At 41.2% G+C, this 121,896-nt stretch overlaps 1 protein-coding gene across 2 annotated transcripts; it reads right to left on the bottom strand.

Annotated features, from left to right (window-relative positions):
- Positions 1-325: 325 nt before the first annotated feature.
- Positions 326-111,271, bottom strand: LOC145999383 (glycine receptor subunit alpha-4-like). Of its 2 annotated transcripts, XM_083136327.1 has the most exons (9): positions 111,162-111,271; positions 83,489-83,595; positions 80,515-80,582; positions 76,950-77,176; positions 44,776-44,858; positions 41,253-41,366; positions 29,838-30,042; positions 25,945-26,161; positions 326-1,405 (listed from the first exon to the last, which is right to left on the bottom strand). In XM_083136327.1, the coding sequence occupies exons 1-9, from the start codon at positions 111,176-111,178 to the stop codon at positions 1,157-1,159; spliced, it is 1,287 nt and encodes a 428-aa protein (XP_082992453.1). In that variant the 5' UTR covers positions 111,179-111,271; the 3' UTR covers positions 326-1,156. The 2 variants fall into 2 exon arrangements, with proteins under 2 accessions (XP_082992453.1, XP_082992454.1); XM_083136328.1 differs by lacking the exons at positions 80,515-80,582; positions 111,162-111,271 and having other exon boundaries at positions 83,489-83,583.
- Positions 111,272-121,896: the final 10,625 nt, after the last annotated feature.

Below are 121,896 nucleotides of genomic sequence, written 5' to 3'. Positions count from 1 at the left end.
ATGTAATCTTTTCACTATGTCGTTCGTATTAAGAGTGGAGATTCCTCACTGAGAAGAATCAATCTTCTTCACTATCCAGAGTCGATATTCACTGCGAGGGATATTCTTCACTACACGGAAAACCTGTTTTCCTTCAATGAGAAGAGTTCGTCTCTCTCACTGTGGATAATATTAATTCTTTATTGATGAAGAACGAATAAAGTACACTCATTGTTGGGTGTAAACATATTTCTTCTGCTGAGGACAGCTTTTCTTCTGTTGGGTGTAGATTCTTCTTCCGTTGAACCGTTGAAAGAAATTATGTGGAGAGCAGGCTTTTCTTCTGTTCAGAACTGACCATTCTTCTGTGTAGAATCAGATTTTCTTGTGTTGAGGTATTGAGATATCTCTTCTTCTGTGTAGGTTCAGCTTTTCTTTTATTAGGCGTTAGCTCTTCCTGTGTGGAAGATAATACTTTCTTCTGTAGAGAGTTAGGTCTTCTTCTGTGTAGGGTCAGGCTTTCTTCTGTTGGGAATTTGCTCTTCTTCTGTTTAGAGCTAGGTCTTCTTCTGTGTAGGGTCAGGCTTTCTTCTGTTGGGAGTTTGCTCTTCCTCTGTGGAGGATAATACTTTCTTCTGTTGAGAGTTAGGTCTTCTTCTGTGTAGGGTCAGGCTTTCTTCTGTTGGGAATTTGCTCTTCTTCTGTTTAGAGTTAGGTCTTCTTCTGTGCAGGGTCAGGCTTTCTTCTGTTGGGAGTTTGCTCTTCCTCTGTAGAGGATAATACTTTCTTCTGTTGGGAGTTAGGCCTTCTTCTGTGTAGGGTCAGGCTTTCTTCTGTTGGGAGTTTGCTCTTCCTCTGTAGAGGATAATACTTTCTTCTGTTGGGAGTTAGGCCTTCTTCTGTGTAGGGTCAGGCTTTCTTCTGTTGGGAGTTTGCTCTTCCTCTGTGGGGGATAATACTTTCTTCTGTGTAGGATCAAGCTTTCTTCTGTTGGGAGTTGGTTCTTGTTCTGGGGAGGATAGGACTTTCTTCTTTTGGTAAATGGTTCTTATTCTATGGAGATTCGGATTTTCTTCTGCTTTGAGTTAGCCCTTCTGTTCACAGTTTGCTTTTCTTCTGTTGAGGATTAGGTCTTCTGTAGATAGTCACATTTTGTTCCGTGGAGAGTCAAGTTTCCTCACTGGAAGGAATCAAGGCTCGAATGTTCCTCTTGCAATATACTGTTCATTTGCGCCTTCCTCGCAGCGTAGAAGTGCAACCAGTAGACTATGTTGAAGACCACGAAACCGAAGGGGAACAATATTAGAGCCACTAAGTCCAAGCACTCGGACTTAAACCTGCTCCTTTTAAGGCACCTGATGCAGCGGAACTTTCTGGTTAAAGCAGTGGTGATCTTCCTCTTCATGGTGTTGGCGGACTGTGCCCTCTGAAAAACACAAACACTTTTTTTTACATGTGGCACCATTCAAAATATGCGCAAGAGCAGGTATTACATTTCTTTAGTCTTTTATTAACTGGTGGATGCATATGCCCGTCAACAAAGGTTAAAGGTTCGAGTCGCGTCTTGGGCATGGATGTTCCTTTGTGAGTTTTCAAATTTTATCTTTCTATCCGCGCTTTTCAGAACTCACCGGTTATTCTAAGTGAAATATAAAGTAGTACAGAATTTCGGGAGGGGGGGGGGGCATAGAGTAGTTGGTTAAGGCACCGGATTTGTAGTAAAGTCACAGGTTCGATCCCAATCACTGGTAAAAAGAAATTTGTTCATCTGAAGACGAGAGAAGATGTGTTCTCTCGAAACGTGATGGTGGAAAAAGTATAATTGAAAGTACTAGAGAATATATAATATTCAGTTAACATTGGAATCCCCGATGGCGTTGTAGTAACGTCGTCGCCTTGTAATCAAGGAGTCCCGGGATGGAGGCATATAGTGGTTCGGATTCCACTTTAAACTGTAGGTCCAGTTCCGATTAGCCTTACTGTGCATAAAGTGGGCTTGCAACACTAACCAACCCACTTTAAACTGTAGGTTCAGTTCTGATTATAGCCGACTTAACAATACAATGAACGTAGCTCAAATAAGATGTTCTGCACTGATGAGAGGACGGCGTAGGGACGCTTGTGTGATAAACGGCGAGAGCGGGTTATCGCTATGCTAAATAGTGCGCTCGTAGCTCAAATAAGATGTTCTGCACTGATGAGAGGACGGCGTAGGGACGCTTGTGTGATAAACGGCGAGAGCGGGTTATCGCTATGCTAAATAGTGCGCTCGTAGCTCAAATAAGATGTTCTGCACTGATGAGAGGACGGCGTAGGGACTTTTGTGTGATAAACGGCGAGAGCGGATTATCGCTATGCTAAATAGTGTGCTCGTAGGTCAAATAAGATGTTCTGCACTGATGAGAGGACGGCGTAGGTACGCTTGTGTGATAAACGGCGAGAGCGGGTTATCGCTATGCTAAATAGTGCGCTCGTAGCTCAAATAAGATGTTCTGCACTGATGAGAGGACGCCGTAGGGACTTTTGTGTGATAAACGGCGAGAGCGGATTATCGCTATGCTAAATAGTGTGTTCGTAGGTCAAATAAGATGTTCTGCACTGATGAGAGGACGGCGTAGGGACGCTTGTGTGATAAACGGCGAGAGCGGGTTATCGCTATGCTAAATAGTGCGCTCGTAGCTCAAATAAGATGTTCTGCACTGATGAGAGGACGCCGTAGGGACTTTTGTGTGATAAACGGCGAGAGCGGATTATCGCTATGCTAAATAGTGTGTTCGTAGGTCAAATAAGATGTTCTGCACTGATGTGAGGACGGCGTAGGGACGCTTGTGTGATAAACGGCGAGAGCGGGTTATCGCTATGCTATATAGTGCCTCGTAGCTCAAATAAGATGTTCTGCACTGATGAGAGGACGGCGTAGGGACTTTTATGTGATAAACGGCGAGAGCGGGTTATCGCTATTCTAAATAGTGCGCTCGTAGCTCAAATAAGATGTTCTGCACTGATGATAAGACGGCGTAGGGACTTTTGTGTGATAAACGGCGAGAGCGGATTATCGCTATGCTAAATAGTGTGCTCGTAGGTCAAATAAGATGTTCTGCACTGATGAGAGGACGGCGTAGGGACGCTTGTGTGACAAACGGCGAGAGCGGATTATCGCTATGCTATATAGTGTGCTCGTAGCTCAAATAAGATGTTCTGCACTGATGAGAGGACGGCGTAGGGACGCTTGTGTGATAAACGGCGAGAGCGGGTTATCGCTATGCTAAATAGTGCGCTCGTAGCTCAAATAAGATGTTCTGCACTGATGAGAGGACGGCGTAGGGACGCTTGTGTGATAAACGGCGAGAGCGGGTTATCGCTATGCTAAATAGTGCGCTCGTAGCTCAAATAAGATGCTCTGCACTGATGAGAGGACGGCGTAGGGACTTTTGTGTGATAAACGGCGAGAGCGGATTATCGCTATGCTAAATAGTGTGCTCGTAGGTCAAATAAGATGTTCTGCACTGATGTGAGGACGGCGTAGGGACGCTTGTGTGATAAACGGCGAGAGCGGGTTATCGCTATGGTATATAGTGCCTCGTAGCTCAAATAAGATGTTCTGCACTGATGAGAGGACGGCGTAGGGACTTTTATGTGATAAACGGCGGGAGCGGGTTATCGCTATGCTAAATAGTGCGCTCGTAGCTCAAATAAGATATTCTGCACTGATGAGAGGACGGCGTAGGGACTTTTGTGTGATAAACGGCGAGAGCGGATTATCGCTATGCTAAATAGTGTGCTCGTAGGTCAAATAAGATGTTCTGCACTGATGTGAGGACGGCGTAGGGACGCTTGTGTGACAAACGGCGAGAGCGGATTATCGCTATGCTATATAGTGTGCTCGTAGCTCAAATAAGATGTTATGCACTGATGAGAGGACGGCGTATGGACTTTTGTGTGATAAACGGCGAGAGCGGGTTATCGCTATGCTAAATAGTGCGCTCGTAGCTCAAATAAGATGTTCTCCACTGCTGAGAGGACAGAGTAGGGACGCGTGTGTGATAAACGGAGAGAGCTGGCTAGCGCTATGCTAAATAGTGCGCTCGTAGCTCAAATAAGATGTTCTGCACTGATGAGAGGACGGCGTAGGGACGCTTGTGTGATAAACGGAGAGAGCTGGCTAGCGCTAAGCTAAATAGTGCGCTCGTAGCTCAAATAAGATGTTCTGCACTGATGAGAGGACGGCGTAGGGACTTTTGTGTGATAAACGGCGAGAGCGAATTATCGCTATGCTAAATAGTGTGCTCGTAGGTCAAATAAGATGTTCTGCACTGATGAGAGGACGGCGTAGGGACTTTTATGTGATAAACGGCGAGAGCGGGTTATCGCTATTCTAAATAGTGCGCTCGTAGCTCAAATAAGATGTTCTGCACTGATGAGAAGACGGCGTAGGGACTTTTGTGTGATAAACGGCGAGAGCGGATTATCGCTATGCTAAATAGTGTGCTCGTAGGTCAAATAAGATGTTCTGCACTGATGTGAGGACGGCGTAGGGACGCTTGTGTGATAAACGGCGAGAGCGGGTTATCGCTATGCTATATAGTGCCTCGTAGCTCAAATAAGATGTTCTGCACTGATGAGAGGACGGCGTAGGGACTTTTATGTGATAAACGGCGAGAGCGGGTTATCGCTATTCTAAATAGTGCGCTCGTAGCTCAAATAAGATGTTCTGCACTGATGAGAAGACGGCGTAGGGACTTTTGTGTGATAAACGGCGAGAGCGGATTATCGCTATGCTAAATAGTGTGCTCCTAGGTCAAATAAGATGTTCTGCACTGATGAGAGGACGGCGTAGGGACGCTTGTGTGACAAACGGCGAGAGCGGATTATCGCTATGCTATATAGTGTGCTCGTAGCTCAAATAAGATGTTCTGCACTGATGAGAAGTAGTGCAGGTGGCCCGGTTCACCAACCGAAAGTGGGGCTCGGTGGGGCTCGCCTTAATGGTTTGCTCTTGTAAGGCATAAGCCCCATTTTCTCGCAGTGTTGCCAACACCTTACTCGAAAAAATCACCAAGGTTTTTTTTTGGTCTAACCTAACCTAAAGCAAGGAGTTGGCAACCTTGCTTGAGGCTTGCCTTACAGTGCATAAAGCAATTTTTGCCAGCCTACTGGTACTTTTGCCATAGCCTTTTACAAAAAAGGGAGAGGAGAGAGAGAGAGAGAGGGGGAAGAGTTAAACAACCGACAGCGCTGCCAACACCTACCTACAGCCTTTTTTTTCTTGGTCTAACCTAACCTAAAACAAGGAGCTGGTAACCTTGCTTGAGGCTTGCCTTACAGTACATAAAACAATTTTTGCCAACCTACTGGTACTTTTGCCATAGCCCTTTTACAAAAAAGAGAGAGGAGAGAGAGAGGGGGAATTAAACGACCAACAGCGCTGCCAACACCTACCTACAGCTTTTTTTTCTTCCTACTTAGCAAAAGCTACTATTTTTTTTTGAGGCTTAGCCAATTTATATACTGGCGTAACATACACACACTGGGCAAGGAGAGCCGGCAACAAACACGCACTGCCGTAAAAGAGAGAGAGATGGGTGGATGGCAACACAGTATGTGTGTGCGTGTGTGTGTATAATATGTAGCATTATTAACTAGAGTGTGTTGACAACCCACTTACAACTAAAAAAAAAAATAGAGATGCCAACGTTGCTGTAAGATGAAGAGAGAGAGAGATTTATAGCTGGCAACAGTGGTGTACGATGTCCTCCCTCTTCTGTGCAATATGATATTATGATGTTACTGTAGTTTTTGACGAGGATTACGAGTTAACTAAAAAAAACCTGCAACTAGAGAGAGTTGCCAGCACACACACGCTGTTGTAAGAGAGATGGATGACTGGGGGGCAGCATTTCCGGCTATTCACAGTGGCGGATGTACTTCCTGTTTTTTCAAAAGCTAACAATAATGATGGAATTTCATGCTGACGCATTTATTTCGTTCAAAAATTCGCGTTCAACACAGATGATGCTATGTAATTTTCACATCAGCTCAGCCAACTGTTGAGAAATAATGACGTCAGGTAACAGCATTGGTGGGGGTGACGTGATGAATTTACGAAAGTAGGAAAATTATATTGCTAAAAATTGAAGTATAGAACTATTTTCTAGAGCGGATTTCTACTAGTCTACGTTGTTAACCTACATATTACTCCTCGACTAATAAAACTAGAAGCTCGAGGGCATCAGGTCTTATTTTTATTGTGAGCTGCAAGGAGAACATTGTGATTGTGATTGAAATTAACTAGCGTGAGTAAATTTGTTTGTTAGCTTGCATGAGTTGGCTTTGTGTTATATAAATAGGTAGTGTTGCTTCTGTGAGTTGATTCTGTAATAGCCAAACAGATGTAAAGGAATTGTAGATAAAAGGTAAAACTCTCTACAAAAGCCAAACAATCCTTAAGCATATTGTGGAAGGAATATATACTCGCAAAGCACGCAAAAAGAGAGAGAGAAAGTATACAAGTTTTGAGTGTGTTGCATGTATCTCTCTTTTTTTTTTCTTGCTTTTTTTATATATATATATTTATTACATATTACTATATACATCAAGCATATGCAAAATAGCAATATGCGGGGTGTAAGAGGGCGATTTTCTGGTAAGGCGCCCAACAGTTAACCTCACTTCCACGTAGTACACCCTGGACTGTAGAGTAACGAGGCTCTGGCGTCTGGCAGACGAGTATAATTTTGCGTGTGTTAGCCTGTTTTTTTGTGCGTTTGATATTTAGTGGAGGTACATAGTGTTTCGAATTTTATTATTATTTAGTTTTATACACAGAAAAGATATTAAACATAAAATTAAATAAAATATATCTAATTATGTTTTTTTTATCACAACAAGCATTCATAAAAAAATAGCAATAATGTGGTTTAAAGTTTTTTAACGTAATTGCTACGTAAACAAAATGGCCGACTTGCAATGAGTGTGTCAAAGTTTTTTTAAGCCTAATTGCTACGTAAACAAAATAGCCGACTTGCAATGACTGTGTCAAATATGAATAGATTGAGAGATGGAAAGAGAAGTTAAATATGCTTAAATAAAGTGCTCCTCTGTGCATAGCACCATACCATAAAAGCATATAGGAAGACTGCCATGTTTATGCATGAAACTTAAATATACATATAAAATTAAAATATTTGGTGCTGACCACATCACACATTGCTGACTTTGCATTGTATTTTCCTATATTCACATATGCACAGTAAGGCTAATCGGGACTAGGCCTACAGTTTTTTTAAAGTAGGATCCGAACCACTATGTATTTTTATCGGGTTCGAACCTAGGACCTCTTGATTACAAGGCAACAACACAACCACCGCACTTTCGAGCCCTAGTGAATATGTAGGAAAAAACAACGGTATATACATAATCCAAAGTTGCGTGGTTCTAGGCCCCATAGGAACCAAGAAAATCAATGTCTTGGAAAAACATCTTAAGATATTTGTCTTAATCTTTAAGAAAGTCGACTTCCGGTCTGTCAAGATGTTACTTCCGGTCTGTCAAGAAAATTTTCTTAAGATATTTGTCTTAAGATGTTTTCCAAGATATTGATTTTCTTGTCTCCTAATTGACCTAGGATGATGATTTTAGGTTTGTTGGATAGGATTTGACGAAAACTATACGATTAGCAAATAAAATTGATTCCACCCCCTCAAGTTTCGAAAATATAGACAATTTTTTTATTTTTTGAGAAACTTGATTTGCTGGCTTAGTTTTTACCCTATTTCGAAAATTTTAATGACATTTGATAAAAAATTGAATGTACTCTACAACCTATTGGAAACATAATGATTAGTGCTTACTGTTTTCGAGTTATTTTAAATTTAAATTTCAAGATGTAATTTCTAAGTTGTTTTGTAACTCGTAAACTATGGGTCGTAGAAAACCCATTCTTGTTTTATCTGCTATTGCCCGACAAATACTATAAACACAAATAATGTTTATTGTTTGATTTAAAAAAAAAAAGATCGAAAATAATTTTGTTTTCTGATAATAAAAAATGTGTGTATGGAAAAAAAATACGATTGTGTAATTTTTTATGATGTATGTTTGCATGTAAAAATAAGTATACCTGAAAGTTTTAGAATTTCAAAATAGCTATATATATATATTTGCTATATCAGCCAAAAAACAATAGAATATATATAAACAAGTACATTTTCATAGTTTCATACCTCTACTAGATTGGTAGAAAAATATACTAATGGGCAATAAAATCTGAAGATTCGTGTCTAGCAAAAATAAGCTAAATAGAATTACACATGCATACAATATTTATTGTGCTTTTTTCTATCTACAATCATATTTTTCTTATATATTTTTTTAAATTTTTTTACAGGGTTGATTAAAGCACATATTTGAGGAAAACAACGCCACCCATATATAAATAAACCCCTCAAACTAACACTAATTAGAATTAGCCTACAAAATTTTTCTCATAAGGCATTTTTTTTGTAAACACTCTACCACCAACAGATCACATATAAATAAACATACCCCCCCAAAAAAATGCGCTCCATGAAAAGTTGCCCTGTGTACCTGCGTGCCAGGCAAGCATTTGGCTGCCACTGAACTATGTTCCGGATGCAATAAACACATCACAATTGCGTATGCCAAGAAGCATAAGCTTACTTGTCTAAGCGAAAGTACATCTGGGGCCCAGCCTTCGACCTCCACCAAGAGGAAGGCAGAAGCAACCTCCATCAATGCACCACCCACGAAACGCGTCAAGACCGTGGCGAAAGCGAACCAATCTGCTTTCGAGCGTTTGTTAGAGGACTTTGTCCTCACTTCGGAGGGCTCATGCGACGTGCGTAGCTTTTTGGAGAACGTGCAAACCAAAATTATTTCTATCCTCGGTGATGCGCTTGCAACGCACTCAACCAAATTCTACGCATCGCTACGTTGCCAGTACAAGAAGCCGTCTGATGAAATTTACAGCTTCTGCCACAACACCAAGGCGAAGACGTTGCATCTGGCGGATGTCGATAACCTCGAGGTCATCTACAACCAGTTTGCCGAGGAGCTGGTGGCAAAACAAGAAGAACACCAAGCTAAGGGCTCGGGGGGTTCGCTGTGTGGGGAGCGTCAAGAACTGTGCGTCAAACTTTGCAAGTTTGTGCCTCTCTCCGCCTCCAGCTACGTCCCCTTACCACCTACCACCTACCATTGCGGCAAAAAAGTCCGTCCTGAACATTCAGTGCTTTCTCTGGTCGGTGCTTGCAGCGTTGCACCCTGTCCACTGGAAAAACCAACCACACCGGGTTAACCACTACATGCAGTACGAGCCAGAGCTGGAAGATGCGATGGCTGGGATCGACTACCCGGTGGAGGTCCCGGATATTCGAAAGTTTGAGGCCCGTACACACAACCCTCGGTTGGCCATCAACGTTTATGGCCTCACTGACAAAAATGTGGTGTACCCTATCCGGGTGAGCGATGTAGACGACGATGGTGCGCAGGAAATTCACCTTCTGCTCATCAAGGACGAGACCCATCACCATTACACCCTCATTCGCTCGCTCTCTCGGCTTGTTTTGAGCCAACGGAGCAGTGATAGTCACCACGTCGAGGTGTGTCGCAGGTGCTTGTCTATATTTCATAATCGAGAACAGCAGGATTATCAGCGCATCAGAGGTCCCAACATCGCTGCAGAGAAGCTCGCTCGCCACAAACTTTATTGTAATGCCAACGAGCCGGGTGTGGCAGTCTTGCCCAAACCTGGCACCGTGGAGCGTTTCCACATGCACGGTGCCATGGTGGAGCATCCCGCTATCATCATCGCGGATTTCGAGGCCTTCCTCAAACCCCTGTCCACTTGCGATCCCGATCCCGAAGTTTCCTCCACCACCCCTTACCAACTCCACGAGGCATCCAGTTTCGCATACGTTGTGGTGCGACGAGACCAGCACATCGCCCCCGAGCCCTACGTGTACCGTGGCCCCGACGCAGCCAAACACTTCCTCGAGAGGATGGTTGTCGAGGCCAACGAGATAGGGAAGGTACTGTTGGCCCCCAAGTCTATGCTCCCACTGTCCCCCGACGATCAACGTAGACACGACGAGGCCATCGCTTGCCCTGTCTGCGTCAAGGAGTACACCGCCAACAACCGTAAAGTCCAACACCACGATCACTTTAACGGTAGGTATGTTGGTCCTTGGTGCAACGGATGCAACCTCATGGCCCGGGACCCGCGATTTATCCCTGTGTTTTTTCACAATGGCTCGGGATACGACTACCACCATCTGGTGCCTCACTTTGGGTACGACGACATGCGAATCAACGTCCTGGCGCAGAACGAGGAGCGTTACATTAGCTTGAGCAAGTGGGTGCGAATCCCAGGATCACACTCTACCGTCGAGCTTCGCTTCCTCGACTCCCTGAGGTTCCTCCCAGCAAGCCTCGATGCTCTCGCAGGGAAGCTTAGCGACGAGCAAATGCTCATTACCTCCGGAAACTTTCCGAACTTGGACGCCGGCCTCTTCAAGCGTAAGGGGGTCTATCCCTACGAATACATCACAGACCCTTCCAAGTTCGCGGAGACGTCGCTACCTCCCCAGGCGAAGTTCTACAGTCAGCTACGAGGCTCGAACATCACCGACGAAGAATATCACCATGCCCAGTCCATGTGGCGCGAGCTGGGCTGTCGAACTCTCGGGGACTACCACGACGCCTACCTCAGACTTGATGTGACGCTCCTCGCCGACGTGTTCCAGACGTTCCGTGCGACCGCAATGAAGATCTACCAGCTGGACCCCGCCTACTTCTATAGTCTCCCCGGACTGGCGTGGTCAGCCATGTTTCTGGTGACGAAGATCGAGCTGGAGCTTCTTTCCGATTATGACATGGTGCTGTTTGTGGAACGCGCTATCCGGGGTGGCATGGTCCAGGTGTCGCAGCGACACTCGCGCGCCAACAATCACCACATGGCCACCGGCTACGACCCCTCACAACCGTCCAGCTACATCATGTACACGGACGTCAATAACCTCTACGGGCACTCCATGATGCAGCCACTCCCCTTTAGAGGCTTCGAGTGGGCTGACCCCTCCAACTTTGACGTTGAAGGTTTCGATGATTCAGAACATGGGTTCTTCGCCGAGGTTGATCTGCAATTCTCCGAGAAGCTGCAGGATTTGTTCTGCGATCTTCCCCCTGCACCCGAGTTCAAGTGTCCACCCGATTCCAACCAGACGAAGCTCGTCATGGATTTCGAACCCAAGAAGAATTACGTCCTGCACTACCAGAATCTCCGGTGGTTGATGCAGCGAGGGGTCACGGTCCACGCAGTTCACCGCATCCTCAAGTTCGAGCATTCTCCGTGGCTGCGTCCATATATTGAAGTCAACACCAAACACCGCACCGCAGCCACGTCCGAGCTTGATAAGGATTTCTTCAAGCTCATGAACAATGCGGTGTTCGGGAAAACCATGGAGAATGTACGGAATCGTGTAGATGTGAGGCTAATATCAAACAAAGCACAATGTCGCAGGCTCGTAGCAAACCCGTTATTCAAATCGAGGACCATTTATAATGAACAGCTTGCTCTGGTGCATATGAGGAAGAGCGAGGTGATGCTCAACAAGCCAATTTATGTTGGCGCCTCAGTATTAGACCTGAGCAAGCTGCACATGTTTCAAATATATTATGGGAAACTACGCCAGCACTATAACGACAATATCAGCCTACTCTACACGGACACGGACAGCTTGGTGTACCACGTTCGCACGGACGACGCGTACGGGGATATAGCCACAGTTCCATCTTTGGTTAACCTCTTCGACACCTCGGGCTATCCCCAGCAAAACAAGTACGGTATCCTGGCCCGCAACAAGAAGGTGCCTGGCAAACTCAAAGACGAGAAGGACGGTGATGTAATTCTCGAGTTTGCAGGTCTTCGCGCCAAGGCCTATGCCATCAAAGCCGAGGGCAGCGTTACCAAGAAGGCCAAGGGTGTCGGCAGACAGGTGGTTCGGGAGCATCTTACATTCGAGGACTTTGTCGATTGCCTCAAGACCAGGTCGTCGGTTCTAAGAGCAGAACAGCGCATTCAGAGCGTCGACCATATCATCACCACAAACAAAGTTAGAAAAATTGCGCTGGATCCCGATGACGATAAGAGGTGCGTCCTCGAGTGTGGTATTCACACATTGCCTTGGGGGCATCGTCGTTTAGAAATAAATAAGAATTGCGCACAGTGCAAATAATTAGCACTCACCACCACACACAACAATTTTCACTAACTCAAAAAAAAAAATCTTGTTACTCAGTAAAAAAAACACTTTGACTGTCATTACAAAAAAAAAACAACTTTGACCGTATTCTTAAATAACCAGCATGCCTATGAATTTGTTCGGTTTCAAAAAACAGATCATTATGGAAACCATACCAGATCATGAAGTCTTACCTTCCGTGTTACCTAAACTCAACGGTCTGTTGATCATTCACCTCAACAGCATTTGGACGAAATTGGATGAAGACGTCGGCAAAATTTTTTACATCTTCAACAACAATTTACATTTTTACGAAATTCCGATCGACGGGAAACTTCGGATCACTGTGAATCCGGAAAACGTAGGCGAAATCAAAATTTCTACCGGCAAGAACATTTTTCGAATCAAGCACGACAAGATGCTTTCTAACATTGCGTACGATGTTTCAGCAGGAGATTATTTTTACATGGAACTCCTCGGAGATTACGACAAACTCATTCCTCTCTTCGTAGAATTACGAATCGTCTATCCTATTATAAATAACCGTTAACCAAAAATGCCTAACGACATTTTCGGCAACACCAAGCGTGTAGACCATGCAGAAGAGATTCTCATGTTGGACGTTCGTGTTAAGAAGTTGAGGACCGATTTGATCGCTTTGCAGGAGACCTTAAACAAAAGTTTAGAGTCGGAAATCGCTACGCTCCAAACGCAATGTCTCGACCCCATTCTGAAAATCGATTCCGAACTGAAAACGCTCATAAAAAATTATGTCGACGTACCTTCTTACGACAACGTTCAAAATATACAGTTGAGCGTGGATTCGCTTCAAAATGATTTGGCCAAATTACAGCAATTTCAATCGAAAAATGAAGATTTGGAAAAATTGAAACTCGAAATCGAAGAACGAACTTCCGCAATCGAAAAGAATTTCTCCGAACTTCCAACCGTGGTGAACGATATTGATGTAGAACGCTTGCACGTCGTCGTTTCCAAATTACAAGAAGAATTCACCGGCACGTTGGAAGAAATTAAATCCAAGTTACAGACTTTGGAAGATACCATGACGAACCTACCATCGTCGGACGAACTGCAGGTCATCGGTAAAAGCGTCGCGAACATAAAAATTCAATTGGAGGCCTATCAAGATTTCGAACACATTCAAACCACCATCGCTACGCTTCAGGCGTCCTTGGAATTGATCAACGAAGAAATTAAAAATATTCACGCTGAAGCGAGAGCGTTGACGAGCATTCAAGACACGTTGAGCACGGTTCAGCAGAAGATCGAATATTTAGAAAATTTGAACGTCGAATCCAATCTCGCTCATTTTCATCACGTACTGGACAACATACAGGGTGACTTGGAATCGTTACGGACGAGCGTACCTTCGAGCGAAGATTTGGAAAAATTGAAAACGGCGGTGACGGCACTATCCGAATCGAGCGACATCAAAATTTCTTTGAGCGATCTCGAGAGTAGGGTGGCCAATCTCCCCACCTCCAAAGAATTGCACGCTTTGAAAAGAAACATATCACGTATGCTGAAACGACTGGAAACGGAAACGGCGAACGTGGAACAGATTCGAGACGAAATTAGTTCGCTGGTGTCGACGCTGCCCACTTCGCAGAGCGTCGCCGACCTTCACACGCAGTTTACAGAGATGCGAAGCATCGTGAACGATCTTACCGAGAAGAGCTCGAAATTGAATCAAGTCGAGAACCTTCAGAACATCGTCGTCAACATCAGAGATCAAGTCGGAGTGCTGGAATCCACGCAGGAATCGACGCTGGCTTCTTTCGGTGCCAAGTTACAAGAACTCAACGAAAACTACAAGCAGTTGAACGTGGAAGTGAAAATCAAACCGTCGTTGTCGGCCGTAACGGATACCATAGTCGAGCATTTGCTGCCCATCGAAAATAAACTCGGACACGTTCACAGTAATCTGCTCGGCGTCGACACTAAATTCGCTAAACTGCATTCTCTGCAAGCCATCGAAATCAACAGCGTACCCAATCAACAGAGAATCTCCACGTTCGTCGAAGGTAACAAACTGTACATGTTACATCCTTATCATCCGTACTACAAGTTTCTCCTCGATGGCACGATTCAGATAAACGAATTTTCGTACTGGTCTCACGGTAGAAAAGCTAGCGTTCCCACCATGACTTTGATATCGAATCGTGGTGTCCAGAAAGCAGGAAACATTCCTCTGGCACGTTGGAACGAAACGCGCAACATATATGAAATACACGAAGACGAAGATCTTACCGTTTTCGACGTGAGTGCCGGCGATAAGCTGATCATTCAAAACACGAGCGAGGTACCACCCTCTTTGAATCCCATCACGCTTGTGCTTCTCTTGAAACGTAATCTCTAAAAAAATGTCTAGGCAAGCCATCGTCGAAGAATTGCATAAACCTGCACGCCGTAACTACGAACGTTTGGCTGTGGTAACCAAGGGCATCGACGACCTCTGGCAAAGTGACCTCGTGGAGATGAGTAGCGGCAATTTGAAAAACGTACATAAATTGAACAAGGGCAACAAGTACCTCCTCACCGTCATAGACACATTTTCGAAATTCGCATGGGCTCTACCTTTGAAGGCGAAAACGGGAACATGCGTCACGGAAGCATTCAAATTAGTTTTTCGCGAAAGCGGCGGCAGACAACCACGGTTTCTGCAAACGGACAAGGGGAAGGAATTTTACAACGCCGTATTCCAAAAGTTTATTCAAAAACACAAGATTCAACATTATTCGACCTTCAGTCACATCAAAGCCGGCATCGTGGAAAGATTCAATCGAACCTTGAAAACACACATGTGGAAACGATTCACGCTTCGGGGAAATTACAAATGGGGGTCGACATCCTGCCGGAACTCGTCGACACCTATAATGATACGGTACACAGAACGATAGGCATGAAGCCAGCTGACGTTACGAAATCTGACGAGCAGCGTTTAATTTCTACAGTTTACTGTCCAAAGTACACACCCACGACAAAAAAAGCTAAATGCAAAATTGGAGACCGGGTGAGGATCAGCAAATTCAAACGCACCTTCGAGAAGGGATTCACAAAAAATTGGAGCACAGAACTTTTTACGGTGGTTCTAGTTTTACCCGGAAACCGACACACGTATATAATAAAAGATAGTAGCGGTGAGATTTTGAAAGGAAGATTTTACGAAGAGGAACTCTCTAAAACAAAACACCCCGACACGTACCTCATCGAGAAAGTATTGCGTAGGAAAGGTGACAAACTGTTTGTCAAATGGCTGGGACTTCCGGAAAAGAGTTGGATCGACGCGAACGAAGTGATCTTGTGAGTACGTGGAACGTGGTGAAGCGTCTACCGGATCCGGAAAGTCAAACGAGAAAAAAAAAAGAACGGCGAGTTGGTTCCCGACAGCATCCGCTGTCTGATCGTAGGTCCTTCGGGGTGTGGGAAAACGACACTGCTCGTGGACAATTTTCTCCTCGCACCGAATTGGTTAGATTGGAAGAACAGGCACCTGTACGTGTTCTCGAAAAGTTTGGAGCAATCCAAATACCAGCAACTGATGAAAGTGTACGATGGTCTGGACATTGCAACGTTCGCTTCGGAAATAAAACCACTCGACGATTGTCGTGAAAATTCAGTCGTTGTGTTCGACGACGTCATCCTGGAAAATCAAAATGAAATTTGCAACTTTTTCACGCAAGGTCGTCACAAAGAAATGGATTGCTTTTACCTAGCTCAAACGTTTTCCAAAATTCCAAAACAGTTACTACGCGACAACGCTAATTTCATATGTTTGTTTCGTCAAGATCACACCAACCTCAAGCACGCGTACGATGACTACGTAGGCGGAGACATGAACTACAATCAATTTTCGGAACGCTGCTCTTCTTGCTGGAACATTGACGATTTCGGATTCGCTACGATCGACATGACGAGGAAACCCATCGACGGAAAATACAGAAACAAAATCAACGACTTTCTAAACGTTGCAACGTTGTGAGAAACGACGTGTATAAATAACGTCATGACGAAACGAAAAATCGAAGACGAAAATCTCAAGCTTCGCGATTACCTCGCGAAACGCTTCAAAGGTTGGAAATCCGAGAATCGCGGATTCTACGAAGAGAAGAAACGTCAGGATCAACCCGTGATCGATGCCATCAGCGGTCTAGGTAAAGAAATTAAAAGTGTCACGGAACAAAATAAAAATTTGATCAACGAACTCGTACCACTCGCAGCTAAAAGTTACGCTGTACCCACACCCATTTCGAGCATTCCTTCGACGCCGTTCGAACTGAAGGACGTACCGACACGACGTCGAGCCATAGGCAGCACGTCTTCGGATAAGATCGAGTTGGGACCTTTGGCACGAGACTACCTGAGCACGGGGAAGTTCGACAAGGATGAAGTGTTCGGATTGTATCCGAGCATGGAAAGCAACGAAGGCGGCGGGTGGTGTGGAAGATTGGGAAATCGAAGGTGACCTTCGAAGGCAACGACATTAAAGTCAATTTAGGCGACAAGGATAGTTGGAACAGGTATCCGGGTACGGTGGGACTGTGGGAACTCGTCGCCAAAAAGCAGCCGAAAGATTACACCGACGAAGATTACCAAAGTTACAAGGAAATTCTGATCATGACGGATGCCTTGTACCAGAACAACGACGCCTCGCAGAATAGGGTGAAATCGAGCAGCGGCGAGAAGTACAGGAATCTCATCAAACCGATTTGGAACCAGGTCAAAACAGACAGCGGCGTCAAACGCTACAACATGTTACCCAAAGAATTCGTTTGGGTGGACGACGTTAGGAAACTCGTGGACCGATTGTTGGTGATAGCCGGCGAAGAGAATGCAGGCAATCGTAATTTCTACAACGAGAAGGTTGGCATCGTGGACATGATCAGCACGAAACTTTCCAACTTCATCGTGAACGACGACAAGGGCATAGGTCACCTGATCAAAATCATCAACACGCTGCCTCCGAAATTTTGGAACGTGGCCGAAGGAAAGGGACTCGTGAACGACATCATCAACAAGTTACCTTTCGAGATGCATCTACCTGGCTACCAGTACTGCGGACCGGGTACCAAACTCGAGAAAAGATTGGAGAGAGGAGACAAGGGTGTGAATCCGTTGGACGCGGCATGCAAAGATCACGACATCGCCTACAACACCACGCAGACGGATCTGGACGCACGTCACGAAGCAGACAAAAAATTGTAACATGCAGCTTTCGAAAGGTTCGTGAGCAGAGACGCATCGTTGGGTGAACGGGTCGCCGCACTGGGTACCACCATCGCCATGAACACAAAACAAAAATTGGGGTGGGGTATATAAATAACATCCAGTAAAAAAAACAACATGGCTTGCATAACTGATTTGCCGCACGAACTACTATCTAAAATATTCAAAAAGGTAGTTAACGGAGATGTTAATAAACTTGTGATCATAGCTAAAACGACGCCGGCATTTCACATGGGATGCGAAATAGTTCTCAAGGACCGTCTTCGGGAGATCAGTGGAATGAGGTGCGGTGATCTCGACACTCTTCTGTCGGCCGCGGGGAAGAAATTGAACGAGAGGTTGGACGAACTGCACGAGGCGAGGCAGGGGAGAAGACGGGACACCGATGATTGGAGAAAATCTAAGCAGGAGACGGAAGAAATCATCACGCACATCATCGCGTTTTCGGAAGCACGAACTTTCTTCCTCTGTTAAAAAAATATTCGATACAAAAAAAAAATCTCGTGAAAAAATATATATATAAATAACACACATCGTGAATAAAAATTAAATTTCTCTCTAACACCCTGAAAATTTTTCTTTGATATGACGAGTGAAAAAATGAGTGACCTCCAAGCATTAAAACAAATGCTAAATTTATCAGTCGAGTATGTAAAAATTCTGGAATTGGAAGTCGACAAACCTTACACGATAACTTCCGGTTCAATCGTTTCTACCCAGTATGGTCCCAAGGTGCGTCTGTTGCTCAACGGACAATACAGTCTATTTTTACCAGATCGATACGCTATCATGTTATCCGACGAGAAGCTAGCTATCTTAATCGAGAACAAAACTCGAATCGTGTACAAGGGGACAAAGGAACTTCTTGGTAAGAAAACAAAGCATGTAATAGAATTTGTGTAACGGGGCTACGTGGAGTATATATAAAATAACATCCATTGAAAAAAATCTCAGAACATTTATATATAAATAACATACCGTGAAAAAATAACACATAGAGCATCAACATGAAGCCCAAGGGTGTCGTGTACCAGATACCATATTCGAATCTAAAAAATCTAGGTGCCCTCGATGGGTTACTCACCAAGAAACAACGCGAGAAGAAACGTTCTTGCTTGTCGAAAGGACACGGAATGAAATTGCTGCTCAGCACACCTCAATTGAGACGCTTGCAGCGTTCGCGGAAACAGCAAAAGATCGGAGGTTTCATATTCAGCATCCCGGCCATCCTGGCAGCATTGGGGGCCGTTGGAAGTTTGGCCGGCGGAAGTGCCGCCATCGCGAAAACCGTCATCGACTCGAAGAAGAACAAGGCCGAGTTGGAAGAACAGAAACGTCACAACCTGGCCATGGAGAAGAAAAGGGGGAAGGGCGTGATGAGAAAGTTTAAAAAAAAGAAACAGCAGCACTCACCAACCGAGACATTGAATCTCTGATCGAACCGTTACGAATCAAACACTTCAGAGGAGTTTTCATGTCCGACTCGTTACCTTCAACCGTCAAAAGAAGAGAATGTGGAGTAGTCAACTTGGACAATCAAAAAAATCCAGGCACGCATTGGATATGTTACCACAAAAACGATGACAATAACAAAGCATTCGTTTTCGATTCTTTCGGAGGTGTTCCACCTACAAATTTAGTCCATTACCTGAAAACGAACAAAACCTCTATATACTACAACGACGAACGCATTCAAGATTTCGGTGACGTGAACTGCGGTCATCTCTGCCTCTCCGTGCTCGCGTTTCTCTCTAAAATAAATAAGCCACCGCAGGTGGAAGATTTCCAGAAAGCACTGTGGAACCTGAAACAGCATCACGACAATGGGCGTGTTCCATCTCACGAGCGAATCTTCGATCTTGAAACTCACGCTGCACGACGACATCGTCTATCCTAAATCCGTGGCTCTGCGTGCATTCTACAGCATGTACCTCATACCTAACGTCACGCATCACAACAACAAAATTAGCGTCGGAAGCGAACACAACGTCGTCACGCCAGGCCAATACAATCTTTCCACTTTGCAAGCTCAGTTACCCAAAGGCACGTACCTTTCTCAAAATTCGGTCACTCACAGAGTGGAAATCGTGTCGGCGACGGAGACCGTGGACCTGGGCACCATGGGAGAACTTTTAGGTTTCGAGAACGACACCAAACTCGAAGCTGGCATCAAGCACGTAGCAACCAACATTCCTAAATTCTTGGCCATCGAGACTCTGAACGTGCACTGCAACGTGGCCGAAGGCATGATCACGAAATCTTCGGACGGATTAGGAAGTCACAAGCAGACGGGAATCATAGCCACTTTCAAACCAAGTTCCGAGTTCATGGAACCGATCATCTACACGCCCTCTTCGCCGATCTATTTTCCAGTATGTCGCAACCGCATAGACGACATAGAGTTGGTGGTGACGAACGAGAAAGAAGAGGTGGTGGATTTCGCAGGTGCAACGACGACGGCCATCGTGGAGATCAACGTATAATAAATAACACGCATAGTGAAAATGGAGCAAATCGAAAGTTACGAATTGCAATCTTTCCCTCCCAACCGTCGCACGTTCGCCAATCTCAACGAAGCGAACAGGGAGATCGAATACGACGTGGACGTAGGCGATGGGTTCGTTCATCCTCACAGAGCGGACCTCTACCTTCAATTCGACGTGGTGAAGAAGGAAAGCGGAGACGCGTTTCCGCCCAATGCAAATTTGATACTCGTGGACAACTTCGTGCCTCACCTGTTCTCGCAGGTGGAGGTGAGGAAACACAACACCGTCATAGACAGAATAGACTATCCAGGCATCACGTCGACGGCAGTGGGAACATTGAAATTATCCAAAACGGACGCAGCATACTATCAAGCGGGGGGATTCGAAGCGGGGACCAAAATATCGACGAGAAGTCACACGGCGCTCTTTCCCATGCGTCTGCTGCCCGGTTTCTTCTCCGACTACAAGGAGATCATGTGGAAGGGAGGACTGAGGGTCACGTTTCGAAGAGCGGCCAACGACAACGACGCACTAATGCGATACACCAACTTGAACGCCGACGGCACGCCGATAGCCAACACTTTACCCGAAGCGGCGAAATGCGTCATCCGGAGCATGGAATTGAGAATGCCTGTGGTGGAATACGAAACAAACTACGCCCTCAAGTACAAAGCGGAGATCTTGAAAAGTCCGCAGGTGGCGATTCACTTTCACGGTTACCAGTGCGTACAGAAGATGGCGTCGGGAAGTCACATGGAATTCGACGTGACGACGCAGTTCAACAACATACAGTTCGACATGCCAGATTTCGTCGTAGTGCTCTTTCAGACCGGGCGCGATAAGAATCAGGAAAAAGATTCCAGCAAATTCGACGACTGCAAAATCAAGAACGTTTATCTCAAGAATGGACGCAACGAGGTGTTCCCGCGCGAGAATTACAACCTCGACATGACAAAAGACGATTACCTCAAACTTTACGAAGCTTACACCTCTTTCAAACGCGTGACCGAGGGAAGCGTGGACATGTACTACACGCCCAGCGAATTCAAAATCCACAGGCCGATGTTCGTCATCAACGCCACAAAAAGGAAGAAGGTTGTGGTCAACGATCGCAGCAACATCAAGGTCGTCTGCGAGTTCCACGACGCGCTGCCTGCCGATACTCTATGCAGCGTCATCCTGATTGCAGAGAAGTCCTTCGTCCACGACGTGAAGAACGAGAGGGTGACGGAACAGTTTTAACATGTTTAACATGTTTTCTTGCACAAATAAGAAATTTTTTGTACTAGCACAATCAGTTACAATGGCACAATACGAATTTCACTAGTTCAGATCAGTTACAAATGTCAATTTCATTAGTTATCAGTTACAATATCTTTTTTTTTTGCACTATAGCACGAGAGACAAATCAGAAAATTTGCACAAAAAAATTTGTTGTTGTTTTTACACAAGAAAATTAACAATAAAATTATTTCTTTTTTTATCGTTTCAGATGCTGTCGAAACATCAAAAACACATACACACACACTAGAAAAAAAAGCATGCAACCTTATTTGTAACACACACACATATATTTTTTATCTTCATCAAGAAAATATTATAATAAACATAATTATTTTTATCTATATCTCACAATAAAACTCTATATCCAAAAATATAACAACATCAAAATAACACTAGAGTCGTTAGTACACGTTGCATGCATTACGGAGGTCCTCTGTAGAGTTTCATGGAAGTTTGAGAAAAAAAAAAAACACGTGAAACTCTACAGAGGTGTGGTTATCTAGAACCGCAGCCGTTAGAAAACCTTTTACTTTTTTTTGGTTGGGCACCACGCACCCTGGCGAGGTTATAGGGGCCAGGAATCCTAAAAAACAACAATTATTATTTGTTTGTTTGCGTCACAATACGGAAATAATAAAAGGCACGCACGTGCGCGTGTGTGGCACATCGTACCCCCGAGAGAGGTTTACAAAGGTCACGATATATATAAACATTGGCCTCTCTTTTTTTTTCTTCTTTTTTTTTGGGACTTGGAAAAAATTTACAATAAGGTGCATTCGCTCACCACTGTTGCCAGCCATAGGTCTCTCTCTCTCTTCATCTTACAGCAACGTTGGCATCTCTATTTTTTTTTTAGTTGTAAGTGGGTTGCCAACACACTCTAGTTAATAATGCTACATATTATACACACACACGCACACACATACTGTGTTGCTATCCACCCATCTCTCTCTCTTTTACGGCAGTGCGTGTTTGTTGCCGGCTCTCCTTGCCCAGTGTGTGTATGTTACGCCAGTATATAAATTGGCTAAGCCTCAAAAAAAAATAGTAGCTTTTGCTAAGTAGGAAGAAAAAAAAAGCTGTAGGTAGGTGTTGGCAGCGCTGTCGGTTGTTTAATTCCCCCTCTCTCTCTCCTCTCTCTTTTTTGTAAAAGGGCTATGGCAAAAGTACCAGTAGGTTGGCAAAAATTGTTTTATGTACTGTAAGGCAAGCCTCAAGCAAGGTTGCCAGCTCCTTGTTTTAGGTTAGGTTAGACCAAGAGAAAAAAAAGGCTGTAGGTAGGTGTTGGCAGCGCTGTCGGTTGTTTAACTCTTCCCCCTCTCTCTCTCTCTCCTCTCTCTTTTTTGTAAAAGGCTATGGCAAAAGTACCAGTAGGTTGGCAAAAATTGCTTTATGCACTGTAAGGCAAGCCTCAAGCAAGGTTGCCAGCTCCTTGCTTTAGGTTAGGTTAGACAAAAAAAAAACCTTGGTGATTTTTTCGAGTAAGGTGTTGGCAACACTGCGAGAAAATGGGGCTTATGCCTTACAAGAGCAAACCATTAAGGCGAGCCCCAACGAGCCCCACTTTCGGTTGTTGAACCGGGCCACCTGCACTACTATGAGAGGACGGCGTATGGACTTTTGTGTGATAAACGGCGAGAGCGGGTTATCACTATGCTAAATAGTGCGCTCGTAGCTCAAATAAGATGTTCTCCACTGCTGAGAGGACGGCGTAGGGACGCTTGTGTGATAAACGGCGAGAGCGGGTTATCGCTATGCTAAATAGTGCGCTCGTAGCTCAAATAAGATGTTCTGCACTGATGAGAGGACGGCGTAGAGACGCTTGTGTGATAAACGGCGAGAGCGGGTTATCGCAATGCTAAATAGTGCGCTCGTAGCTCAAATAAGATGTTCTGCACTGATGAGAGGACGGCGTAGGGACGCTTGTGTGATAAACGGCGAGAGCGGGTTATCGCTATGCTAAATAGTGCGCTCGTATCTCAAATAAGATGTTCTGCACTGATGAGAGGACGGCGCAGGGACTTTTGTGTGATAAACGGCGAGAGCGGATTATCGCTATGCTAAATAGTGTGCTCGTAGGTCAAATAAGATGTTCTGCACTGATGTGAGGACGGCGTAGGGACGCTTGTGTGACAAACGGCGAGAGCGGATTATCGCTATGCTATATAGTGTGCTCGTAGCTCAAATAAGATGTTCTGCACTGATGAGAGGACGGCGTATGGACTTTTGTGTGATAAACGGCGAGAGCGGGTTATCGCTATGCTAAATAGTGCGCTCGTAGCTCAAATAAGATGTTCTCCACTGCTGAGAGGACGGCGTAGGGACGCTTGTGTGATAAACGGCGAGAGCGGGTTATCGCTATACTAAATAGTGCGCTCGTAGCTCAAATAAGATGTTCTGCACTGATGAGAGGACGTCGTAGGGACGCTTGTGTGATAAACGGCGAGAGCGGGTTATCGCTATTCTAAATAGTGCGCTCGTAGCTCAAATAATATGTTCTGCACTGATGAGAGGACGGCGTAGGGACGATAAACGGCAAGAGCAGGTTATCGCTATGGTAAATAGTGCGCTCGTAGCTCAAATAAGATGTTCTGCACTGATGAGAGGACGGCGTAGGGACGATAAACGGCAAGAGCAGGTTATCGCTATGGTAAATATTGCGCTCGTAGCTCAAATAAGATGTTCTGCACTGATGATAGGACGGCGTAAGGACGATAAACGGCAAGAGCAGGTTATCGCTATGGTAAATAGTGCGCTCGTAGCTCAACTAAGATGTTCTGCACTGATGAGAGGATGGCGTAGGGACTTTTGTGTGATAAACGGCGAGAGCGGATTATCGCTATGCTAAATAGTGTGCTCGTAGGTCAAATAAGATGTTCTGCACTGATGAGAGGACGGCGTAGGTACGCTTGTGTGATAAACGGCGAGAGCGGGTTATCGCTATGCTAAATAGTGCGCTCGTAGCTCAAATAAGATGTTCTGCACTGATGAGAGGACGTCGTAGGGACTCTTGCGTGATAAACGGCGAGAGCGTGTTATCGCTATGCTAAATATTGCGCTCGTAGCTCAAATAAGATGTTCTGCACTGATGAGAGGACGGCGTAGGGACTCATGCGTGATAATCGGCGAGAGCGTGTTATCGCTATGCTAAATATTGCGCTCGTAGCTCAAATAAGGTGTTCTGCACTGATGAGAGGACGTCGTAGTGACTCTTGCGTGATAAACGGCGAGAGCGGGTTATCGCTATGCTAAATATTGCGCTCGTAGCTCAAATAGGATGTTCTGCACTGATGAGAGGACGGCGTATGGACTTGTGTGTGATAAACGGCGAGAGCGGGTTATCGCTATGCTATATAGTGCGCTCGTAGCTCAAATAAGATGTTCTTCACTGATGAGAGGACGTCGTAGGGACTCTTGCGTGATAAACGGCGAGAGCTTGTTATCGCTATGCTAAATATTGCGCTCGTAGCTCAAATAAGATGTTCTGCACTGATGATAGGACGGCGTAAGGACGATAAACGGCAAGACCAGGTTATCGCTATGGTAAATAGTGCGCTCGTAGCTCAAATAAGATGTTCTGCACTGATGAGAGGACGGCGTAGGGACGCTTGTGTGATAAACGGCGAGAGCGGTTTATCGCTATGCTAAATAGTGCGCTCGTAGCTCAAATAAGATGTTCTGCACTGATGAGAGGACGTCGTAGGGACTCTTGCGTGATAAACGGCGAGAGCGTGTTATCGCTATGCTAAATATTGCGCTCGTAGCTCAACTAAGATGTTCTGCACTGATGATAGGACGGCGTAGGGACGATAAACGGCAAGAGCAGGTTATCGCTATGGTAAATAGTGCGCTCGTAGCTCAAATAAGATGTTCTGCACGGATTATAGGACGGCGTAGGGACGCTTGTGTGATAAACGGCAAGAGCGGGTTATCGCTATGGTAAATAGTGCGCTCGTAGCTCAAATAAGATGTTCTGCACGGATTATAGGACGGCGTAGGGACGCTTGTGTGATAAACGGCGAGAGCGGGTTATCGCTATGCTAAATATTGCGCTCGTAGCTCAAATAAGATGTTCTGCACTGATGATAGGACGGCGTAAGGACGATAAACGGCAAGAGCAGGTTATCGCTATGGTAAATAGTGCGCTCGTAGCTCAAATAAGATGTTCTGTACTGACGAGAGGATGGCGTAGGGACGCTTGTGTGATAAACGGCGAGAACGGGTTATCGGTATGCTAAATACGACGAAGGATAGAAGTGTAAATGAACTGTACATAAAGAAATAACTACGTGAGACGTCATTTTTTGACAACAGTCGCTTGTCTCTTTGTTGTGAAAGCTTCCTGATTCTGATCGCTCACTGAGACGCCGGAAACGGGCCATCCCGAAGGTCCGAATGTAGAAAATTCCATGTGCCTTTCCGAGAGTAGTCCGCCCATGTGCCGAGCCGCGGAACGTTTTCCACGCTCGGCCACAGCGGGGCCGAGCATGACGCTTGCCGGAGTTAAACGAAGAGACGCGGAATTACACCCTAGAAACGTGGCACGGAAATTCCGCGGGTTTTCTGCAGTGGACGTTACACCATTTGATATAAATAGAAGCAGTCAATAGAAGTTCCGTTGCCGCGTCTCAGTGGGCGATAAGCTTTAAACTGACCAAGTTAAACGAATCTACGCTCATGATGCTTACCCTGTAGAGCTTTCCGCCGGTGTACTCGTTCTCCCTGACGAGGAACACCCGGGTACACTTGAGGTCCAGCTCCGGCTTCTTCTGCCGCCAGCTGGCGTGGCAGCGCATGTGGAAGAGCACCAGCGCGTACTCCATGAAGGAGCTCGCCAGGAACACGATGCACGCCACCAGCCACACCTCGATGGGCTTGATTCCCGTGGACGACGGAGAGTTGTTCCTGCAATGGATGCGGTAAGTTCGTCAGCAAGGATTTTCAGGGGGGCCGCGGAGGTTAGGACCCCCCGAGAGAATTACCAAGTCAATACTTAAATAAGCAAAATAGTTATTTACTCTTGTATACTCACCGGGAATTATACGTGAATTTTTCTCCGCAGACGTGAAAAATTGCAACCTTTAATCCAAATTAATTCATACATTTACAAGTGCCCAGAGGCAGGTTTTTCAGTTTAGCTTTAATTTTTGTTGAGGATGGAAAAGAAAGCTGCTTGGAAAATAAAGCAGGATTCTCTCAATACGTTTTCTTTGTTAGTGTCCTTTGCAGAGAAATCTATCGGGTCTCCCAGATGGCAATTTTTTTTCCAATCAACTTGTGAATGCGGGTTCATTTCTTGCTCTCTGATTGGCTGTTGGAAAGTTACGGTGCTCTGATTGTGAGAATATCTTATTTCCTATTTTTCAGCGAAAATTTGTGATTTCCAATCTAATCTAACCTAACGTACAGCGCAAGTAAGATATTATCCCAGTTCGATAGCTATTGGAATGCATATTAGTTCTGATCCCACTTTAAACTGTAGGCCCAGTCCCGATTAGCCTTACTTTGCATATAGGGGACTTAAAACATCAAATCAATCAATCAGTCAGAACAATCTATCTGACAGGCGGAAGATTATTGCAAGAGAAGATATCTTGAAGTTGATTAGGTAAATTTGAGTTTGAAATTCTCATGCAATTGACAATTTTTCGTAGATTAGCATTTTCCGAAACATTTGTGACTTGTGTTTGTAGATGTTTTTTCCAGTCTTGAGTCTGTGAAATGGCAAATGTAAACTCCCCACCTTAAATTGAATATTTTAAATAGTACGTTATATACAGTTTAATTGAATTAAATTACATTGGAATCACACAGACCCTTTATCTTGTTAATATATGTGTGTGTATATATGTGTAGATGGTGAGAGGCGGTAATACGTAAGATTGAAATAGAGAAAACATCTGCTTGTTCCCTTGAATTTTTTGAAAGTTCTCCTTGAAAAACCTGGAAATATACTTGAATTTTATCATGATCCTAGACTGGCCACCCTGATGATATGAAGTTTGATGTTTTCCGCAGAAGCAAAGAAAAGGATTATATTTGTCTTGACAGTACATGGGAGAAGTTATGCATAACACTACTACTACTAATAATACACATACAGTAGTAACAAAATAACGATCAAGGACTTTTCATCACCTTTTTGGTATCTAATAAATAATCCATTGATAAAAAAATGACTAATTTATTTGCTAGCGCGTGCATCATTCTACAGGATGAGGAAAAAGTCCTCCACCACCCTTTTAATTTGAAAAGGACTTGACGGAGGGCGATGAAATTTCGGATATGGGTGATTGGGTTGGGGGCATACCAGATGGGGCTAGTGTGTATCATGACGGCCATCTTGAAAGGCGCCATCTTGGACTTACATCCAGATGTGTTGTGTGTCGGGCAGTGTTTGGATGAACAGCTCCCGGGTCACTGGATTGGTCGAAGAGGGCCCACCGAGTGGCCACCCCGTTCCCCGGACCTTACGCCCCTTGACTTTTACCTTTGAGGTCATCTTAAAGCCATAGTTTATCAAGAGAAAATCACTGATCTCGGACATCTCCAGCACCGGATCCAACATGCATGTTACTCTGTTGATCCTGCAGTGTTATTGCGTGTCCATGAGGACTGGCTGAAATGTCTTACGTTGTGTGTAGCACAGAACGGACATCACATAGAGCACATCTTGTAGGATGCCAAATGTGAACTTCAACTGTGAAAATATCCACACCAAATAAAGTTAGGGGGAAAATAACTGCATATTATTATTTCTGAGAAAACGCACGTGTAAAATGATATGCTACATGACCCCCTTCCTATTTGAAAATCTGAATGTAATTCCAAGATGGCGGATTTCAAGATGGCCGCCATGATACGCACTAGCCCCATCTGGTATGCCTCCACGCCAATTACCCATATCCGAAATTCCATCGCCCTCCGTCAAGTCGTTTTCAAATTAAAAGGGTGGTGCCGGACTTTCGTCTCACCCTGTATATTAACACCACTACATTTGCATCCCTTTAGAATACGAGATGTTACGGACAATTTGCTTTCTAAGGACCGTTGCTGTATGAGAAGTGACGTCATAATGAAGGTATAAAATACATAAACCCAATCATACGTTCGATTCTAATTCTAAGGAAATGAAAACATTGGTCAGTCACGAAATGAATGGCGATGTCACTGATACGCCATTCTCTGGGAAGGCTACTGGCGTGTTTGATACTTGCTTACTTAGGTGTTAATATGAAATAAATTGCGAGTGAAGGTCATGAAAATTACAACCAATCTTGTTTGTTCACAGAAGATAATTACCAGGCGTGGTTTCCGCTGTACTAACAGCTCTTCGATTTGCTGATTCAAGTAGAACAACATTCTCAACATTGTGAATATTGGAAAAGAAGGCGTAATAGCGATAACCATTCTTTTTTTATTGTTTGCCGCCCTCCGGATAACAAGGTCACTTCTTTTCATCTCACATACTAAGATAAAGAGAGAGAATGAGAGACAGAAAATAAGAGAGAGAAACAGAAATTGAGAGAATAAATGAACAGGAAAACAGACGAAGAAAGATAAATGAAAGAGACAGAGAAAGAGAAGGAGAGAGGAAGAAAAATATATAGAGAAATCGAGGAAGGAAGAAAAAGATAGAGAATAGAGGGAGAAATAAAGAAAAATAAACTGGAAGAAAGAGAGGAATAGACGTGATAGAGAAAAGCGGGAAGCAGGGAAACGAGAGAGAGAGAGAGAGAGAGAGAGAGAGAGAGATATTCAAAGAAACAAAGAGAGAGACAGTAACAAAGAGAGACAGTAAGAAAGGGAGAGACAGAAACAAAGAAAGAGAGACAGAAACAAAGAAAGAAAGACAGAAACAAAGGGAAAGAGAGACAGAGAAACAGAAACCAAGGGAGAGACAGTAACAAAGAGAGAGGCAGTAACAAAGAGAGATAAAGTAAGAAAGGGAGAAACAGAAACAAAGAAAGAGAGACAGAAACAAAGGGAGAGAGAGACAGTAAAAAGAGAGAGACAGTAAGAAAGGGAGAGACAGAAACAAAGAAAGAGAGACAGAAACAAAGGGAGAGAGAGAGAGAGAGAGAGAGAGAGAGAGAGAGAGAGAGAGAGAGAGAGATAGAGAGTAACAAAGGGAGTGACAGAAAAAGAAAGAGACAGTAACAAGGAAAAGGAGACGGATACAAAGAAAAAAAACTGAAAGGGAAATATAAGTAAAAGAAAGAGAAAGACACAAAGAAAAGAGAGAATGAGAAACAAAGAAAGCGAGAGATACTGAGAGAGTTAGAAAGAAAACTAGACATAATGCATAATGGGGAGAGAGAGAGTTACAAAACGAGAAACGAAGAAAGAAAATAGAGAGAGTCAGAAACAAAGATAGAGAAAGTAGAATAGAGTGTAGCATAGAACGAATAGAATACGTACTAGCAATGCAGTCCATACGAAGATTGTACTGAACGTTCCAAGAGGAATACTACACAGGTCAAAATTTTAAAAATTTAGATTATCATTTTTTTACTCAATGGCGGGTCAGGCCTATGGACCAGCGAAAACTCTATGAAGACAGAAAGAGAACTGATGGTACCTGATATTGTTGAGCATGGTGATGAGACTGAGAAGGTTGGTCACCAGCAGCACCATCCTGCCTGGCACCACTTCCGGGGACACCAGGAAGCTGCCCCATGACGTCACCACGAAGAGTCCGCTGGGGAAGTAGGTGACGAGGAAGTGCGGCCACACGTCTCTATAGATGAGGATCCTGAGGGACACGGAGCCCCATCTCGCATGCTCTGAAAGGAGAAATTCTCTGTCTGTTTCTCTGCAGAAAATTGTATTTTTTATTCACGCCCTACTTTAACTGACGAAGTTAAAACTCCTTCCCTGTGTTGGGCGTAATATTACGCCCGCGGATATATCTGATTGAAGTAACCTGTGTTGAACGGAATAATGCGTTTTTTGTTGGTGAAACATATGTTTTGCTATTGAAGAAACATCGACCTTTTATTTAGTCACGATTGTCAGTGCCGAAGAAGAAGTTCACAGGAAAGTAAACTGTTTTTATGTTATGCTGACAAAGTGCAAACGTGAGTTCGTTTGTGTGCTTTATGTACATTTTTTTGGTGTTGCGTTATTTGAACTGTTGGTGATTTATTGTTGGTTTTTGAGTTTGTGAGTTTCTAATACATAGGGAGATAAATTATGGTAAATAAAAACTGAGGAGAGCGGTAAATTAAATGTTAGATCAGCGGTATATACCAGCGGTGAAAAAAAATAATTGGCATACACTTTTTCATTATGAGAGGAAACAACATACAAAAGAGCTATAAATTGATAAACTACTTCATTTTTATATACTGTACACATACACAAGTACTTAGCTTCCCAACCAAAAAGAAAACATTAACAACACAAAATCACTTCATTTCTAAATTGCATATCTCTAGTGATTTTTTTATTGTATGTATTTAAAGGATATCCTTGCTGTCCAACAAATAAAATAATCACTACTGCACACACCCAAACACATGTTGAAAATCACATGATGATAAACAAAATTCATTCGTGACTGAACACCAATGACACCATTGTTTCCCTTGATGTGCGGGAACAGACTAATCTTATCGCTGCTACAGCTAGCAAGTTCAATGAAACTGGAAGTTGAGTAGACATTCGGGGGAAGAAAGGAATGTAGCTTGACAGGGAGCGAAGTTTACGAACTGAGATTATGTGCATGGGAAATCCCAATTTCCAGCGTCTTCCTGATGTGATCGAAGATAAAACGTTCTTCAGCTGCAAGTTAGGAAACTTTAGGCAAATGTTTCGTTACAAATCGACAGTTTGCGCGCACAATCTCGATTGCCGGTTTTTGCGTGTTTTCTACTTAATTTGATGATATTTCACGGTTGTTTCGCGAAAAAGTGTTCATTTCGTGGAAAAGCAAACATTTCCCATTACTTCGCGAATAAAACTCATGCATATTTCATCATTGGGGGTGTAGTTACGCGCAGAATGTTCAAAATTGCATCGCGAAAATTCGATGTCCCTACTAATACAGTAGTACTGTCAAACAGGACTGCGAAATATTTCCACCCCTCATTCCTCATACCTATTGAAGATATTGCAATGAATCTTGGCGGACTCATTACGTATAGACCATAGTATTTTTCAAGGTAGATTATAATCGGTTACCTATATCCAGGGCCGGTCCAAAGGGCCCCAAAGTTACCAAAGGTAATTTTTCGGAGGGAAATTTTCCGAATTATCTCCAATTTCCCTTTCCTCATACTTGATGTACACATGTGCGTGGTCCAGTGGAATCCATGAGTATTACCGTGCAAATTGTCCATGAACATTTTCATTAATTTTTCTCTTACATCCTATGTGTTTTTAAGCGATGGATTTTTGTATGTCTTGGTGCAGAACTTGTCAACAGCTTGTTTTGAGTTTTCTTTTAATTCTTGAAGCTCTTATTGGGTCAAATAAAGTGCACGAACATGGTGATGGACAATTTGCAAGGCAATACTCATGGATCCTACTGTACCATTCGAAAGCCTGTTCTACTCTGAAGAGATAGACGTATGAACCGTGATACTCGGATGAATTGCGCTGAAGCAGTAGCTACTTAAAAATATTACTATGCAAATTCAGAAAGGAAATACACAGAACGGGAAAGCATTTTGTCAGAAAATTTCACAGGGAAGGGGTTGGGGGTATTACACGTAATGACTCCACATCAGGGTGGCTACTACTCACCCGGAATTCCTTGAATTTCGGGAATTATACCTGAATTATTGGCTACGGGAATTCTGCTTGAATTTTTCTCAGTAGACGTGAAAAATTGCAACTTTTATTTAATCCAAATCCCATTGAGTTTATTCTAATTTATAAATATCCCGAGTAACGAATTTCACAGTTTAGGTTTTATTTTTATCGAGGAAGAAAAACCAGAGGCACCAACTTAAGATATACTAGGGGGGAAGGTAATTTTTTGGGGGGGAGAGCAGAAAGTGCGTTGCCTCCATCCAAAATCGATGCCTATGGCTGTGTGGATTATAAAACAAAAATTCTCTCAATTCGTTCCACTTTGTTAGTGTGCTTTACAGAACAGTCTATCTGACAGACGGAAGATTATTGCGAGATAAGATATCTTGAAGTTAGGTAAATTTGAGTTTGAAATTTTGGTACAATGAATTTCGAGTCTGAGGATGTGAATTGGTAAATTTAAACTCCGCACCTTAAACTAAGTATTTTAAATATAAATATAATATATACATACATACATACACACTCTCTTTAATTTAATTGAATTAGAATTTTTGGATACGTTGGAATTACTTGTGAGTATATGTGTGGGTGGTGAGAGGTGGTAATACGTAAGGTTGAAATAGAGACTACATCAGCTTGTACCCTTGAATTCTTGGAAAGTTGACCTTGAAAACCAGGAATTATACTTGAATTTTATCATGGTCCTAGAGTTGCCATCCTGCACATGGATTTACCAATGGGAAACCCTGTTGCTTTTACATCATTTTTATGGCTGAGACGATACTACTTTGAACCGATACTCATACTACCGATATCGACACTTGAAAATTATGACAATTAAAAATTGTCCAAAATATTGATTAAAAGCAGCAATTTACCAGTTTTGTTTTAAAATATTAAAAAAATTACAACTGAATATAAAAATACCTTTTATGTAATCACAAAATACAAGTTTTTCACATAATTCTTGTACAAAATCAATGGAAACTCTGAATTTTGCATATCTTCCAGGATAACATGACTCCTCGAAAGTGTGGAAGACATTCTTGCAAACCCGCAACGAACAAAACATTCCTAACCTAATTATATAAGGTAGGTATAAATATTATACCGTAAGCATGTAGGAAGGAAAATATATTTGGCGTAAGCATATATGAAAGGTGGATTAAATAATTGGTCTGTACAAAAAACGCAAGCTATCATAATGCCTGTTTAATATGTGCTTATAGACATGTACTGAGTTAGATTCGTGAAGAAACTAGAAACCAATGTGTATCATGGTGATATAGGAGTTACACAAACGAAACCTGAGACAGTTCGAAAAAAAAATAACTTTTATTATTTTGGGACGATAACTTATCAATTTAAGAAAGAATTCGTTATTACTATTTTGCCCTTTTTCTCATTCGTACGAACTCAGCTTTACTCTTTTATTTGTCAGGTTCTACATTGGGGAGGGTTAAAGTGTGATAACACTGTGCGACAATGAAAATTGCCTCAGAACAAAAACATGTGATTCCTATGGAGTTTAGTGCCCTGATGACGATAGTGAAAACAGTTTTTCACTATCACCTAAACTTTTCTCTGGAAATGCAATTTTATCAGCTCATGACTGTGTTATTGTTGTCGCGGCGCTCATCAGCCCAGCCTGTTACTAGGTCTCGACATTGCATAGGATAAGGGGTGGAGAGGGAAGGGATAGATAGCCACTTGGTTGAGGTATAGTGGAGTTGCAGTTATTTGCATCAGTCAGTTGCTCTTGGGATCATGCAGTGTCTGTTCCTGCAATGTATGTCGTACAAACCACTAACGTGAAGAATACTGTTTGTGTGTGTTAGAGCGTTTCTTGTGTTCAGCGATGTCTAGGAAGTGTGTTCATTCACCAAAACTTTTCTGTTATGTGTGTGGTGAGTTTACGATGAAGTCCCAAAGACATCCCATCTCCCCGCTCGTCAAAAAAGGCGTGCGAGTAGTATTTTGAATCAAAGGTAGATGAGGGTAAGTGTTGGGCACCACAGAACTGTTGCTCCCGCTATTTAAGGGGCTGGTTGCATGGAACCCACCCATTTATGTTAAATAGCTGTACGAAAGCTGTGGAGGGAACCTGGAGACCACATAACAGATTGATACTTTTGTTTAACGAAAGTAACAGGAATATCAAGTAAATCAAAACACACAGTTTCATATCCGAATTTGGAATCTGCAATGCGCCCAGTTCAGAATTCTGATTCTCTCCCAGTTCCAAAACCAACAGAGGAATGGGCACTCGAAGATGAAACGGACAATGGTAGTAACCAACCAATAAATCACGAAGATCTTGATTACACGCCATCTACATCACAGACCCAACAACAGGCATTGTTGCAGGCAGAATTGAACGATTTAGTAAGAGATCTAAATCTTTCAAAAAGGGAAGCAGGATTACTTGGGTCTCGTCTTCAAGAAAAAGCCTGCTACAACTAAACACTAATATATCATTCCGTAAACGACAGTTTGGTCTTTCCACTTTTTTCTCAATGGCAGAGAGTCTGGTATATTGTAATGACATAAATGGGCTGCTTATAGAATTTGGAATGATTTACAATCCAGAAGAATGGCGCCTATTCATAGATTCCTCAAAAACTACATGTAGTTTCAAAGCTATTCTCTTGCATAACGGAAACGAGAAACCTTCGATAACAGTGGCCCATTCCGTTCAGTTAAAAGAAACCTACGAGAACATGAGACTACTTCTGAAGTATGTTGGATATTCGAACCGCAAAAGTAAAATCTGTGGTGATCACAAAGTTCTGGGGCTTGTGCTGGGAATGCAGACTGGTTGCACAAAATATTGCTGTTTCTTGTGTCACTGGGACAGTAGGGCAAGGAAAGACCATTATGTAGTGAAACAGTGGCTATTGAAAATTTCAATCCGGGTGAAAAAAATGTGTTGCATGAACTCCTTGTTGACAAAGACAGTGTGCTGTTACCACCGCTCCATCTGAAATTGGGCTTCATGAAGAATTTTGTGAAAGCAATGGACAAAGATAGCAGGGGTTTTCAATGTTTCCTGCGATTAGTACTCCAAAAATTAAAGAAGGTATTTTCATTTGGCATCAGATTCATGACTTGATGAAAGACATAACCTTTGAAGAGTTGCTGACAGATCCAGAGAAGGCAGCTTGGCTTGACTTGAAAGATGTATGCAACAATTTCCTAGGTAACGTCAGGTCTGACAATTACAGGGAACTGACGGAACACATGCTGGACTGTTACAAGGCTATGGTGCGCAACATGTATTTGAAAATACATTTCCTGCATTCTCATTTGGATTTTTACCCGCCTAATGTCGGAGATGTGAGTGACGAACATGGTGAGCGATTTCACCAAGATATCGCTGCCATGGAAAGACGATATAAGGGAAGATGGTCACCAAACCTTTTATCAGATTACTGCTGGACACTCCTACAAGAAGTTTCACCATCCACCCACAAAAGTTTCCAGAACACGTTTCTAACTTGTAAGTACATTTAAATTTTTTTGCAGCTTTCTCGTACCTTTTCTTGTGTTTTGTAATACAAACAATTAATTTTAGTCCATGATCTGTATTTTATCCATCTACAGGTTCCTCCTGTACTGTAATGGAGTAGTTTCCAGGTGTCGCAAAAGTTGCCACTTTGTTTTTTTAATGAATTACCATATATTACTAACTATATGAAATATAGGCTTAGTGGAACATGTGGTATATCTTTTCCAGAAAAATTGGTACGTGATGGAACATTTCTGATTTCATTTTCGTAATCAGCGTATTTCATTTAGTAAAGAACACCTTCTTTCATCTCGGGGCAAGACAAAAAGTTCAAATTTGTTGCTCTGTGTAATTAGTAATTTGTACCTGAGAATGTTAAGAACGTTTCTCCGATATGCCATAAATTTCACTCCTGCCGAAATAAAATTCTTACTATTCTAGTGTCCTTATACAGAGAAAATGAAATGCATCAGCTGAAACAACAAATGCATAAATACTGCATCAGAGACCAAATGTTTAAGTGAATCACAGGGAAAGATGCAGGAATATTCTAATATTGATTGATTTGTTTGTGTTCGTCTTGTGTAGTAGTTGTGGTGTGTTTGTGTTTATTTTGTTATAGTTGTGATGTGGTTGTGTGTGTCTTGTGTAGTAGTTGTGCTGTCTAATGTGTTTGTGTTCGTCTTGTGTAGTAGTTCCTCCATTCATATTGGGGGTTAGGCGTAGAGCTGACAACTCTGCACTGTAAAAACACATGTCAAGAAACAACAATATAAGGCCATGGATGTTCCCAAGGTAAAATATTCCGGAGGTAAAATAGTCCCCCGTTCGGATCTCCGGGTGGGGACTACTTTGGGAGGTCTCTGGACTAAGGATAAGATCTACATTAGGAATAAGGATATTAAATTAGGCACCTGGAATGTTCTGAGCCTTTACCGGCCTGGGGCATTTCAGTGTACAGTTAATGAGATAGTTAAGTATAAATTAGATGTTGTAGCTGTCCAGGAAGTTAGGTGGCCAGGAGAAGGGAATTGTAAAACTAAAAATTATACTTTTTTCTATGGTGGTACTGAAAATCATAATTTTGGAACAGGCTTTTTTATAAATAATAGAATTATCTCGGCTCTTAAAACAGTAGAATTTATTAATGATAGGATATCATATGCAGTTTTACAGGGTAGGTGGTGTAAAATTATTTTAATAAACATACATGCACCAACGGAAGATAAAGATGATAATACTAAAGATGATTTTTATACAGAGTTAGAACAGGTCTTTGATAAATTTTCTCAGTATGATATGAAAATTCTGTTAGGTGACTGTAATGCACATATTGGCAAAGAAGAGACATTTAAACCCACGATTGGTAAAGCAAGTCTTCATGAATTAAGTAATGATAATGGTATAAGATTGATTACTTTTGCAACCTCAAAGAATTTAATTGTGAAAAGTACCACTTTTAAACATAAAGATATCCATAAATATACCTGGTCTTCTCCAGATGGTAAAACTCATAATCAGATAGATCATATTCTCATTGATAAGAGAAGGCATACTAGTATAATTGAGTTCGTACACATAGAGGTGCTGACTGTGCCAGTGACCATTATTTAGTAATTGCTAAATTAAGAGAAAGACTCTCAGTGATAAAATCATAAGCAACAAAATCTAAAAGTTATAAAATTTGATACAGGAAAGTTTACTGATGAAAGAATTAAGAAAGATTACCAAATTAAACTGTCAAATAGATTTGATGTTTTGCAGGATTTAAATGATGATGAAAATATAAATGAAACAGACGTAAATAAGAATTGGGAGCACATACGTAATGCAATAGAATCAGCAGCTAAAGAAAGTATAGGATACCATAAACCGAGAAAAAGTAAGCCATGGTTTGATAATGAATGTCATAATCTAATAGAAATAAGAAATGAGGGTAGACTTAGGTGGTTAAATAACTCTGATGATACAAATCTAAACAATTATAATAGAATAAAGCGAGAAGTTAACCGGACGTTTAGAAGTAAAGAAAGAGATTACTTGAAAAGCAAAATTAACGAAATTGAAACAAACAGCAAAAATAAAAATATCAGAGATTTATATAAAGGTGTAAATGAGTTTAGAAAGGGGTGGCAACCTAAAGTAAACTTGATAAAAGATAAAGACGGTGATTTTCTAGCTGACCCAAGTGATATTCTAAATAGATGGAAGAACTACTTTAATGACCTTTTAAATGTCCATGTAGGAGATAAATCAGAAGTAAATGAAGTCCACACAGCAGAACCTTTAGTTCCAGAACCTAACTTGACTGAAGTTCAAGATGCTATTAAAAGGCTAAAGAATAACAAAGCACCTGGCATTGATTTAATACCAGCTGAGTTAATTAAATATGGTGGAAATTCATTAATATGTCAAATTCATAAATTAATTTGTTTAATATGGAATAAAGAAGAAATCCCTCAACAATGGAAAGAATCCATAATTGTTCCTGTGTTTAAAAAAGGTGATAAAATGAACTGCAATAATTACCGTGGAATTTCTCTACTCTCAACAACATACAAAATATTGTCTAACAATCTTTTAACAAGACTAACACCATATGCTAATGAAATTATAGGTGATTATCAATGTGGATTTAAACGTAACAGATCAACTATAGATCAAATTTTTCACATCAGACAGACACTTGAAAAAAAGTGGGAATATAATCAAAATGTCCATCAGCTATTCATTGATTTCAAAAAAGCATATGATTCGGTCAAAAGAGATAAATTATATAATATATTAGTCGAGTTTGGAATACCTAAGAAGCTTGTTAGTATGATAAAAGTATGCACCAGTGAAACAGAAAGTAAAATTTGTGTGGGTTTTAATATGTCTGACAAATTTACAATTCATGATGGGTTAAAACAAGGAGATGCATTATCTCCATTGCTCTTTAATTTTGCCTTAGAATATACTGTTAGGAAGGTAAAAGAAACTGAAGGAGGACTAAAATTAAATGGTATGACTCGGTTGTTAGCATATGCAGATGATGTAGACTTACTGGGGGATGATGTGAATACAATTAAGAATAATGCTAAAATATTTTTCAAAACTGCTAAAGAGATAGGTTTGGAAGTTAACAAAGAGAAAACTAAATATATGCTTACAGGCCGAAACCAAGTGTTAGGTAATAATCAAAATCTAATTATTGATAACAACTCGTTTGAACCAGTTTCCTTATTCAAATACTTAGGAGTAATATTAACAAATAAAAATTATATTAAAGAGGAAATAAAAAGTAGGCTTAATTCAGGAAATGCATGTTACTTCTCTCTTCATAAACTTTTGTCTTCTCGGTTAATATCTAAGAAACTAAAAGTTAAAATATACAAAACAGTAATTTTGCCTGTAGTATTATATGGGTGTGAAACTTGGTCCCTTACATTGAAAGAGGAACATAAATTGAGAGTATTTGAAAATAAGATCCTTAGGAAAATATTTGGACCTAAAAGGGATGAGGAGAGGTGAGTGGAGAAGGTTACATAATTTAGAACTACATAATTTGTATTCATGTCCAGATATTATTAGAATAATTAAATCAAGAAGACTTAGGTGGGCAGGCCATGTGGCACGAATGGGAGAGGAAAGAGGAGTTTACAGGATTCTTGTTGGGAAACCTGATGGTAAGAGACCTGTAGGAAGGCCAAGACGAAGATGGAGGGACAACGTTGAGATGGATTTAAGGGAAATCGGTAGGGATGGAAAAGAGTATATAGATCTTGCTCAAGATAGGGAAACATGGAAGGCCTGTGTTGCTGCAGCCATGAACCTTCGGGTTTAAGAAGGCTAGAGAGAATGAAGAAAGAGAATGAGAATGAGATGCAGGAAGGTTCATAAAAAACACATCAACTTATACAGTCCAGCCAGGGAAGACAGAACTAGCTGGTAGAAGCACCAGCCAAACTATGATATTTCATTCATTCTGAACCCTTCCATAATTTGAAACATATCTCTACTCACTTCATTGATGTTTCCACAGCAAAGGATTTTCACAGAAGCCTTCCCTTCCCAAAATGTCATTGCTGGCACAGACCTCCATGTACCAGACCGGAAACGTGGGCCTTTTCGTATGGGTCAACTTTAAGACAAAAATCTCGTAGAGGGGGTGATACTATGATGGCGGCGAGCATTCTTTCATACTTTTACTTGGAACAACTATTTTGAAGATTGTGATCCATTGCAGCATACAAAATTGCAATTTTTAAGTTTACTAAGAAGTACATAACTCTACATATTACACTCCACAAGTGAGTACAAATAATTTCTTCACAAAAATGAAAACTTAACAAGCTCTAATGTGCATCTCCGCCATATTTCTAGCCCCAGGATTATGCACGGCATAAAACAAAAACTCATCGTTTTTAGTCTGTAGTTGGAGGCCTGTGATTTCTAACGTCACCCCTATTTTGACAATGGACAAGTCCAGTTGGCGCATGCGCACTTCGGATAAGGCAGCCGGACTGTACAATATGTGTACACCTCGACATGGAAGAAAATACTCACTCAGGCCTACATCATACGATGCACTTTGACGTTACCTTTGCAAATTATATACACAAATGCATCAACTCTAAACCTTTTTCGGCTCCGGTAACCCTTTCTGCACCCTCTGTTTCAGGCACATTTAAAATATTTTCGTGAAAATATTTAGTTCCTCATAACAAACAGTGTTTGCAAATAGCGCGGAAGTTAATTTTTTAGATCTACGTGCTACGAAACTTACATTTTTTTATAAAATTAAAATTCCTTGCGTAACGTCAAAAAGGTTTTTCAGAACTTCTATGATGGCGAATGATGGATTCATGTCACAGGCGCACGTCTGATTTTTTTCTTTTTCTTCTTATGATTGACTTGTGCAATGGGAACATTTGCGATTGCGATATGTTATTTGTGAGATATATTGGCGAATTGGACATTTCAGACATTGGATTTCATTTATGCGACTTCAGAAATTGGAATTAATTATTTCTTTTTGGCAACTGCAGGCCGTAAAGGGGAGGGTTGTTTTTTCTAAATGACTTGTGGGATGGGATAATTTGAGACTTCTTATTTTGATGATGGGAAGGGAGTGGAGGGTGGTATTCTGTGGAAAAGGACAACAAGGACTTTCAACGTAGGATTTACTTCATTATTGGACTTACAAATTTAACTTCGACCCTCAATTCAGTGCCTGGCCTTGGTAAAAAGAGTTAAGTTACCTTCTTAGGTTTAATTTTAGCCTTCATTTTTGGTATATTCATGTGCCAATGCGGAAAACAGTGAGAAATAGTGTTGGGGGCAGGTGACTCCGGCCAATTTCTAACATGCCTTTAAAAGGGACTCTATATATAAAGGCGGGGCCGCGGTAGCGGTAGGGGGCGGTAAGTCAATTACCCCAGGGGCGGAGCCCGGAATTGGTGGGAAATTTGGACTCAACAATTTCAAGCGACAAAATCTCAACTTTAAACGGCTGTACAGTCCAATTTTTTTATTCACAATTAGGATCACATAATCTTCATAATGAAAAAGATACAATTGAAAATTCGAGGGTGTAGAATAGGGTACCCGACCCTCTTTTCTTGGCAAAGCCCAAAACACAATTTACTGGTGCACCGAACGTGCAGCTCATAGTTCACTACTAGCAATCAGCCACTCAAAGTTCGACGTACAAAATCTAGGAATACAAGAAATGTATATACTTACGTCCTTTGTTACTGATATTGTAGAGCAGGCGATATTTCGGGACCTTTTTGTTCAGGGGATACAAGTTTTCTCTCGGCAACCAATGTAGACGGACGTGTCTGGCGTCTCTTCCGACTGCAAGACCAATGAGAAACTTCTGTTGAAATCTGAATTAGATCTATTGAGATTAATACAATGTAGCTTTGAGGCGTGTGCTAGGAAACCCACTATCTTTTTGCACATTATTGTCATCATTGTTATTACTAGGGAAAGGATTTTAAGGTGCAAAATTATGATCGGGAAAGGAAAAAAGAAGGTTCTGAAAATGTTTTCAAAAAGGTGCAAATAATGTGCTGATAAAACTCCTTTATTCAGGTCTAAAACCAGTTACATTAACATTCTTTATTCAACACTGGAGCAAATAACATAATTACATAAAGTAACCAGTATTTAGGAAGTAAACGTGGTATTTACTGGGTTTCAAACAACTTGTTATACTGGATTACGCTCAACATTTCTATGTTTTCGAATGTAAGTTGCTGACGCTTTGAGCTCAGGAGATCCTTCTGTGTGGAGAGACTACATTATCTTGCGAACTATTGGGGCTGCACTGATTATATTATACCATTTTATAGCTCTCGTTCTGCTCTACAAAATGAGACTATAGGATTTTATGTACTTGTAGATGCTCAAGAAGAGTGAAAATCATTTATTTTTCTGTCCAATTTTCTAACAAAACGTGACAGAAAAGGAATGAAAAATGTGCTGAAGCATCAAATAGGGGTAAATAGGGGATTAATGTGCTAATCTAATGAAAAGATGCAACAAAGTGTGTTCATTCTACTTGATTTCGTGTCCTAAAATACATATCTCTAACGATCGGTGTGAAAACCTATATTTTTGGAAAGGTTCTGCACCTTAAAGGCCGTCTCTTAGTTATTACTACTAATGAAAACTACAGTTATTGTACTTTTATTTATAACCTATTATTTCTTGCATTTGGTAAAAACCTTGTTAGTCCAGAAGTCTCGTTATGAAACAAGTTTAATTTTTTTGTGGAAATTATATTTAAATGCACTGAAAACAGTTCACCAACTCCTCTTGTAAACACTCAATGTGTGGGTAACAGATAAAGAAGTCTCTTTTATTCCTTTTCAGCCACCAAGAACAAAAATAATAAAATGTTATTTTTTTTATATAACTGTCAATTTTAAAACTGTTCAATCTGATGACAGTGATTGCACTTTAAACCTTTGAAAATTCGAAAATTTGCTTACTTCATGAATATTTTCATCAGACTCAAGCCAGACGGATCCTTGGGACACAGTATATACCGGAAACCGACTCACACCAATCTATATCTCAATGCCAACAGTTTTCACCACGCATCTCAACGAGCTACAATTCTCTCTACTTTATTTCACCGGGCCATCTGCATCAACGACGCGGAGCATCTATCAGAAGAAATACAACATCTTCGCACAGCTTTCAAACAGAACGCGTATCGGAACACATCAACATGACATTAAAACGAGTACTGTCCAAGAAGCCCAGCACACCAGGGAATTCGGACACATCGGGGAATCCGGACACACCAGGGGACACGGACAAAGCTGACCAGAAGATAGCCATCCTTCCTTACACCGGAAATCTCTCCTGAGTTATCAGCCGAATTCTAAACAAACATAACGCAAACACCATTCACAAACCACCTCCGAAGATCAGGATCCTACTAAGCAACCCCAAGGATGAGTTAGGATTTAAAACACGGGGAGTCTACTGTATTACCTGCAAATGCGGGAAAGCATACATTGGGCAAACGGGTAGGGCAATAGAACAGCGCTGTAAAGAACACCAAAGCAACATTAAGTGTTTCCACCCTGAAAAGTCGGGACTAGCAGAGCATTCAATCAACGAGAGACATAGACCAGATTTCAGCAACACAGAAATCATAGCCAAAACTTCAAACTACTGGGACCGTATTATCAAGGAAGCAATAGCCATTTATGAAGAAAAGACAATCTTAATCGCGACACGGGGTTCGAACTGGACCCAGCCTGTTTAGCGTTAGTTAACCAGAAACGCGCACGTAGCAGACACGCAACCCCATTGGTCAGCCATCTTCACCGGGATCACCCTCCACGAACGTATATACAAGGGTTGGATAAAAAGTAATGGCAACACTGCTGTCCCGGTGAAAGGGGTGAGTCACAGCGCCACAAGCGTTTCGTGGCTGATAAAGGAATGTCAGACGAGGAAGTATAGTGAGTGGGAGCGATTGTATGTTATTCAGTCAAAAACAGCAGTGCTCTGAAGCAGAGGACGAGAGTGCAAGCGCCCTAACAATATGTTTAGGCAAGAAGAACAACGTCTCTCAGGCAGACGGTCAACGCAGCCTACTTCTGCACCTTCTTGCAACACCACCTTCGTCTCGCATTAAGAAGGAAGCGACGGCACGGTGTCCCATCATCCTGCTTGACAATGCAATGTGTCACACTGCGAACAATGTGACGGCGCTCCTGCATAACTGGTAGTGGGAGGTACTGGAACATCCGCCGTATTCACCGGTATGAGACCGTGTGATTACGACCGTTTTGTCAAAATGAAGGAACCACTGGGCGGGAAGCAGTACGACACGCGCGAAGCCATCATACGTGCTATAGGGCGGTCACTGCGGGACATCGACAGAGATGGACGCGCTGACGGTGTACGACGCCTTCCATACGTGTGGCAGAAGGTCGTAGAGATGGGGGGGGGGGCGATTACATTGATGGAATGTAACACGTGCTCCTCTGCCAATACAGTCAAGTACCAATTATACCAGTGTTGCCATTACTTTTTATCCAATCCTTATACGCCGGGTTGACGCTCAGGACTGCTCTTCTATCTCGGGTCTTGAAATTTACTCAGAGTTCGGTTAGTTCGTATGAACTTTCCAGCCTGATCATTACCAGTGCGTAGTTAGAGATCGGTTAGTTCATTGACCTCTCCAGCCTAATTATTGCTTATTTTTATGGGAGCAGGAAAAGGTTTATTATCAACTGAACTTCTACCCTGAAGATCAGAGTGACGTTAGCTCTCGAAGGCTTGGATCCTTTCCACAACTCACCTGGTCGATAGCCCGAGAGAATCTATTCATCATTCGTGGCCAGGAAAGCTTCAAGTCTTACTTTAAACAAAAATGATTCTTGTCTAAAAGTAAAAAGATATTCAATTATCTTGGTAACTAGATTTGGCAACTAGTTCGTATTTCTTACTGTTGGTTTGTCTGCGAGTGGCCAATCAGAATCAATATTCAGTCAGAGGACGGTTATTTATTGTTGGAACATAACAAGCATTGATCGAGTAAGCTTCATATTTATTGGAGGGGATAGTTCCGTTCTAAGTAAAGATAATTTTTCTTACATTAGCTAAAGGTCTTAACATTACTTTCTGTTCACTTGGAGAAGTTTACCGTTTCACACAGCACTTGCAACTGTAGTGAAGTAAAGGAAAAAATCGATTGCACCCAGAAGATAATTAAAACCTCAAGTGGGCTACTTACTCGGATACAGAAACCATCGGCACTTCTGCACGTCCAGAGGATACAGTCCAAACTCAAACGGGCACGTCAGGTATATAGTTCCCCTGAAAATATTAACATTAGAGAAGGTAGACACGCATTTAGATATCAACAAACAAATTAGAACAAAGGAATACAGAACAAAAAATGAATTAAAAAAGAAAACAAAGTAAAGCAATATGTATAACTAACTAACTAACTCTCTAGCCTTCTTAAACCCGAAGGTTCATGGCTGCAGCAACACAGGCCTTCCATGTTTCCCTATCTTGAGCAAGATCTATATACTCTTTTCCATCCCTACCGATTTCCTTTAAATGCATCTCAACGTTGTCCCTCCATCTTCGTCTTGGCCTTCCGACAGGTCTCTTACCATCAGGTTTCCCAACAAGAATCCTGTAAACTCCTCTTTCCTCTCCCATTCGTGCCACATGGCCTGCCCACCTAAGTCTTCTTGATTTAATTATTCTAATAATATCTGGACATGAATACAAATTATGTAGTTCTAAATTATGTAACCTTCTCCACTCACCTGTCTCCTCATCCCTTTTAGGTCCAAAGATTTTCCTAAGGATCTTATTTTCAAATACTCTCAATTTATGTTCCTCTTTCAATGTAAGGGACCAAGTTTCACATCCATATAATACTACAGGCAAAATTACTGTTTTGTATATTTTAACTTTTAGTTTCTTAGATATTAAACGAGAAGATAAAAGTTTATGAAGAGAGAAGTAACATGCATTTCCTGAATTAAGCCTACTTTTTATTTCCTCTTTAATATAATTTTCATTTGTTAATATTACTCGTAAGTATTTGAATTTGGAAACTGGTTCAAACGAGTTGTTATCAATAATTAGATTTTGATTATTACCTAACACTTGGTTTCGGCCTGTAAGCATATATTTAGTTTTCTCTTTGTTAACTTCCAAACCTATCTCTTTAGCAGTTTCGAAAAATATTTTAGCATTATTCTTAATTGTATTCACATCACCCCCCAGTAAGTCTACATCATCTGCATATGCTAACAACTGAGTCACACCATTTAATTTTAGTCCTTCTTTAGTTTCTTTTACCTTCCTAACAGCATATTCTAAGGCAAAATTAAAGAGCAATGGAGATAATGCATCTCCTTGTTTTAACCCATCATGAATTGTAAATTTGTCAGACATATTAATACCCACACAAATTATACTTTCTGTTTCACTGGTGCATACTTTTATCATACTAACAAGCTTCTTAGGTATTCCAAACTCTACTAATATATTATACTATAGTTTATCTCTTTTGACCGAATCATATGCTTTTTTGAAATCAATGAATAGCTGATGGACATTTTGATTATATTCCCACTAGTAGAGGCATTTGGAGAGTACTGGGCCCTCAATTGGGGCTAGAATCATCATTTGGGGCTCAGTGTTGCCAACTCCTTACTCGAAAAAATCACCAAGGTTTTTGGGGTAACCTAACCTAAAGCATGGAGCTGGCAACCTTTTTCTCGCCCGAAAGTAAAGCTCGGTGGGGGGCTCGCCTTGATGGTTTGCTCTTGTAAGGCATAAACCCCCCCTATTTTGTTACAGTGTTGCCAACATCTTACTCGAAAAAAATCACCAAGGTTTTTTGTCTAACCTAACCTAAAGCAAGGAGCTGGCAACCTTGCTTGAGGCTTGCCTTACAGTACAGGTGGCCCGGTTCTAAGCCATTATTTGAGGCTCGAATCATTATTTGAGGCTCGTTGTAGCTTTTTATGATGTATATTTTAAGGACACAGAGTTGGCAACACTGTAGGGGGCTTACTGTAGCCTGTTATGAGGGGGGTCTATTGTTTTCTGTTTACATCTGGCAATACTGCCGTAGATTTTTTGACAGTGTTGTTAACCTACTGGGTTTTTCACTGTAAATTTTCATCAAAGGACCTGAGGGGTCAACGTATTTTTTATGTCAAGACTCGTCGGTGTTACCTACCCACTCTACAAAAATTCCACTATATGATCTTTCACAGGCTAAGCTAACCTACAAATAGGAGTTGGCAGCACTGACTTATAAACCCACTGGGTTCTCTTGGCATGTTTTTTCATGATGTGTTGCTAGGCTATTGAGCATCTTGGCGTATACAATGTATATCCTATCCGCGACGGAGACCGTGGACCTGGACACCATGGGAGAACTTTTAGGTTTCGAGAACAACCACCCAAAACTCGAAGCTGGCATCAAGCACGTAGCAACCAACATTCCTAAATTCACCTAACCTAACCTAACCTAACCTAACCTAACCTAACCTAACCTAACCTAACCTAACCTAACACATAACCTAACCTAACCTAACCTAACCTAACACATAACCTAACCTAACCTAACCTAACCTAACCTAACACATAACCTAACCTAACCTAACATAACCTAACCTAACCTAACCTAACCTAACACATAACCTAACCTAACCTAACGTAACCTAACCTAACCTAACCTAACCTAACACATAACCTAACCTAACCTAACCTAACCTAACACATAACCTAACCTACCTTAACCTAACACATAACCTAACCTAACCTAACCTAACCTAACCTAACCCACTGGGTTCTCTTGGCATGTTTTTTCATGATGTGTTGCTAGGCTATTGAGCATCTTGGCGTATACAATATATATATTTTGAGAGGGGGGTTATAACTTTTTATGCTGTACGAATACTAAAAGCTTGACAGTGACAACCAACAGAGTAGGTAAACCTACATCCAAAAACTGGCAACACTAGTTTCTGACAGTGAATTTGAAATAAAATATTAAACAAAATACATGAGTAAGCACTGTGATTACAAATAGTACCAGTGTTATGCCCCCAACTCCAACTGGACAACTGGGGAAAATAATTGTACAACAATTTGTACCTAATTGTACAATACTTGTACCTAATTGTACAACATATACACAGACATAAAAAAGAGAGCCTTCCCGTAACTTACTTCATGTACAATTTATATGATTTTACAACTGTGAAAAGAAAGCATATGTGTTCTGTATGCACACATTTATTCTTATTTTTCGAAGTTGAATGAAAGCACATGTTTTTACGCTCTCGTAATACTAACCTTGCTCCACTGATTTTAAATTGCTTCCATGCGCTTTTTTTTTTCTGTGTTATTTCCGCATGCACGCAACATTCGCTTTCAATAGACAGAAGAAGTGTTAGTATAGCAGGCTCCGAGTTTACAATTTATTAAATTAAACAATAATTTATGTAAGAATATACTTGTACTTACCGAACACAAAATAATAAAAAACACATGTGAATATTTGCGTGTGTTCATGTTATATGACGACTGAGTAAAAAAATAACATTGACTCCCCGAAAGATAAAAGTTCCTAGTTCGACATCAGATGCATGCAAATTTTATGTTTTGCTCTCCAAAATCTTGATTTTTATGTTTGTGCTATTTGTCATACAGCAGAGGAGAAGAGGGGAGAGGGAGGGGAGGGGGTACTATTAGCGCCATCTATTAGCAAACAATAGAAATAAAAAGTAAGTCAAACTTTTTCAACACCCAAAAATTTTAAACGTCCTTGCGTAGTAATACGATCTAGCTGAAGATGTTTAAAAGAGTACTCTTAGTCGACGAAGCTAATTGCTAGGGCCCTTATATTACTAAAATATCCTTTAATTTGCATATTTCTCATACCGCCATATGTTGTTCTATTTGACTTCTTCCAAAAAAAAATGCTAATTAGCGAGAGTTGATTAAGCAAGGCAAGTAAAAGAAGCAAAATAGAACAACATATGGCGGCGTGAAAATATGTAAAAAATTCGATTCAGAGGTGGATCGAATTAAAGTTGGGGGATATTTTGCATTTTTTCCCTATAATGTACAAAACATTTACCGTACATAATCTTTTCCATTTACAACAGTATAAAATAAGAGGAATGTGTGACAATATCCATATTAATTAGGAAAGTATGTTGTATGCTAGGTTAGCTAACTGTGTCTTCTACAGCTTCACTGTATAGAGGGAAGATGGAAAAAGAGAGCTCTACGGAAACTGACGCTCTTAACAATATTGTACGTCCGTGAAAATTATATATAAATAAGACATAAGACTTAAGCGTATTATCTGCTTTCATGTCAGATTTTACCAACCTGTGAGCTGTAGTGTTTAGGTGACAAGCGACCTGCTCAAATATGATACTGTTGACAATATTGTACGTCCGTGAAAATTACATATAAATAAGACTTAAGCGTATTATCTGCTTTCATGTCAGATTTTACCAACCTGTGAGCTGTAGTGTTTAGGTGACAAGCGACCTGCTCAAATATGATACTGTTGACAATATTGTACGCCCGTGAAAATTATATATAAATAAGACTTAAGCGTATTATCTGCTTTCATGTCAGATTTTACCAACCTGTGAGCTGTAGTGTTTAGGTGACAAGCGACCTGCTCAAATATGATACTGTTGACAATATTGTACGTCCGTGAAAATTACATATAAATAAGACTTAAGCGTATTATCTGCTTTCATGTCAGATTTTGCCAACCTGTGAGCTGTAGTGTTTAGGTGACAAGCGACCTGCTCAAATATGATACTGTTGACAATATTGTACGCCCGTGAAAATTATATATAAATAAGACTTAAGCGTATTATCTGCTTTCATGTCAGATTTTACCAACCTGTGAGCTGTAGTGTTTAGGTGACAAACGACCTGCTCAAATATGATACTGTTGACAATATTGTACGCCCGTGAAAATTATATATAAATAAGACTTAAGCGTATTATCTGCTTTCATGTCAGATTTTACCAACCTGTGAGCTGTAGTGTTTAGGTGACAAGCGACCTGCTCAAATATGATACTGTTGACAATATTGTACGTCTGTGAAAATTACATATAAATAAGACTTAAGCGTATTATCTGCTTTCATGTCAGATTTTACCAACCTGTGAGCTGTAGTGTTTAGGTGACAAGCGACCTGCTCAAATATGATACTGTTGACAATATTGTACGCCCGTGAAAATTATATATAAATAAGACTTAAGCGTATTATCTGCTTTCATGTCAGATTTTACCAACCTGTGAGCTGTAGTGTTTAGGTGACAAGCGACCTGCTCAAATATGATACTTTTGACAATATTGTACGTATATTGTATTGTATAGGAGACTAGAAGCATATAATTTGACGAAAAAAAACCCAAATAAGGTCATAGAGAATAGTTTAAAAAAAAGTGAACAATTATATTTTGCATTGCACAGCATTCGGTATTAAATAACATACCCCCAAAAAATCTCTGCATTATGCGTTCTGAAAAAAATTGCCCTACGTGCCAAATTGCTGTGTCAAGTAAACATTTTCAAAGGCACTGTCGTACTTGTGTGCCGGGAAAGCGAATATGTGCGACCAAACTGTGCTCTAAGTGTGGAATAAATAAATCTATTGCCAACTTCAAGCGACACCAGCTTACTTGCAAGAGCACTGGAACATCTCTACCGCAACCTTCCAAGCGAAAGGTAGAAGTAACCTCCCTCGATGCATCGCCACCTGCCAAACGCGTCAAGCTGGCGAAGAAAGCAGACCGATTTGCGTTTGAGCATTTATTAGAAGACTTTAACATAACATCAGACAGCTTCTACGATGTGCGTAGTTTTCTGGAGAGCGAGCGAGCTAAGATAATATCCATCCTCAACGATGCATTGGCTACATACTCCACTAAATTCTATGCTGTGCTATGCTGCAAGTATAAGAAACCGTCTGATGAAATATATAAATTCTTCCATGCGACAAAAGCAAAAACACTACATCAGGCAGATATCACTGACCTCGACAGCATCTACGACAAGTTTGTCGAGAAGCTTGTGGCAAAGCACGAGAAACATCAGACTGAAGGCTCGGGCGGTTCGCTGTGTGGCGACCCCCACGAACTTTGTCTGAACCTTAGTAAGTTCCTGCCACTGGCAGGGTCTAGCTATATTGCCCTGCCACGCAAGGTTAAAACAAAAAAAGCTGTTCTCAATATTCAGAACAAAGACACCAAATGCTTCCTCTGGTCGGTGCTGGCAGCATTACACCCTATACCTAGGGAAAACCACTCGTACCGTGTTAACCACTACAAGCAGTATGAGTCGGAACTGGAGGATGCAATGGCCGGGATTGCCTACCCTGTAGAAGTCTCGCATATTCACAAGTTTGAGGTTCGTGCTCGTGACTTGTTGGGCCTGCAATTAGCCATCAATGTTTACGGTCTCACCGAGAACAAAAATGAGGTCCACCCCATCCGGGTGAGCAACGTGAGCAACAACAACGAGGTACGAGAAATCAACCTCCTGCTCATCAAGGACGAAACCCATCACCATTACACCCTTATTCGCTCTCTTTCCAGACTTGTTTGAAATCAGAAAAATAGACATAATGGTCACATCGTGGTGTGTCGCAGGTGCCTGTCCACTTTCGACAACCGAAACCATTATAAATTCAAACACTTTCAAGGACCCAACATTGCTGCTGAGAAGCTAGCTGACCACATGTTCTACTGTGGTACCAACAAGCCTGCACGAACTATCCAGCCCAAACCTGGTGCAGTAGAGTGTTTTCGCATGCACAGTGCTATGGTGAAGCATCCTGCCTATATTGTAGCAGACTTCGAGGCCTTTCTTCAACCTCTGTCTAACTGCCATCCCAACCCCGAAACATCCTCTACCATTCCTTTCCAAATCCACGAGGCCTCGAGTTACTCCTATGTTGTGGTGTGGCGAGACCAACATATTGCCTCCGAGCGCTATGTGTATCGCGGTCCCGACCCGGTCAAACACTTCCTGGAGAGAATGCAACAGGAAGCCATCAAGATAGGGAAGGTGCTGTTGGCCCCCAAGCCCATGCTGCCTCTGTCTCCCAAAAACAAGCATCAGCACGAAATAGCTCTAAATTGTCCTGTTTGCAACTCGGTCTTCACTGACGATAACAAAAAGGTCCACCACCATGACCATTATGGGAGCGGAAGCTACATTGGCCCGTGGTGCAACGGATGTAACTTGAGAGCCAGGGACCCGCGCTTCATACCGGTCTTTTTTCACAATGGCTCGGGATATGATTTCCATCACTTGGTCACACATCTAGGGTACGACAATGCGAGAATCAATGTCCTGGCACAGAACGAGGAGCGTTATATTAGCATCAGCAAGTGGGTGCCGATCCCCGACTCAAGCAGCAGCATCGAGCTTCGGTTCCTCGACTCTCTAAGGTTCCTCCAGGCAAGCCTCGATACTCTTGCTGGGAAGCTCAGAGACGACCAACTAGCCATTACCACATCAAGTTTCCCGAACTTAGATGTCGCACTCATCAGACGTAAAGGGGTCTACCCCTACGAATACGTCACCGACCCTTCCAAGTTCGAAGAAGAGTTGCTGCCTCCCCAGGATAAGTTCTACAGCCAGCTGAGAGGTTCAGGTATTACCGACGAGGAATACAAGCATGCTCAGTCTATGTGGGTCAAGTTGGGTTGCCGAACTTTCGGTGATTACCACGATGCATACCTGAAGCTTGATGTGACGCTTCTTGCCGATGTGTTCCAGGCGTTTCGGGCAACTGCGATAAACATTTACAACCTGGACCCTGTATATTTTTACAGCCTTCCTGGACTGGCATGGTCGGCCATGCTCCTGCTGACTAAAGTTAAACTTTCACTTATCTCCGATAATGATATCATGCTTTTCATCGAGAAAGCTATCCGGGGCGGCATGGTCCAAGTGTCGCAACGCTTCGCACACGCCAACAATCACCACATGGCCACTGGTTACGACCCCTCCCAACCATCAAGCTACATCATGTACACTGACGTGAATAATCTTTACGGGCACTCCATGATGCAGCCACTCCCAACAGGACAGTTTGAGTGGGCTGATCCTTTATACCACGACATCGAAAAAGAGTGCGACGAGTTTGGGTTTTTTGCCGAGGTGGACCTTCGTACCATACCCCGTTCGATTAAGAAATATTGACCCTGGCAGACCTTGTCAGCTCCTGCTCAGAATGTGTAGAATAAGCATTCTACAGGAAATGGTAAGAACACTGGCCTTTGGTAAGAGGTGACGAGAGGCCAAGCGAGTGTTTAAATACGTGCGCATGAGAGCGACACGGGGTCTTTTAATCTGGAATCATCGGAGAAGCAGGAGCTACTGGTCTTATTTCTAAACCGAACAGGGTAAGCTAGTCTACACCCATTCTGCCATTTGCATTGCTCACTTCAGTCTAGAAACGAATCATGAGTCTATTTTAATGAATTGTTAGATATTTGTACCTGCCCGTTCAGGGCTGTCTCTACCATCAACTAGTACTAATAGTACATCCCTATTTAAGATCCCCGCGTTCAGAGGAACGCTACGTGGTGGATTGATGCGGTCATTTTCATTTTCTTTTGGAAATGAAAAGCGTCATGCCTTGTTTTCCTAAACAGACATGAAAATTGAAAGGATAGGCATCGTAGTGAAGTTGCGGAATTTTTATTCATTTATATAATTTGAAATAAACGAAAATTGAAAGGATAGGCATCGCTACGTGGTGAGATGCTTGGGCTTTTCATCCATTTTACGGAAATGTGATGAAAATTAGAGCTACGTAGTGGAGTTGCGGAATTTTTTCATTTATTTCACTCTGAAATAAATGAAAATTGAAATTTGTTAAATAGTGACATGTCAGAATTGTTTTTTTTCTTCGCGAATCTTTATTTTTGGGGAAAGCTGCGTAGCACGCAGTTTTAATGTTAATGATGGTTAATGTCGATAATCAGCTTTAATTCAGTCCTTACCCACCACACCCACCCAATAGGCTAATCACCCGCTGCATTAAAGCACATTACAATGCGGAGGAAACGAAAATAGAATGTTTCCTTTGGTAGCCACGGGCAATGAGGCAACAGCTCTGCGCTCTTGCTTCGTCGCGGTTTTCCGCGTCGGTGCGATGTGGCATAAGGTACGTCCGTCATTCCGCGCGCCGGAAGGTTCGATGTCGGACATTCGAGTGTCATATTCCGCCCAGAATTTGGCCAGCCCGGGCACGTCTACCGACGAGCCTTGTCATTCCGCTCCTAGTAACGCCGTGGTTCGCTCGAACCCGGTACCTTCGGTCAGGCCCTGATGGCTATGACAAAACTACCACCTGGGAAATTTTCATCAATTCCCAGGATTTTATCTAAATTTTGAAAGTGGCACTTGATTTTGATGACCCTTGTTTTTGCAGTAGTCTCTTGAACAATTTGGTATTTTTTTTAACGTAAATTTGGTGCGTAACTTATGATATTTCGGCTATAAACGATACGACTCAATCACACCATGGTGTGTGTACTTAGTGGGTCACAGCAGAGAGTATTGCTGAAGTCAATTGTGTTTTTAATTAATTAAAGTCCTTTAAAGTTTCAATTTCATATATATTTTTAAAACAGACCGTAACTTGTTAATGATCCGAAAAGTAACGCCGTTTGTGTTTATGTGTTTTAAGTTAAACTGTTAAAGATTATCGCAAGGAGGATATTTAATTTTATCACGTATAGTTTTGAAATGCACAAGGATCAGTGGTCGACTCACTCGTAATTTAAAATGACTGAAATCTCCTCGCCCCGAAGATGGGAGCCTTGGTACTAATAATTGTAGTGCAAATTGATAGGGAGATAGTCGAGAGAATACACGAGTCAGTCGCAGAGCATTTTTATTTTTACCTTGTTTAAGGAATATTTTTTTTACTAAAGTAAAGTTAATATATGAAAAAAACGAAACGCTAATTATATTTCTAGGAATAGAGGAGCAATTATATGTCCGCTACTATACGCTGGCGTAAGTAGTAAGAGTGACGCTACCATTCGGTTAGAGTATAACCCGCTCGTTGATTCAATGTTCTAGCTAAGGAATAATAATAGGTGTTTTTAGTTGTACGCGCAGAAATACCGGTAGTGAAATATAAAAGAGTGCGCAAGTGTTTATATATATGTTTTAAGGAATAGAGGAGCAATGATGTCCGCTACTAAAGGTAGTAAGTGTGACGCTCCCTTCCATTAGTTTTAAGGTTATGTCTTCCCCTACGAATTAATTGTGTACACAGAGGTACCCGTAGCAAGAGGAATGACACTGTCATTGTAGCGCAATGACATAAGAATGACTTAGTCTGCATGACTTTTAGTTTGTTAAAACACCATAGTTAGGCGTAAGCCAACTTGTAATGAAAAGTAGAACGAGACGTAAGCGGTATTCAAGGCGTGGAGTATTTCACATATTAACGAGATTTTTTTGTTATTATCCATATATTTATGTCTGCTTCAGCTATTTATTAAAGGGTAGCTTAATATTCCTCCTTTTGCGTTTTCTAGCTTTGAATTTTAAATACCTTAAATTTCATGTGTATTTATATTATGATATTTATATTTCAAGTTACGGCATTCCTTAATGTTTAAATAAACAATCTTCAGCATTATTCAACATCGCAAATCACTAAATCACTAAATAGCGATAAAAGTTAAAAAGGTTGTTTAAATTAAGGCAAAACTGGTTGTAATTTTTTTCATTAAATAACGATGAAGTATTGCGAATAGTATAATCAATCAAGCCCTCCCCTTAGGTATAATCACGTTTCATTCCGTCAGCTTACGATAGGTTTAAACACGCAAGTTTAATATCTGCACCGAAAGCACGATTCATTCGTTGTTTTCCTTTTGTTCCTTCGAACTCAGGATATGTGCAGTCGCAAGACTCAAGTCCAGGATTTTCCTCCCATGTAAGTCGCCAGATTTCCGTGCGGAAATTTTCAGTTTCGCGTTAGCGGAAGAAACATATGCTATTTCAGTCTCGGAGAGAGAGAATTTGATGACACATTTTTTTTTCGTCGAGTGTCAGGATGGATGCGGAATTTGTTGTAGAATGAACTTTACACTCCTCAAGTGGCTTCGACAATGAAATTCCTAGCCTCCAAACGAGGTGTGAATAATAGCCTTTTCAAGGGCGCTTATTTATGCGTTTTTCTCGTTCTTTCAGAATTTTCAAAAGTTTCCCGAATGAAATTTAATTACTTCTTACAGATTAATCTCATGTTAATCTTCGTAAAGTAGGTAATAGTGAGTAATTGTGCTTATATTTTAATCTCCCACACGTCATAGACTTTAGTTGAAGTAATATCATACGAAATCCTATAATTTTCTCCCGGCCCGGCGTCATGATGTTCATTTACGGTTCCGTTTCAATTTTTTTCCTAAGGCGACCATAAAAAGTAGTTTTGTTTACCTTATTAGGCTAAAACCTCAAAAGAGTGGATTTAGACGCTTACAGTTGTCATGGGTCAAGTGTAATCTCTTACGCGGCGAGCATTTATGCTAAGTGACAAAGAAAATACACGGCGGGCTATAGCATGACGTAGAGAAGTTTTTCCTCTTTTCTGTTTAACGCAATGCCTTATATTTTTTTTTCCTTTATTCTCAGAACCGTAAATTTACTTCACAGATAGCCAAGAAATGTTTTCTAAATCAATAACTCAGATTAGTTTCAGTTTTAAATTTACATTTTTTACCTCAGAGAGACAAATGCGCCCCCCCTATTTTTGCCAACGGTTTTAAGACCAGCCCAGACAACCTCCTAGGCTCACACCCGGGATGTTTATGGTTTGCTTTGACCAATTTTAATTTGATTTTTTTTTGTTAGTATTCTATACCGTTTTTTTTCATTTTTCTCCGTTTATTTAGATCAATTTGTTTCATGAAATATTTTTGTCCCATTTTCCCGTTACTATTATCCTATTACTAATTTGGAACTTCATTTTAACTGTCTATTTATGCTATACGTCAGGCGTATGCAAGCGCAAACCAACCTTGACTAGTGAGCGTTAACAATGCGTCACTATGTCGCCTTGATTTATTCATCCATTTTATGTATCTTTCGTAATTAATGATCTTAACGTCATTGGAGCCCTGTCATTTACTCTTTTATTATATCTTCGTGATCCCGAATTTACTTGTGGCTAGGTCCGTTTTAACAGCTGTGACGTTACCAGATTTTGGGCTAATTATTTTTTTTCGTCAGTTCCTCATTTTTTACAATGCTTTGACACTTCTGACATGATATTAATGGATTTCGTCGGGTTAACTTTCTGATACCAGGGGATATATTTTACACCATCTACATATTACTTTTATATATTTATCAATATTTAAACCTAGATATTTTCGTTCATTTTATTGTATATTGATCATGTCCCAACAAAGGGCATTTAGTGCCATGTCATAACTTTAGTTTTATATTGCACATTATTTTATATTTTGGGAGAAGCCAGGGGCTATATATATATATATATATATATATATAATTTAGTCAATATATACATATATTACTTTTGAAGTCATATTTTCATTTTAATGGTGTTCCAGTGTTAAGGCGTCAAATTACATTTTCCGCCTTTTATTTTCTTTAGCCTTCATTCAAACTTTGTTTTATAATTTTTATCACTTATTGGGCAGTTTATTTTATTTTAGTTTACCTATCTTTACTCATGATTTTCACTTGCCTATAGAAGACGATTCCTTTACACATTTTTATATATTTTTCAATATTGAATGACTGTGAGCAATGTAGTTTATTCCTATGTCCAACCTGTTTCCTCCCCTGTTCGGGAATTCCAAGAGTTCAAGGAATTTCGAAAAGTCCAGTGATTTTTTGAGGCCGGAAGAAGAACGCATTCCTGAAGGCTTTGGAGCTCACCAGCCTCCCAAAGTGACATCCCAGGACTGGAACAGCGTCAGAAACATCAGAAGAAATGTCATCTTACAGAGCAAACCCCCCCCCCCCCACGACTCTAACCCCCTTAAGAAGAAGCATGAACATCTTTCATGTACATCGTCCCCTTTTGCTCTGTAAGGCCAGGCAATGTCCTTCACCACATATTGGAACTTTCCGGGTACAATCAACGACCCAAATGTGTTGAGACCCAGCCCTGTGGATCAGCAACCTGCCAGGCCACCTGTGACGTTTCATCCTACCAGTGGCCATAATTACTGTATGCAATGGCGTCTGCTGTGAACTTTCGGGGGCCTATCCTAACATCCCCCCCAGTGTTCGCCATTGGACAAGGCATATTTTTGGGGCTTGGAACCGCTACTTGGAGTGGCTTCCCATGGACTACCCTGTGTTCGCCCGCCCCACGGCCCACGTCTTTTCATCTGACCTTTGCTGACCAGTATTCCGAAAATTTCCACACCGGGATTCGAATCCGGTCCCCCAGTGAAAATGATCGGTCAAGGACCGTGTATGTCACAGAACAGTGCTTCGTACCCCAGGACTCCGGGGTTGGAATGTATTTGGATTGCTCTGCCGTCTCATTTCTCAGGTCATAGTGTGCACACATAGTGTGCTAAGAACGTCAGTGGCAAGTGCAAACATAACCTTCATCTATTTTTTAATCTTCGTGTGGTTGTGCGCAGTCCAGTGGAGTTTGGTGTTTACCACGGTCCTTTGCTCTCGCCTCGAACTGTCATCCTGATGAGGCGGAAGATTGCGAGCATGCGGCATTAAAGTTTCTCACGGATTACGTTCTGTGCTTATTTAGCACTTGTTCAGAAGCAAGTCGCATGTACCGCGTTACGATGCAGTGTGTTGAACTTTCCGCTGACTCCACGGACCTGCGAACAACACTTTATATCGCATGTTGACCAACCGTCAGCATTGTTGATTACGAAAGACTCTTCCAGCGTGTGGCTAATGAAAACAAAAGACTTTCTTTCAGCTTTCAAGCTTGAGCTTAATTCTGTTCCATTTAATTTTCGGTGAAGGGTCTCCGACATTTTTTTTTTATTATTTTATTTTATGTAACCTTTTTTTTTCATGTAATAAACAAAAACCTTTTAAATTTTGGTGAATGGCAGAAGGTTCAATTTTAACTTTTAATGATTACAATTTCAATTTTGGAAATTGTCTCGCAAGAGGGGGTGTCGTACCATACCCCGTTCGATTAAGAAATATTGACCCTGGCAGACCTTGTCAGCTCCTGCTCAGAATGTGTAGAATAAGCATTCTACAGGAAATGGTAAGAACACTGGCCTTTGGTAAGAGGTGACGAGAGGCCAAGCGAGTGTTTAAATACGTGCGCATGAGAGCGACACGGGGTCTTTTAATCTGGAATCATCGGAGAAGCAGGAGCTACTGGTCTTATTTCTAAACCGAACAGGGTAAGCTAGTCTACACCCATTCTGCCATTTGCATTGCTCACTTCAGTCTAGAAACGAATCATGAGTCTATTTTAATGAATTGTTAGATATTTGTACCTGCCCGTTCAGGGCTGTCTCTACCATCAACTAGTACTAATAGTACATCCCTATTTAAGATCCCCGCGTTCAGAGGAACGCTACGCCTTGACTTCCCCGAGAAGCTGCAGGATACATTCTGTGACCTCTCGCCTGCTCCGGAAGTCAAGTGTCCACCTGGCTCGGATCAACCGAAGCTCGTCATGGACTTGGAGCCCAAAAAGCGTTATGTGCTACACTACCGGAACCTCCAGTGGTTAATGCAGCAAGGGGTCTCGGTCAAAGCAGTTTACAACGTGCTCTTGTTCAAGCAGTCTCCATGGTTGAAGCCGTACATCGAACTGAACACCAACCATCGCACTGCTGCCACTTCGGAACTTGATCGCGATTTTTTCAAATTAATGAACAATGCGGTATTTGGGAAGACCATGGAGAATGTGCGAAATCACGTTGATGTGAGGTTGATGACGAAGAAAACACAGTGTCGTCGACTTGTTGCAAGCCCGCTGTTCAGGTCTCGAACAATTTACAACGAACAGATGTCTCTGATTCACATGAACCGGGGCAAGGTGCTACTCAACAAGCCCATCTATGTGGGAGCTGCAGTTTTGGATCTGAGCAAGTTGTGCATGTTCGAGACATATTACGGCATACTACGTGCACACTACAACCACAATATCTCGCTCCTCTACACAGACACAGACAGCTTGGTGTACCATGTTCGCACGGCCGATGCGTATGGTGATATAGCCAAAGTTCCAGCTCTTGTCAAGCTCTTCGACACATCGGGCTATCCCCAGCTAAACCGGTATGGAATTCTGCCCCGGAACAAAAAAATACCCGGCAAACTCAAGGACGAGAAAGACGGAGATGTGATTGTGGAGTTTGCTGGACTTCGTGCCAAAGCCTATGCGATCCGGGCTGAGGGTTCTGTAACAAAAAAGGCAAAGGGTGTAAGCAGGCAAGTGGTTCGGGAGCACCTCAAGTTTGAGGATTACCTCGAGTGCCTCAGAACAAAATCGCCCATTCTACAAAAAGAGCATCGTATCCAAAGCGTCGATCATGTGCTTACAACTAATATTGTCAGGAAAGTTGCTCTGGATGCACACGACGACAAGAGGTGTATTCTTGAATGTGGGGTCCATACACTTCCGTGGGGCCACTATCGCCTCCAAACTAGTAAGGCCTGCCCAGAGTGCAACAAAAAGTAATAGGCAATGCGAAAAAAAACAATTTTAATTTACTTCCACTTCCTCGATTACATGCATGCATGGCACAGCAAAATTAAACTTCTGGAAACTGCTAATTGCAATTTGTACTTATATATATAAAATTCCACATTTCTTATTGTGTGCTATTTTTTTTATTTATTTAAAACTGTTCAGTCACTCTTTCATTCTTGACGTCATACACAAATGTTTTCTCTGCAATAAGAATGACACTGCACAGAGTATCTGCAGGCAAGGCATCGTGGAACTCGCATACAATCTTGATGTTGGTACGATCGTTGACCACCACTTGCTTTCTTTTCGTGGTGTTGATGACGGTCATGGGTCTCCGTGCTTTGAATTCGCTGGGCGCGTAGTACACGTCCACGCTTCCCTCGGTCACGCGTTTGTAAGCCGTGTAAGCTTCGTAAAGTTTGAGGTAATCGTCTTTGGTCATGTCGAGGTTGTAATTCTCGCGCGGGAACACTTCGTTCCTACCGTTCTTCAGATAAACGTTTTTGATCTTGCAGTCGTCGAACTTGCTGGAATCTTTTTCCTGATCGTTATCGCGTCCGGTCTGAAAAAAGCACTACGACGAAATCTGGCATGTCGAACTGTATGTTGTTGAACTGTGTCGTCACGTCGAATTCCATGTGACTTCCCGACGCCATCTTCTGCACGCACTGGTAACCGTGAAAGTGAATCGGCACCTGCGGACTTTTCAAGATCTCCGCTTTGTACTTGAGGGCGTAGTTCGTTTCGTATTCCACCACCGGCATTCTCAATTCCATGCTCCGGATGACGCATTTCGCTGCTTCGGGTAAAGTGTTGGCTATCGGTGTGGTGCCGTCCGGACCCAAAGTAGCGTATCGCATTAGTGCGTCGTTGTCGTTGGCCGCTCTTCGAAACGTGATCCTCAGTCCTCCCTTCCACATGATCTCCTTGTAGTCCGAGAAGAAACCAGGCAGCAGACGCATGGGAAAGAGCACCGTGTGACTTCTCGTCGATATTTTGGTCCCGGCTTCGAATCCCCCGGCCTGGTAGTACGCTGCGTCCGTTTTGGATAATTTCAACGTTCCCACTGCCGTCGACGTGATGCCTGGATAATCTATTCTGTCGATGACGGTGTTGTGTTTCCTCACCTCCACCTGCGAGAACAGGTGAGGCACGAAGTTGTCCGAGTATCAATTTTGCTGCTACGGGAAACGCGTCTCCGCTTTCCTTCTTCACCACGTCGAATTGAAGGTAGAGGTCCGCTCTGTGAGGATGAATAAACCCGTCGCCTACGTCCACGTCGTATTCGATCTCCCTGTTCGCTTCGTTCAGATTGGCGAACGTGCGACGGTTGGGAGGGAAAGACTGCAATTCGTAACTTTCGATTTGCTCCATTTTACACTATGTGTGTTATTTATTATACGTTGATCTCCACGATAGCCGTCGTAGTGGCACCTGCGAAATCCACCACGTCTCCTTTCTCGTTCGTCACCACCAACTCTATGTCGTCTATGCGGTTGCGACATACTGGAAAATAGATCGGCGAAGAGGGCGTGTAGATGATCGGTTCCATGAACTCAGAACTTGGTTTGAAAGTGGCTATGATTCCCGTCTGCTTGTGACTTCCTAATAATCCGTCCGAAGATTTCGTGATCATGCCTTCCGCCACGTTGCAGTGTACGTTCAGAGTCTCTATGGCTAGAAATTTAGGAATGTTTGTTGCCGTGTGCTTGATGCCAGCTTCGAGTTTTGGGTGGTTTTTCTCGAAACCTAAAAGTTCTCCCATGGTGCCCAGGTCCACGGTCTCCGTCGCGGATAGGATTTCCACTCTGTGCGTGACCGAATTTTGAGAAAGGTATGTGCCTTTGGGTAATTGAGCTTGCAAAGTGGAAAGATTGTATTGTCCTGGCGTGACGACGATGTGTTCGCTTCCGACGCTAATTTTGTTGTTGTGCTGCGTGACGTTAGGTATGAGGTACATGCTGTAGAATGCACGCAGAGCCACGGATTTAGGATAGACGATGTCGTCGTGCAGCGTGAGTTTCAAGATTGAAGATTCGCTCGTGAGATGGAACACGCCCATGGTGTTTTAGGTACCACAATGCTTTCTGAAAACGTTCCACCGACGGGTTATTTATTTTAGACATGTATGCGAGAACGGAAAGACATAGGTGGCCGCAGTTAACATCGGTGAAACCCTGGATGCGTTTGTCATTGTAGTAGAGGTTGGCAACACTGAGATACTTCACCAACCTGGCAGGCGGTGTGCCACCGAACGAATCGAAAACAAATGCATTGTTATCGTTAATTTTGAGGTAGCATATCCAATGTGTACCAGGGTTTTTGTAACTGTCCAGGTTGACCACGCCATACTCCTTTTTCTTCACAGCAGAGGGTAGAGAATCGGACATGAAAACACCCCTGAAGTTCCTTATTCCCAACGGTTCGATCAGAGATTCAATATCGAAGTTGGACAGGGCTTTTTCTTTTTTTTATATTTCTTCAAAGCATCGAGGCTGCTTTTTTGCTTTTTGGTCACACCTTTCCCCTTCTTCTCCATGGCCAGGTTGTGACGTTTTTGTTCTTCCAATTCCGCTTTGTTCTTCTTCGAGTCGATGACGGTTTTCGCGATGGCGGCACTTCCACCGGCCAAACTTCCAACGGCCCCCAATGCTGCCAGGATGGCGGGGATGCTGAATATGAAACCTCCGATCTTTTGCTGTTTCCGCGAACGCTGCAATCTTTTCAATTGAGGTGTGCTGAGCAGTAATTTCATTCCGTGTCCTTTCGACAAGCAAGAACGTTTCTTCTCGCGTTGTTTCTTGGTGAGTAACCCATCGAGGGCACCTAGATTTTTTAGATTGGAGTATGGTATCTGGTACACGACACCCTTGGGCTTCATGTTGATGCTCTATGTGTTATTTTCACGGTATGTTATTTATATATATATTCTGAGATTTTTCTTGTGTAGTTTTTTTTACGGTATGTTATTTATATATAAATGTTCTGGGATTTTTTTTCAAAGCCTCGCAGTCGTTACACAAATTCTATTACGTGCTTCGTTTTCTTGCCAAGAAGTTCCTTTGTCCCCTTGTACACGATTCGAGTTTTGTTCTCGATTAAAATAGATAGCTTCTCGTCGGATAACATGTTAGCGTATCGATCTGGTAAAAATAGACTGTATTGTGCGTTGAGCAACAGGCGTACCTTGGGACCATACTGGGTAGAAACGATTAAACCGGAAGTTATCGTGTAAGGTTTGTCGACTTCCAATTCCTGAATTTTTACATACTCGACTGATAAATTTAGCATTTGTTTTAATGCTTGGAGGTCACTCATTTTTTCAGTCGTCATATCAAAGAAAAATTTCAGAGTGTTAGAGAGAAATTTAATTTTTATTCACGATGTGTGTTATTTATATATATATATTTTTTCACGAGATTTTTTTTTGTATCGAATATTTTTTTAACAGAGGAAGAAAGTTCGTGCTTCCGAAAACGCGATGATGTGCGTGATGATTTCTTCAGTTTCCTGTTTGGACTTACGCCAATCATCAGTATACCGTCTTCTCCCCTGCCTCGCCTCGTGCAGTTCGTCCAACCTCTCGTTCAATTTCTTCCCCGCGGCCGACAGAAGAGTGTCGAGATCACCGCACCTCATTCCACTGATCTCCCGAAGACGGTCATTGAGAACTATTTCACAAGGGATGCGAAATGCCGGCGTCGTTTTAGCTATGATCACAAGTTTATTAACATCTCCGTTAACTACCTTTTTGAATATTTTAGATAGTAGTTCGTGCAGCAAATCAGTCATGCAAGCCATGTTGTTTTTTTACTGGATGTTATTTATATACCCCACCCCAATTTTTGTTTTGTGTTCATGGCAATGGTGGTACCCAGTGCGGCGACCCGTTCACCCAGCGATGCGTCTCTGCTCACGAACCTTTCGAAAGCTGCATGTTCCAATTTTTTGTCTGCTTCGTGACGTGCGTCCAGATCCGTCTGCGTGGTGTTGTAGGCGATGTCGTGATCTTTGCATGCGGCGTCCAACGGATTCACACCCTTGTCTCCTCTCTCCAATCTTTTCTCGAGTTTGGTACCCGGTCCGCAGTACTGGTAGCCAGGTAGATGCATCTCGAAAGGTAACTTGTTGATGATGTCGTTCACGAGTCCCTTTCCTTCGGCCACGTTCCAAAATTTCGGAGGCAGCGTGTTGATGATTTTGATCAGGTAACCTATGCCCTTGTCGTCGTTCACGATGAAGTTGGAAAGTTTCGTGCTGATCATGTCCACGATGCCAACCTTCTCGTTGTAGAAATTACGGTTGCCTGCATTCTCTTCGCCGGCTATCACCAACAATCGGTCCACGAGTTTCCTAACGTCGTCCACCCAAACGAATTCTTTGGGTAACGTGTTGTAGCGTTTGACGCCGCTGCCTGTTTTGACCTGGTTCCAAATCGGTTTGATGAGATTCCTGTACTTCTCGCCGCTGCTCGATTTCACCCTATTCTGCGAGGCGTCGTTGTTCTGGTACAAGGCATCCGTCATGATCAGAATTTCCTTGTAACTTTGGTAATCTTCGTCGGTGTAATCTTTCGGCTGCTTTTTGGCAACGAGTTCCCACAGTCCCACCGTACCCGGATACCTGTTCCAACTATCCTTGTCGCCTAAATTGACTTTAATGTCGTTGCCTTCGAAGGTCACCTTCGATTTCCCAATCTTCCACACCACACCACCGCCTTCGTTGGTTTCCATGCTAGGATACAAACCGAACACTTCATCCTTGTCGAATTTCCCCGTACTCAGGTAGTCTCGTTCCAAAGGTCCCAACTCGATCTTATCCGAAGACGACGTGCTACCAATGGCTCGACGCCCTGCCGGTGCATCCTTCAGTTCGAACGGCGTCGAAGGAATGCTCGAAATGGGCGTGGGTACGGCGTAACTTTTAGCTGCGAGCGGTACGAGTTCGTTGATCAAATTTTTATTTTGTTCCGTGACACTTTTAATTTCTTTACCTAGACCGCTGATGGCATCGATCACAGGTTGATCCTGACGTTTCTTCTCTTCGTAGAATCCGCGATTCTCGGATTTCCAACCTTTGAAGCGTTTCGCGAGGTATTCTCGCAACTTGAGATTTTCGTCTTCGATTTTTCGTTTCGTCATGACGTTATTTATACACGTCGTTTCTCACAACGTTGCAACGTTTAGAAAGTCGTTGATTTTGTTTCTGTATTTTCCATCGTTGGGTTTCCTCGTCATGTCGATCGTCGCGAATCCGAAATCGTCACCGTTCCAGCAAGTAGAGCAGCGTTCCGAAAATTGATTGTAGTTCATGTCTCCGCCTACGTAGTCATCGTACGCATGCTTGAGGTTGGTGTGATCTTGACGAAACAAACATATGAAATTAGCGTTGTCGCGTAGTAACTGTTTTGGAATTTTGGAAAACGTTTGAGCTAGGTAAAAGCAATCCATTTCTTTGTGACGACCTTGCGTGAAAAAGTTGCGAATTTCATTTTGATTTTCCAGGATGGCGTCGTCGAACACGACGACTGAATTTTCACGACAATCGTCGAGTGGTTTTATTTCCGAAGCGAACGTTGCAATGTCCAGACCATCGTACAGTTTCATCAGTTGCCGGTATTTGGATTGCTCCAAACTTTTCGAGAACACGTACAGGTGCCTGTTCTTCCAATCTAACCAATTCGGTGCGAGGAGAAAATTGTCCACGAGCAGTGTCGTTTTCCCACACCCCGAAGGACCTGCGATCAGACAGCGGATGCTGTCGGGAAGCAACTTGCCGTTCTTTTTTTTTCTTGTTTGACTTTCCGGATCTGGTAGACGCTTCACCACGTTCCACGTACTCACAAGATCACTTCGTTCGCGTCGATCCAACTCTTTTCCGGAAGTCCCAGCCATTTGACAAACAGTTTGTCACCTTTCCTACGCAATACTTTCTCGATGAGGTACGTGTCGGGGTGTTTTATTTTAGAGAGTTCCTCTTCGTAAAATCTTCCTTTCAAAATCTCGCCGCTACTATCTTTTATTATATACGTGTGTCGGTTTCCGGGTAGAACTCGAACCACCGTAAAGAGTTCCGTGCTCCCATTTTTTGTGAATCCCTTCTCGAAGGTGCGTTTGAATTTGCTGATCCTCACCTGGTCTCCAATTTTGTATTTAGCTTTTTTTGTCGTGGGTGTGTACTTTGGACAGTAAACTGTAGAAATTAAACGCTGCTCGTCAGACTTGGTAACGTCAACTGGCTTCATGCCTATCGTTCTGTGTACCGTATCATTATAGGTGTCGACGAGTTCCGGCAGGATGTCGACCCATTTGTAATTTCCCCGAAGCGTGAATCGTTTCCACATGTGTGTTTTCAAGGTTCGATTGAATCTTTCCACGGTGCCGGCTTTGATGTGACTGAAGGTCGAATAATGTCGAATCTTGTGTTTTTGAATAAACTTTTGGAATACGGCGTTGTAAAATTCTTTACCGTTGTCCGTTTGCAGAAACCGTGGTTGTCTGCCGCCGCTTTCGCGAAAAATTAATTTGAATGCTTCCGTGACGCACGTTCCCGTTTTCGCCTTCAAAGGTAGAGCCCATGCGAATTTCGAAAATGTGTCTATGACGGTGAGGAGGTACTTGTTGCCCTTGTTCAATTTATGTACGTTTTTCAAATTGCCGCTACTCATCTCCACAAGGTCACTTTGCCAGAGGTCGTCGATGCCCTTGGTTACCACAGCCAAACGTTCGTAGTTACGGCGTGCAGGTTTATGCAATTCTTCGACGATGGCTTGCCTAGATATTTTTTTTTAGAGATTACGTTTCAAGAGAAGCACAAGCGTGATGGGATTCAAAGAGGGTGGCACTTCGCTCGTGTTTTGAATGATCAGCTTATCGCCGGCACTCACGTCGAAAACGGTAAGATCTTCGTCTTCGTGTATTTCATATATGTTGCGCGTTTCGTTCCAACGTGCCAGAGGAATGTTTCCTGCTTTCTGGACACCACGATTCGATATCAAGGTCATGGTGGGAACGCTAGCTTTTCTGCCGTGAGACCAGTACGAAAATTCGTTTATCTGAATTGTGCCATCGAGGAGAAACTTGTAATAATGATGATAAGGATGCAACATGTACAGTTTGTTACCTTCGACGAACGTGGAGATTCTTTGTTGATTGGGTATGCTGTTGATTTCGATGGCTTGCAAGGTGAACAATTTGGCGAATTTAGTGTCGAAGGTGACGAGATTACTGTGAACTTGTCCGAGTTTATTTTCGATGGGCAGCAAATGCTCGACTATGGTATCCGTTACGGCAGAAAACGACGGTTTGATTTTCACTTCCACGTTCAACTGCTTGTAGTTTTCGTTGAGTTCTTGCAACTTGGCACCGAAAGAGGCCAGCGTCGATTCCTGCGTGGATTCCAGCACTCCAACTTGATCTCTGATGTTGACGACAATGTTCTGAAGGTTCTCGACTTGATTCAATTTCGAGCTCTTCTCGGTAAGATCGTTCACGATGCTTCGCATCTCTGTAAACTGCGTGTGAAGATCGGCGACGCTCTGCGAAGTGGGCAGCGTCGACACCAGCGAACTAATTTCGTCTCGAATCTGTTCCACGTTCGCCGTTTCCGTTTCCAGTCGTTTCAGCATTCGAGATATGTTTCTTTTCAAAGAGTGCAATTCTTTGGAGGTGGGGAGATTGGCCACCCTACTCTCGAGATCGCTCAATGAGCTTTTGATGTCGCTCGAATCGGATAGTGCCGTCACCGCCGTTTTCAATTTTTCCAAATCTTCGCTCGAAGGCACGCTCGTCCGTAACGATTCCAAGTCACCCTGTATGTTGTCGAGTACGTGATGAAAATGAGCGAGATTCGTTTCGACGTTCAAATTTTCTAAATATTCGATCTTCTGCTGAACCGTGCTTAACGTGTCTTGAATGCTCGTCAACGCTCTCGCTTCAGCGTGAATATTTTTAATTTCTTCGTTGATCAATTCCAAGGACGCCTGAAGCGTGGCGATGGTGGTTTGAATGTGTTCGAAATCTTGATAGGCCTCCAATTGAATTTTTATGTTCGCGACGCTTTTACCGATGACCTGCAGTTCGTCCGACGATGGTAGGTTCGTCATTGTATCTTCCAAAGTCTGCAACTTGGATTTAATTTCTTCCAACGTGCTGGTGAATTCTTCTTGTAATTTGGAAACAACAACATGCAAGCGTTCTGCGTCTATATCGTTCACGACGGTTTGAAGTTCAGAGAAATTCTTTTCTATTGCGGAAGTTCGTTCTTCGATTTCGAGTTTCAGTTTTTCCAAATCTTCATTTTTCGATTGAAATTGCTGTAATTTGGCCAAATCATTTTGAAGCGAATCCACGCTCAACTGTATATTTTGAACGCTGTCGTAAGAAGGTACGTCGACATAATTTTTTATGAGCGTTTTCAGTTCGGAATCGATTTTCAGAATGGGGTCGAGACATTGCGTTTGGAGCGTAGCGATTTCCGACTCTAAACTTTTGTTTAAGGTCTCCTGCAAAGCAATCAAATCGGTCCTCAACTTCTTAACTCGAATGTCCAACATGAGAATCTCTTCTGCGTGGTCTACACGCTTGGTGTTGCCGAAAATGTCGTTAGGCATTTTTGGTTAACGGTTATTTATAATAGGATAAACGATTCGTAATTCTACAAAGAGAGGAATGAGTTTGTCGTAATCTCCGAGAAGTTCCATGTAAAGATAATCTCCTGCAGAAACATCGTACGTAATGTTAGAAAGCATCTTGTCGTGCTTGATTCGAAAAATATTCTTGCCGGTAGAAATTTTGATTTCGCCTGCGTTTTCCGGATTCACGGTGATTTGAAGTTTCCCGTCGATCGGAATTTCGTAGAAATGTAAATTGTTATTAAAAACATAAAACATCTTGCCCACATCGTCATTCAGTTTCGTCCAAATGCTGTTGAGATGAACAATCAGTAAACCATTGAGTTTAGATAACACGGAAGGTAAGAGGTTATTGAAATTTGGCGGTGCAGTCTCCATGTTGATCTGTTTGCGGAAGCCAAAAAGATTCATTGTCCTTGTTAGTTATTTAAGAATACGGTCAAAGTTTTTTTTTGTAATGACACGCAAAGTTTTTTTTTGTTTGCTTGCGTCACAATACAGGCACGCGCGCGTGCGTGTGTGTGTGTGCGACATATTGTTCCCGAAAGAGATTTACAAAAGTTACGATATATAAACATTTGGTCTCACAGTTGGAAAATTACGATAAGTTGTATTCATCCTTCAAGGATGAGAGAGTGCATTCGTCACAATACACGCGCGCGCGTGTAAAAATTATACACCGTGAAAAGCTACAACGAGTTGGAAACACTGCTGGTAGGGTTAACATACACCATAAAAGGCTACGCCTCGCCCCGAGTTGGCAACACTGCTTGTGAGGTTAACATACACCGTGAAAGGCTTCAAAATATCATATAGTGGAATTTTTGTAGAGTGGGTAGGTAACACCGACGAGTCTTGACATAAAAAATACGTGGACCCCTCAGGTCCTTTGATGAAAATTTACAGTGAAAAACCCAGTAGGTTAACAACACTGTCAAAAAATCTACGGCAGTATTGCCTGATGTAAACAGAAAACAATAGACCCCCCTCATAACAGGCTACATTAAGCTCCCTACAGTGTTGCCAACTCTGTGTCCTTAAAATATACATCATAAAAAGCTACAACGAGCCTCAAATAATGATTCGAGCCTCAAATAATGGCTTAGAACCGGGCCACCTGTACTGTAAGGCAAGCCTCAAGCAAGGTTGCCAGCTCCTTGCTTTAGGTTAGGTTAGACAAAAAACCTTGGTGATTTTTTTCGAGTAAGATGTTGGCAACACTGTAACAAAATAGGGGGGGTTTATGCCTTACAAGAGCAAACCATCAAGGCGAGCCCCCCACCGAGCTTTACTTTCGGGCGAGAAAAAGGTTGCCAGCTCCATGCTTTAGGTTAGGTTACCCCAAAAACCTTGGTGATTTTTTCGAGTAAGGAGTTGGCAACACTGAGCCCCAACTGATGATTCGAGCCCCAATTGAGGGCCCAGTACTCTCCAAATGCCTCTACTCCCACTTTTTTCAAGTATCTGTCTGATGTGAAAATTTTGATCTATAGTTGATCTGTTACGTTTAAATCCACATTGATAATCACCTATAATTTCATTAGCATATGGGGTTAGTCTTGTTAAAAGAATATATTTTATATGTTGTTGAGAGTAGAGAAATTCCACGGTAATTATTGCAGTTCATTTTATCACCTTTTTTAAACACAGGAACAATTATGGATTCTTTCCACTGTTGAGGGATTTCTTCTTTATTCCATATTAAACAAATTAATTTATGAATTTGACATATTAACGAATTTCCACCATATTTAATTAACTCAGCTGGTATTAAATCAATGCCAGGTGCTTTGTTATTCTTTAGCCTTTTAATAGCATCTTGAACTTCAGTCAAGTTAGGTTCTGGAACTAAAGGTTCTGCTGTGTGTACTTCATTCACTTCTGATTTATCTCCTACATGGACATTTAAAAGGTCATTGAAGTAGTTCTTCCATCTATTTAGAATATCACTTGGGTCAGCTAGAAAATCACAGTCTTTATCTTTTATCAAGTTTACTTTAGGTTGCCACCCCTTTCTAAACTCATTTACACCTTTATATAAATCTCTGATATTTTTATTTTTGCTGTTTTTTTTCAATTTCGTTAATTTTGCTTTTCAAGTAATCTCTTTTTTTACTTCTAAATGTGCGGTTAACTTCTCGCTTTATTCTATTATAATTGTTTAGATTTGTATCATCAGAGTTATTTAACCACCTAAGTCTAGCCTGATTTCTTATTTCTATTAGATTATGACATTCATTATCAAACCATGGCTTACTTTTTCTCGGTTTATGGTATCCTATAGTTTCTTTAGCTGCTGATTCTATTGCATTACGTATGTGCTCCCAATTCTTATTTACGTCTGTTTCATTTATATTTTCATCATCATTTAAATCCTGCAAAACATCAAATCTATTTGACAGTTTAATTTGGTAATCTTTCTTAATTCTTTCATCAGTAAACTTTCCTGTATCAAATTTTATAACTTTTAGATTTTGTTGCTTATGATTTTATCACTGAGAGTCTTTCTCTTAATTTAGCAATTACTAAATAATGGTCACTGGCACAGTCAGCACCTCTATGTGTACGAACTCAATTATACTAGTATGCCTTCTCTTATCAATGAGAATATGATCTATCTGATTATGAGTTTTACCATCTGGAGAAGACCAGGTATATTTATGGATATCTTTATGTTTAAAAGTGGTACTTTTCACAATTAAATTCTTTGAGGTTGCAAAAGTAATCAATCTTATACCATTATCATTACTTAATTCATGAAGACTTGCTTTACCAATCGTGGGTTTAAATGTCTCTTCTTTGCCAATATGTGCATTACAGTCACCTAACAGAATTTTCATATCATACTGAGAAAATTTATCAAAGACCTGTTCTAACTCTGTATAAAAATCATCTTTAGTATTATCATCTTTATCTTCCGTTGGTGCATGTATGTTTATTAAAATAATTTTACACCACCTACCCTGTAAAACTGCATATGATATCCTATCATTAATAAATTCTACTGTTTTAAGAGCCGAGATAATTCTATTATTTATAAAAAAGCCTGTTCCAAAATTATGATTTTCAGTACCACCATAGAGAAAAGTATAATTTTTAGTTTTACAATTCCCTTCTCCTGGCCACCTAACTTCCTGGACAGCTACAACATCTAATTTATACTTAACTATCTCATTAACTGTACACTGAAATGCTCCAGGCCGGTAAAGGCTCAGAACATTCCAGGTGCCTAATTTAATATCCTTATTCCTAATGTAGATCTTATCCTTAGTCCAGAGACCTCCCAAAGTAGTCCCCACCCGGAGATCCGAACGGGGGACTATTTTATCTCCGGAATATTTTACCTTGGGAACATCCATGGCCTTATATTGTTGTTTCTTGACATGTCTTTTTACAGTGCAGAGTTGTCAGCTAACCCCCAATATGAATGGAGGAACTACTACACAAGACAAACACAAACACATTAGACAGCACAATTACTACACAAGACGAACACAAACACATTAGACAGCACAACTACTACACAAGACACACACAAACACATCACAACTATAACAAAATATAAAATCACTGATATGCTTGAAACCAAATTAAATATAACCGTTTTAAGCCATATGTTCAGACAGATTAATCGAGACTTCAGCTACATTTTAAAGTGGGATCCAAACAACTGTGCAACATCCCTCTCCTGGGAATTAAACACGAGACCCCTTGATCAGAAGGTGAGTTGTTTCACAAAATCGATAAGAACGTTCTTTTTTTACGAATTTTAAAAATCCGAAAATTAAGAATTGTGTTTCAAACCTGCCTGCACCGTATTAAAATTTCATCACGATCGGACCACCCGTTTATTATATATAGAATTTCAAAGAGATCGATAGTGTACAAAACTAAAAAATCGGCATTTTTTTTGTTCTAATGATGTTCAAAAATAGAAGAGATACTCGAAAAAATAAAATTGGTTAGCATAGATTAACGAGGAATTGAATTAGCTAAATTTTGATGCAACTCGACTTTATGTAGGTCTACTGGCACATTTTTAATTCTAGTAATATAATTAACTTTCAGGTAGATAGTTTCTGAATGATTTTATAGGTGTTGAAATAAAACCATTATTTATACAATGCGAGCTCTGACTAGAAGTAACATCATATTTTATTATATTGCAGCTGCAAAAATCAGTTACATTAGGAGATAATTATACTACATTAATCTACATGAAGTTTTCTTCCCAACAAGGTATAATACACGCTACTTGTTTACACTTTGATTTTCACACTCCAGTTTGACAAATTTCTGGAATTGCTCAGGGGGTTATACAGATCAAATGAATTAGAAACTACCCTGGATGAAACTTCTGAAACCATTTCAAGTGACTGTAATTTCTGAATATTTATTTGCTACTCCAGGTCATAACAAGAGAGTACTTTCATTACCAGCACAACGGAGCCAAGGGAGAAATATTTTTTTAAATATATATATATATATATATATATACCTAGTCATATCATAAATTATGTTACAAAGTTTAGACAGGGATGGCAACCTTGGTTGGCAAGGTAACCCCACAATGTTGGATCAAACAACAATCAGTATCATTGTGTGTACCAGTAATCGCACTGCACAAAGTTGGCAAATCACCATCGGACATTTTCAACACCCTGAGAAAGCTGAATATCAGCAGGATGTTCATGCATCGGACTATTAACAGATTCTGTGACATTGGGACAATTGAGGACCGCCCCAGGAAAGGTAGATCTCGTAGCGTGAGGAGTCAGAAGCTCGTGAAAGCAGTGGCAGCGTGGATTCGACGAAATCCTGTCAGGAAACAAGCAGTGATGGCTCGAGAGCTGAACATTTCGTAAATGTCGATGTCGCGTGTGCTCCGAAGTGACCTAGGACTCCGCGTGTATCGGCCAAGTACTGGTCACTTCCTCCCTCCACAGCTTAAGGTCCAGAGGGAGCAGAAAACGAAAAGACTCCTTCAGCGTTACGCAAATGGTGGTCTCAGGAGGATCCTTTTCACGGACGAAAAAATCTTCACGATTGAAGAGTCTTACATCGTCAAAACGACCTTCTTTATGCCTTGACATCCCAGGAAGCTCGTGAAAACACGCCACAGATCGTCAGAGGCCATCATCCCGCCTCTGTGATGGTTTGGTGGGGGGTTTCGTACGATGACACGACTGACCTCCACTTCTGGGAACATGGTGTGAAAACATCTGCAAAAGTGTACCAAGCGACAGTGTTGGAGCCACTTGTGAAACAGTTGACCCGTATCATGTTCAACAATGAGCCGAGGAACTTCCAACAGGACTCAGCACCGGCCGACAAAGCAAAGACCACACAGGAGTGGCTTCAGAGGAATGTGCCTGATTTCCTTGCTCCGGCTGATTGGCCCTCTAGCAGCCCGACCTCAGTCCATTGGACTACAGGTTGTGGTCCGTTTTGAAGGGCATGATCTGTAAGAAGAGACATCCAAACCTTGCGAGTCTCAAGCGTTCTCTTGTGAAGGCAGTGGCGGACTTTCTCATCGAGAATGTGCGTGCTGCGATGAATGACTGGCCTCAGAGACTTTGGGCCTGTGTGAAGGTCAGAGGTGGCCATTTTGAACAGTGATTGGTGCTCTGTGTTGGCAAGAGCTGTACCTTTGTAACATCCAAGTATTAATACATAAGCGTGCTCACTGTGCCTGTAGTTCATTATTAACTTTGTAACAGAATTTATGATATGACTAGATTGATTGATTGATTTGGTGTTTTAAGTCCACTTTATGCACAGTAAGGCTAATCGGGACTGGACCTACAGTTTAAAGTGGGATCCGAACCACTATGTGCCTCCACCGGGAATCGAACCCGGGTCCCTTGATTACAAGGCGACGACGCTACCATTGCGCCATCGGGGAGGCCTCTTGGTATGACTAGGTATATATATGTATAACGAATGGCGTACGCAGGTGGGGGCTGATGGGGCTACAGTTTTCTCCGAAATTTTAAGAAAAAAATCAAAACTTTCAAATTAAAGCAGGGTAAAATTCGGGAAAAGGTAAATGCAAGCTTTCGATTGTCATTTTTGTAAGAAGAAAGTTCTAAATATAGGAAATATCTTATTGTGTATACCGTCCCATAGAAAGCAGGTATGTACTGTCCACCTTTACAGTTCCAGCCCACCCAGAAAAAAATCCTGCGTACGCCAATGTTGGTGATAATTCTTCTAATGTATGCTACAGCATAACTTACGTATTATTAGATGGTGGGCACAGCTTGTCATCTCATCTAATAATGCATAGGTTATGCTGTGGCATACAAGAATTTTTACCAAATAACCTATGTCACCAAACCTTACTTTACCCTCTATACACAAAGAGAACTAAATGCATCTTATCGGTTAATGCACCATAATGCATTGAATGATGCACTAAAGTGTGTTTTGTAGCTTCTTCAAAGAATCAGATTGACATTTGATGCGTTAGGGTGCATTTTGCATGTCGTGAAAGAAACACCAAAGTGCATCACTTGATTCAAGTGAGGATTTCTTTCAGTCGAGATGCATTTTAATGCATCAGCTGATGCGTTTTGATGCACCTTGATATGTTTTGATGCACCTTGATGTGTTTTGATTCACCAGCATGCATCTTTTTTGATGACGCACTTAAACATTCTGAGTATGTAGCTCAGACCAAAAGTTTAAGTGCATCATCCAAAAAGATGCAGGAAGGTGCATCAGCTGATGCATTGAAGTGCATCTCGACTGAAAGAAATCCTTACTTGAATCAACTGATGCACTTTGGTGTTTCTTTCACAACATACAAAAATGCACCCAAATGCATCAAATGTGAATCTGCTTCTTTGAAGAATCTACAAAACACACTTTAGTGCATCAATCGATGCATTATGGTGCATCAATCGATATGATGCATTTAATTCTCTATGTGTAGATAAAAGCATTATGTTTCAAAGAGACTCAGACAAAATACACTAAAATAAAACATAGGACACTATAATCAACTTTATACTATGTAGGCGATAGTTAAACTTTTATTAGAATCAGTGAAGGAAAATTGAGGACGTTAACAAAACAGCGAAGGCCGGAATTCGATCCCGGGACCCTTGGCGTTAGCGCGCTGTGCTAACCACTCCGCCACGAAGATCGGTAATAATCGTCTGTATCTGTGTACATTCATTTTTCTACATAAAGCAAGGCAGGTTTCCATTAGTTGAGTATCGAACAACAATAATTTCATATACACTGACATTTGAGCGAAACTTTCACGGCCAGTTTCGTTGCTCACGAACCTAAAGTTCAAAAGTTCACGTGTGTTAGCTTTATTACAAACTAAGCCATGAAGATAATTGAAAGAGATAATCGCGCACGTGCCAAACACAGAGACTGCAATAAAAGTAATTGGGTGGAATGCACAGCGAATCATATATTTCTTTACACAAATTGCATTCTGAGTATTGATTGTTCCGCTCTGCGGTATTTGAATTGTTTTGTTGTTTTGCGTCAAACGTGACCATGAACTTTAAACTGATGTATTAAACGAGGGGAGAAACTAACCTAGGTTCCTTGCCTTCGCAGTGGGCCACGCTGACGTGCTTTACTGAAAATGTCCCGTTCCATTCATTGGTGTTTCATTTAGTAATAATTCTATTGGTAAGGTAAAGTTCCCCGTGCATATAGCACCATGCCAAGAAGGAACATTTAGGGGATGTGGGTCAAGGCATGTCCGCAACAAATTTCATTACATTATGACCAATAGTTTGATTTTCATAAGCACAAATCAGGAACTGTGGTTTCGCCAATGTTTGGCGCGTTCACCATTGAAAGTGGAATAAACGCGCGAAACGTTGCTGCCGCAGCCGAATCTAGGGTTCACCTTATCTCCTTTAACTTGGCTGCTTCTAGTTGAAGGTACTATCCAACATTAAACCATCTCGTTTGAAATACTTAGTTTACACATTTAGCATGCCAGCGTAAGCTCCGCCTGCATGGGGACAGAAATTCTCCTCAATCAGCACTCCGCATGCTTCGTGGCTACGCATTCGAACTCACCTGGTTTTCTTGATGAGTTCGGAGCCGTTAGTCGTGTAGTACAGCTGCTCCCCTTCCCTGAGCACCGTCTCAACCTCGAACTTCTTCACGTTGTCGATGGCCAAGTTGGGAATCCACATCGTGTTCCTCTCAGAGTCGGTTAGCACGTAGAGATTCATACCCTGCTTCAGAGGCGCCACTCTGTAGTCCTTCCACCACTTGAAGATGTCCACGTCCATTATGATGTCCTCGAATAAAAGAATTACATTGTTATTAGGGCATTCACAAGAGAATGATGCGGTTTCAAAATGTAATGAAAATGTATTTCTCACGTTACACGGGCACATATATCGTCAATGGCGGCAACTGTCCAAGTATCTTATACGATAATTACAATCCTTCAATGTGTGCACCCTGTGTCACCCATCCACACGGTAATGAAACTCAAACTCATCCCAGACTCGGTGCAGCATGTCCACTGTAATGGCCTGCAGCGCATGCGTCATTCTATCAAGAAGTTCTTGGATGAAATGGGCAGTGGTGATGAATAAACACTACCTTAAACAAGCCCCCAAAGATTGAAATCATATGGCGTAAGATCCGGTGAACTGGGTGGCCAGTGGAGAAGGTTTTTGCCGCACGTCTGGTCCAGCTCTGTGGAACAACACCATTGAGAAGCACTCGTACGTTTCTGTGAGAATGGGGGGAGGTAGGGAGCTCCGTCCAGTTGTGGAATGTAATAGTCATAATTGGTATTCAGCCGGAACACCTGCTTGCTCTTGTCACTGACTGCGGGGGGGGGGGGACCACCTCACTGAAACGCCTCACTCACTCTTTTAATGTTCGGACTTACCCTTACACAAGCATCCAGTTTCCACAAAATGCTTCTACCTCCTGGGTATGTTATTCTCGCGTGGTGCGTCTTTTTCAAACCGTGCACTAAACTCATGCTGCACTGTAATCAGAGATCTGGATACCTTAAAACTGAGCACACAGAAAGCCTTCTCCTGCTGCAACACCATCTTGGAAACTGACCTCGTGGCCTCGCAGTAAGTGAATTTCTGGTAGCGCATGAGAAACTTGGACAGTTGCCGACGCTGATTGTGTATGTTGAACCCGTGTAAGATGAAATTTTTTTTTATTAACTTTTGAAACCGCTGAAAGCACCTTAAAGTCAACCTTACTTGTATTACTTCGTCTAATTAGTCCTTAATTCTTCTTGTTGAAAGTAAAAACGTTTCCACTTTAACAAACGTTCAAATGATCGCGTAAAAATTGCTGTACAAATTACACAGTACTAGTAAATTCGTTCAATGTTGACACGAGCCCCACATAGGGTTACACTGGCTGTAAATCCAGGCCCAAAGTTGGCTGGCAAGACAGCAGTTACCGGAGTGCATTATGTGTATGTGAAGTTGACTTGTAGGTGCTTTCAGCGAAGTTTACTATACGCTCGCTAGAGTACATTACACATATTTAGTATAACACCATTAAGCCTTGTTTCCATGATATGAAAAAACTCAATATGCTGACCAAGGCAGAAATTTATTTTATTATAAAACATAAACTAAACGTAACGTTTCAACCTTCTAGCAAGGTCTTCTTCAGACTCTGTACCAAGTACAAATGTAACAAGGCACACAACAGGACAATATATATACACAAAAATTACTCCCCTCCAGACTATTAGAAAGTTGTTCTGGAACAATCTAACAGGTGGCTTTCCTTTGTCAACTGTACTTTCACCTGAAAGAGAATGTGGTTGGACTCTTTATCTCACGCTCTATTTCCTTCATTCTTCTTCCTTCTTCTCTCCTCTTTCTCTCTTGTCCTTTCCACTCTTTCTAACACCTTCTTCCATTCTTTGTTTAACTTCAGTCCACCATTCCAGTTCATTGTGTCTTCTTCACCTTTCTTCTCTATTTCCTTAGACTCCTTCCATTTTCTCACTAGTATTATCTTCTCCCTTCCTATCTGCTTAGCCTCATCCCACTCTATGTCATGTCCTGTTTCTCTCGTGTGTTAAAATATCGCATTTCTCTCTCTCTTAAGTCGTACATCATCCAGAGTCCAACCACACTCGTTTTCAGGTGAAAGTACAGTTGACAAGGGAAAGGCACCTGCTAGATTGTTCCAGAACTACTTTGTAATAGTCTGGAGGGGAGTAATGTTTGTGTATATATATCGTCCTGTTTTTGTACCTTCTTACATTTGTACTTGTTACAGAGTCTGAAGAAGACCTTGCTAGAAGATTGAAACGTTACGTTTAGTTTATGTTTTATAATAAAATAAATTACTGCCTTGGTCAGCATATTGAGTTTTTCATATTTAGTATAATGTTCCGGTAAACTTAAGGCTAGAATGCATATTAGTTAGTGGAGATGTATGGAATCACCTGTCCCCCACCTCTCTTTCCCCTTGAGATGCAAGGGGCGATCCTTTCTAAAGACAACCAAATGTCAACATCCCATCCACGTAGTACACCCTGGACTGCAATTTGCAGACTAACGAGGCTCTGGCGTCTCACCTCACATCCTGTATAATCATCTGTGGAAGTTGTGTTCTGTCCATGTACGAGGGTCCGAAAGTACGTTTCGTCATTTTTTTCACAGGGAAGCTGTATTACAAAGTGAAAAACCACATTGCCATAACAAAAGACAATCTTTCCTGAATTCACGACGGGAGGGGCGAGAGCAGAGGAGCCCTTGCGCAGAGTGCCGAAGAATAGAGATAAGTAGCAGACCAACGTGCCCGAGCTCATTCGAGTGCAAACCAGCATGGCAGAAACGTGGTCACAAATGGAAGTGCGTGCTGTCGTGCGCTATGAATGCCATTCTTGCAGCCTTGTGCTCAGGGGTGAACACTTGACGCGATACGAGAACGAGGGCAATGACTTCCTGTTCAGATTTTGTTCTTGGACGACAATGCAAGACCCCATACAGCAAGGGTCACTGCAGAACACATTCGTGTCTGGGATGGGAGAGATTGAATCACCCGGCCTACAGCCCCGATCTTGCCACATCAAACGTCCACCTTTTTCCTGCGTCACTTCGGAAGCAACGAAGAGGTGAAACAGGGTATGAAGAACTTCCTTAAATTCGCTGGGCACCGATTTTTACCACGAGGGTTTCATTGATTTCACGTAACAACAAATGTATCAACGTCTATGTGAAAAAGTAGCCAAAATATTGTACTTTGTTATGACATTGTATTCTTCTGTTTGTAATAAAGCTTCTCTGTGGAAAAAAATGACGAAACTTACTTTCGGAACGTCCCTCGTATGTTTGTGATTGCCCCTTCGTCCATTTCAAGTTATCACCCTTCATCAGAATTCAGCAGAACTTTTTACTCACTTCACGTCGCCACTACAACTAGTTCAGCTTTTATGGCGGAGTAAGTCCTGAACTATGCATGAATAATTTGTGAATGTCCTGTGTGTGTGTGTGTGTACATGCAATCTTATTGCTGATCTAAATTGCTTTAAAACTTTTTACATAGAATGTTTTTTAGTTATTACAAGTCGCCAGATGTCATGGATAAATTCCGAGGTTAGTACCAATTTTCTAGAAAATTGATTGACACTTACCCCTTGCGCCTCGTCTATTAATACGTCGTTTAGGATGTCGATGTGGACAGTCACGTTAACTGTTTGATCTGGAAGAAAAAGTTACGATATCATTACAAAGAATTATGCATTTGGTACGTTCCACAAGTATGAGGAAATAGTTCCAAATTTTTACTTAACAGATTGTGACTTCAAGAGAAATATTACTTCAAGAAAATGAATATACATTTCAATGTATATTTGTGTAATGAAAATTAGGCCTATAATATATAATACATAGTAGCGCACACAAACACAAACATATAGAGTAAGATGGGGCAAGACTGAGCAGTTTTTGTTCGTTATGTTTTATTGAAGTTATGAATCTATAGTAACATACGGAAAAAAAGTAACACACAATGCGCTCTCCTTTGCCAACATACAGTAAATTTCAGAAAGCCCAGTAAATAATATTTCAGCAGAAAACAAACGAAAAACATAACCATGCAAACGCGCAGTCTTACCCGCAGCGCGGGGTAAGACTGCGATCACGTTAGGGTAAGAATGCGCAGCGTACTATCACTTTCTAAAGAGAGTTACATTCGTATGAAGGTTCTATAAAAAGGAACACAAGGCAGTAAAGAAGATTCCTGTTTCGTATCAGAAGCTTTTGTCGTGGAAAAGTAAATGAAGTCCTCGGCTGGGGGATCACTAACACAAATCACAAATGAAGATTCCTGTTTCATACGAGGTGCAGTTTCCTTGGCCACCATTCGTCACATGTGGCACACTGAATCCAATCCTCGACTGGGAGTACGTTGTTCTTCTCATCACAACCGGGGCAAATGTACTCTTTCTTTTGATGTTGCCAGCTTGATACGTCTTCAGCAAGGATGTTCGTTTTCATCATCATACCAATAACAGATGGCTGTACCCCATCAAGTAGCTCTGCTTTCATTATATTCCGTGGAAAGATGAATGCATGATGAATGAAACTTCCTGACAGCAGTGATGGTTTGTCCACGTTCTCCACTAAAACCATTCTTATCCTATCTTTTTCTCTTCACTCTTATCACCTTTGTAGTTATAACGCCATTAAGCCTTGTTTCCATGATTATGAGAAACTAAATATGCTGACCAAGGCAGTAATTTATTTTATTAAAAACATAAACTAAACGTAACTTTTCAACCTTCTAGCAAGGTTTCCTTCAGACACTGTATCAAGTACAAATGTTTTTGTTTACATTTATACTTGATACAGTGTCTGAAGAAGACCTTTCTAGAAGGTTGAAACGTTACGTTTAGTTTATGTTTTTAATAAAATAAATTACTGCCTTGGTCAGCATATTGAGTTTTTCACCTTTGTAGGTTTCGGAAGGAACTGTGCTGACACCAGGTTCATCCATATTAAATACAAGGCACGGTTGAACTTTATATCTATCCAATAATTACTGCAGATTTGTAAAATATTTATATATATAGTTGTTCACCTGGAATTTATTGCTCAGTCTTGCTCCGCGCTGCAATCGGGAACAAAGCACGTGATGCGGTCGAGCCATTGCACAATGCAATGAAAACGAATACACAGGTGGACTCGGCATTAACACAGCTGCCTATGAATCAACATCCTGGTATTCTCTACATTTACAGTGAAGAAATTCTAAGAAATCAAAATATCAAAATAAATAACAGACACCTTAACATTCATCTCGCTTTTCTCTCTCAGCACAACGAACTTCCAACATATCTTCACTAACACCCACAGCTAGCTTCTATCTCGGGCGAAGTGATGGTGGAGCAGTGGTGCAAACCGTGTATGATTTTTACCCGGAAAAAAAAATGTTCGCGGTCTTACCCGACACGCAGTCTTACCCGTCTCTACTATATATTTATATGTATAATGCATGCGCGTACTAAAATAATATATATTGAGATCTATATAATTTCAATTAAAAGCAGTTGATGCTTTTGTTTATGCAGTGCACCATTTATATCATATTGGCGGTGTTATTATAAGTCCACTTTAGTCTTAGTTAGGCTAACCTGGATTGGGTATACAATTGTAAGTGGATTCAAACCACTGTACAATGTGTCTTCACCGAGGATCGAACAGGGGACCCCTAGATTATAAGGCAAGACTTTATCTGTACGACAGCAGAAACATTATTTCAACAACAAAACCTCGTGGCAAATGTAAAAACTGAAACAATATTGAAAATATATGATGGGGATGCATCATACATAAGACTCTAAAATATATTCGTGGTCATTCAAGACTGGGTCATGATGTTTAAATAAAAGTCATTGTTACATATTTTCTTGCATTTCACTTCTTTAATATTTTGAAACGATTACCTGAAACTATTATTTGCAACTGCTGTTTTTATTTGAGAGCCGAATTTAAATCACGGACAACGTAAAAATTAAGTTCGTTCTAATTGCCTATGACCACAACTTACCATTATCGATACATAAATTACTGTACGTGCCTTTTGACAGGGTAAGATAAACATATAGATGGTGCTTATTGTGGTTTAGAGCAACCAAATAAATACAGGATGAGACAAGAGTCAGGATACATAGGTGATATTTTTCGTGTTCGATTGATGAATGGCTACCATGATCGACAGACCTAACACCCTTCGATTTTTTGCTTGTGGGGACATAAAGGCCCTTGTGTACGCTAAGAAAAATTAAGAATGCCCGCCCCACTACCCGCGTCGAATTGGAGCAGATGGTGAGCCTATTGAACGCAATGTAGCTGAAACCATTACATATCAATCATGTGTGTGTTTGTATGCACCTATTTGTTTCCTATGTAACCTTTTGCCTCACTCTGTAGTGTGGTAATTTATACTGACTTAAATGTTAAATTTTTCCAATCTAACGTTATTTATGAAAAGTGTGAATCGAAGTAATTTAGGAGAATGAACCTTTCTCGCTGATATGGCTCGTTGCGAAAAATCAGGGTCCTTACATAGTACTGCAGCTGATGTAGTGTGGCGATGGTGCTTACCGTTGATGGTTGGTGCCAATTCCCTGTCATAATTTTCCTCCAGCTTTAGCACAGTTAAGGAGTGGGTGTTCCTCAGTAGCTCAACAAGGATTCCAACGAATGTGAACCTGAAAGGCAAGACGAACATTATAACAAAGTTCAAAGTTTGTACTTTCATTTTTTTCGAAGTGCTCGTAGTGAAGGGGCCCCCCGAGTTAGCATCCCCCAGCTGTGTCATTTGCACTATGTTAAAACATAGGAACATCCCCCACTAACCCCAAGGCTCGATCAAACATCCCCCATCTAACAATTGCCACTTTAGGCGCTGGCGTGTAACATATTGCGGTACCTTAGACTATGTTCAATTGTTGTAGATCTGAATATCGTAACGTAACCGACACGTACCCCACTCGCTTAGCATAAAACCCCCTGCGAGGTGCTACGTATACTAATCCTGACTTAGGAGAAATGACACGAGAGATTACATTTTACCAATAGAGGAGAAGGTCTAAATATGGGCGAAGGTTTAAATATGGGTTTTGGAGTTATCAGCGCTGCCGGGTGCTGGGAACTGGTTATCTGTCAATGACAAAGGTCGCGGCGCCAATTCGCAAGAGAAAGTGGTGGTTAGTTTCGGCCTTGGACGCTGTTATAGAATTGCGACCTCCGAAAACTTTTTGCAGGTATGTTTTAATTCAACGTTTTCTGAATTCTCATCTGCTTTGTATAGGTTATGATATTAGCGTTACATAAAACAAATGTGGGCTTTTATAATGCCATGATTTGCTTGTGAAATATCTACCACAGAGAGCGAAAATAAATTGAAGAAGATAAATAGCGTGATGGTCTAAATATGGGCTATGACATGAGGTCTAATGTTGAGATCACATTTTCAACAAATATTTGGATGTTTCTTTAATTTCGATTTTTCCCATTCCGCGTGATTTTCAAAACAACAGATTATTCATAAATATGACTTTTATAATGTTTTAACGATAAATGACTGTTTTTTAAATTTTAATTGTTTTTTGTGATATTGCCACTAGTAGCCCATATTTAGACCATAATTTTGAAATACATCATTTTACCATTTTTTGGAAATTGCTTTTTTTTTTAAAAAAATGGAGACCTTCTTTACTTTAGCATGCATTTACATTTAAGTATATATTTCATAGATATGCATTTTAAAGGCAGGTGCTTGATATATTAATTTTTTTCTCCGAAAATGACAACTTAAAAAAGGGGGCCCATATTTAGACCTTTTCCTCTGCCTTCTGATTCAGAATGGCAGACTTCGTGAGGGTAAAGTAGAGCGTACCTAATCTCGGCACGAATATGTAGTGTCTCCTGTAACCTGTAACAGAAGCCACGGACGTTTACCTAGGAAATGACTGAGTCATCAACTACCAGATTGCAAGTTTTCATACGTGTTCTTGCAGATCTTCTACGATATTGCCAGCAGAGTATAGATAATATACCTTAATCCTGCCCAACATATAACAACAACAACAACAAAAACGATTAATTTTAAATAGTTATTTTCAATGTATTTTTAAAAGCCCTAACAAACCACTGGTGGCAAATTTGCACCACGCCACCAAAGGGTTAAGCAATAAAACGCCTCCCTGATGGTGCAGTGGTAGCGTTGTCGCCTTGTAATCAAGGGGTCCCGGGTTCGATTCCCGGTGGAGGTACATAGTGGTTCGGATTCCACTTTAAGCTGTAGGTTTAGTCCCGATTAGCCTTACTGTGCATAAAGTGGACGTAAAACACCAAATCAATGAATTTGTAATTTCTTGTGCGTGGAACATTTTGATGTAGAGGTAAATCCTTAAACAACGACAGGACTATGAAAATTTCCCTCCTAACAGGAAACCAGCGAAATTTCATGTGTATTGTTTATTGATTTGCATTATTATACTTCACTTTTTCTTCCACTCTTGACTAATCGCGACAATTAGAATGAGTGATGATGATGAAATTGACGAAGCGACACGAACACCAATGTCCAGGACGGGATCTGAATCTGGGACTCCTGGTGTCGTAGCCCGCTGTGCTAACCTCTTCGCCCCGGAGGCCGGCTGGAATTCCAAATTTCTAAGTTTGTATCGAAAAATTAGAACAAGGAATACCAGTATTTGCAAGTAACGAGTTGACGAGTATCCGTAACTAAGCTCACGGTCATGAAAATAGGCGGTTGGGAAGAATTGCGCTGGTGCCACATCTGGGAGAAGCAAAGCCAGAGTTGGACAAAAGGCGATGGTTCCCGTGCACTGTATGGCAACGTCAACCGGGCTGCGTTGCCTAGTTCGAGCGTGAGGCCGACCTCTCTCCGGGACACTGCGCCAACGGGAAGGCCCACTGTCAGTTTGTATCATATGGATTACAAAGACCAACTCTACAACGACATCTTTCATTCTCTTCAACCTCCGAATACACGGATTGTGCTCCGACGTGGCAACAGCGCCAACTTCTCCCAAGCAAAATTTTCTGTAGAAACAAAATTATATACAAAAAATTTAGATCTTGTAACTTCTCCAGTGGGAATTTATCTTCATGGATATTTTTAAACTGCCGAAAATATTAATATATAGAAATAATATCTTTTGACTCGTAGAACTATAAATGTTTGGTTTTATCGGTATTTTTCGCCTTTTAAGTACAAAATGTGTTGAAATTCGCAAAAAAACTACATAAATTGCGTTAGTTCGGAATTTCATGTGCAGCAAAAACATATTTTCGCATGGTACAATAATTTTGAAAATTATCGTTTTTGCGAATCGTAGTCCCTTGTTATTGCTAATCCTGGATATAGTAACGGTAAAAGTAAATTAGTCACCTTTTAAAGTAATTGTAACTGAGTTAGTACAGGAGTTACTGCTAAAAAGATAATCTTTTAAAGATTGGCAGTTACTACAATAATTCGAAATACCGCTAAGTGTGCTAAATAAAATTAATCAGGATATTGAATCTAATGATGGTTTACAGGGAAGATTAATCTGTTTGTTATTAAGCCACTGATTAATTCCTGTTTTTGCAACAAAGAGTGTTCCGATCATAACGCGAACCATTCATTTGTTGATAACAGAAGTTGCTGGGAATTGGAAGATTGCCACTTTGCGAGGAAAAAAGCGACCAATAAGGTACCGCCCTATAATTACTATTGACAATAAATAGTAAGTGATGGTATGACATTGGTGTATGACAGTGGGAAATGCAATTACAAATATTATGTTGTGATAACAATTTGCCAGGAAACAGGTGTTGTTTCCGTCTAATTTATGCACATATATTTATCGGTTTACGATCTACTGAAATGTGTCTATGTGACAGCCACTACTCTATAGGGACAATACACCGCGTTGTCGAATCATACAGATTGAATGCACGTGCATTTCTTTCATCCTTTAAGTAACGCTCTATCTATTTCGCTGTAATTCTCTCTCTCCCCTCTCTTTTATATTATATTTCACATATTCCTTCACTACCTGCCATTTTCTATTTGTCTTCCATTCACTGCCTTTCATAACTAGCGAACGGACCTACCAAATATATAGCTGTTTTAATATCGATCGCTTGAGATATGTATTTTAGAACATGAAATCAACTAAAATGAACACATTTTGTTGCAACTTTTTTGTGAGATTATCGCATTTATCATCTTTTACCCCCTCGTAAATGCTTCAGCACATTTTTCCTTTTTTCTTTCATGTTTTGTTAAAAAATTGGACAAAAATAAATGATTTTCACTCTTGAGCAGCTATATAAAATCCTATAGTCTCATTTTGTAGAGCGGAACGAGAGCTATAGAATGATATAATATAATCATTGTAGCCCCAATAGTTCCCAAGATAATGTAGCAAAACCCGCGAGAGAAAACACAAACTTCAACAAAACCTATTCGGCCGAACCACAGTTCTCTCAGCGGTCCGCGCGCAACCACAGTTCTCTCTGCGGTCCGCGCGAATTATATACAGAAGGCGCAGAAAGAGAGAGCATTGAATAAAGGCATTGTATCAGCACCTTTTTTTTTGCATCTTTTGGAAACATTTTCATAACTATAACACCATTAAGCCTTGTTTCCATGATATAAAAAAAACTCAATATGCTGACCAAGGCAGTAATTTATTTTATTTGTACTTTGTGCAGAGTCTGAAGAAGACCTTGCTATAAGGTTGAAACGTTACGTTTAGTTTATGTTTTATAATAAAATAAATTACTGCCTTGGTCAGCATATTGAGTTTTTTTATTTTCATAACCTTTTTTTCCTCTTTCCCTATTCCCATTCCATGTCCCTCTCTAACTCGATCTATTTCAACCTTTCTCTTTCTATCTGTTTTTACTTCCTGGCACACACACACACACACACACACACACACACACACACACACACACACACACACACACACACACCCACACACACACACACACACACACACACACACACACACACACACACACACGAGAGACTATGTAGTTAAGCGAGAAATGCAGACTCGGTCAGGTCTTGAACCCGGGTCGTTGACTTACCATGTCATTTCTCCGTAGTTCAGCTACGGAACCAGTTCTAGTTTTCCTTGATTTTACATTTCCGTTGTTTTGGCTGTCTGAGAATTATCTAAGCGAGCCTATCAACAACAACGTTTCACATCGTAGCGGCATGAACAGGCTGCACAAACCTGCGTTCCATTGGTGAAATCTCCCTTAATGTAGAAATCTTAAACGCTTGGTAGAGTGCTGGTTCCAACACCGGATCAGTAATACAAAGACACAGGGTTGGAATCCTCAGCAGGGTAAAAATGAAGATGAAACAGTTCACCCGAGGATGCACTGCAGAAACGTAATTTTTTAATACAGAAAATAGGTGGATTGATTTGGTTAATTTTTCTTCGCTTTTCTGCCACTTTCGGCTACTCGCGAAGATGAGGATTAGTGATGACACGATGAAATTATTGAAGCGACACTCGTAAAAGACACACATGGTAGGATTCGAATCAGAGACTCCTGGTATCGTAGCACGCTGTGTTAACCACTCCACCACGGAGGTCGACTAAAGAAAGTAGATATCATACGTTAAAGATTTACGCCCACTGAGACGCGGTAACAGGCGCGTTTCGCGCGTCTCAGTGGGCGATAACCTTTAAGATAACTTGCAAACATCTGTCACGGAAATTCCGCGACTCTGACTGCTCGTTTCCCTGTAGTGGGCGATACACCATTTGATTTCAATAGAAGCAGACAACAGAAGTTCTGTTTCCGCGTTTCTCCGCTCTTCCCCGCGTCTCAGTGGGCCATATACGAGGTGCATTCAAGTTGTAAGGTCTCCTAAATTATTTTGAGAAATATACTCACTTCAGAAAGCCGAAACTGCCGTCACTTCTGAACATAATCACCGTCTAGACGTTCACATCTTTCACAACCCTGACGTCACGATACCATGGCCTTTGTAAATGCTCTTTTAGGAGCTGATGTAAGAGGGGAACGACCGGAAAATGTGTGACCACGGAGATTGTCCTTCAGCGTTGGAAAGGGTCAAAAATTGCTAGGTGCGAAGTCAGGTGAGTATGGACGGAGCATGCAAATCACATCAAATTTGTTTTCCATGAAGAGCGTCTGAACAGTGGCCGCCCGATGAGGAGGTGTGTTGTCCTGATGAAAGAGCACAGCTGCAGCCATTTCCGGCCGTTTCTTTTGCAATGCCGGAAGCAACTTGGTCCTCAAATCAGTTTCATAGCTGTACCCATCATTGTGATACACTTGTGATAGCAATGCGCGAGAATAACGCCTTCGCTGTCCCAAAACATATCTTTTCTCAGCAATGGAGTAACAGGTGGCTGGTTCGTGGGCGAGGCTCCTTTGGTTTGTTTTCATACGACGTCCTACATTCCTTGAACTATCGGACCCACGAACGCACATTGTTCACGTCCATGACACCACCACAGCATGTCTCAGTCAATTTGAGATGAACATTGATGGGTGTTACTCCACGCAAGTGAAGAAAATTGATAATAACACGCTGTTCTCTTGATGTAAATGATGTCATTCCCAGTATCAAAAACATGTCCGTCGTTAGATAGCGCCAATATAGCCTGACAAGTTAAGTTCCTATATGCGCAGATCGCTGCGGAGCACTTCCTATTACGTCATCCTCCCCACCAATCTTCTACGTACTGGTCTGGCCTTGAGAGTACGAGTGGTGCCAACTCAGCAAAATTAAGCTAAAACAAATATGACAAACGATCTTTACTGTGTGGATTTACGGTGCCGGCTCATATCAGTTTATCAGTGGTTCATTTGATTGAATCCGGTCTTTGAAAATGCGTGCCGTGCGCGGATCGTAAACTGTAGTATTACGAACGCGCGTTAAGGTTTATAACGAAGAGAAACTTCTGGGCGAATGACTTCATTTTCTGAATGCGACATCGAGCAGTGGCCTGCCTTTTTTTTTTTAAAAAAAAACCGAGTGGGGTGGGGGTTCTTTTGTTTATCGTACAACAATCACTACGAGAAGGCAATCTGATAACACGCTTGCCTGTGTTATTTTTTAAAGCATTAAAATGTTCTTGCTCTTTACTCTTGGCTGCATATTTTTGAAATGCAAAAATCAAATCATGCCGGGTCCAATGAAATCCACAATCTGCTTTAGAAAGCCCCTTCGAGGACAGGTCAGATAAATTGTTTACAATGTTGCAACATATTTGCGAAATCAGAAGGATTTACATAAACATAAGTATAATGTTGTCGAGTCCACAAGCACCGCCACGGGAGTATTTAAATAGATGGTTTCTCAAGTTTTAAAATAATTGGATTGGATTGCTTTGTTGTTTTAAGTCAACTTACGTCGGGACTGGACGTACAGTTTAAAGTGGGATCCGAACCACTATGTGCCTCCACCGGGAATCGAACCCGGGACGCCTTGGTTACAAGGCGACGACGCTACCACTGCGCCATCGGGGAGGCCAAGTTTTAAAAGAAGTAAAAGAGTCGTTGGCGAAAGGTGAGCTGAATTTCTGTACTCCGACAGGTAGAAAACAGCCCAGGAGAAAGCGAATACAAATTTCGTTGAAAATCCTCGGACCATTCCGCTCCCTCCAGGTTGCAACACTGCGAACCAACGTCGCTGCAGAGAATGGAGAGGGAAAATGTTGTGGGAGATGCGCAACAGCTATTTGCAGCGTCTTGTTTCTAAACTTGTCAAGTTATAAACTTCCTATGGGCCGTATCGTGCTGTTATCTGGTCTCATCAACCTTCAAGAATGGATGCTTCTTCTCAAACAACTCTCACGTTTATAACTGCTTCTATTCATGAAGAAAAAATAGGGCACCTTAGAACTTGCATGCATCTCGTACTTCCCCTCATATAACTTTCTCCTTCCCTTTTTCGTTTCGAATGAATGGTGGTATAACACTATACACACCCTCGATGGCGTCGGGAGGGGGGGTCGAACGGTTCGACGGACCCCCCCTAGAAACTGACATAGTTGATTTAAAAATACAAGAAAGCCGAAAGTTTTTTACTCTCATTGTTAAGAACAGAAATAAAGTTCATTTACTTAGTATTCGAACAGAATAATGAAAGTAAAAATGCATCGAAAATATTGAGTGAAAAATACAGCAACAAGGTTATATCCTACCATTTCATCCAAAGAACAGATGGCTCCACTGTTTTCAAAATCCTAATAATTGCAGTTGAAGGTGAAAGGTCACACAAAAAGCTTTATGAAAAAAAAATCCCTTAACATTTGAAGACTTTTCTTGAACGAGACGTGCAAAGGATAATATCAAAATGTATTCAGATACTAACTGCATAAAATGCAGTTGTGCTGGTATTCACTCGTTTGGTGGATCGAGTCTCCACATTTATATAATAATAATAATAATAATTATTATTATTTTCATTAAAATTTGTTTTTATTAGTTTATAATACAGTAAAAACTGCATATCTCGGAACCACTAGAAGAAGGAAACCTCTAAATACGGAACAAAAGTCCCCAGAACGGACCGATTCTATACCTGAAAATGACCTGCTTAAGGCGGAAACCTCCTTAACGCGGAAACGGAACACAATTTAAAGACCAACGAGATGTTTTTATTCTCAGTAAGTCTTAAATATCTTCCTTTATTTTTTTCGCTCGCAAGAAAACAATGCAATACTGTAAGTGGAACACGCCTCTGTTGCCACTCGCTTATCGGTAACATTGTCGATATGAAAGAATGCCCTACAGTACTCATAGCTGTTACGATTCCGTTTCATTCTTTCGTCTCTTACCCTCTTTCTCCACCTTTCTTTGTCTATTTCTCCTGTTCTTTCCTCATCTTTCTATTTTTCTGCTTATCTCTCTTTGTTTCTTTTTTCTTCACTTTTATCTCAATCTTTCTTCACCTCTCTTATTCCATCTTCCAATCTTTCTCTTTCCCTCTATGCACATCGCGCTACGACGCCAGAGGTCCCGGGTTCGAAAAGATACATAAGTACAACTGTACGTTCTTACAATACTGTAAAAAAGTGTACCAACATGTTGTGTGGTTACATAAATGTAATCTCAGCTATGCTTATTGCGACTTTATCGCATTTTCATTCATGTACGTACATGCATTAGTACTCTACATTATAAGTAATGCGAAATGTAAATCTGTCTTTCCATTATTTCCTGCAGCGCTCTATACTATATTTAAAGTCAACCCTGTATAAGAAGGAAAACTGTTAAGACGGAAAATTTTGCTCGGAACCATCATGTTCCGGAATAGACAGGTTTTACTGTATTTATGTTTGTATAATGACATTTATAACTGTGATAATAATAGTCATTGTTATTTTTTCTGCTATTCAACTTTTATCATTTGGCCGATACCCCCCCCCCCCTGCAAAAATTTCTGGCGACGCCCATGACACCCTCTGCTTCAAGCAATGGCAAATGTGGTGGGTAAACAGTGACCTAGAAGCGAAATGTTAATCCTCACGTGGAGATCAATGGGAGTTCGTCGTGGTCTTTGAACCTCTGTTTGTGCTCTTTTGCTAAGCGACACGCTACTCTCTGCCTCTTTTCTTCGCTTTTGATCGGAGCACAAACCTTTTATGCCACGGCTGTCACTTCATAGAACTGCGAGATGTATCGAGCCGCGAGCGTGACAAATTTGCCCCTTTGCAATCAATGGTCCTTGCAACTAGGAGCGCGTGCTGGGGGCAATGTGGAAGATGGAGAAGTGATCATTGATCTTTTAATTTCATTGCCACATATACAGGGTGTCTCAAAAGTAATAGCGCAAACTGACACAGGTGAAAGTACACGATAATAGAAGCAAAAAAGTCTCAGTAAACATGGGTCTGCAAACGAGCCGTTTTCGAGATAATCGCGAATGTGTGATAACAAGCCGCCACTGACTTCATTGTTTGTAAACATCGTCCCAGTTGGTAAAATGGTGTGCGAATGTGTGGGTACAAACCGTACCACCTCTCGGAAATGTTCTGTTTTTTTTTAAAACAAAGAGCAAACCTCCGACCGCGCTCGGTGTTTACAAAATGCAGTCAATGATGGCTTGTAACCACACATTCGCACACGTTATTAGCATTTCACCAACTAGAACGACGTTTACAAACAATGAAGTCAGTGGCGGCTTGTAGTCACACATTCGCGATTATATCGAAGACGGCTCGTTTGCAGACCCATGTTTACCGAGACTTTTTTGCTACTATTATCGTGTACTTTTACCTGTGTCAGTTTGCGCTATTACTTTTGGGACACCCTGTATAGTGACATTAACATTAGATCACCCACACGGGAATCGAACACGGGTCTCCTGTTTGGACGTCAGACATCCTACATACACAATTTGTCGTCGGGTTCTGAGCATAATAATAATAATATCCCGTGGCGCAACAGCCCTTGAGGGTCAGTGCCTACGTACCGACTGCCGGCCTCACTCACACATGCCTCAGTAGAGGTGAGCGATCGTGGAACCAGTTACGAAGTGATGTGTGGTCAGCACGACGATCTCCAAGTCGTTGTTGTAGGTTTCCATTACCGGGTTAACGCTACTCATTCGTAGCTTCCTCCCGATGGTGCTTGGTCCCATACACAGGCCTAAATCTCAGTTAAAAATTTGTTACGCTTCTCCTAAGGAGACTCGAACCAGCGCGCGTCCCGTACAGTGTTGCCACATGAAGGGAAATTCGAACCAAATTTTGAACGAAATGGGATGAAAAATACCAAAATTCCATGGAAATTTTAAGACACCAAACTCAAAAATAATACAGATTATGTACTATTTATTACTATTATTTTTAAAAAGTTTTTAGTGAAGGGAAAAACAGTGCAAAAAGGGAAATTTTGCACCTTGGAAAGGGAAATTATGCCCTCAGATTGTGGCAACACTGGTACCGTATCCCGAGTTCAAAGCGGGACGGGACGAAAGGAGATTAGATGAATTTGATAAAATGACAATCACATACCGGGTGGCCAGAATTAAAGTTACTCAACTCAGAGCCCTCTGTAGCCTGTTTGAGGCATCGTAGAACTCTGAAATTTGGTGAATCCACTATGCAGACCATGGGGAAGAGGATGTCGATATTAAAAAAAACTAGTTCAATTTTCCGCCACCAGGTTGAAATGTGGCGCTGTACTTCCATGATAGGTTGTCCAAATAATCATGTAAGTGATTTAGCTGAGTTATTAATTAGAAATACATTTGTTAGTGGCTGAAAGTTGCGAGAAAATAATATCTTGTTTATTGCAAGATTGCAAGGTAAAGGCAAATCCATAACCAATTGGAGCAGTTTACGTCATTATTACAACCCATCATGGAAGTACAGCGCCACATTTCAACCTTGTGGTGGAAAATTGAACTATTTTTTTATATCGACATCCTCTTCCTCATGGTGTGCATAGTGGATTCACCAAATTTCATAGTTCTACGATGCCTCAAACAGGCTACAGAGGGCTCTGAGTTGGGTAACTTTAATTCTGGCCACCTGAACGGTTACACAAGCTCCACAGAGGATTCTCCTGGCTCTAGGTCCAGGTACCAGAGCCTCGTTAGTCTGCAAAATTGCAGTCCAGGGTGTACTATGTGGAAGGGAGGTGGACATTGGAGCTCTTTCACCACTTTTGGCTAATTGAGAAGATAAGGGGAGTGGTTATATGACGAAATCGATGAAGGCAGCCTGTGATTCGAACTCCGCCACGGAGCACACCCTCTTTGAATATTACCCAGGTGCTCGTGATGCATTATGGGTACAGAAATGAAGGTCTTGATCCTAGGCGGAGATAGTCTAATATTGAATGTCTAGGAATGGCAGTCGCTTAAAACTCAATTTGTCATGCAGCATGTGTGTGTGTTTTCATGTGAGCTCAGGAAAAGTTTAATGCGCAATTCACTTATCTCTCGACATTTACAGGAGCCCTTCTTTGCTTAATTGAGGAGTTCCGTACCAAGGGTACGCAGGGAGACAATCAGCTGATGTATCTTTGTTCGATCACTGAGCGTCGCGTGAGCCAAACAAAGTCGGCGTATTAACAACGCAAATTTAGCTTAAGTACGTTGCTTTTAAATTAATGAAGAGGGGCATATACTGCGTATTTCTCTTTCAGATGACCCACGTTTCAATCAATCACTGCGTTCAAATTACAATGTTTTCAAGTCTACGTCTGTAGGTCTGTAGGTAGTTCTCTTACACAATTTTTTTTATTTTTGTTAGCTTTTCTCCCACTTTTGGTTAATCGCGACGATGAGGATGAGTTACGACATGATGAAATTGATGCGAGGACAGTCACAAATAACATCCATGTCCAGACCGGGATTCGAACCTGGGGAACCCTAGCATCGTAGCACTCTATGCTAACCACTCTGCCACAGAGGTTGGCAGAAGCAGTAAATAACTAAAAAAAGTGATAAATGCAACCGCCCCCCCTAAAATGAACTCTAATTACCATTTTTGTTCTTGAACAACATTTTAAATGAAATATTTCATATTTATATTTTATAGTCTACCTTCCCAGCTATGTAATATTCACCTTTACAATTCCATTTCCTCTGAAAAGAAATTCCTGCGTTGCCCTGAACTGCATTCTTGCAGACTAACGAGTCTCCTGGCGTCTGGGCTCACAGCCAGTATAATCTTCTGCGGGACTTGTGTACTGTCCGTGTTGGTGAATGTCCTTTCGTCAGTTTAATCTTATCATCATTTATCCTTATCGTTGCGATGAGCCAAAAGTGTCAAGAAAAGCGACGTAAACTAATCAATATGTACCTGTTAAAGCAAAGCGCCGCTCGGATTTGCAGTGAATTCCAGTGGCGTCTCGTGGCCTCAAATTTGGCCGGGGCTTATTTTTTAAAGAATTTAAAATATAATGACAATTCACATGGATTACAAAAGAAACAGGTATTGTTGTGAAACATACGAACGTTGACTCCTGTTCTTCTGCTCAATAATTTTGTTATTACTTTTTCGTTGAAGCCCTCTATGTTTGAAATATATTCTATCTCTATTGTAAGCAAGTGCCAAGGCATTTGGTCTGTCTTGTCCCATTGCATTTCTTAAGCAGGTTTTAATACGCTTCAATGTGCTGAAACATCGTTCAGATTCAGCTGTTGCCACTGGAGTTATTAAAACTATGTTTGTCATTTTTACTGTTTCTGAAAAGGTACCCTCTAAATAATTTTAAATAAAAAATGGATGGAATCTACTGATAGAGTTTATGTTTTTCAACTCTTCACTACAATAAAGAACACGAAGTTCCCTCTTTAGTTTTCCCTCTTCTATGAAGGGATAATAAATCTGGGAAGATGCCTCTGTTTAGAGATTGTTCTCTTTCATTATGTCCTCGTAGAGCAAGTTCATGTCGACCACAGAATTTTAAGCAATCGATAATTCTATTTAATATATGCCTATTTTTCCGGACAAATTCATTGTGTCTTGTAATTGACAGCTTATGTCCTTCATCAATTTGTGTTCGAACATCAACCCTGCCAAACTCACTCAAACATAGCGAATGAAAGCCACCAAAACACTACAGAACAACACGCGAGATCGAACGCGACGCAACGGAAGTAGCCCCGAATCAGCACTCTCCCCTCCTCTCTCTGCTAGCATGTGACCTTCACTGTAGCGTAGGTGGGTGTAGGCCACGCCTTCCTTTGCGACGTGCCCCGGAAAACGATAATTGACATCAATGCCGCTAGGAGCGCTGTCGTATCCATTGCAACAGACGATGAATTTACGTGGGTAAAAATCGCCTTTTAAAAGACTGTGTGATAGTTATGAGTTATGGTGATTGATAATTACGTGAATACATCCGTTTTTCTTTAGGGGCTAAGCCCCGGAAGCCCCAAGGGACGAGACGCCACTGGTGAATTCGATGCATTAGTATCATGCTCGTAAGATATACATGAAGTTTGTTTTTGTACGTAAGTCTTCTATGCTTCTGATCGCGATGAGAAAGCAGATAAGGGGTGTCTGACTGCTAAGAAGGTGGTTGTGTTCCATTACCAATCTTATTTCAATGTGATTACCTAGGTACATGAGAGGCTCTTGGTCGCGCTTCGCTCTTTCCTCAACAGTGGTTATATGGAGCTAAATGAGACCGTGAATGGTACTGAACACACACCTACACTATGACCGAGGTCAGAAATATGTGCAGTTCCTCTACAGCAGTGGTTCTCAACCTTTTTCAGTCCGGAACCCACCTGGCCTGGAAGGATATTACACTTCATGGGACCCATAAGCATGGGCGCCGGCAGAATTACTTGTAGGGGTGTGCACCCACATTATAATCGAGTACTTTTAGAAACTCTCTTTTGCGCCTGCTTAAATAAATTACACACACTTCATTCTACAGATCATTCCCTGACATTCGCTACGAGACTCGGCGGCAAGCGGCCCGGCATCAGCGCTTGTCTTTCCCGGTGAACGGGATCCGCGACAGTCGGCTATTAAAAGTACAGTTTTCATATTGTGTACTAACCTTGACTACAGAAGGTGTTGAAAATGATGTTCCTCTGCTGCAACACATTCCTGGCATCTCCGAAGGAAATTGGTATTTACACGTGCAAGTTCGTCTACTGTAATTCTCCCGATTTCTTGCGGATTGTCTTTGTATACTTTATTTTTTAGATTTCCCCATTTTTCTTTCCACTTTTATTCAGAACTGACCCTGTTACTCTAAACTTTTTTACGAGGTTTAATATAGTGGTCCTATGTGGAACGGGAACACCAGGAAATTTCGTTGCAAAACGTCGTCGCAGTTCTCCACAATTCCTCTTTCCGAAGTAACACTCGACAAGATAAATCCTTTGTTGTAATGTAAACTTTTGCGGTGCCATATTAAGCCACAATCTTCAACACACGGACACAACACAACACAACTTCCGAGGGAGGATTATACTGGCGTCAGTCTGCAACGTCAACAGAAAGGGAAAGAGAGCGAAGGCAGGGAGAGCGAAAAAAAAGAGACTGTAACGTGCAACTGTCGCGGACCCCGTTCACCGGCAACGACAAGCGCTGATGCCGGGCCACTTGCCGCCGAGTCTCGTAGCGAATGTCAGAGAATGCTCTGTAGGAAAGTAAATATGTAATTCAAGAGACTAATTTAGTCTAACCAGACACATAAGCTAACATTGAGAGATGCCAATCAAAAGCAATGGTAGAACGCGAACAACAGAAATGTAGAGTTTAGACTACGTACAACACGGGTTGGATTTAAATTGTTAAAACATTATATAAATATAAATGTAATTCATTTTTAAAATAACAGTAAATACTTTTTAGAGCCCAACCTCGCTAGCCACCAAACGACCCCTCAGGACCCAGCAGTGGGTCGCGGCCCATAGGTTGAGATACATTACTCTATAGTTTGGTGCAATGCATTGGAGGGAGGGAGATTATCTATTTCTCTGCTTAGAAATTTTTATTGAGACTAGATCTGCAGAGCGTGAAGTTGTTTCTGAAACAATGCACTGTGCATCCATCGGGAATTGAACCCGCGATGTCATGATTACGATGCGACAGAATTAGCCAGTCCGATATCTGAAAGGCTCAAATCTTGCGTGCATTATGAGCGACAAGGTACAGATCCAAGGTCTTAGCTGGTTGTTGACTAATTGTGCAAATTCCTCTCTTCTCGCAATCTGAAATTCCTGCTCCACATGTAACGGCTGCCTTCAACTCCCCTCCGCTGTGAACTTGGCAACCAAGTGTTCCAATTTCCCTCGCAAAGAGAACGAGGGACTTCGGCTGGCGGAGAACTGAGCACATGCTTTCCCCAACCTCCTCTTAGTGGTTGGAAGCACTCACGTGACGGCTGCCGAGGTATTTCAGCAGACGGCAGCCACCGAATGGTGGGAGCTGTACCAGGCTAAACCTTCTGACGTATTAATATTTCTATCCATTTGTACCCTGTCTATTAAATCGGTGGGGCAAAGCCGCGCATGCCGATAGAGAAGGGTAGAAAGCGCGTGAGGACAGCAAGGTAGTGCGCGCTGCTGCAAATGGCTGGTAGCTGCAGCCGCGTGTTCCCCTCTATGCACCCACTTCCCCTCTCTCACTGGCTGAGCCCTATCGAGTCACTACTTGCGCAGACGATTTGACTTCTTTCGCTCGCTCCAAAGACTCCAGGGACAGAGTGTAGTGAACAGAATTCATGCGGCAATCAATGGTATCGCGCTGCGACGTCAAGGGTCCCGGGTTCGAATCCCAGTCGGGCTTGGTTGTTTGTGAATGTCCATTCAGCAATTTCATCACTCATCCCCATCTTCGCAAATTAGCCAAGAGGCACAAAACGCGAAGTAAAATACACTAAATCAAATCAAATCAAAAAATCAAAAAGCAATCAATAGTGCAAGCCCGCTCATAACAGTGGGAAGGGGAGAAAACGAGTTTGACGGATCAAAGCAGTGCACGCTGCTGCAAGCGGCTGGTCGCTGCAGCCGAGTTTTCTTCTCCATGCAATCTCTTCCCTTCCCACGCTTTTATTGGTCGAGCCCTCTCGAGGAACTCGAGGTCGTGGCAGTGTATACCGTGTTTGTTAGAACCTGTCCCCTTTCCCGCGCTAGCGATCGCTCGACAGTTTCGGTGCCAATGAGAAACGAGGAAAAAATCGTCTGCTGGGCAGCGAGGAGCGAATGGAAGCCAGAAGAGAGGCGCTTACGTAGACCCTGTGCGACGTTGCGTATTTTAATTTGCTGCCTGGCTTTGACTTTCCCCAGCACGGAGAAAAGCCAGCGAACAGCTAGCGCGGGAACCGGGACAGGTTGTAACAAACGCGGTATAGTATCGGGTGTCCCACTTAAAAGTGGTACGACTCACTGACTGCTTTTCATACTAGTTGAATTGTTTTTTCATATGTAAATATTGCAGAGTTTCAAGACATGTGTCATCATATAATTACATTTTCACATCTTATGTTAGGTTAGGTACACTTACTGTGTAAAACTGTAAAACTGTCTGGTTTATAACAAATGCTGAAACTGCCATCCACCAGCATCCAGGCAGTGCTGCGCTCGCAGTACAATGTTCTGAGAAACACGTCGTAATTCTTCAGGGGAGATGTTATTTATCTCGTTTGTGATGTTCTCTTTCAGTTGGTCTATCGTATGAGGGTTATTAGCGTACACTTTTCCTTTCAGAGCTCCCCATAAATAAAAATCACAAGAAGTTAAGTCCGGCGATCGCGGAGGCCAAAGGTTTTTGCTGACAAGCCTGTTTTCGGGAAACACTGCACTTATACGGGTCATACTCTGGTTGGAGGTGTGGGCAGTGGCACCATCTTGTTGAAAGACGCCGTGTCTTTTTTCATTTTCTGTTAACTGTGCATAGAACGACTGAAATATCTGCAGATATCTTTCGCTGTTGATAGTCTCTTCAAAGAAAATTGGTCCGATAATGCGTGTTCCCGACACTGCACACCAAACGCCTATCTTCTCTGGGTGAAGAGGTTCCTCATGCACGACGTGTGGGTTATCCTGTGACCAAAATCTACAATTCTGTGAGTTGATGTAACCAGAAAGATGAAACCAAGCTTCATCTGTCATGAAGAAGAGCAGAGGATCCAAGTAACCATCAGCAATCGAAGATAACATCCAGTTGCAATAAATAACTCGTTTAGCTTTGTCTGGTTCTTTCAATTCATGCACTACGGTCACACGAAATGGTCGGAAATGGAGCTCTTTTAGTACACGATGGCATGTTGTACGGGATACACCAACTTGTTGAGATAATCTTCGTATCGATTTCTTGGGGCTTCTCAATATGTTAGTGCGAATTCTGTCCATTACCACCGGGGTCTTCACTGTGGGACGCTTCTTCTTCAAAACATTACTAACGGATCCTGTAGTCCTCCATTTGTCATATACATCTTTTGAATTGCATTGGTTGTGGGAGCCTTCATACCGACGTATTTCGCCACAAATATTTCTTTAGTCTCTTTAATGGACCCTCTCTTTATGTAAAATTCAACAATATCTATCCGGCGTTCAATTGCAAACTGCACCATTTCTCCGCAAACTTTTGCACAACAATCTCCGCAAACAATCACTTTTAAACTGTCGAACGCAACTCAACAATTACGTGTGACTTCAAGTAATGCGATATTTCAGTGTAGGCAACTACATTAATCTGATTCCACCCATTTATTTGTGAACGCCAGAATGAATGTTACGGGTACCACTTTTAAGTGGGACACCCAGTATAGTCCTCATTTGTTTGGTGTTTCTTGTCGGTTATGCAACCTGCAGGAGAGTTACGATTGACGGGTTGCAGCAGAGTTTAGGCTCGCCTTCGTTTCGACTCCTTCCTCATGCTGCATGAAGTATTTATGTCGCGCGAGGAATAAGGATCAACTTATCTCGAGGCACGTCAACGCATGCTTCTTGTCTTTTCATTGTTTCACGACGATCCGAATCAAGAAAAGTAAATTTTCAATCCCTTGCCCCACATATATAACATTAAACTTGTATTGTTTCATGACAAAAATAAGAAATGAATACAGGTGTGTAATGCATGTATTGGTCCGTTTGTCTTTTATAGGGGTGGTTCCACATTTTCAGCGCACCCTGTATTTCTTCTTTAGAGCTAAAAGTGTACTTTGCACCCTGAATGCGCTAGTGGAAAATCTTCATAGCATGCGTCATCGTTGCATGTCGCGTGGTGTCCAAACCGTATCACCAGGAAGTGTTTTCCTCTCGCGTGCGATTTTGTCACGTTTTCCCCTTTCGTATTTACTTTTCATTTCGCGCTTTTTTGTTCTTATTACGGAGTTGTAAATTGATTTCGCCCTTCATTTGTTTTCCACGGTCGATTCAACATGAGCTAATTTCGAGATCTTTCGGTGCTCGAAGGCACGCCGTGCGAGGAAGTGCGTAGACGAGTGGGCGTGGCATGTGCAATTGATTTCCTGCAGTTGCGTGTGGCTCACATGGCAGAGTTTGTATCTCTCACGTTTCCTGAAGGAGCGAAATTACAGTCATTGACGTTTAGTTGCTCATCATCTGCATAAAAGGACTGAAAGGTATAAAACAAGACAAGGGTTGCTTGGTTGGTTTAGGGCTACCATATTTAGAAATGTTAAAAAGAGGACATTTTCTTCGAAAGCCACACACACCATCAATTTATTCACAAACACGAAAACATTACATAAATCACACAATTTATCACCATTAAATAAAATATTATTCTCCATGATATTATACTGCCACTAACCTAACCTGACCTTATAGTATTGACGCCCATCCTGTTATATTGAACTAACCTTCATGTTCACTGCCAGGTCTCGTGAAAAACTGAGTCAGTTTTGTAGATGAAGCTTCACCTCTGACGGCTCTTTTGTGCTTTTCGCACTCCACGTGTGCTTGCAAGTCTAGCCATCCTTTGTTTGCCACAGACACATATGTACCGGGTTTACAAACCATTCACTCGCCTTCAAAATCGTCTCTACCACGTCTAAAACAAGAATACTTTTCTTGTAACTCATTAGTAAACTTGAACTTTCTTGTAGGCATATTAGTAGCTTGCACCGTGTTCGCAAACTCTAACTTCCACTTCGAAACACGAACAAACGAATGACGCGGAAGTGACATCGACCGGAACTTGAAACTGTAACAACAAACGACTAACGCTTAGCGCATCGTCCAGTACTGCCAACATCAGACGTTTAATGATTCGAAAAGTGATAACTTCGTGATCTCTGACCTATGGTGATTGGATAAAAGTAAAAACTCTGACATTTTAACAGAAAATAAAAACCCGCCCGGACTCAAATTTCAGGGTCCGAAAAGAGGACATGTCCGTGAAAACCAGGACGTATGGTAGCCTTTAGGTTGGTTGATTTAGTGTTTTAAGTCCACGTAATGCACAGTAAGGCTAATCAGGACTGAACCTACAGTTTAAAGTGGAATCCGAACCACTATGTATCGAAAACGGGACCTCTTCATTACAAGGCGACGACGGTTTCCCAGGGAGGAAAGAGATACCACCCTTTATAGCCCGCCACTGTGTATATTTATGATGTATTGTTAATTTTAGGAATAGCTGTCCTGTAATCAAGAGGCACCGGGTTCGATTTACATTTGGGCCCACATTGCGCAGTGGTTCTGATTCCACTTTAAGAGCACTTGACACACGTACCGATATTTTGTCGGAGTCGTTATCTGCAAACCTGGGGGGGGGGGTAAAGGTTTCCCGAGCGTGGTGCTGAGCATTTCATCTTCAAAATGGCCGAGATCGAGAATGTGTGGGGCCCTACCCTCACATAACCTAAATGTGCCTTCATGTCACGGTGCTATATGCATGGGGAAATTTAACTTTACCGTTATCGTCAACGACACTGATACAGCCACGAATTTTCCACAAGCACAAGCACCTAAAAAATCTGAGTTCTCTCCGATACTTTGGTGCGGGTGCAAGAAGTTACGGACGAATTCTGAGAGCGGAGATGTCTCCTGCCTGGGATGAAAGGTTTTATCTTTTGTGGTTGAGCATCTTTGACGTCAATAAAACCGCGATAGAAATAAAAGACGTTACTGGGTGCATTCAATGGTCGCAGCACGATCTCTAGAAGGCAGTTCTTATACCCTTCCAACTTACTCTATTCTATCCATTTCGAGACGCAAGTTCCAAAAGAACAAAATCTCAATTCCAGCCCTTTTGTCTTCCATGGAATCTTCGAAATAATCACTGGCTTTGTCCCGAAAGGGTAGGGGGTATTTTTAGAACATAACTTCTTCATTTGACTAACTGACTAACTAGCCTTCTTAAACCCGAAGGTTTATGGCTGCAGCAATACAAGCCTTCCATCTGTCCCTATCCTGAACAAGATCAATCCACTCTTTTCCATCCTTACCGAGTTCCCTTAGATCCATTTCAACGTTATCTATGCATCTCCGTCTTGGCCTTCCCACTGGTCTCTTAAGCGCCTTGTACACGATCAAATTAGCCATGTACAAGTCGTTGGACTGAACGCAGTTGAAAGTCGTTGAACAGCTTTCCCATTGGAAATCTTGAGACGTCTGAAATTGCTCATGTACACAATCAAAGAAAAATTGAAGAAGTTCACATTTGACCAAAACGTGGCAAAACTAGACTAGCGATTACACGAATGCATTTCAATTTCATGGAACATTTTGTTTCGGTTAGGTGTTTCGATTGCAATGTGCAATACATACAGCACGAAAGGCACATCAAGTTACACCATCTATGGTGAGTCCAAGGTGTTTACAATTGAAAAAATTAAAATATTATTCCATGCGTGTACAGTAAGCACTATAAAGTATGTATTTAAGCAGCATCATTGATCTGTACCTAAAACCATTTAATACGAAACATTATTCCTCTCGGTTGAATAGTTATCGGCTTTTAAACATGTGAAGTGATATAAAAATTCAATATGCTGACCAAGGCAGTAATTTATTTTATTATAAAACATAAACTAAAAGGTAACGTTTCAACCTTCTAGCAAGGTTTTCTTCAGACTCTGCACCAAGTACAAATGTAACAATGTACAAAAAGCATCTTAGGAATAGCAAACAATGCAAACAAGAAAAAGGAAAACAGAGAAGAGGAAGAGGAAGGGATTATCTACGAAGTGAAATGTAAAGAATGTCAGAGTGTGTACATAGGAGAAACGAAAAAGAGGCTGAAAGACAGGTTGAAACAACATAGGGATGATATACGACTTAAGAGAGAGAGAAATGCGATATTTAAGCACACGAGAGAAACAGGACATGACATAGAGTGGGATGAGGCTAAGCAGATAGGAAGGGAGAAGAGAATGCTAGTGAGAAAATGGAATGAGTCTAAGGAAATAGAGAAGAAAGGTGAAGAAGACACAATGAACTGGAATGGGGGATTGAAGATAAACAAAGAATGGAAGAAGGTGTTAGAAAGACTGGAAAGGACAAGAGAGAAAGAGGAGAGAACAAGGAAGAAGAATGAAGGAAAAAGAGCGTGACATAAAGAGTCCAACCACTAAAAGTACAGTTGACAAGGGAAAGCCACCTGGTAGAATGTTCCATAACAACTTTCTAATAGTCTGGAGGGGAGTAATGTTTGTGTATATATATCGTCCTATTTTGTACCTTGTTACATTTGTACTTGGTGCAGAGTCTGAAGAAGACCTTGCTAGAAGGTTGATACGTTACGTTTAGTTTATGTTTTATACTCCCTCTGTCCCATAATTATAGTCCGGTATACCAGAATGGTAGTACAGAAATGACAGACGAAGAGGCAGATGGAAAGCAGAATTTGTACTGATCCTTGAGTAGTAAAGTTGTATGATTCATTCCCTTGTTTCATGTTTTTCTTCTGTATGCACCAATGTCACAGTTTGAATATCGCGCAATTATTATGAGACAACAAACAAAGGTGTACCGGACAATAATTATGGGACAGAGGGAGTAATAACATCAAATTACTGCCTTGGTCAGCATATTGAGTTTTTATATCATGGAAACAAGGCTTAATGGTGTTATAATGTGAAGTGATACACTCTTTACATCTCACGCGGCCGCCATTACATCTGCATTCGTGACCTATAGGTCACTTTTCGATAATCGATTTCAATAATATGTGCTCTGATTGGTCGTCAGTCAGCCAATCCTAAATAGAAATTCCTTGACCGAACCTTGGATCCAATGAGAAAAATGACTTTGTCTCTGACGTCATTTCCATTTAAGCGTCCAATTTAAGGACTTGTTCAAGATTTATTCGATCAGGTTTCCAAACAAGAATCCTGTAAACTCTTCTTTCCTCTCCCATTTGTACCAAATAGCCTGCCCAGCTAAGTCTTCTTGATTTAATCATTCTAATAATATCTGAACAGGAATACAAATTGTGCAGTTCTAAATTATGTAGCCTTTTCCACTCACCTGTCGCCTCATTCCTTTTAGGTCCAAATATTGTCCTAAGGATTTTGACACATTTGAAATTTATGACTGGTGTGGTCTGTGTCATTTTTCGTAGCGAGCAGTCGTCGTTCCGGTCCGACTGCCTATTTGTGGACGGAAGCCAAATTGCCGGTCATTCGGGAAAATGTATTACTATGCCCGACCACTTGTGCAGCTGTGACTTTAACCCTTGTTGATTTATCGGTTTCGGAGACGGCATCGATTTTATCGATACGTGTGCAAGTTCCCTAAATTGAAGATAAACTCACGAGGGAATTCTGGCTTTTGTTATTTAGCGTTTTGTTTTCTGACACACTTGTCTAATCGCGACAATGAGAATGAGAGATGACATCGATTAGGGAATTGCTTTTTGACGCCGCACTATGACCTTGTATCCCAGTTTTGGCACCTAATCACCCCTGTTGAGTGATGATATGATGAAACTGATTAAGGGACACTCACAAAGACCCAGATAGGGATTCGAACACGGGATACACAATCATGGTTAACCTATTTGAGCATAATGTGAATTTGAAAGCAAGCTTCGAAGCTTTTCGTATCAAGAACGGTATAATTTCAAACTGAAGCAGATTTTCGAGCGAGCGAGCGAGAGAGAGAGAGAGAGAGAGAGAGAGAGAGAGAGAGAGAGAGAATAACAGAGTAGCATTTTTTAAAAGAAATACCGTGATTGTTCCTTCGTAAAAAACTATGTTTTGTTTGCTTTCCATTGAGGCGAATAAGTCCAAAAGTTTCCCATTCTTGTCAATGCACATGTGTTCCATTTATCCTTCATATTGTGCGTGTTCCTTTTCGCAATTTCCACTTATTGCAACTAAAAATAAACTGCTGTAAGTATGCGTGCTAATGGAGAAAATACGTTCAGTCTTTTGTGTACATTTGTTGCAAACTTTTCATGCTAAAAGTCCGTAATACGACTGGCCAAAAATGATCAATTCAGTCGGATCAGTGATCAAATATATTCAGGGTGATTCATAATTCCCTTAACATGTATAGGAGTTAGGCTGGGTACAAATGACCGTGATATAAACAGATTAGGCCTAAGGGGAACCATATTGGTGTGTTTACATTTGATATGTGGTGTTAAGGGACTTTTGAATGATCCTGTATATATATACGAAAAATGATCGGAAAAAGGAATACAAAACCTGTACATTCCAGTAGGTATTTATTACGTGAATACAAACTGATTCATTTCATGAAGAAGGGATATTCACAAGAGATCAACCTTGGATGTCGAGATGCTGCAAGAGAATCCCGAATTTACGAAATGTGGATGACCAAAAACCGCAATTACATCTACCACTAAACCATACATTTACAATGGAATATACAATCCACACTCTGAGAAATAGAATAACTGAGTGCATTTATTTCTTTGCAAACTTTGCTACCATTAATGTTCTTTGAAAGTAAATAAAAATATTTTCTTGTTGAACAAGCTGCTGGACAAGAACACTTTATGCTGTGTGACAAGAAATCTTCTTGGCAACAAAGTTTCCATTTGTTTTTGGTAATGTACACTTTTTGTTACAGTGCATTGAACGGTGTCGCAAGATATATTTGCAGAAACTAACTAACTCTCTAGCCTTCTTAAACCCGAAGGTTTATGGCTGCAGCAACACAAGCCTTCCACATGTCCCAATCTTTTCCATCCTTACCGATTTCCATTAGGTTCATCTAAGTATTATCCCTCCATCTTCGTCTTGGTCTTCCTGCAGGTCTCTTACCATCAGGTTTCCCAACAAGAATCCTGTAAACTCTTCTTTCCTCTCCCACCCGTGCCACATGGTCTGCCCACCTACGTTTTCTTCATTTAAGCATTCTAATAATATCTGGAGTTGAATACAAATTATATAGTTCTAAAGATGTCATTATCACACTGGTGATAATTTAGTTTTAGATGCCAAAGTGAGGGATGTGATATCCCGTACGGCTTACTTATTATCTCTCGACATTGTCAAAGACGGCAATATATCACTGTGGATGCTAATCTTATATCAACTTCCTTCTGTTTCTACATCGCGTGAGCAGAAGGCTCGATAAGCAGCGTTTCCCTTGAGTGCTTCTGCAGGAGCGCTCGATATCCATTTGCCCTTTCTACTTTATTCTATCTCTATTTGGAATAGAGATAGAGCGGGGCACGTGGCTATTCTTTGGGGTTATTCCATGCCATTCGTAACGGAAGCTAATTAATCGAAATGAAACATTCGTCTATATGCATCAAGTGCACCAATTCTTTGCATCGAAATATGCATATACTTGCATGGAATACAGTAGACTTCATTGCATTATATAATTTAACAATTCATTTCTAGAACATTGATTGCACTGAAATGCCATATTTTGTAAAGAAATATCACAATAGATATGATTTCCAAACGAGGGCCATCTTTGGACATTTATTAACATTTAAAGTGAAAAGATTGTGTGTGTATAGTTTAGGATTTCTGAACTAGCATCCCTATGAACACAAATTGGAATGAAATAGGCTATAGTCGTATACACACACAACACAAGTTTTGTTGTTGGGATGAGAGATTAATGTAGCATCCTTACAAACGCATATTTAAACAAACAGGCGCCAATCCTTTGTACATCGATGGTGCAAGGTTCTGGACGTTATATCAAATTATTGTTTTTTTTTGTACAAGTATCAAAATTACGGAAGCATTTCATTTTAGATGACAGGTTAACGGTAGCATCCAAGCAAACGCAAATTCAATCAAATGAAAGATGAAATTAGTATCTATATAAAGACCCAGTCACGATTAACCTATCTGTGCGAAAAGTGGGTTTAAAACAACAATTCAAACAAACAAACTAAGTACGAATTACTTCGAATTTCTGCCAATTTTTGGCTAATCGCGAAGATGAGGGTGAGTGATGATAATGATGAAACTGATGAAGGGACACACAACATACATGCATGATTCGAACCCGAGACCCCTGTCGTCGTAGAAAACTGTGAACACATAATATATAAGCAACCTTCGTATTGAGAACTGTACACACGATTTTGCCACCAATGGTCTCAAGTTCGTGTTCTGTCGTGGCAAGGTCTGTCGGTGCCACTTCATCAATTTCGTGTATTATATTCATTCTCATTGTCGCGATTAGCTGAAGAAAAGCGTATGGATCCAAATAAATATGTAGCAATTCCAGAAGAATATCAACCTTGATGGTCAAAATTATATATTTTGCGAATATACAATACATGTGCTTATAAACTCTAAAAAAAAAATCAAGATTCATAGGTTGCTCAGTCTGTTACCTTGAAATTTATTTTCAGAAAGTCCTCGCAGAATACATTTGAATAAATTTTGCTATAGGGGAGGGTGGGGTAAGTGAGACAGGTCGGGCAAGTGCATCCATCCTAGCTAAATTGTAGACCATGATGGAAAATGACTCTGCGAGAAGCTAGTTGGTGACAATGGAAGCTGGAAAAGCTGTGTGCAAAGATGTACGCTCACTTGAAAATTGACGATTTTATAGGTATATATTTATTTTCGGTATTATCTTTATAAGGATTATGGTGTATACAGAAGTCTACATTCAATTTCATCAATACATTTTAACACTTGTAATATATTTATTGCATAATATATCTCTTTATGAACCTCATACTGGCATCCGGTGAATGTAGCATTATTAGGCACTCATACAGGCATCCAAGTTTGATTGATTCACTGGTAGGTTATTATTCGTTGCGTTACTATAGTTATAGTTTAATTTTAACAACAATGCCCCCATATGTATTGAGCAGTATGCGTGCTACATTTTTCGTTCTGGGGAATGCCCACTCATTCCTTTTGCCAGTTAATTTTGCTGTCTGAAGGACTCTCCAGCACATTCCATTAATCTGGACACATGATTTAAGTGATTCAGAACGTTTGTCTTGTGAAAGTTATTTGCCAAGTTTTATTGTTCAATTTCACCCGGTGGGGCAAGTGCGTCTACATGCAGACATGATTTATTTCAATTTTTTAACAGAGAAGTTAATTTTTTTTTGGTATTTGAACTAGAAAAAAAATGTTCATAACTGTTCTACGTGTAGCCTGGTAGAAGTTTGATTCTTCTCAAATAAATCATGTGCACACTATGACATTTGTTTTCTTAAGGGATCTCACTTACCCCACCCTCCCCTAGATGCAGATGATCTGAACCAGCACATTTTCCAGTCATTTCCCTGTTTCTGCTCGGCTCTGAGGCCCACCAAGCCTCATATCAATGGTTACATGGTACCTGGGGGCAACCCTGGGGGGTAAAGGCGGCCGGGAGTGATGCTGATCACACCATTCCACCTATTAGCGAGATCCAAACGGCCGGAAGACTGTAATGGATTTTCCTTACTTAGCCTATCTTTGTTAGACTGGCCCGCTGCAGGCACATTATAGTGACTTGTGAGGCCCAAAGCTGATAGTTTCGAATAGGTGCACGTCTGCAGTAATTATGCCATGATTTGCCACTATATTAAGCAAAGAATGCCAGAGGGATAAAATTATGGAGGTTTTATCACAAATGACAGTAAGGATTGCAACACTGTCCGGGAAATTGGTGCATGTTGAAAAGAGAAAACATCAACTTGCAGCTCAAAATTTCGTTCGTCGTGATTTAAATTTGGTTCTTAATGTTGTACAAGGTAACTGGGAAAGAGAACTGTTTTTTTTTGTAACAGTTCAGAATGTCTATAATTGTTTTGGTAACAACATACCGGAATGGCAAGATTTAAATTTTGAATAATAAATAAGCCAAACCCAACTAAAAATGACAGAGAGAAAAAAAAATCAAGCTTAGGAAAGTAATCTATGCATTTTCGTAAATGATAATAAATTAAACTATAATGTAGGCATTCCAATTAATAGTTAATTTGTTAATGAGTAAAGAATGTATTTTACAGTATCTATTTTATTAGTTAATTTGTACTATTCGTCTCTAGCACTTATCAAAACAAACACATCATTCATCATAGTAAAGATAATTATATTTGCTTACACACCGTGTGCTAAAATTACGCAGTTTTATATTCGTAGATCCAGTCACTATAATAGTAGCGACCATAGGGCCCCACTTCAGGAGTCTGCCCCGAGGGCCTCATGAGTCTCGTTACGCCCCTGGGTACCTTTGTCTTTACATTTACCTTTCTAGACAACTTGTATTATATTTTTCATTATATGTTTCATGCATCACATACAAGAAATAAAATATAATCAGAACTGCATTTAAAAACTGTCAGTCTGTTTCTTCTGGAAATGCTGTACAATAGATTTTAACTTTAATAAAAGGCATGACTAAAAGACGTACCTTACCAGTAGATTCATATCACATCTTCATGTTCCACAACACCTCTCATTTGTCCACTTCCGTAGATCACCTGAACACAACTCCAGGAAGTTCCGTACGTTAAGAGTCATTCCTCACATGTGGTCATTGACACACTGCATACTGTCTCTTCGATTCCGGTGTCACGAATGGCCTGGAACACGATTGGTTCGTGACCTCATTGTCCGAGACTTTCGATTGGTTGCGGTTGGATCCGAAGGGGAGGATAGTAAGCACGAAATGTCAGTTGTATAAACATGTTTTTGATTGCTTCTTTGAGGAATTGCGATCGAAACGATAACTAGCCTTTTAGTTATATCGCACCATGACATGTTTATTGAACTCTGATTGCGTATCCCCCCTCTCGCTTTTGCTAGGACTAAAGTCTGTACGAACTTTGAAATGGAGATGTTCGGCTCGCTTCGGAATTTTACGGGTGTGACCTCATTTCCGGAACTTCTGTGAGGAGATGGCTCATAGTTACTCCAGCAGTTCAATTAGCGGTGATGTCTCAACGCTGATTGGCCGTTAATGCGAATATGCACGAGAAATGACGAAGCTAACTTCTGCATCACTGCTTCAAGACCTGTATCAAATACATGCACTGCTTTTAATTGTCATCATTGATACCGTAACGTGTTTTTAATTTGATTTTATTTAATTTTCATTACGTATTTAGCGTCCGCTTTCTGCCACTTTTGGCTAATTGCGATGAATGACGATGTGATGAAATTCACACTCGCAAAGAACACCCTGCCCAGTCTTGGACTTGAATCAGAGACCCCTGGCGTCGTAGCGAAATGTATTCTAACCTCTCAGCCACGGAATTCGAAGTAATGGATGCTTAAGTTTCAAGGTAACACCAACATGCATGAACTCACGTATTATTTTATGACGTTGATAATATATTGCGTAGGTAAAATCAATACATCATAGATGTACAGATGGAGCTAGAGCTTTGAAGATAATTAATTCAGGAAAATACGGAAGAGTTGGTAATCCTAATATCTACCAACCTTTATGCAATCCACCAATATTGCACCGTTTGAAAATAATATTTTGAGAGAGTTTCCGTGTAGGGGACTGTGTTCCCGATATCAGGAGTTAAGGGTATTTACTGTTCCTGGAACGTAACAATATGCATATTAGGATGTATCGAAAAACTTTTTTTTTTCGGAATTCAAGGAAAAAGTTGCTTATTGGGGCCAAATGTGTCTGAATAGGAATCAGGATTTTTAATCAATTTTTCACCACGCATCATAGGGCTTGAAGTTTTACTTTTTTAAAATTTTGTGGCTGTCTCATTCAAATTCAACATATGTATCGGTGCATAAGTTCGTGGCGTTTTGGTATGGGTTGGCAACACTGCGTTCCCAAAGTTCCTTGTCCGTTATTCCATTGTTATTGATTAGTTTGTATTTTTGTGTTCGTGAAAACCCTGTGAGCCCAGTTTGTCTATTTTGCGGACAAAACAAGATGGAGTGCCAAGTGGACAGAATTGAACATTTCCGGCACATTCTGCTCTTCGATTGATTTGATTTGCTGTTTTAAGTCCACTTTATGCACAGTAAGGCTAATCGGGACTGGACCTACAGTTTAAAGTGGAATCCGAACCACTTGTGCCTCCACCGGGTATCGAACCCGGGACCCCTTGATTACAAGGCAATGACGCTACCACTGCGCCATGGGGAGGACCTTCTGCTCTTCGAGTTTAACCAAGGATCAAGTGCAGCAGTAGGAAGTCTTTTGTAATGAAACTGCTCTTGAAACTTGGCTAACGGATTTCTTCAACTCAAAAACAATTTTTGCTGTGTACGGGATTAATTCCATATACTGAAAACACAGCAGTTCTGCAGCGAGACATCTAACTCCTTCCCAACATTGGCAGATGGTTATTGACAATGGAGGAGACTACATTAATGACTGAGTGATTGTTGTTGTGACTGTGCAATGCTACACTACAATAACAATGTTTCTTCTTACCACATGTGTACTTGCGTTAATTCATTATTGTATTCCTGTTAATATATGTTACCAATTTAGTATCGTTAGTCATTATTGGTGTTAAGGCAATGATTTTATAGTCGACGCGCTAGCTACGTTAATGACCGGCTGTCTTTGAAGTCCACGGAGCGCGCCCACCAGCTGCAACAATCACATTCAATGCACAGTGTTGCTACACATCTACTCTATGCCACCTTGTCCCTCCGCGCACAAACACCTTCCCTCGGTCTCCACATTGAAGTTGCAAAATACGGCAACAGCGTATCCGCAGTCATGTGACTGAGACTCCACGTGGAGTAGACGAGCAGAATGACAACTGCGCCCATCGGCTGAAGGTTTAGTGTGATTGGACGAAAACAACTCGCCCGCTATTTATCCCCACCCACGTTTGTGGCGGCGGCTTTCTTCAGTTCTTCGACGTTAACGAAGTAAACGCGTGAACTTTTTTTTTTTTTTGGTAAATTTCTTATATTCGGAAAACGGCTGAAATTTGCTAGTTCATTTAATTTGAATATTGGTACTTACGTATTCTGCATTGAAAAACATTGTTGAAGGTGGCATTTCGCTTATTTCACGGAAATAAGCTCTATTTGCGACATATCGAGTAAGTTTTCTTCGTTTCTTTTTGCCTTCGGTAACACGCAAAATGGCGGTCACAGTTTCACTACCTTACTCGGCATGCAGTGTTTTCACCCCACTCCACCCAAAAATACCTACGTAGCCCCACAAACCATTGACGCATAGCTCCACGAACCATTCATACATAGCCCCACGAACCATTTCCGGTAAGGTTAGGTCACGTTTAGGTTAAAAAAGTTAAAAATAGGGTTATAAAACAAAATGAGCAGCCCCACACACCATTCTCGCATAGCCCCACGAACCATTGACACATAGCCCCACAAACCATTTTCGAAAACGTGCCTTCCTCGGTTACAAAAACACGTGTTTGGAAACACTGACCGGCATTGACCGTGATTAAGTCATCACACACAGGCAACATCCGGCTGGGTGGAAATGGATGCAACAGCTTTCGTGCATCGGTCACACATTTATATCGAAAAATAGATGATTTACCGGCAAAATTCAATGAACGATGCGAGGAAACACTTCCCCGAGCTTCGACAACTATAAAGAAAGTGCAATTGGTAAGTAATTTCTCCTGTAAATTTGAAGAAATCCGTTTTCCGGATATAAGAAATTTACCTTTTTTTTATACTTGCTTTAATTCATTATTGTATTCCTGTTAACGCTACGTATCGTTAGTCATTATTAGTGTTAAGGCAATGTTCTATTCTGCTATTTCTGCACTGAATAGGAAGATCTTTATACTTTTGTATTGCTGAGATAGAGTAATGTTAATTGTACTGATGCTTAGTTATTTCTGTAGTTCAGACTCCCAAAATCTCGGTGAGTTTCCATATCTAACGAGGAAGCAACCAGACGTGTACTGTTTTCTAGTTCTCTCGAATCAGTCTTGCCTGTTAAATACTGTGAAAATGGTGGTGAATTCCCTTCTAAAATTGTGTGGATTTTCGTGGATATATAGAAAATAGTTAGCAATGAGACAATTTATAATCGGAATCTTATATTGATATTCTCTCGACGGTTAGAGAGAGTTCAGAGGTTTGCAGGCCATGTGGCACGAATGGGAGAGGAGGAAAGAAGATCTTATAGGATTCTTGTTGGGGAAACCTGGTGGTAAGAGACCTGTGGGAAGACGAAGATGGAGGGATAACGTTGAAATGGACCTAAGGGAAATCGGTAAGGATGGAAAAGATTGGATTGATCTTGCCCAGGATAGGGACAGGTGTGTTGCTGCAGCCATGAACCTTCTGGTTTGAGAAAGCTAGAGAGTTATTTATTTATTTATTTACTTCTTCTTTTGGATGGCGAAGTTAAGACACAATCATTTTCTTACACTTAACCATCTCTACTTCACATTTTACAAATTTAGTTGAAATATCTAACAGTCTGCGAAATATAAAAGATCAAAATACCAAAGCAAATAAAAAACACAAAAATACACATATATCCTGTAAGAAACGTAAAAAATGCACGTACAGCATGAACACACACACACATAACAAAAATGCAGAAAAGTCGGTCGGAGTTTGGCCTGCAAATTTAGATCAAGAAAGGTTTGATTTGATTTTCTTTCCTTGTTTCAGTACTGGTAAGTTGCCTCCAGAAGATCCTTTCTTAATTTTGATTTGAAATTGCAGAGAGAAGAAGAGTTTCTTATGTCATTGGGGAGGTCGTTCCACGCTCTGGTGGCAGTGACCGTGAAGGAATTTCCGTAAAACGCTGTCTTGTGGGAGGGGATGGTGAGCAGGGAGTTGTTTCGTGAACGGGTAGCAAAGGTATGTGCTTCACTTAGGGGTTGAAATCGTGAAAGAAGGTAAAGGGGTTCTCTTGAATGCACTATTTTGTAGAGCGCTGTAAGAGCGTGGAAGCGACGGCGTGTTGAAAGGTCGAACCAGCCTAGGTCTTTGAAAGCTGGGGTAAGGTGGTCAAAATGTTTGATGTTATAAATAAAACGTACACATGCATTTTGTATTCGCTGTAGACGTCTTGCTAGTTCACCGTTGAGGTCAACATACGTTAGAGAGTTACAGTGGACGCAGTTAGAAGATAAAATGGGATCGTCAACATTCAGAAAACTCTGTGAGTTGTTAGGTTATCTAAACTTCGGAACTTTTATGTGTGAAGCAGCATTCCATGTAGATCGACAAACGCTCTTCGAAGGAAATGCCTACTTTTAGACTTCTTCGTGGAGGCTTTAACCTTAAACGCGTGACACGTTTTGACAGTCCAATTTGGAGGAGTCTAGAGGTGTCAGATGTAATCATATTTTGCTCTAATGGTTTGCACCTGTCTCCCAGGTTCTTAGGATCAATACAATGAATACGTCGAACCAAATCGACTGTTTATAGAATTAAAATGACTTCAGTTTTTGTACCAAGTTGTTTGTATTCTTTTGAAACAATGCGTTCTAGACAGGGTTGGCTAAAATCATCCTCGTAAAAGAGAAGCTGTTTTAAACAAATGTTATAAACAAAAACAGTATAAATAAAAATTGGCAAGGATGCATTGGTGGATTTAGCGGGAGGGGTACGAGGGCATTTGTCCCTCCTATATATAGTATAGGGTGTCCCAACAAAAGCGACGGACTTAATATGCTTAATAGAATACTTTTTTTAAAAAAAAAGAAATGACAAATATTTTTACATCATTACAACGGGTAAATGCTCCAATTTAAGGATGCCAAGTTTGATTTACGCAACATGTTTTTACAAGTGCCTTTGTCAGTGATTCTTGCAGCTTAGGTGACATGGAGGGTTACACAAAGGAACAAGGAGTTTTGATAGCGAAAACTCATTGCAAAAATGGCGAGTGTTATGCAGAGACTGTTAGAAAGCTTCGTACAATCCTTGGACGTGAAAGTGCACCTAGTGAGAGTACACTTCGCAAGTTCATCAAGAAATTTGAGGAAACAGGTTCAACAGCAGACACTAAAACACCGCCCTCTCCATCTAGCCAGTCTGTTGAGAACATCGCTATTGTGCGTGACAGTGTTGTTGCGAGTCCAAACAAAATCTTTCATTCTTAAGTTCGAACATTTAACCGTTGTAATGATGTAAAAATATTTGCCATTTTGTAAATATACAGTATTTTCTTAATATATAATAATTCCTTCCTCTTTCTACGAAGTGAAATGTAAAGAATGTCAGAGTGAGTACATAGGAGAAACGAAAAAGAGGCTGAAAGACAGGGTGAAACAACATAGGGATGATGTACGTCAGAAGAGAGAGAGAAATGCGATATTTAACCACACGAGAGAAACAGGACATGACATAGAGTGGGATGAGGCTAAGCAGATAGGAAGGGAGAAGAGAATGCTAGTGAGAAAATGGAAGGAGGCCAAGGAAATAGAGAAGAAAGGTGAAGAAGACACAATGAACTTGAATGGGGGACTGAAGTTAAACAAAGAATGGAAGAAGGTGTTAGAAAGATTTGAATGGACAAGAGAGAAAGGGGAGAGAAGAAGGAAGGGAAAAGAGCGTGAGATAAAGAGTCCAACCACATTCTAGATGGAAGTAAATATGTTTAGCCTTTTAGGTGAAAGTACAGTTGACAAGGGAAAGCCACCTGCTAGAAAGTTCCATAACAACTTTCTAATAGTCTGGAGGGGAGTAATGTTTGTGTATATATATATCGTCCTGTTATCTTGTTACATTTGTACTTGGTGCAGAGTCTGAAGAAGACCTTGCTAGAAGGCTGAAACGTTACGTTTAGTTTATGTTTTATAATAAAATAAATTACTGCCTTGGTCAGCATATTGAGTTTTTTTATTTTCTTAAGCATATTAAATCCGTCGTTTTTATTGGGACACCCTTTATTATATTACAAGGGACAAAGAATGTTTGAGAAAACCTTCTCTAGGTACTAAAAGGGAAAACAGTCCAGTAGAAATGCAAATGGGCTAGATTTGGTAGACACTTAAATATGTCGACACCGAAAATCGAATCCGAGCTTGTTACTTACAAGACAAAACCATTAACTGGTTACTTCATGTAACAAAGGGAAAGTGTTCTAGGTTAAGCTAATCTCAGCATAGAACTACTTCTATTTTAGAAGAAAACCTACTAATGCTCTCATGTTTGAGAGAGTTTTATGGACAGATAGGCAAATAGGGACTGGACCTACAGTTTTAAGTGGGATCCGAACCACTATGTAGCTACACCGCGAATCGAACCCGGACCTCTTTATTACAAGGCTACTTTGCCATAGGAGAGGCCAACTATACTCTGTCCCGGTTATAACTGGAGCAAGAGAACGAAGACATGTCTCTGCGCAAGTAGTGACGCGAGACTTCTCTACCAACGAACACGTGAGAGGGAACGGGATCGCGTGGAGGGGGAAGGTAAGCAACTGCAGCGTGTACGGCTTCGCTCTGCCCACTCTTCTCTGCCGTTATGCGCGAGCTTGCAGCAAAGATTCCGGGGATAGAATAATGATATCATGCTATGATCAAAAGGTTCCGGGTTCGTTTCCCGGTGGAGGTACCTTGTACAGTGGTCCGGATTCAGAGTTAATGGTCCAGTCCCGATTAGTGTATCTCACCACAAACTGGGCTTAAAGCAAACCCTATAGTTATTTTGATGTGAATATCACACACACACACACACACACTCTTACACACACATGTGAGGCGTTTTTAATACGTATGTAGAAAGATATGCGCATTATGTTTACAATGTTATCTCTTATAAGCTTACATCATATTGTGTGCCCCTCCCAGGGAAAAATCTGGATCCACCTATGTACAAGGCTGTTAAAGATTGGATTGAAGTTGTTGAAGGCAAAGCTAGATGGAAGGTTTATATTGTCTGTGCTTTTAGCCTCAGCTTTAAGGAATATGTGAGAGTTAAATAGTACAGCACTTAAAGAAAACACTCACCTGAATTTTGAAATAATAATAATTTTTCTTACTTGGAATTAGTGCCGATAAATATTTCATAAATTTCATATCAAGAAACAAGAGTCGTGTTAAATGTTTCAGTGTGCTACTTTAAATATTTTGTATTAAACATTGCTGTACATCAACTGCCAACTGAGATATGCAAAATACTTTTTCTAATAAATGCAACAAAAATAGCAAATGTTCATGTCAATGTAGAAGAGCAAGAATGTTCACTTGAAAAATGCTTGCCTAAAAAGTATTACATACAAGACGTTTTAATCGCATGTTTCAAATACGGTATCTTAAACGTTTATTAAAACAGCTGTTTATTTTTAAAATTTCGAAAATTTGTTTTCATGCAATTTGATTTGTTTAAACACATCAACTTGTGTGTAGAAGTAGCACAATTATATCACAAGGCTTGTTTTGTTTTTAACGTTTTCTTGTTCCCGGTCGAGGATTAACGATTATCACTTATATTTAATGAGTGTTTGTTGCTAGCATGAGTTCAGGATAAGAACGGGAAGCTTAATTTTAGTCATTACGGCACGTGCAGTCTACTATCGGAGAACACCGCAAGGATGTTTGATTGATTGATTTGTTGTTTTAAGTCCACTTTATGCACAGAAAGGCTAATCGGGACTTCACCTACAGTTTAAAGTGGGATCCAAACCACTATGTGCACCCACCGGGTATCGAACCCGGGACCCCTTGATTACAAGGCAACGACGCTACCACTGCGCCATCGAGGAGGCCCTATCACAAGGATGTGGTAATGACGGTAGCAGCTGCTGCCTATTCGCGCACTCGCAAGTGTACACCCAAATAAATGTGCAATGTAATTGATTTTTATTATATTTATTCATTGAAATCAATTTCTTCGAAACAGCAAATGTTCCTGGGTCATATTACCTTCCATTTACTTCCTTTAGTCAGCTTTTCTATCCGAGTAACTCGCGTCGGATGGGCGGCATGAACACAATGGACATTTCCACTACTTTTTTTAAAGATCATTTTTAAAATCTACACCATCGACAAATAACCCCTGCAATTTCCCACGTTCATGTGCCTTCGTTTTTAGGTAAAAAATCGAGTTTCTAATTTTCGAGCCGAGCGTTGCGCGCAAAACACACCTGCGCCATGTTGTGACGTCGTCGTTCGGCCCGTCCTGTCGTCTGCACTTCGCGTTGGCTGCATTTGGTGTTAGGACGTGTCTGTGTTTGCTATGAGATAATGGATTGGAGAAGATACGTAACTACTAGATCAGGAAATGGTCGTTACCACTAAGCTAGCACTAAGTCAGTGCTTTACCACAGTTTGTTTTCTCTGCTGAGTTATCATTACAAATAAGATTTTTTTTTATTGCCTTATGCCGAAACAAGTTTCCATCTTGTTACATACAAGAGCAGAGCAGCCCGAATGTTATAGCTGGTCAGTGTTGTAGATATCACAGTGGAAAATAAATATTTCACCATTATGCACAAATACGAGTACCAGATGCTCCAATATGATATTTCTCAATGTACCCACGAATGAAAAAAAAACAGACGACTTGTTTGTGTGCGATTTACATGGCGAGGCCACATGAATGATAAGCTACAAGGACAATGAAATTGGTCTGTGAAAGGTATCTAAAAGTGCAAGTTACTAAAAATACTGTTCTATTTGATTACATTGTAGTGCATTACCATGGGCGTAGCCAGAAAGTTTTGTACGGAGGAGGGGGTTCAGGCTCTGATAAAAGTTAAAACATTAAAAATAATAATAATGGTTATGATTGTTATTGCACAACAATAACTATTATAAACTAATAAAATAAAAGTTTTTATTTCTATAATAATTTTATTACATCCTTCCTTGGGCAGGCTGTTCTATTCGGTCCACCAGAGAGCGAATATGCAGCGCAACTATTTATTTATTTACATTTTAAATACAGTTAGTTTACTGACATGCAAAGTACTATATTTTGTTAATTACATTCACACGCCTTGTTCAAGAAAAAAATTAAGTTAGGATTAAATTGTGGTCATATAGTGCGACCTCTCACATAAGAAATCTAATTTTTGGAATTTTGAAAACTTGAACCACCTATTCCTTGGATAAAATAATAAAAATATGGATCTTGCATTTTACACTCAACTTTTCCATCTCGCGCATTTTTTTTAAATTTGATTTTTCTGTTGGAATTATGGGCGTCGAAAGGAGGAGAGTCGGACCCCCCCCCCCCTTTTGGAAATTGGCATCGTTCATTTAAAGTAGAAAAAAGAAAGCTTCTTATTTTTATTGTTAATAGGAGCAATAAAGATAATTTACTTAGTATTTGAACAGAATATAGCGACAGTAGTAAGTGTGTTAGATCAAAAGAATTAAAGAAAATATAGGATCCAAGTTGTATCTCCATGTTCTACCATTTAATCCAAGAAATAAATAGTTCCACAGTTTTCAATATTCCAAGAAATATAGTTTTATGGGAGAGGTCACAACATAAACCTTATGAGTAAAATTTTCCCCTACCTTTTTCAGCCTTTTCGCGAATGATGTATGCAAAAGTTAATAACAAATACAATAGCTGTGAATTTTAGTACACCGAGTGAAATGTGAACAAAAATGTATGAAATAACTTTGTACTAGATATTCACTTATCTGTTTATTTTTATTAGTATATAATATTTACCATTGTAAAATGATTTTATTAATATCAATTTTTATTATTGTTATTATTTCTACTATTCAAGTTTTATCATTTACCGAGCTCCAGCAAAAAAATTCTGGCAACGCTCATGGTTGGAATAATATCTAACTGAAATGTATTTCTGTTATTATTATTTACAATAAAAATATTATACTTTCTGTTTTTTGTAATTTGAAATGAACGATGCCAACTTCTAGGAGCTGGTCAACGGACCGGTTCGAACCCCCGCCCTTCCCGACGCTCATTTGCAATACATACATTTATTTTCAGCTACGCAAGAAAAAAGAAAGACACTCTGGTTTATACCGTCGTGCAAAAAGACGCTGACATTTTTCTTCAGGTAAACTTATTGCACTGCACTACTAATAATAACTGAAAATTAGGAATGATTGCTACTGAGAAAAATCTTTCAACAGAATACTATTAAATGATCTTGAATAAGCTGTCGATGAAAGTAAATACCATGTCAAATTTCTTTTGTAAAACTTAACTCGCTGCTTCCGCTCCTCTTATCTCTGCTCCATCCAATATCAGTTGGGCAAAATATGGAGCTACCG

The sequence above is a fragment of the Lepisma saccharinum genome, chromosome 15 (genome assembly GCF_977018435.1).
Source record: "Lepisma saccharinum chromosome 15, izLepSacc3.1, whole genome shotgun sequence".
NCBI lineage: Eukaryota > Metazoa > Arthropoda > Insecta > Zygentoma > Lepismatidae > Lepisma > Lepisma saccharinum.
The sequence above is the reverse complement of the archived record's forward strand: the minus strand, read 5'-3'. Positions and strand labels throughout refer to the sequence as shown.

Bases quoted from the DNA above. Each gene is read 5' to 3' on its own strand.
- LOC145999383 (XM_083136327.1), bottom strand. The intron at 44,859-76,949 runs GTGAGTTCGAAT...TAATATTTTCAG, and splicing joins GAACTCATCAAGAAAACCAG to GGGAACTATATACCTGACGT. The intron at 1,406-25,944 runs GTAAGCATCATG...TGTGTTTTTCAG, and splicing joins CCGGCGGAAAGCTCTACAGG to AGGGCACAGTCCGCCAACAC.